Here is a 119,289-nt window from a genome sequence, read left to right as displayed (position 1 = left end):
TGAAGATCCCATCCTTGGCGCCCACCCCCAGTGGAGGGTAGAGCACAGAAGGCTGGGATGTCAGTCGAGGCACTGGGCCTCTTGTCTCTGTTCCATTGCCCAGATACTCTGAGAGGCTCATTTGGCCTTTCTGAGGTCACGGGACCCCCATCTATGGGGGGCAACGGTAAAGACCCCGGTGTGAAGGATGAGAGTCTAGGTTCAAATCTCGGCTTTTTCATTTACTTTGTGTGACCTGGACTGCATTTCTTACCCTCTCTGAGCATCAGTATTCTTATTAAAAAAAGAAGAAGAAAAAACTTACCTAATGTAATAGGATAGCATATGTAAATTGCCCAACACAATAGGACTCAAAAAATGTTAGTTTCCTCCTCTATCTATAAAATAGAACTAGTTTTGCCTGCCTCTCCCAACCTTACAGGGACTGGGCGTCGGTGAGGTGAGGTATCAAATATGAAGACATTCTGTGACCTGTTATCTACACGGAGTGCATCTTCCCTCCATCATTCTCACAGGGAAAGGGCAACATTGATTTCCCAGCACTGGCTGGCCTCCCTGTGTGTGTCAATGATTTAGTTCCCAGATGATGGTTTCACCGGTCAGCTCCACAGCCTGGAGGAGAGTGAGCCTCTGACATCTTGCATTCTGGTCTGCCTGATGGTAAGGGAGCCACCTCTAGCCCCTAGCAAAGCTCAGGAGAGGGGAGGGACCACCCCCTGTTTCCTTGGTGATGGGGGAAGGACAAGGCCCCAGGAAGGCAGCCCAGAAGACCAGATGTCAGAGCTCAGAGTGGATAAACCAAACTGGGACAGATGGGAGAGCCTCTCCAAAGATGACTCTCCTCCCGGAGCTGGTCAGAGGCTGAGCATTCCCCCAGCCTGTGGCAGGAGGATGCAGGGCCAGCCCGAGGGCCACGGGAGGCTCTCTGCAGGTTTCCTGACAGGTGAGAGACCATTGAGGGGAGCAGGACAGCTAACCTGGGCATCTGGGGGCTCCCACTGCTGCAGGTCCAGGTCCCTGGGAGGCTGGCAAACACCTGTGACAGGGGCTGTTGAACAAGATGGCAGATGGGGGTGGTTGGGTGGGAGGGAGACTGGTCACAAAGCACAGAACAGGAAACAGAAAGCCCAAGGGTGCGAGGCCAGAGGGGGAGCAAGGTCCTAGAACTCCGCTGGCTTCCTGATCCTCTTTCTGACAAGGGGCACCATGACCTTGGGCAAAGGCACCACCCTTCCCTCTCTGCACCATTTCCTCATTAGAAAGCCCGAGAAAACAGTAATTATCTGCCTCCGTTTCAGAAAGTCTTGAAATAATTAACATTTACCAGATGGCTTTGAACTCCTCAGATAGGAGCTGCTGTGAAAATATTATTATTGTTGTAAAAAATAATATGTCTCCAATCACTAGCTCTTGCTATAGGGTCTCTTATCTTATCCTTGGGGGTAGCTGTTTGCAAGCTGATTAATTAGAACTCCATTTTTCAGACTTTTTAATTTAGATGTTAATAAATTCAATGATTTTATCCATTTAGTGTATCAGATAAGATCCTCTGGGAATAACTTCTCATTTACGAGAGTGACCTGAGCAAGAAGCTCATAAACTGTATTATGAATGCCTTCGATAGGAAACGGTGGAAACTGCACTGTGAATTCAGGGCTCTCGCAGGCGTCCGAATTACAGACCCACTCCCCAGCCCCAACAGTGTCGTTTAGTTCAATTAATATTCTTATAAGAAGCGTAATGCTTGCTCAGTCTGAGTTTCTGTTTAGTTTCTCAACCCAACCATGCTGACTTTTTCATTTAATTGACTTTGCCTCAATTTGTACCCAAAGGAAAAAAGATATCGAAGCAGAGGGAAAATGACTTCGATTGCCTCCCTCTGCCCTTCCCCTGTCATGCTGCCCTACCTGCCCCCAGGCTGAGACGCAGGCCATCTGGAAGGAGAGACCCAGCCCTCAGCCATCAGGGGACATGGGCACCTGCACCGGAGGCAGGAAAGAGACATGTCCTACCCCCACGTGACGTGGGGCATTCTTTCTCGGGGTGGAGGTGCCTGGAGATGGTGCCTGGGAGCAAAGGGCAGTCAGAGTCAAGGGCTTCTGCCTGTCCAGGTGGATTGGTTCCCAGCCCTGCTGGAAACGGCAGCCAGCCCAGCAACCTCTCTGGGGCTGGTTTGGTCTTGGGGCCACGCAGCAACACAGAACCACACTGGGAAATTACCACGGGGTGTCATCTTTCTCAAAAAGCCCAACTCCAGGACCATCTGGGTTTCCAGGCCCCTTGGGAGAGGACCCAAACCCCCCTCCAGACATCACTGTCCAGCCCCCAAACTCTGCAGAGAGCCCTAAGCTGGCCCTTGCGTGCCCCGTTGCCCCCACCCTCCCCTCTTCTCCACCTGCTCCTTCTTTAGTCACTTAGCCTGGCCGCCCCCACCCCTCACCTGCTCTCACTCACCTGCAGCCTCTCCTCCGCCAAAGTTTTGTTTCACATTCCCAGGCGACTATAAGCACCTAATTGATGGTAAAGATTCACCTGTGCTGAGATGGGAGGCAGAGGCACAGCTAAAATGAAGCCAGGAACAACCCCCAGACCGCAGCCATTGCTCTCTGCAAGGTGTCGTGGGATGGTTTTACAAGCAACACTCCCAATTTTGCCTTTGTTAGGTTACTATCCAAACGAACGTCATTGTGAGAGCATGGGTCCCCGGCGTGAGGTGGGTGCTGGCTGTGGATGATGGAGTGACACACACTGGGTCTCCCCACCAAGTGCCCGAGTCACAGGCAGGTCCCCGAGTTGGCTCTGTCCAGCTCTGCGTTTCTTCCGTCCAGTCTGACCAGGGAGGCACAAATGGCACCGAGGGACCCAGCATGGGTTGCATGGAGAGAGCTTCCTGTGAAGGGAGCAGCATAACCAGAGCAAATGCTGAGAAGAGAGGGAAGGAAGGAGCTCCCTGTGGATTCAGATGCAGAAGGAGCAGTGAGCAAGGGTGGAACAGACAGCTTGGAGTCTGTCACTAGGTAGCTTCCCTCCAGCTATGTGTGCGGAGCCTGTCCCCATGTCTGCGTGAACCTGTAACACCTGCATCCACGGCCACCCCCAGACCTCAGCCCCCATCATGTTGCATTGGGGTCCCCATGTCACAGCCCCTGTGCCCACCCGCCTCCTTTCTCCCCTCCCCTCGGTCTCCCCTCCGCTCCTACAACGAGCATCTTAAAGGGCCGACTGACTGTGACCCTCTTCAAATGCTCCAGTTTTTCCCGGATCAAATGTGGACTCTCTAGCCAGGCCAATGAGGCCTGGATGACCTGCGCTGCTCCCCTGCTTCCCTCTCCAGCCACCGCATGCCACAGGGCCCCCAGCACTTCCCTCCAGCTGTTCAGACCAGGTGTGTCCCCTATACACTCTGCCCCCTCCCTCATCCATGCTGCCCTGTCCCTGCCTCCCTTGCCCAGCTCATTACTACTCATCCTTCCAGATCCCAGAGGCCTTTCCTAGCCCCTCACCCATCTAGGTTTGCCTCCATGTCTCAGGACTTCCCAAAAGCCCCACGTGGGTCACTTCAGGGCCCTTCACCCTCCACATGTGCGACCCTCTACAGGGTAAGGTCCTTGAGGGCAGAGGCTGTGTTGTGTCCCCGGTTGTCCCCCCAGATTCTAACACAGCATAGGGACCCCTGGAAGGAGCTCCATATTCGTTGACGTTCCTTCCCTCGTCATCAGAGCAGAGAGAGACCTGGCTGAGGTGAGCGGCCCGAGAGCAAGCAGTTGAGCGCAGGAGCTGCAGACCCAGACGGCCTGGGCCTGAAGCTGGGCCCCGCCACCTTCCAGCCACGTGAGTGCGGGCGAGGGGCCCACCTTCTCTCTACCTCAGTGTTCCCCTCTGTAAAATGGGACTCATAATAGTACCTCCGACGACAGATTGTTGCTGTGCAGGCTAACTGAGTTAACACAGATGAATTGCTTAGACCCGTGTCTGACCCATTGGAACTGCTATGTAGGGGTTTGCTGTCATTGTTAGCAAGGTGCTTTAACCCCTTGAGGTCAGGGACTGTACTCTGTATCCCCAGATCTCTGCACGGTTCCTGGGACAAAACAGCAACGCATCTAGTGGAAAGACATGGAAGGGAGACAAAGCCGGCTTCGGTCCTGGCGGTGCCATCTTGGTGAGTTTTACGTTAAGGATGAAGCTCAGTCTTGCTGTCTGAAAAGCTTGCAAGTGAGGTTTGCAATGCTGTTTGTAAAGCCCTGGTTGGCATTGTGCCTGGCCCCTGGAGGACGCTGGATAATTGGTGGCTGTAATTGTTGTCATCGTTGCTGCCTGAACAAGGTAAGAGTGAGCTGCAGACCCTCCAGGGCTGCAGTGACCTCAGTGAGTCTTCAGGAAACCTGCCTCCCCAGGGGCCAGCCCGGCTGCATAAATTTCGGGGCCCAGTATGAAATGAAAATGCAGGGCCCTTTGTCGGAAAACTATTCAGTGTTTCAAGATGGCAGCAGCAGAGCATTAAACCAAGTACAGGTCCTCCTCAGGGCCAGAGCCGCCCCTGCCCCCGGGACCTGACCAGCACTACTTTCAGCTGAAGGGCCAAGGCCCTCCCATTTTGTAGCCAACGGTCCTGGCCCAGAGAATTCAGGTGCCCTCTGTCACCTTCTGTCCAGCTTCAGACCCACTGGAACTGGAGTGAGGTGGGGAAAGAAGAAGAGGGAGAGGAGAGCAGAAGCCTCCCTGGGCTGCTCCCCTGGGTGATCTAGCACCAACTCCCTCTGATACTAAGGAGGATTTTTTCTCGTGCACTTTTGTGGTTTCTCTGAAGATGTCCTAAAGCGGGGGCTCTCACGCCATCGGCTCCCTTGACCCTTGTGGAAGCACATCCGTCCCCATTGGATCCTTCCTCTCTCCCCAGCCCCTAAACCATCAGCGGTCCCTCCAGCTCCTTTCAGCTGCGGCCTGACTGCCCCTCCAGGTAGCCCTCCCATACAGGCCCTAAGATGGCCCACATTGACCTTCTCTCCCGCGTGGTCTGAGGAGGTCCATCACCCCTCACCCTTGACCTGCAGGACCCCAGGGGTGCAGGCCAGCCCCAGTGCAGCAGAAACCTCTGCATTGCTCCTCGCAAAGCCATTGGTGAGCCTGTCTCTTGCCTTTTAGATTTCCCGGGGGGCTCAGACCCTGGACCACTGTGTCCCGAAAACTGAAGAGGACCCAGATTGAGCTTTCTGGGTGATCTGTTTACAACCCTTCCATCTTCACTTGAAGTGAAGGAGGATGAACCTCCCATGCCCCTGGATTAGTGAGGGTTCAGTAAGAAATAGAAACCACTGGTTATTTTAATCAAAAAGGATGAAAGAGTGAAAGCTTCTTTGGTCGGTGGCACTCCATTCGTGCCTGTTGTCACACATGCTGGAGAGGAGTGTGTCCTGACTCCACGGGGCGAGGGGAAGGGAGATTCCACGCTTGGGACTTTCCTGGGCTCTGTGCGTGCATCCCTTCCCTTGGCTCATTTTACTCCACATCCTTTTCCCGTAATAAACCATAATTGTGAACGTACCAAGTTGAGGGAGTTCTGTGAGTCCTTCTAGAGAATTATCAGAACAGGTTTTTGGAACCTCTTGAACTTGGACTTGGTGTCAGAAGTGAGGGTGTCTGGGGGACTGTCCCCTCTAATTGGCTAACTTTCACAGGAGTCAGGTGCTGGTCAGATTCTCGGAAGGGCTGGAGGAGAGAGATTCAGGAGTGCCACACTAGCCCACTCCAGAACTGCAGGTTTGTCCCCATGGCGGCAGTCCCAAAGATCAGGAAGCTGTTGCACTGCCTGGAGTCTGAAAACTGCAGAAACCACTGTTGACGTTCACAGCTGGCCAGCAGCCCTGAGGCAAGAGCCTGGCTGGGAGACAGAGAATCCGCTGGAAAAACTCATGTTGCCAGAGCACATGCACCTGCCACCATGATGGCGGAGAAGGAGTGGCTCTGACCTCCTCTCTGCTTCCAAGTCTAACTCCAGGGCATCTCACTGGCAGAACTAAATACCCAGCACTCTGCAGACAAGTGAGTCTGGGAACCAGCTTCTGGAGCTCCTCAATAGGAGAGAGCTCAAGGCGGGTGAACCGCCCTCCCATTGGACTCGCCTGGAGCTCTCTCTGGAAATCCACTTCCTAACTTTCCGTTTCCGATCTTTGACGCCCTCACTAAGGAGGAGGGACTCGTGTGACTGGATTTGGGAGAGCTCCATGGCAAATCCTGCAGATAGTCTCCAGCCTTTCTTTGAATGACGTGTGGATTTGTCCACGAGCTTCAGCCACAGGCACCATTTTAACATCTCATCATCCCTATAGCAACGAGGATACGATAAACACTTGGAACAATGACGGTATGAACATATTCCATGTTTTACCCCAGTCTGGCCTTTGGGAATAATAGACATGATCATACAGCCTGATACCCAGCTGGGACCCAGGTGGGCTTCTCATTAGGACCCCTATTTCCAAAGCCTAAAATTAAAGGATAAAATTAAAGGAGATAAAGGATGAATACTCTGGTAAAAGGAATACCTTGTTTACAAAATACTTCACGTTAATGGTAGGGATTTCCAGATATTTACCACTTGTCAAAACAGAAGAAAGAAACTCTCCAGTGTTAGGAGCTATTGTGAGTTAAATACCAATTATTGATGCAGAAACAGTTACAAAGTCACTGGAGAACTGTAATTTATGTAACACACTGTTTCTATGAATGCATCCTTTTTTTTAATCTTTTTTTTTAAGATTGGCACCTGAGCTAACATCTGTTACCAATCTTCTTTTTTCTTCTTCTCCCCAAAGCCCCCCAGTAGACAGTTGTGTATTCCAGTTGTAGGTCCTTCTGGCTCTGCTATGTGGGACGCCACCTCAGCATGGCCTGATGAGTGGTGCTAGGTCCGAGCCCGGGATCCAAAATGGCGAAAGCCTGGGCCACCGAAGCAGAGCACACGAACTTAACCACTCAGCCACGGGGCCGGCCCCTAAATACATCTTTTGTATAAAATAAGGTCCAGCCATACATCATGGGTATGGCATGAGTCAGTAAGTGCTTTCCAGGTGCCTAATGGGTGGATTTCCTGTCTCCCTTGGACACTAATCTCCTGAGGGAAAAGATTCTGTTTTCTATATGTGTCATTTAGGATGCTTTGGCTGCAAGTAATAGAATATTCTAGTCAAACTGGCTTAAACAATAAGGAAATTTATTATCTCACACATCAAGAAGTCTGGAGAGGGGGTGGCCCCGTGGTCGAGTGGTTAAGTTCATGTGCTCTGCTTTGGTGGCCCAGAGTTTCGCTCGCTGGTTCGGATCCTGGGCACAGACATGGCACCACTCATCAAGCCATGCTGATGGGGCTGGCCCCGTGGCCAAGTGGTTAAGTTCACGCGCTCCGCTGCAGGCGGCCCAGTGTTTCGTTGGTTCGAGTTCTGGGTGCAGTCATGGCACTGCTCATCAAACCACACTGAGGCAGCGTCCCACATGCCACAACTAGAAGGACCCACAACGAAGAATATACAACTATGTACCGGGGGGCTTTGGGGAGAAAAAGTAAAAAAATAAAATCTTTAAAAAAAAAGAAAGCACCATGCTGAGGTGGCGTCCCACATAGCTCAATAGGAAAGATCTGCAACTAGAATATACAGCTATGTACTGGGGGGCTTTGGGGAGAAGAAGGAAAAAAAAAGAAGATTGGCAACAGATGTTCACTCAGGTACCAATCTGAAAAAAAAAGAAGTCTGGAGATAGGAAGTTGGTTAATTCAGGGTGACGAAGTCATCAAGGACTTATTGCCTTCCACCTTTCCACTCTGCTGTCCTCTGTGTCTGCCTGATCCCCTGAAGGTGGCAAGATGGCTGCCAACCACCTGTTCTCATGCAATCACATCAGAAGGAAAGAGAGACAACCTCTCTTCATGTTTCTCTTTTTGTCAGAGAGGAAATCTTCCCCAGAAGTTCCCTAGAAGACTTCCCCCGCTGGCTCCTTAATCAAGGTTGGGTCCCATGTGCACTCCTTAGCTGCGAGGAAGTCTGGGAAAGTGGGCAGAGGGCATCTCAGCTTCTATCATGTGTGGCGTGCTTGACCAGAAAGGAAGAAGGAGATTGGGAAAGGTCATTGGTTCAGCAACCAATAACCAACTCTGCTCTTTCCTGAAGCCATAGCTCAATGCTCTGCTCATAGCAGGTGCTCAGTAAACATAAGCTAAGAAATAAAACACCCAAGAGCCAGCTGGGACCCACACTCGCTCATCTCCATCTCAGTTTCCTAAAGGTATTTCTGACTTTGGCTCAGTAGGCTTCCCTCACAGGTACCAAGAACCAGCCCCATTCTCCAACCTGCTGTGCCAGAAGTGGCTGTTAATGTCCACTCAGGAAACAGGTAAGAGATCAACTTCCATGTTTCATCATCATCTTGTTCTCCAGTCTCCTGCAAGAGACTTACTTGCCCGGACAGTTGGTGCCTGGAGACCCCGCAGGAAAAGAGCTACTGACAGGGCAAAATTGTTCCCGCAGAGATGAGAGCCTGTCCCAGGCCTCACCTCAGGGGTCCTGCCTTGACATCTGGAAATAGGAGGGTCTTGCTCGTGTTCCTGGGGAAATTGAGGGGAGCGCTCTTGAGTCAAAACAGGTGCTTCACGAAGGGCCCTTTGGAGGAGCTGAAACCAAATGTCTTTCAAGAGAAGAGCAGAGTTCAGAGGCGAACTGTGTGAGACCACTGAGATCCCCATCCCCAGTGGGGACCTATGGGCAGGATGCTCCCTTTTTCCTCAAGATGCAGATGAGGACTCACTCAAATGTCACAGCCTCTTCAACTTGTGATTGTGACAAAAGGTCATTAATCTCAGCAGCCCGTGGCCTCTTACCACCGTTCTCTCTGTGTACAATCAGCGTCTTCCAGGAAACCAGAGAAACTTGAGACTTCACCAAAGATCACGCCAGGGGAGGGCATCCGAAGCGGACTCTGCCGTGGCTGACTCCGCGGTGAATGCTGAGTGCAGCCCGGAGGGCCGTCGGAGGCAGAAGGAATACAAATTCCTGAGCTAAATTCATTTTACACCCAAGGAAACCGAAGCCTGGAGAGAGACACACAGGTACTTTGGCTCATTGGAGAGGCTAATGAGCCCACTCTCCTCTCCTAATTAGTTGTATAATCTTGGACAAGTTGCATAACTGCTTTGAATATCGGTTTCTTCGTCTGTAAAATGGAGCTAATGATGTTGACTGCAAAGGGCTGCCAAGAGCATCAAATGAGATGAGGGCACGTTGGGGCGGAAGTCTCCAGGACCACCTCCCTTCCTCCCCTTCTCGCCACTCGGCCCTGGGGTTCCTGGGGGCAGCAGAATGCTGGACATCATTGCAGGTGGACATTCTTCTCTCTCCCCAGCTCAACTCTGAGCCTGCCAGCTGCGGGGGACAAAGAAGGCAAGGGATCCCACCCATGAGTCCCCACACTAGGAGCATCAGCCAGGGTCCAAATGGTTCCTCGGAGGAACCACAGGTGCACCCCACCCTCCCTGCTTGCTTGGAGCCATCTCTTCTCTGCCCCCCAAGAGAGGCCAAGCCTCCGAGCCTGGGGGAATATGGCCGGTGCTGCTGTGAGGTCCCAGTTCATTTCTCCTGGCTCTTCCTTCCAAACCACTCACCCTGGGCCTGCCCTCATTGGGGATCCTAGCCTGGACCACCTGTCAGGAGCAGCTTTGGCCTTCAGGAACCAAGGACGCCAGCCCCACCTCCCCCCTACCTACCTCTGGAGTGCCTGGACAGGACCCACCCATGCCCTAGTAATACTGCCCAACCTCTGCATAGTCAGTGGCGATCTAAATGAGAACAACAGCCCACGTGGACCATCCCAGAGGAGTGTCCTCAGGGAAGTCATTATTCACAGAGATGAGCTCTTCTGCCCCAAAGTTCCTGAGCCCCTGACACAGGAGAGTGTCCCTGGGTGTCCTGAGCACTGTGCCCTGGCCAAACCCCAGCTGCCGTGCTTTCTTGGTCCTTCTGATCCCTTTTGAACTCTCCCATTTGAACTGGAAATGTATCCTGCAGAGGAAGCTTCCAGCACGAATAGAGATATGCAGAGCCCCCGGGCAGCCCTTGAGTGGCAGCCGGGATTCCTGCTTGTGACTTCTTGTCCCAAGAAGAAGCATTCTGCCTCTGGAACCTCTAAAGCTTGACATGCAGACAGGATCACCCTCACAAGGGAGCTGTAAGGAATAACTGAATAGCAATTGTATTTTTCAAGCACTTTGCAAAGTGACACATAAATAACTCCTAGTGTAAGTGACTGTCATATATATGAAACAGTGTAGATGGTGGGAAAAAATGATCTCAAGAGGCAGAGACACACAAGTCCATGTCCAGAAAGCAGGTCTCTGGGAGTGAGGCCCCTGCGGTGCCAACAGAGCCCCTGTCCCTGTTCGTCACTTCCATGTTGCCACATGCAGGCATCAGGAGATGTGTGTATATGTTTCCAAAATCTCCAGCAGTAAAATCCACTTAAAACACTATAAAACAGCCCTGATGTGGGGGGACTTATGGTGACATCAATTCTACAGCTTACTGCCTTTAATTCTCTGAAAAGCGTGAGACGATAAAACATAATCATTAGTTTGCCTCTTATCTGTGGTTGCTAATTCTTTACTCTCTGAGCACTATGAGTCCTTCCCCTTCCCCCCCCACCCCCGCCATTGCTTGGTGTTTAGTATTAGTTAGATGTCGTTTACAAGGGCAGCTCAAGGTCATACTATCCCCCCCAACACACACACACACACATATTCCCCTCCATCTTTGATAAGACAGTGTTGAGTTGGCTTCATTCTGAGTGTGAAAAAAACTCTCAGAAATAGAATATGATTGTGCAAAAGTTGGCACACCATCCTTCAGTGGGACAACTTTGGCATCCTAGCTCTGAGCTTAAAGCAGACAGAAAGAGTCAAACACAAAGTCCCACCCTGGTGACAAGCCAAGCTTGTTCTCAAATAGGACGAACAGGGAATGTGACAGGCCAACCCTTTGAAACACTGGTAAGAAAGACAAGACTCCAACGAGATTTCATCAGAGACAGAACACAAACAAAATATAACAGGAATGAAACAGGTTATAACTACAAATACAGCAGAGATTTAAACATCATCAGAAAAGGCATGAACAGTTTTGTGCCAGTAAAGTTAAAAACTTGGATGAAATGAACAATTTCTTAAACAACTTAACTCATTGACTTAAAAAAAATAGAAAGCAGACTTCTGGATAAAGATGGTGGATTGAACACGCATCTCACATTCTTCCCTCCCTAAACCCCACTAAAACGACAGCAAAGGATTTTTTTTTTTAATTTACCACTTTTAGGATTTAGTCCCTTTTCTGCCCTATTGTGTGGCCTACCGTTCATTTCCATCGAGCTCTACTTTTTTAAATTAGGACAATTTTTTTAGAGCAGTTTTAGGTTCACAGCAAAATTGAGGGAAATGTACAGAGATTTCCCATATGTCCCCTCTCCCTACAAAGATTTTTTTTAGGAAAAAAACAAAATTCTGGAAGCTGGAAATCAGAGGGACAAGTGATAAGTAAGAGCAGTCGAGAGAAGCCACGGGCTCACACAGTGCTACTGGCCCCGCCATCCCCCTTTCTGATGACCACTGCTCAAAAGACACTGAGAGCAGCTTCTCACTGGTGCCCGGCTCCACTACCTCCAGTATCTCTGGTGGGAAAGCTGGGGTGTCTACCTCATGCTCTCACCAGGTGCTCCCAAAGCCTGGAACTCTCAGGGGTAGAAGTAACACCATGTTCTCTTCCATTCTCTCTGAGCTGTCCTCAAGTACAGAGAAGGGTCTCCTCTTCTTGGCATCCCATTCCTGGCCCTTGGCTCCCTGTCCCCACAAAGGTAGCTCTTCTGCTCCTGCCACAGGGATGGGGAGGGGACAAGAGTGTGAGGCTGGCACCATCTTACCTTCCAACACCAACATCAACCCCGCACCAATGTCAACCCCCAGCACCAATGTCAACCCCAATACCAACGTCAAACCCAGCACCAATGTCAAACCCAGCATCAACGACAAACCCAGCACCAACATCAAAGCCAGCACCAACGTCAAACCCAAAACCAACGTCAAACCCAGCCCCAACATCAAACCTAACACCAATGTCAAACCAACACCAACGTCAAACCCAGCCCCAACGTCAAACCCAATACCAAAGTCAAACCCAGCCCCAACGTCAAACCTAACACCAACGTCAAACCTAACACCAACACTAAACCAACACCAACGTCAAACCCAGCCCCAATGTCAAACCTAACACCAACATCAAACCCAGCACCAATGTCAAACCCAAAGTCAAACCCTGCACCAACATCAAACCCAATGCCCCTGGTGCCCCTTTGTCCATGTGTACCCATCTTCCATGCAAAATAACTCCTGCAAAGGCTGCTGTGAAGCACCCCCTGACCCCAACACCCACAGCACACACCCAACCCACTTAATCCCACCCCTGAGCACTACATTCTGGACGTGGGCCCCCGCTACTCATGCGGGTTGTATTTTTAAAATCTCCTCTAGGTGTGAACTAGAAAAATAGATTGTGTCTAACGTGTTCGCATTTGAAATGATCATATTTGGTGAAGCAGATGGAAATGAGTCCCTAGTCACACAATATTTTTAAATGTAATAGAATTTACTTCAAAATGTTTTAAATTTGTGTTTTAAATGGAGCTCCCAACAACTGAATTCTTCAGCAATCTGGCATCTCTTAGCTTTTATTAGGTTATGAGAAATGAGCAAAAGTCAGAGAGGAGACGACATTGTTGACATTACCATAACAAAGGTAGTTATATTTTCTGTGTTAAGTGCTTTCCAATGTCAAGAAGTTAGAGGAAGAAAATGGATGTTTTTTCCTGCTTTTTCTCCCCAAATCCCCCCAGTACATAGCTGTATATTGTACCTGTGGGTCCTTCTAGTTGTGGCATGTGGGACGCCACCTCGGCATGGCCTGATGAGCGGTGCTATGTCTGCGCCCAGGATCCGAACCGGCGAAACCCTGGGCCTCTGAAGCGGAGTGTGCAAACTTAACCACTCGGCCATGGGGCTACCCCAGAAAACGGATTTTTAAAGAACAAAAATATTTCTAAATTTTCTGAATGGGATTTTTGCTTTTAATAAGGAGATGAGCCAACATTGACAGAGTGTCCGCTGTGTGCCTGTCCCTGAACCCAGAGCTGGACGCGCGTTAACTCCTCCAAGTCTCCAGTCACGCAGGCCGGCAGGAGCCGCTATTACCCCATTTTACAGATGAAGAGACTGAGGGTTGGTGGGTTCAGTAACTCCCTGTGTCCAGGGTCACAAAGCCAGGAAATGGGGAGTCAAAGTTTGTCTGACTCAGAGCCCAAGTTTTTGATCAACATATACCCTAAATTTTTTCTGAAATTTTCTCTAAACTTTCTCTGTTTCTGCTGCTTCTAATACTTCACTTTTATCGGGCTTGAGAAAACTAAGCTTCTGCCCAGAGAAAGAATCTTCTATCCATTCAGATGCTCATTTCGTTCTTGAGCCAGAGTGCGAATTTCCAGAAGTCAGTTTCTCTATCTACCAAGGTGCATCAGAGCCTGCTGTGCTGATGCTGTGTACGATGCGAGGGTTCAAGGCCTGGGGGAAATCCAGCTTCAGTCATGCCTCCTCTGACATTTTTGGTTTGACCAATGGCGATGTTGAGAAGAGCTTGCTGAACTGCGATTGGGCTGGTCCCCTGGACTTCACCCACCAGAGTCCCTCACTGGCCTATAATGCTTGTATGATCCCTCTGGGCTTAGTCAGTACCCTGGTCCCCCCCCAACCCCCGAGAACCGCCTTCTCCCATCCTTCCAGGGCACACAGAAACCTGCCAGATTATCTGTGCCCCATAGCTGGCAAATGGGGTCCCAGCTGGCTCCCCTACTTTGATTCCTTCAAAGTACCCTACACACCCCCTAAAAAGCTGCCACAGTTGTGAGCACCTCAGCTCAAGAGCCCACACCACCCACTTTGACCCTTCTTATCAGCTCCCCCGAAACTCACCTGCTCTTCACTTCGTTCCTTGGCTCTGCCTTTTCCATCCAATTCCGTGGTGACTAGTTCTTGGACCATCTCTTCAACTCAGACCTTCACCCCCTCAGACTCTGCTTCCAGTGTTTGCTCACTGGCTTCCCTGACCCCCTTCCTCACAGGGTCCCCCCACCCCAAAGCTGGCCCTCCGCATCGACCTCCCCCACCTAGAATGGGAAGCAGACAGTGGAATCCCACCAGGGAGGGAGGGAGGGAGCACCCGTAAAATGTGGACACTTGGCAATGGTCCTTTGGTCCGCACAACTACTTGTAATTTATTTATCTTCCACTTTATTCCAGAAATGGGTTAAGAAGCTTTATGAGACTCCATTAAAGACCAACTAGCATGAATTAAAAGCAGGAGCAAAAGAAGAGAGAGAAGCAGCAGGGCACACAAACCAAGGTTAAAGTGCCAAGTGTGTCATGTGCCGTCTTTGCTCTGCGTGGGCCATCACCGTCTCTAATACCCCCGCAGCCAATGAGAGAAGGACCTGGGCTGTTCCGCAAGGCAGCCATCACCATTTCCGGTTGACAGGTGAGGGAAGAGACTAGACCGTTGAGTGATCCAACCAAGGTCATGTGGCCCATGGGTGACGAGGAGATTTAAATATAGAGCTGCCCAAACAGAAGATGCTTTCTAAATCTAACCGTAAGACTCCCATGACCTCTCTCGTCTGGGGCCAGCACATCTTCTTGAACAAGAAATGTCCATCAGCCACCCGTGGCCCTCACTCCAGACACAGTGTATCCCTGGATGATTAGAGAAGAGGACGCCTGCCTGCTGTGGGCTTGTCCCCAGGGGCCATGGCAATGCGGGCAGTGGTTCCTACCGCTGCTCCGTCCCAGGAAGAAGCAGAAGCAGAAGAAATCAACCTGCAGCATGAGGCAGAGGCCAGGGAGCGGGGCAAGGCTGCTCTGCAAGATGGCCCTGCTTCTGTGCGACTGCCCTGCTTCCCTGCTTCCCCCGAAGGCGGCACACAGCTAACAGGCTTGTCATCCGGGGAGATAACATTAGCCTTGCCATTACCATCTTACTAAATAAGTCACTTTAAATTAATTACATTGCACTCTGGAAAGAACTCGCTCTGGCGACTCCTCCGTTGCTGCTGATTATTGCGTCGGCAGAATTCATTAGTCCTGTAGGTAAACCGGAGTGTTTGTGTGCGCTGGGTAGAGCCAAGCTCACCGTCTCCAGCACAGGTGGGCACCCAGGAGACCGAGTGCGTGGGGAAAGGAGTCTGTGCTTGGGCAGCTTGGCCTTGGGTCCAGCAGGGACCTCTCCCAGGACTCTGGTCACTAGCTCTGAGAGTTGCATCAGGCTGTGAAAGGCCTCGTCCACTGGGGGGCTCTGGCCCTTTGCCTCTCTCTTGGGTTCCATGGGAAAATCTGTGAATTAGCACGTCAACTGCTTTCTTCTCAATTTGAGAGCCTCAGAGAACATCTGGAGACCACGGAAGGGGAGAGAGGAGCATACTCCTCGGGTCTGGAGCTTGTGCTGAGGAATAGGCCGGTGAGGACCATTCTGGGAGCACTGGGTGGTGTGGAGTGGACACGTGTGGCCCATCACGGGCTTGAGTTCCACCTTGGCCGCTGCTATGGACTGAATGTTTGTGTCCCCCCAACATTCTTATGTTGAAACTCAACCCCCAGTGTGATCGTGTTTGGAAGTGGGGCCTCTGGAGGTGATGAGGTCATAAGGATGGAGCCCCCATGAATGAGATTAGTGCCCTTAAAAGAGGGACTCCAGAAAGACAGACGCCTTCTTTCTGCCACGTGAGGGTACCAGAAGACTGCAGTCTTTGTGAGAGCAGCCCAAGGTGCCCAAGATGACTAAGCCAGCCACCACCCTGAACCTCTCTAAGCCTCAATGTCCTCAGCAGTACGTGGGACTGAGTACCTACCTCACAGGACTGTGGTAAGGGCTGGCGTGTGTAGCGTTAGCAGCGAGATCTTAATGGAGCATTTCCCGTGTGCTGGACACTGTTCTGAACACACGGGCAAATCCATTCAATCCTGATCACAACCCTATGAGGAAGGTACAATAATCATTCTCATTTTCAAAGAAGAAAATTTGGGGACAGAAAGATCCCACAGCCAGTGAGCAGCAGAGCTGACTCTGGAGCTAGACGGCCAGCTCCACAAGCCATGCTCTTCACCCCTATGGCTTGTTGATTGGATGAGAGAACACACAGAACATTTCCTAGAAATTCTGGAGTATAGAAAAGCTCAACGACTGTTAGCTGTCAGCGCTGTTAATTTTGCACCTTAGTGGGACGGAGCAGACAGGCCAAACGGGGCTAAGGGCATGGAATGAAATTCCACTGGAAGGGATCCCACCACCCTCGGTTCCTAGCTTATATCCTTCCCACTGAAGCCCAGACCTCCCTCTGAAAGGGGTCCTAGTCGCAAACTGCCCTCCAGAAGCTTCCTCCTCCATAGACACTTTAACAATTTCCCCAAACACAGAATGTTGGCTTTGGAGAACTGGAAAGGAAGCTGCGTGACCCTCTAGCCCAATACCCTCCCATTACAGATGAGGAACCTGGGGCCTGGAAAAGTCATTGAATGGGGGAGTGCAGAGCCGGCAGGGAGCCTGGGTCCCCTGACAGTTCAGGGTTTTTCCTCGACAGCAGCCTTCATGTTCTGTGCTCTCATTTGCATACTGCTTTCCATAAATTTGCACACTGGGCTCCAGACAACTGGCACGTGAAACAAAATAAAAGAATCTGTGGACACTGAATTCAAACTTCATAATCAACTCGACACACTTGAAATGGAGAAGATACTCCCAGGCTGCAAGGAAGGGGCCGCTGAGGGCAGGTGAGGGAAGACAGGAGTGTGGGACACAGCCTCTCTCCGTGCCCAGCACGACCCAGGAGCTGCTACGAGGAGCCGAAGCCCTCCACAACAGCCCGCCAGACCTAGGACTCGGATCCAGGACACAAGTTGTCCCCTGCAGCCTTCATGGGCACGGAGGTCCAGAGAGGTGAAATGACTTCCTAAGATTGCTGAACAGTTAACGACAAGGACTCGTGGCTCCTGACTCGCAGCCCCACAATTAGGGCACCTTCGGGGTGAAGCTGCCATGAGGCCTATGCTGGAGCGCAATCTCTTCCTTCCCTAGCTGGGAAGGAGGGGCCTCAGGACAGCCACTAAGTCTCCTCTATTGGCTCAGAATTGTCCCTCCTAAGGAACTGTCCCCTTGGAAGACCCAGAGGCCAGGAGCAGATGAGCCCGAAGACAGTAAGTGCTGGGGCTGTATGGACGCATTCTGGGGGGTCCCCTGGGGGCATATCCCTGGGGCAGGCGGGCCTTAATCCTGGTCTGCTTGGCCTGGGAGCATGGCTGGAGGTGAGGCCAGAGGAGGGAGAAAAAATCACCCACATGGGAAAGAGAAGCCAAAGGAGCTGTCGCTATCCTGATGGGCAAGAATGACCAGGACTGCCGGCCCAGGAACACGCGCTCCCTCCCCTAGAGCCCACAGAGGACCAGGGGCAGGAGACCAGCTCAAGGCTGGGCCGGGGCCCCAGATGGTGGAGGAGCCCCGGGAAGGGGCACCTGAGAGCTGCAGCTATAGAGAGACTGGACTCGGCACCCTGGGGTCCCAAGAGCTCAGTGAAGACTTTTCTCCCTTTTGAGGGCAAAAGGTGAGGTCCGAGAGAGCCTGGAACACACTCCTTCATCTGCATGGTTTTCCCTGAAGAGACTTGGCTAAATACTGGGAATTCACTGGTTCATTTCTTGCGCATCGCAGATGCAGAGAAGCACCGCCTTCTCCAGAGATGGTGAGAGAATGGGTTGGATGGCATTGCAGTCGTGCCTGGGGCGAGCAGATGGGCCTTCAGTGGCTCAAGTTCAGGGCCCCCGTAGGCCCTTCTTCTCTGGTCCAGGGCCCTGGCCTTCATCTCTGCCCAGCTGGGAGGTTTGGACTAAATAGGATACAACTGGAGTTTGGGCATGTTGGAAAGACATAAGGAAACTCTGCCTTTTGCCACCTTTGTGGGTGATGGAAGGAGGTGGGGCCCTGTGAGTGGGGCATGGAGGGGGAGAAAAGATAAAAGGAGGGCACAGAGTAAAGGAAAACCCCACAAATGTGTGAGCATGCTTGGTGGTTTTGGTTAATATCAAGTCATCCTACATGATTAAAACACAGCTATGAAACTGGGGAAGAGTCTGGAAAGTTGGCCTGGGACCCATCCAAGGAGGGTCTCGGATGCTGTGCTAAGGAGTCTGACAGTCATTCTGGGGTGACAGGACACCACTGAAAGTATGGAGAAGGAGAGAGATTGATCCACGGGCACTTTAGGAAGCAACTTCGGATGCAGGGGACGGAGAGGCAGAAGCTTGAAAGGAGAGTTAATTAGCAGGCGTCTGCACATGGCAGGTGGGGAGAGACAGGCGATAGCCTAAATTGGAGCAGTGGGAAGAAAAGGGGGAAACCAGGAGAAAGAGAAAAGAGAACTGACAGGAATCAGTGATGGATTAACCAGGAGGATGAGTAAGAGGAAGGCGTTGAAGATGACTGAGTTTGTAGCCAGAATGGCTGGGGGGTGACCTTAAGTGACATCAAAGATGGGAGGGAAGGGGAATCAGGAATAAAGGGGGAAGAATGAGTTCAGCTGGGGACATGGAGAATCGCATGTGCCTTCAGGACGACCTTGGCCCCAGAAGGCAGCTGAAACTCAAGACAAAGTCAGAGAGAGCTGGGCTGGAGAGGGATGGGCATCTGGGGCTGGACCACATCTCAGGAGCCAGGGGAGACGGAGGAGGAAAAGGTGAGAAATTGAGAGGGAACCCAGGAGAATGCAGAGCGGATAAAGGCAAGGACAGACAAGTCCTCAGTAGCTGGCAATGGGGAGGCCACCTGTGGGGAGCAGGAGTCAGAAAAAGACTCTAGAAGAGATGTAGGTGTGGTGGAAAAGTACAGCCCAAGAGGGTACAAAGTCACTTCCACTCCCAGAGCCTGTCTGGAAAAAGAAGCCTTTCTCTCCCTATGGGAGCCATAAGAGTACTGAGAAGAAAACATGCAAATATTCTAATTATTCAGGATGATGTGTAGCTTTCAGGTTATTAAGACTGCATTCTTCAGATTTAATTTTCTCTTAATGAATTAAAATGGAATCTTTTCACAACTTTATAATATAGGTGGTATAAATATTAAAAACAAAAACACCTCAGTGTCAGCTCCATCCTTCAGTTGCTTCAGCCAAAAATACTGTCATCATCCTTGACTCCTCCCTTCATTCATACCCCACATCTAGCCCCACCGCAGATCCTATCAACTCGCTTTTCAAAGTCTGCCTGGAATTTGAGCGCTCCTCACCACCTCCATGCCTGCCAGACCTGCCCCAGCCACTGTCACCTCCCACCCAGGTTGTGACCTCAGCCCTCCCAGTCTCTCTGCTGCTCCTTGACTCAATTCTCAACTCAACTGCCAGAATGGTCCCAATGAAATACAAGCGGGACCTTGTCACTCTTTGGCTCAAACCTTCCATTGACTTCCCGTCTCACTTGAGTCAAACCCAAGCTCGTCACCATGATTGTAAGGATCAGGCCAGCCGTGAGGTGAGTCCTGCTCTCTCCCTCCAGCTCCAGCCTCTCGGCCTCTGCGCTCTTCCTCAACTTGTCCATCTGTATTCTTTGGTTTTCTCTACCTAGAATGTTCTTCCCCTGAGTATCCAGACAGCTCAGTCCCTCACATTTTTCAGGTCTTTTCTCAAAGGCCGAATTCTCAGAGAGGACTTTCCAGACTTTCCTATTTAAAACCGAATGCTTGTCCTAATCACACACACGCACACACGCACCCCTCTTATGCTTTCTTTCTTTTCATACAATATGTTACATATGCCATATAATTTACTCATTTATTTTTGTCTATTGTCTGTTTCCCTCAACTAGAATGTCAGCCCACAAAGACAGGGAAGTTTGTCTGTTTTGTTCACTGTGGTGACCCCAGAGCTAGAAAAGTGCTTGACATTTTGAGGGTGCTCAAAAATCTATGTTGAAGGACTGAATCTCCACTTACAGGACGCCCCCACCTTCGGAATCTGTGTCCGCTGTGAGGAGCTGTCACTCCGATCTGCCAACAGGGGGCGCTAGCGGCAGCTGGCTCCAATTTGCAATTATTCCCGAGATGGTAAAGCGCGCCTTCTGTGGCGCAGCCTCCCCAGTCCAGACACCAGCTCCTCAGACGTCCGAGTTTCAGCTCGATGGGGTCTCTCTAAGTTTCTAAGGTTTAGTAATTCCAACCTCTTCTCTTTGTTCGCTCAGCCCTATGCGTTGCAGTTTCCTGCCCCTGTGACCTCCAGGGTACCTTGAAGTGCTCTTTGCATCCATTCAATTGCTAGTTGTAACTTTATACCCAGTTAACAATTTGTTACATTTAATTCTTTCTGTTCGAATAACTGCAGTACTTTCTGTCTCCTGATGGACCGCGGCAGACAGCACACCACCCAGGATAACCTCCCGCCCCTGCGGCCTTCCCACCTGGCCTGCTACATGTAAGCCAGGTGCTGAGGGTGGGGGAGGGCTGCCGGCCCTCGCGATCTGGGTCAGACGGGAGGGAACTCCTATTCCACTCTCTCCTCTGTCCCCCACAGCTTTGCCTGAACCCCAAGATGAGCCAGGACCCTCGTGGCTCCCTATGCCTGCCCCGGCTGCTGTCCCTTCGCCTCATATTGAAGCCACTTGTTTTGACCCCTGTCTCTCTCCTCAGAATCTAGTGCCATACCCAAAGGCAGGGATCACATCTCATTTGGGTGCCCAGCGTACTTCCCCACACACGGTAGGTGCCCAATAATATTTGATGAGCCTAATAAGCATTTGCTAATGCAGGTACTCCAACATGATATGAAAGCCACTCATTTTAACTTGCTCTCCAATTTTTTTGTATAAATGCAAAAAAAAAAAAATCCACATGGCAGTAAAAACAAAACAAAAAAGAGAGAGAGACAGAAACTAGAAACTCTCTGCTTTAATCACCACAATGGGAAAGGGGACTTTCCGACGTGAGAAAGCGCCCGGTCCCCAGTGAGTCTCTCTCCCCATAATGTTGGGCTATAATTATGTTTGTGTCGCGTCTGTATGTTATTGTTTATATTTCCGTGTTGGTGCTTGCACAGTTGGCAGGGTTCCCAAGGAAGCCTTTTCTCCCTCAGCTCAGAGGTGGCTGCATGTCTTCCGGAAGGGTTACTGAGGTCCCCGGACAGCAGAGCTCCTCCAGACATCAGCTAGCCTCCGAGACTAGGAAGGCCCTGCCAGCCAGGTTTTCCTTCTCAATCTCCATCTAGCCGTCTCTCTCTCTCCTCCCTCCCTTCCCCCAGCCCCTTCCCTTCCTCTCTCGAGTCTGGGAGAGCGTCCATTAGAATCACTTGTGCAATAGATAACGACCCTTTATAGCTGCTGGTGCTTCCCCTGTGTGATTAGGAAGTGCATTGTTGTGTAATTGAGAAATTAATTAGTAGTAAATGTTTCAAGGATGCAGGTGGAAGTGGGAGGCTTCATTAGTCATGCATCTGGATTGCTTTTCAGCTCTAGGGGGCATTTCTGGGCGTACCCAGGGACAGTCCCCATAAAGGACCCTCCTCCCAGGGGCCTCTGTGGTTCTAGGGGTTGCCCTCTCTTCTTCACCCTGGGTGGTAAGGACATTGCTGCAGAGGCCACTGCTGGCTGCAGGTCCAGGTGCCTTGGCCCACTGCCAGCCACAGCAGGGGTCTCTCAGCTGCCGACAGAGCTCGGGGGTCCTTCCAGCCCAGGGAATGGAGGGGTAGACGTTACTGAGCAGCCTAACCTCAGGAGGCCAAGGATTTTGCCTTGTTTGGGGAATGGCCCCAAATCATTTCCCTCTGATACTCAAAGGCAAAGTACCCTAGGCAGGAACGTGGCACAGAAGATGGGACTAAGCAGGGAAGACGGCTGCTGCTTCCCAGCCCGGCGGTTCTGCAGGGCTGCAGCGACAGCCTCAAAGTCAGCGTGCAGCTCTGAATCCTCCCCAAGCCCAGGATCTACAAACGGCTCCGTCTTTCCTAGGCACTTGCCTCCTCCCATGCTTGCCCCTCCACCTGGAGCATCTTTCCCCCTCACTTACGGGGCCTGCACAATACCTAGAATTGTTGTCGTTAGTGCCGTGGAGAGGATTCAAGCTCCTGGGACCCTGTGGACAACAGAGCAGAACCCTGCTCGGTCTTTGTGTTCCATCCTCTCCCCTTCCGGCGCTATATCAGACAATGTTCCGCTGTGATTCATAGGGTTTTCACGGCCAGTTTTTTTCAGAAGTGGGTGGCCAGGTCCTTCTTCCTCATCTGTCTTAGTTTGGAAGCTCTGCTGAAACTTGTCCACCATGGGTGACCAGCTGGCATTTGAAATCCCAGTGGCATAGCTTTCAGCATCACAGCAACACGCAGCCACCACAGCATACGACCAACAGACGGGTGATGTGGTTCTCTGACCAGGAAACAAGCCCGGGCCCCAGCAGTGAGAGCATCAAATCTCAACCACTAGACCACCAGGGCCGGCTATACCTAGAATATAGCTGATGCTTAATAAATATTTCCTGGGTGAATGAAGGCAGCCCCAGCTGTCAAATTCCGGCCCATCCTGCGTGGAGTCTGCTCCACTTTCGGACACAGCATAACTTCTCTCTCCTCTGGTGGCCTGACTTTCTGTGCCTCTCTTCCAGCCCTGAGGTCATGCTGTATCAACTTGCTGTTCCTTGTGACAAGTCTGTTGCCCGCATTAGATAGTAAGCCTCTTTGAGGCGGGGCCCTGCCTTCTCACCTTTGCACCCCCTCCCTGCAACTCCCAGGGTGAGCACTGAGCCTGACATGAAGTTAGTGCTTAAGACACGTTTATTGATTGAGTTACTGAGTAGAATTGCTCCACTGTCCTCGGGATGGTGAAAGGATGCCACTCCAGGTCACCAGCTGGAGTCTAGGGGCCAAAGTGGAGCTGCCCATGCCCACTGGGTGGGCCCACTGTGCAAATCCACGTACGAGTGTCCGTGAGGCTCTGAGCAGGCTCCCCGGCAACCCCTTCCAGAGCATAAGCAGGATCATGTTGACCACAGGATGATTTTGGCTTGAATTTCATTGCCAGATAATGGCTTTCATGTCCTAATCCTCTCTTCCTTGTTGAATTCAATTCAATTCAATTCAATTCAATTCAACAAGCTGAAATTGAAGGCTTACACTATGCACAGAACCACAGTACCTCCTAAAACTTCAGAGCATGCCCATCTGCCTTCCTCTGTGTTTACTGATGCGGGGTCGGTGAGCCGAGGAGTCGAAAGAAAGATTTCTTAGACTCTCAAGATCTGGCAGTAGTGCTCTTTTATTTAGAGAATAGTGTGGAATAGCATGGGGACAGGACCCATGGGCAGGCAGAGCTGGTGTGTGGGGACAAGACCCACGGGCAGTCAGAGCTCCTGCTGCTGCAAAGTTGGGTGGAGAGTAAGGCTAAATTTAAGGCATAGGTATGTGAGTTATCTCTTTACAAGACGAAGAATATGTAAAAAAGTTAAAATGATATCAGTGCCCGTATGGTCTGGCCATTTGGTGGTCCCACAACTTTTAGATAAGAATCAAACCGGATTGAGTGAATGGCAGAAGTCACCGCTTGAATTTTATCCTCAGCTAAAGACAAAGGAGGATTTGGGCGGGGGGGGGGGGGGGGGGGTCAGTTGCATGAGGTTGCCAGACAGTAACCAACTTAAAGTTCTTGCCTCTGGCATTGATTAAGAGCTTCTAGAAATAAGACCATCCCCCCTTCTTCCTAGCACAGAGAGGGAGGCATCTTCACAGATAGAGGTTTCCCTTAGAAATGTAAATGTTTCCCAACAAAGGGGCAAACAAATTCCACTCCTTGGAGCCTGAATCTCATCTGTAGTTTTAAAAGTAACCAGCCTAAAATCCTCATCATAAACCAACACAGCCACTCCCCTTAGAGAAAGCTCAGAAGCAGACTCCCCTCGCCGGAGCCCTCCACAGGCCTGGTGTGCTCAGGACCCGGACAGGGAGCACGTGGTGGTACGTCAACTCTGGGAACATTGCTGAACCTCAGGATCCTCTGTCTTGGACCTAAACTTGATCAGGATCAAAGGAAAGCCCAGCAAGCACAGCTCAAAATATACAAAAGAGACCCAGACGCCGGCCTCTAACAATCGCGACCACAAAAGCGATCACGTGGCATGTTACCTAGGGAATGGGCACTGTTCTTTGTGCTTTTGTGCAGTCTCTCACTAATCCTTACAACAATCCCTAAAGGTAGGTATTATTATTATCCCATTCAGCAGACGAAGAAGCTGAGGCACTGACCAACTGGCAGTTAGACGACAGTCTAGGAAATATGCAGAAATGTGTTTGAAGTTCCAGGGGGCAGCGGGAGTGGTGACTCATGTTTAAATGGATGTGAAATTCCAGCCCCGAGGGTCCCGGCCCTCTCCGAGAGGTCTGGGTGCCACCTGTCTGCTCTCCCTTCCTCCACAGAAGGGGCTGCTGCTTTAACTGCAGAATAATTCACTACAGCTCAAGCTGGGTTTGTGCTTCCCCCTGTTGTCAGCAGGTGGCCCAGCCTGTGAGCTCTCTGGCCTCAGGAGACAGCTGTAACAAACAGGCAGCCTGAGCAGAACCCCCTTTCAGAACTTTCCTTCTCTGAAAGCTGAGCCTCCTGCAGGGAGCAAGGAGTCTAGGGCAGGAGGGATTGAGAGGGAGGGACTCCTGAGGGCCAGAACAGAGACGGAGACGCTCCCAGCAGGGCCCTGCCTCCCACACCCGCCCAGGCGCAGACTCAGAGAACTGAAGACAACCAGAGCAAAGACCAGGTGTGGCCCAAGAGGGGTGGCTCCAGCCTGGATAGTCCTGGAGCCAATGGGCCAAAAGCAGGAGATACCACCTCCAAGGATGGGCATGCTCAGATGGCAGCCCCACTGGAGAGAAAGTTAGACCCCTGCTTTCCCCCTATTCCAGGGCCCTGTAAGGCACCCCGCATGTGGCCCTGGGGAGAGGGAGGGAGCTGGGACAGACCCCCGGTGTGAGGATTAATTAGACTGAGATGCAGATGGAGTAGCCTCATCCTGCGACGTTCTTTCTCAAAAGTCCAATTATTCGTTAATCATTCAATACCACAAAAAAGGGGGGAGATGACTCTAGATTAAAAGGGGCAAGGTGAGGCCGGTTGAATCTTCACTTGAATAAGCCAACTGTAAAAGTACATTTTAAAGTGAATCAGGAGATTTGGCTATAGATGCCACAAGGAGACTGTGTTTTGGGGGGTTACCAGACTATCCTCGAAAGTGGTTGAAGCTTGCAGACTTTAAAAATAAAACTACCTGTTCAAGTTGGTTATAACATAGCGCTTGAAATGTAGGCAGCCATGCTGTATTTGAAAAGTAAGGGAGAAGTGGTTTGTAGCATTTTTAAAGAGTGGGGTGGGGACTTGTACCTGGTCAATGAGCATCAGACTAAAGCCAGCTGGGCCCCTAGGGCTGAGTGCTGCCGATGGACACTCTGGTCCTCCTACCACCTTCATACCTTCGACTGGATGAGGAAGGACCCTTTTCCCTCTGGGACCCACAGGCTGCCAAAATAAATATTCCTCCTTCTCCACCATCAAATGAACTGAGCTCTCCCTGCAGTGGTGCCATCAGAGCCCCTCCCTGAGGGGTGAGTCCCAGAGCTGCACCTCTTGCTTCAGCTACGGAGGCCCTCCTACTGCACCGTCCCTGGGAGAATCAAAGGCAGCCGTAATCAAAGGCTGACAGGTGAGTCCTGAGCTGTGCTCCTATAAGGAACCTTCACCCAGCTCTACTTCTGGAGGTTGAACGTTAATCCTTAATCAGACTAATACGGAGGCCAAGGTGTGTATGTGTGTCTTCTCTCCAGTAGCTCTCTGTCATCCACTGAATGCTGTGTCCCCTCCAAGTCATGTGTTGAAACCCCACCCCTGCCCCATGTGATGGTGTGTGGAGGTCATTAGGGTTAGATGAGGTCATGAGGGTGGGGCCCTCATGATGAGATTAGTGCCCTTAGAAGAGTCACGAGAGAGCTCGCTTCCTCTCTCTGCTCTCCATGTGAGGACACGCCAAGGAGTCAGGAGTCTGCGACCTGAATGAGGGTCTCACCAGAACCAGACCCTGCTGGCTCCCTGATCTCTTTCTGGAGACTTTCAGCCTCCAGAACTATGAGAAATCAGGGTCTGTTGTTTATGAGCCCCCCAGTCTGTGGTGTTTGTTACAGCGTCTCAAACTCACTAAGACATTCGTCTCCTTTATATCTCATTTCCAAAGTCCGCGTGTAAGACCCAGCTCTGTCCCCATCTACCCATTAGGACGCTATGCTGTGGCATCTATTTTCCTACCAACAACAAAGACCCCTGTGTTCAGCTGTGGCCAAAACTAACCGGAACTGCATGTCCCTCTAGCTGTTTGTCAGGTAAGAACTCCCTCCGCAGGAATTTACCTCTAGACTCACAGATGCAGACATGCGCAGTGTGGCAACCTCTCCCCGCAAAGTGAGGAAGAGAGGCCTGTTCTCCCAGCAGCCCATCCCTGCGCCCTTCCTCAGACAGGCTGGAGCTGACTCCTTCCCCGCAGGGGCCCTCAGAGGCAGCTTGATCTGCAGCAGGCCTCCCCTCCAAGAAACCCACCTACTTTTCCCATCTTTCAGCAGCCTGGGGCCATGCCATTTCCCAAGAGCATCTTCTTTCTTAAAGCATGAGAAGCCCAGGGCAGTCCCTCATTGCATATCACTAGACAAAGGCAGAAATCATTTTGGCTCACATCTTTAATTGATTTCCGTCCCTCCACTGGGCCCTGGTCAGCTGGTCAGCTGCAATGCCGCTGAGAGAGACCCAGGGCTCTCCAGACTGCTCCAGTGGGACAGGCCAGGATCTCAGGGGACAATGACAGACAGGAGATGAATAACCAGTGAACGCCATTCAAGGATAAATGTTCACAAAGCTGTAAAGTAGGGGAGAAAAGAGGCAGGCAGGCTGGCAGGGAGCGTTGCCAATGTCCAAAACTCTGCGTCAGACCAACACACAGCACAGCCACTGCAAAAGAAGGACAATGGGTGAGCTCACTGTGCCTCCGGCAGCTGGAGAGACTCTGCCTGAGACATTCTCCTGCCTCCCGTGGGTGCGAGCTTGTTCCATCTCTGCCCTCCAGTAAGAGCCTTGCTCAACAAGAAGAAGCCCTTAACCAAGTCACTAAGCCCTAAGCCAGAGCACTATAGGAACGTGACAGGACAAACCCACACCCAAGAGGGACTTCCAAAAATAGATGTGTGTGTGTGTTTATACACTCAGTTTGTATACTTAACATTCAGCACTCTTGTCCAGGTGTACTTAGGCATCCACAAGATAAGCTTCTATGAAAGCTTTCCTTAGAAGGCTCAATGACATTCCCATTTCAGAGAAGAAAAGAAAGTGGTTGTGCCCGGACGAATTGGCAGGGCCGGGAATAACCTGGTCCTCTCGTTCCTCTGCCTCAGAAGCAGGTGGAGGGCAATGCCTCCCCCCTGGCCTGGACCCTCGGGACATACGCAGCTGCATGTACGGGGCTGCAGCCCTCCCCAGGGAAGTGCTACGGTGGTGTCTGCATAAGGCGCCATGTGACTCACACAGTAGAACACCCATTTATTTTGCATCCTCAGTCTACCTTGTTGCAATTCAATTTTTTGTTTCTGGTGTCTTTCTATCTGTCAATCTAAGACATCTGGTCCTAGAAGTCAGACACTTTAAATTGTACCCACCACCCACAATTCCATCCGAATTAATAAGAGCTTGCATCCTTGAAATGATCTGAAATGTAGCTGTAACTCTATCTTTAAGATGATAATAATGATAATAAGTAAATAAAAACGTTTAGAAGACTGCAGGACAACCCCACTCCTCCCCACAATGCCTCCCTAGAACAGGGATGGCATTCACAGGGAAGTAAGACAGGTCAATATGAATAAGCCCCACTCAGCCCCTGGACCACCCAAGAATTCCAAAGTGCCATCAGCAAGCAGTTCACCAAAGCTCAAGCCATTTACCTCAGCCAGAGAGAGCTGGACAATGCCACTCTGGTCCTTGTCCAGAAGCCTGAACAGTTCTAGAAGGCCAGAGAAGGAATGAAATTAGACGGGGATGTTCCTGGACTTGGGAATAGTCAGGGAGCTGCCTCTGTCCACCCCACCCCCACAGGATGTCCTCCCCCTTCCCCCCACCAGCCAGCTGCAGGGCCTGAAAAGCTCCCTCTGGATCCCTCGCCCGGGGCGAGGTTCTTTGGCAGCAGAGGTCCCCTGCCCAAATGCACAAACTTCCAATTGCGAGCAGAGATGGTCTTTCGTCATCTCCATCCTCAGAAGCTCTAGGAACTTGCAATTCTTTTAACAGGGGTAGAGGGGGAGTGGGGGTTGTGGGACAGACAGTGGTTGCCCCATCTGTGGGGCACCCGGTCCCTTAGCTTCGTGTCTGGCTGGCTGAACATTTCCTGTTAGAACTCACGTCCCTCCCACTCCTCAGTGGAAAGAAAACACTGTCCCTCAATAGGCTATCTCAGCATGAGGCCCCAGGCCCAAGGGGGCAGGAGAACCTATTGCCTCCTAGAGGGGGACCCCATCCCCTCCCTGGGAGGTGACACATGCTCTCACTATGACCCCCACGGAGGCATGGGTGTGAATAAGCACTAAAAACCATTTAAGGACCATTACTGGGACTCATTCACCTCGGCCCAGTGACTGCACAACCATCTAGATGGCACATTTGTAAGTCCCCAAGAAAAGGCAGCCTCTGACCTTGGTGTGCCCAGCTTGGACATCCTCAGGCCCTTCAGCTTCTGCTTCCCCTCCCTCAAGGGTGCCACAGTTACAGAGCCTCATCCGTGGTTTCTTTGACCCCGTGGCCTCCCAAAGGCACCGTCTGGTTCTGCCTTCTGGCCCTGCCCCCTGCCACTCCCTGCACCCCAGGAGAAATGGGATGGGGTTAAAGGAGAGAGCGACTCACTGAAGAGGGTCTCCAGGCGGATCATACAGGCAACGAAGCCGTCGAAGTCGATGCCGAGTTTGCTGCATGCATACCGCAGGGCTATGGTCTGCTGCACCTGGTTGTTGAGGGTGAAACCTGCGGGCAGAGGGGACCCGGGTCACAGGTGGAGTGGAGGGCTCAGCACCGGCTCCAGTAGAACTCAGGGGCTGACAGTGCAGGGGTCAGGCCTGAGTCTGTCCCTCAGAAGGGTCTGGTCATCCAATCAGCCTCCATTTGGATGAGCCTCATTAGGATTATTGCCCCCTCCCTGGTCCTAAGTTAGGCCCATAGCTCCAACACTAAGTCAGCTGTGCATCACATTCACTGAGGCAAGAGAAAGCAGAGAAGGTGAGGGGACTGCCTGTCCTGCCTGTGTCCTTCACAGCCCCCTCTGTGCTTGCCGTCACCTCCCCAGTAATAGGCAAAGTCCTTGGGAAAAGTCTAAAGTGTTATGTCATACAGAATCCAGCAAGATCCCCTCCTCCCTGGATGGGAAAGGTGCTCCACAGATCTTTGTTGTCACGTTGATCTCCAACACAAGACAATGACCACTGATGATCATTATTGTCACAATAACTACCTAAAATGAGCCCCTCGGGTCCCAAGACCTTGTCTACAGGATGTGGCCTCACCTGCCTTCTTAAGGGCTGTCCTCATCTCGTGGGCATCAATGGTCCCCAAGTGGTTATAATCAGTTTCCTGATAGATTTCCTAAAGCAGGAGAGAAATTCCAGATAGAAAACAGTCATTTGTGGCCCCTGCTGGGACCATCTCCCTTCACCCCATCGCTTCCTTGAAAGGTCAGAGATGCCCTCAAAAAGAGACCTCACTGGCTCCTCTCAAGAAGTTTCAGAACAAAGGTAAGAGCTTGGGCTGAGGGCCATGCTGGCCCCTCTGCCCTCTGAACAGTAGGGCTTCCATGAAGGGATCAGCACAAACATCCCTCATTGCCTTCTTAGTCCTTCCTGAACGACGTGGCCAGGTTTTGTGTTGGTTTTGACCATGATTAAGGATCTGGTCAGATGAGGGCATGCAGCAGACTAGGAATGAGTGTCAGGGAGGGCAAGGGGCTAGAAACACAACAGAGGAGAGAGACTAGAGCCCAGAGGATGCCCAAGAGGGAGAGAAGCGTTACCAGATACTTCCGAATCTTCAACCAGAGCGTCTTGAATTCCACTGGTCCCAAGGTGCCCGTCCCATTGTTCTAGGCATGTTAAAGGCCACAAAATCAAGCCCAAATTCTACATGTCTTATGGGTTTCTTTCTCTTGTGACCTTACACAGTGAAAGTCCTAAGGCCTCAGTGAACATCCATGCCTGCAGTAAGCAGGTCCTGGGGGTCAAGGTGGGAAGAGTTGGTGGGAAACAAATTCAGATGAAGAAGAAAGAGTCAAACACTCTCAAAGGCCCTCCTTTGAGGTCAGGCACAGAGCTAGAACAAAGGGCATGTCCTGAGCCTGCAGCCCTCTTCACAATGTCATTGATTAGCATCTAACACCCCCCCACCCCCATCATCTGGGTTACTGAGAGAGTCGGGCTATATGACCTGTAAATTCTCTTCCAGATTTAAATTTCTGTGATTGATAATTGAAACATTTTGTTGTTTAGAATGTCAAAATGTTATCAGAAAAATCATCACTTGCACAGGATTGAGATTCTTGTCCACCACAGTCTGCCTGAGTTTGTCAGTACGTCTGGAGGGGAGCTCCAAGCTTCCCAGCCCTGATTCCCAGGACACTGGGACACTGAGCACAGCTGGCTCACAGGCCTTCACTCCCACCTCCCTCAACTAGCCAAACAAGTCATGTTTACACCCGAGAGCATAAACCTCTTCCATTAAGAAAGTCTGTGTTCTTGTATCTGTGATCCACACTGAGTGTTGAAGGCACCACAGCCTTCAAATCCTCACTAATAATTCAACTAACATCGCTCACAATAGTCACATGCACAGGGAGCTAATGCTCTGGGTTGAGGCACTTTGTATAATTCGATCTCATTTCATCCTCACAATAGCCAGAGGAGCTCCATACTGCTATCTCATTTTCCAGGAGAAGAAACTGAGGTTCAGGCAGTTAGTAAGTTCTCCAAATTTATACAAATAATAAGTGGTGGAGCCAGAATTTGGACTTTTGTCTGTTCCAAAGCCCTTGTCCCGGAACACCAGTTGTCCTCAGTTCCAGGTGGAACTGCCTGCAGAGACCCAGGCCTCGTCCCAGAGCACTTCCAGGAGTGAGACTCAGGCAACTGTATTTTTAAAACTCCACAGGCAATGATACAGGCCATCGTGCTTAAAATATCCTGCTAAATGAAAGAATCCAATCACAATGGACCACAGGTTACATGATTCCGTTTATATGAAGTATCCAGAATAGGCAAATCTGTAGAGACTGAAAGTGTTTGCAGGGCAGGGGGTGTGGGGGAGCTGAGGGGCAAAGGGGAGCGAGTGTTAACATGGGTACAGAGTCTCTTGACGGGTGATGAAAATGCTCTAAAATGGGTGGTGATCTTTGCACAACTCTGAATAAACTAAACTAGTACATTGTATGGTACGTGAATTACATCTCAGTAGGGTTGTTATTTTTACAAAAGGCTCCACGGGCGGGTCTGCTGCACGCTCTGGTTCAGAACCACTGCTCATACCATCCAAACGGTGGAACAGACCCTCCTGAAGAATGACAGAGTCCCAGTCCTCTTGGAGCCATGAGAGACGCAAATACCACTGGGAACAATGACAGGGTGACAACAAAGGGGTGACCACAATTCATCTAAATTGAATCCATAGGCAAGTCTGAGAAGAACGATTCAGAAACCAAGGAACTATTTGCAGCAAAGTGAATCAACACTTAACAGTTCTTTGTGGCCCAGGAATTAAATTGTTTACCATGCAGGCCTCACAGAAGGACTCTGGGAGGAAGAGCCCCAGCATCTGAAGCTCTGGGACCACAAGGGCAGCGTCTCTCCATGGCTGATAACCTCAGCAGAGGTCAGTACCTACACGCTGGCTATTCAGGACCCTCCGCATGACCACCATGCAAATAAAAGTCATTCCCCTGCCCCAGAGGTCATCAGTTCACATCATGGATGAGGTGCTACAAACTAGGAGAAAGCCCCAATGCTCCGATATATAAAGAAATCGCCTTCACCATCAGCACCATGGAGAATGGTAACCTGGACCCACCCTAGGCAAAGACTGGAGGAAGTGATACTCCACCATTCTCCCATCCTGCCTTCACATAAGCTGTTCCTTCCACCTAGGATGCCCAAACCCTCTCCATTCCTCCCCAAAACTCTTCCACATTCTTCGATGTAGAGTGAGGGTTAAATCGGGTCAGAGAGAACAAATAGGTTTTGTCTCGTGTGATAATTTTAAACTCTTGGTAGTGGCTGTCAGAGGGCTGTGTTAAGACCCTGAGATGAAGATCATATAGGGATGGGGATGGGGTGGGGGAGAGGGGCAGAGGGTGGGAAAGAGGGAGGAGGGTGGGAATGGAGCCTGGAGGGAGGTAGGCTGTGAGTGGAGGAAGAGCACAGGTGCCACGCTGTCTCTGAATCCAAGGATTTTCAACAAGTTGCTTAAAAACTGCCTGCCTCAGTTTCTCCACCTGTAAAACGGAGATAATCTCAAGCTCATCAAGGAGCAAACATGAGATGATGCGTTTTTCCTTAAAGCTCAAGCAGGACAGCTGACACATGCTCAGTAAACACTTGTTTCCCTTCTCATTCCTACCCCTCCCTCCCTTCTCACTGGGAAATGCTGAGGAGTCGTCAAAAACAGGAAAAAAGTAAAAACCATGGGACATTTAAAGGATACATCCATCAGGCTGATCATCTCCCGGCAAGTGTTGATGTCAAATCCATCGAATTTTATGTCCGTTCCTAAATATTTAAACGGCAAAGGGGGCAGGACTCAGGATCATTTGAAGACGGCGGAAATAATCTCCGTGGCTGAGGCCACCAGAGCCACTAGCCAGAGCATGGAGCCGAACGAGGTCTCCACACAAAGGTGGCGGGCTCCTCGGCAGAGGAGGCAGTGCAGGGGGCACCAGAATTGGGGTTCCGTGTCTGAGCCTCGTCTTTGTTGCTCACAAGTCACGGGACTTCAGCAGACTAATATCTCTGAGTCTGGTTTCCTCCTCCGTCAAGGGGATATAAGCACAATAATAATATCCGCCCCAGAGACTGGTCGGGGACAAAATGAGACAATGTGAGTGATGTTTTTAGCACAGCGCTTGGTATACGCTAAGTTCCTGACAAAACAGCTAACTTTTTATGTGCTAGGTATTGTTCTAAGCCCTGTACCTCTACGCCTCAAATTAACTCCATGTGGTAGATATTATCATTATCCCCAATTTATGGATAAAGAAACTGAGGCCCAGAGAGGTTAACTCGCTCAAGATCTCACGACCAGCATGGGGCAGAGCTGGGATTTAAAGGCAGGCCACCCGGCTCCACAGCCTGCACTTTCAGCCACAACACACAGCCTCTCAAAGGGCACCTGTTATCCGAACTCGCTGAATTGCAGGCACCTCCCTGGAGCCACAGCCATCCCTGGCCCCCAGCTCACCTCGCCCGTGCCTGTGAGCCAGGAGGAAGGGGCCAGAGACCCTGCAGCCCCCTCCTCTTCTCTGGGCTCTTTCTCAGCAAAGGCAGGAGCCAGAGCTGGAGCAGCCAGGGCCTGGGCTGTGAGCCCAGGGTGCCGTCTCCGGGATGCGCGCACTGGACCAGCCCGTGTCTGCATTCTCACACTGCCCTGCAGCAGTGGGTGAGTGAGCCCGTCAGTCGACCAGCTGGAAGACTGAACCGGGCTCCTCCCTGGGCACCACAGGACCTGCTCCGTGCCAGCCCCCTTGGGCTTGGGTTCAGACGGGAGGAGCCAGCCTACCCTCCTGATGCAGTCTGATCCTCTGACAGCCCCCAGGGCTGGCTGAAGTCTGAAGATGGGGAACTGCATGCTGTCTAGGAAAGTCAGAATCACCCCTCCATACTCCTTCCCCAGAGATGCGCTACAGAGCAAGGCTTCCACGGCATCAACATTATTAATTTTGTGGGAAAACATCACTTAAGTCATTCTCAGCCCGGCTTCTCTCCTCCCAGGACTCAGGACTCCTTTCTGCAGGGCCCCAGTGTCAGCCCCACCCAGCACTCCCTCCACTCCAGCATCTCCCTCCTGCTGGACACTCTCTCAGCCTGGAGGGAATCAGGGGTCAGAAGCCAAAGGCCCCTTCTTCCCACCTGCGGTGCTCCCGATCGGATGCCTGACCCACCCTCACCCCCACCCCAGCATCTCTCTTAGGCTCCCATGGACTTTCTGAAAAGCCCCAAGGAAGAACTTACGTTTGGAAAACACCTCATTCAGAACCTTCTTGAGTTCATTGGCACCAATCTCAGAATCCTAGAAAGAGGAACCCAGATACAAGTCATGTTGGACCCTGACAAGTGTTTCAACATGTTATATAAATGTAGAGTCAGACACCAGGTCCACCGACCCCGTGATTTTCAAAGGCTGTGACATCTTTAAAAACTCCAATGGGGCGCCCACAGCCTGGTGGGAGGCGCTCATCAATGGCGTAAGCAAGAACCCCCATGGCGGAAGGCTGCCACCCAGGGGGCTTGCTGCCTTGCCTGGGGCTTAGAGAACAAAGGGTGGCGAGTAGCAATAGTGGCAGCTGGCACTGACAGGCCACACACCCCACGTGGAATTTCCTCAAATCCTGCAAAGGACTCTGCACCCATTTTGGAGTTGAGGAAGCTGAGGTTTTGTGAACTGCTAAAGACCATATACATACACAATGTCATTTGTCATCCCCAGGTGATATAATTGCTTGGTGCTCACAGCTACCAAGTGGCAGAGTTGGGATTTGAAACCTAAGACTGTCTCACCCAAAGGGCCCCCTTTCCCACTGCACCTTTGGGAGCTGCTATTTCATGCAGTTTGCTGTTAGATTTCAACTCCTAGCGCCCCTGTGTTCACAGAGGGAAACCCTGCCTGCTCCTTTTGTGCCATCCTCTCCTGTTCCGGGGCTCTATCAGACAATGCTCTGCTGCTATTCACAGGGTTTTCATGGCCAGTTTTTTCACGCAGTAGCCCATCTCAAACCAGAAGTAGAGACAGGAGAGCGGGGTTTCCCACGTGCATGAGGTATGGACACTGAGCCAGAGGACGGGTCGTCCCTTACCTCTCAGCTGGAGGACAGACCTCAGGCAGGATGATTAACAAGGCACAGGAAGGGGCCCTGGACTGAGATCTGGGTTCCAATCGGGACCCTGCCCCTCACCGATGGTATGACCTTGGCCAAGTCACTTCCCCTCGTGAAGTGTGGTTTTATCATTTGTACCCGGTGGTCCTACTGCTCCCTCCTGGCTGGTGGAGGCGGTACTACTGGAAATAAGCAAGACAGGTGCACAGAGCAGTGTCTACTGTGAGGGCAGCTGGCCTCGTTCTGGCACAGAATAGGCAGTCCCAATAATAAGACCTCTGAACCCTCTGAAAAGCCTCGGGGCCAAGAAGATCAGCCCCGTGAGCCTGCCAGGAAAGAAGTGGGATGTCGAGAGTCTGTGTTCACACCTTGGCCTGTCCCGCACGAGGCCTGTGGCCCAGCCGGCTCCTGACCCTTCACCAGCAGAGTGGGGAGAGTGAGCGATATTGCCACCACAGCAGGAGAGAAAAGCAAGATAAGGTACGTGAAGAACTGTCCAAATAGAAGCTTTTTTTTTTTTTTTTACCAGTCTTATGTTCTTAATAAAATGTGGCCCCTTGGCAGCTAAGGCAACAAGGGTTTGGGATTTTTGGTTTTTTTGTTTGTTTGTTTGTTTTTTCTGCTTGCAACAAGGGTTTGTTAGTAAAAATACTGGTCTGAGCATCCATCTAAAACATAAATTGACTCATTTTTGCAAAGCTTTCACTAAATACTGTGCAAAAGGATCTGCATTCCCAGGTCTTATTCTCTGCAAAGCGTTCTGATGTGTTTTCTTCTCTTCTATCCTTAAATCCAAAAAGTAGCTCCAAGCTGCCCTGGAACGTGGAGAGCATTGTTTCTCCCCTTTTGTCTTGGATGGAGTGTTTGGGCCCCAAAATTCATAGGTTGAAACCTAACCCCAAGGTGATGGTATTAGAAGGTGGGACCTTAGGGAGGTGATGAGGCCAGGAGGGTGCAGCCCTCAGGAATGGGATTAGTGTCCCTATAGAAGGGACCCCAGAGAGCTCTCCCCTCCTCTTTCCACCTCGTGAGGACTCAGCAAGAAGTCAGCAGTCTGCAGCTTAGAAGGGGATCCTCACCAGAACCCGACCATGCCGGCATCCTCATCTCGACTTCGAGCCTCCAGAAGTTCGAGAAGTCAATGTCTGCGGTTGACAAGCCACCCAGGCTGGGGTACTTTGTTAGCGCAGCTCATAGGACCAGAACCACAATAAACCCAAGTCAGCAGGACGGGGAGAGAAGGAGCAGTGGGCACGCGTGTGGCTTCTCCCCCTGGCTCTGTGCGCCCAAGTGGGGCTGGCACGGGGGCCAAGCTTGAATTCCACAGGCCAGGTTCTGGGAGTCTCCCTGAGGGCAGGTGAGGTGGCCAGACAGACAGCACCCACCCCAGGCCAGGGTAACCGAGCTGCCTTCCCCGGGCCGGGCGACTGCTTCCGCCTCTGGAGGATGTTGATTTAGGGAGGCTCTGCCACCCCAGCTTTTTGGTCAGGACCCTGATCTGACAGGGCCAGTTTACAAACACAAAGGCTAGGCTCTGGAGTTTCAGCTTTTCTATTTTCTCAAGAGTCAGTCAACGCAGCGAGAAAAGTGGCCTCGGGATCATGATGCCTCTCCCCAGCAGGGCAGGAAAGGCCTCAGTTTTAAGAAAGGAGGAGGCAACAGACAGAAGCTGGGGGGCCCCGAGACCTGCAACCTCACCTTCTTCACTCACGGAGACTGGAGGGAGTAAAGACTAAAGGACCAGAGCGTTCTTGAGCGCTCTCCCGCCTGTCTGGAAGCTTGTAGATGCGCTCCACTCACCTTCCCCGCCAGCCTCTCAAACAGGCTCTCAAACTGGCCGTCTTCTTGATCCACCTCACTGGGATGTGGCTAAAAGGCAGGACGATTGCAAAGTAAGATGGGAATCGTTGAGGAGAACGAAAGGCAAAAATTTATAATTCATTCGGTCATCGTTATTGTATCTATTGCGCACGTATCATGCGCCAGGCATTGGGTAGGTAGGGGCAGATGGCGGCAAACAGGAGAGAGCCCCGGTCCTGGCCCGGGGAACTCATAGGCGCAAAGATGTGGGGCAGGGGCGTCTAAGGGCTTCCTTTCTGGGTGATGTGGGGTCGTGATCCCCACCAACCCTGAACTTCTGGTTTCAACCCTGGATCGCTTTCAGAGGCCAGCAGAGATGCTGAGAGCAGAGGCTCTCAGTCCGAGTCTGTGGGTTCCTGAGGGATTCTCCAACAACTCTCAGGGGGTCTGTGAACTCTAGAAATGGCCTGAAAATTTGCAGTAGTGTTGATATGTGGAGTAGTGTTGATAGGTATTTTCTTAGCTTTCATCAGATTCTGAAATAGCAACACAATTACAAAGTAGTTAAGATCACGGCCTAGTGGAAACAGCAGAACCAGGAGCCAGAAGACTGGACTTCGAAAACCACATTGGCTGGGGCCAGCCCGGTGGCAGAGCAGTTTAAGTTCGTGCACTCCACTTCGGTGGCCCAGGGTTCACTGGTTTGGATCCCGGGTGCAGACCTATGCACCACTCGTCAAGCCATGCTGTGGCAGGCATCCCACATATAAAATAGAGCAAGATGGGCACAGATGTTAGCTCAGGGCCAATCTTCCTCAGCAAAAAGAGGAGGGTTGGTGGTGGATGTTAGCTCAGGGCTGATCTTCCTCAAAAAAAAAAAAAAAATTTAATTAATGAATTAAAATAAAACCACATTGGCCACTTACTGGATTCCACCTCAGGGTTCTGAACATCCATTTCCTCAACTCTAATATCAAATTAATTAGGCCTGTTCCATGGGGTCATGTTGAGAACCAAATGAGAGCTAACATGTGTTAAAGTCCTTTGAAAATTACAAATCATTATATGAATGATTCTTCCAGAGAATTTCTGATATGACAATGGACTCTTTCCTCCCCAACTGTCACTACCAGACAGAATGGGAAAAGACACAAGCTTCCCAGATGTCTTGAAGAGTTTCAGAAAGCCAGGTCAATTTCTTCCAAAACCATCACTTGGAAAAGTCCAAAAGGTCCAATATGGCCTGATGATACTGTGCTAATAAGAGTAACAACCGTGGTAATAGTACTTACCTTTGTTGAGTACTTACTACCTGTCAGGTGCTATGTGTGCATTATTTCATTTAATATTCATGACTACTCTATGAGGTCGGTCTCATTGCTGTCTATATTTCAAAGATGGAGAGACTGAGGTTTTAAAGTGTTACGTAACAGGCCACGATTACACAGCTAGTAAAGGGTGGAACCAGGATTCAAACGGTGGCCCATGCACTTCTCCACCCCCGACCTGTACGACAACCAGAGCAGATGCTCTCAGCATCCTTCCTTCGACAGCCCGACCTCTCCAGGGCTCCGTTCCCTCATCTATAGCACGGCGATATTAATGATTATCATACTGTTTACACATAGGATGAGCAAATCCAACAACACTTCTAAACTTTTTAGAAGAAAAAATGATAAACACTTCTTATCTCACATATGTGATTTTAAAGTGGTTTTGTAGAATAAAAACACTATGTTATTTATGTAACACAATATACTATATGACGAAATCTAGTGGGAAATCCACAAATTCTGGACGTGGAGTAATATTCTATTATTCTGGGGGGAAAAAGTATGAAATTGCATACCCCAATATATGGATATGGGCATACACACTGGTACGTGGCAGGCACTTCGCCGCTAGTGGGGATCATGGCTCACAGGGGCATTTGTGGAGGGGAGGGGAGTGAGAAAGATGCTTTTACATGATGGTATATAGGGCACTTCATAGCTTGTTCATTCATTTAAAAACAGATGTGCTGGACGCCCGGCACATGTCGGAAACTGTTCTTTATCTGCGTCAGAGATGCACTGATGAACAAGACACAGTCCTTGCTCTCAAGGAACTTCCTGTAGTGGAATTATCTGCTGTCCTGAGAAAATATGTGTGAAAATGCTTTGTAACTGGTAAGGCAGCGTGGCAAAAGCAAGGACTCTTTTCCTGTTGTTACACTGCGTGTTGATGACATCTTCTCAACCCTGCTCAGATGAACACATCTAAATTCCAAGAGTGCTTTGTCCACCCTGTAATTTTTTCACTCCCCCATTCCTAGCAGGGAGTCGGGCCTTCGAATGTCTGACTGCCCACAAGCTGGGGGCTTCGGGAGGGAGGAAAACTGAAGTTCTTGAAAGCAATGGCTCTTCCAGTCTCCTGTAAAGTCCGGAGTCCACTGAAGATGTTATCCCGTGTGTGTGTGTGCACGTGCGTGTGTGTGTGTGTTGAGGGAGGGAAGCCCTAGAGAGAAAAGGCCAAGTTTCCCAGAAACCAAGATATCAGAAGTCCACAGGCCCTGGAATGCTGTGTGGCTCCCTGTGTGGCCCCCTAGCCTTGATCCAGGGACCTCAGAAGGGAAGGCTGGACCCTAGGCCTGGGAGCCCCTGGTTCGCCCAAGATTCCAAGCCCCAGACTTGGTGCAGAAGCCCGGGAGCCGCCCTCGCAGAACCTGTGAGCTGAGACACTGGGCGTCCCAAGGGAGACCAGTGTGGACTCACGACCAGAAGCAACTTCCTGTTGTTTTGCTGTTTCAGAAAACCCCAGACCATGGGAGGCAGAGCTGGGGAGCCCCATAATGACTAGGACTGAACTCCCGCCAGCCTGGTGCAATGGGGACTTAGAGTCAATTTTAGCTTCATTTAGTGGAAACCAAAAGAAAACGGAATTGTGCACTCCGCTGCATACCTTCTACCCTGGCCCACTGGCCTTTCTAACAACGTCTGGATCATAGTAAGAGATGCCATTGTGACAGATAAGTCCCCTGGGGGCAGCAGCATCTCTGAGATCCACAAGCACAGAAACAGCCTCTGGGGCCCAGTATTGCAGCCGACTCAAGGCAGGAGGCACTATCCGCCACTGGCTTCCCCACGGTGCGCCAGGCTCAGTTCAGGGACAAGCCGGAGGGAGGCAGGACAGACAATGGAGGCAAGCATTTCCTGTCTAGTAAACTCACCACACCCCCCCACACCCCCGCAGGGCAAGATGGATCCGTATTTGGCAACTTCTCATGCATCTGCAGAAATATGAGCTCAGAAATTTGATATACGCCAAACAACAGAATATGTCTGCCCCGCTCCCCATGCTGCCAGAGGCTCAAACTCGGCAGCTGTGGGGTGTTCTGTGTGGCATCTGCAGAGACACCCCAATCCATTTGGGTAGATGGAATGGAGTGGTGAAAGCTGGGCCTGTGCCCCCATGAAGATAGTCCAGCCCCACCCCGGGCCAGTTGTAGACACAGTGTGGCCCCCTGACCCTACCCTATCGAAGCAGCCACACTCAACATGCTGCCTCCATGCACGTTATCTGAAGGAGAGGACAGCAAATTGACGACAAGAGGGAGGGGTTAAGGCTGAGGAAAGTGGACGCACACTTCAAACCCCACGCACTCACGTCCTCCCCCAAAGTCAGCCCTGAACTCACCTCCTCCATGGAGCCTTCCCAGACTAGTGCTCACTCTAGCACCCAGAGACTACACACATGCAGGTTTAGATCATTTCCGGCATGAGTTTTCCTTCACCTTTTTCATATGTTTCCATCATTCAACCTCTAAAAGACTGGAAGTCTATCTAAGAGTGGGAGACCGGATCTCTTTCTCCCATCGCCTCCTCTGTCCTGCACAGAACTCCTCAAGCACACAGGAAGGGCTGGATCTGAGGGTCCAGCTGACTAGATGTAGGGATGATAAGCCTCCCCCCAGGGGTTAGGGATGTGTTGCAAAGCTGGGTCCCAGTGCTGCTTCTGTCTCATCTTCGTCAGGAAGAGCCAGGGCCTGCAAATGTTGTGGCCCTGATGAATAAAAAGTTATCACCTTTAATATATAAAGAACTCTTACAAATCAATAAGAAACCTCTACGACTGCTATGCACAAGTGCCAGAGCTTGGCATACTAAGAGATTGCATACCTCGTGCGGGTCTCCAGCTACCACATTCCCCATTTCCCTGAAACGCAAAGACAGAGAAACACATATGAGTGAGTAAAAAGCACAGCTCATGGCTCAGTGCTTTTAGGAAGTTCCTGACCTTTCTGAGGGCTTGGCTTCCTACCCAAGACCTTCAGTTCCTACTATCACCAAATTATATCAACTGAATCTCTTACCAGGACCCCTCCTCTTCTCCCCCCAAATCCTCACCCCACCCCGAGTTTTTCACCAGAGACAAGAGCTGCCACGTTCAGTTGGCTCTTCATGAAATCTAGAATCTTCACCCTGGTGGACCATTCTTCTGGAGAATTCTCTCCCCACCTTGCCCCAGTTACTACCCTTCTCCTCCCCTGGGAAGCCAGCTGTGTGAATCCCTGTTGAAACGGCCTCTGGGGAATGAGCCAGCAGGCCCACTGCCCGCACTGCATGCATACACATACACAGTTTGTGGTGGAGTGTGCGTGTGGTGTGTGTCGTGTGAGTGTATGGTATGTGTGGTGCATATATGTGTGTGGGTGATATGTGGTGGGAGGGTTGAGCTGTGTATGTGTGTATGGCATATACGTCATGTGTGCATACTGATTGTGGTCTGTGTGGTGTGTGTCTACTGTGTGTGGGGTATGTGTGATATGCATGTTGTATATGTGGTGTTGGGGGAAGGGCATGTGTGTGGTGTGTATAAGGGTATGTGGGTGGGGGTATGGTCTTCATGTGTGTGGTGGATGTGTGTGTGTACTGCATGGCATGTGTGTGGTGTGGTGTGTGTGTATCGTGCGTGTGTGGTGCTTGTGTGTGGTATTCTGTGTTGCAGTGTGTATCTGTGGCATTCGTGTGTGTGTGTGTGGTGAGTGTATATGCGGGGTGCAGGGTTGTGTGTGTGTATACCGTTTCTATGGTATGCGTGTGTATGTGTGGTGCTTGTGTGTGGTGTGCGTGGTATGTGTTGTGGTATGTATGTGTGGCATTCGTGTGTGTGTAGTGGTGTATATGTGGGGTGTGGGTCTGTGTGTGGTCTGTATGCAGTGTGTAGAGGCGGAGGTGGTGCTCTCATCTCATCCGGGTCCTGCTCTCCACGCCTCACAGCCCAGCCCTGCTGGGAGAAGAACCCTCTAACCAGGCTGTTCGTGGTGTCCCTTCTCTCCAGGCTTGACCTTTTCTTTTAAAAGAAAACTCCCCAGTGTCCTATAGACCAAAGTGGAGGGGGCAGGAGGGGGACACCCAGCGAGGACCCTGGGGACCTGTGGTGTTTTACAAACGTCCTCTGGGAGGCATCGGCTGGGAGCCAGGTTGGGTCACATCCAGGGACGGGGTCCTGACCTGTGTCAGGCCACAGTCCTGGGCAATCAGACCACTGCCCCCACCACCAGCACGGAGGGAAAGGACACGCACAGGGCTCTGGCTTTCTTCTCTGAGAACACCCTCAGGCAGAAGTCGCCGTCCTTGAAGGGCTCGAAGGTGGATGGCACCACCAGGTACTCCCCCGGGGGCAGCCGGACCCGGCTGGAGACCTCCCGCAGGTTGACGTAGGTGCTGGAGCGCGCTGAGGGCTGGTGGCCCAGGAAGAAGTCCCGGCCCAGGTGCACATCTGTGTGACACTCCAGCTGCACAAAGCAACAATCGGGTCAATTTCTCCTGAAATCCTGGAAGGTGGGGGCCAAAGAGTTTGGTTTTATTGTGCTGATTTAGGAATTGTTGATTTTTAACACTGGACTAAGAATGAGGAGGCCTTGGGTTCTGTCACCACGTGTCAATCATCAAGTGTATTTAGAGCACCTTCCGGGTGCCAGGCCCTGTTTGTGGCAATGACCTTGACACTGCAACCTTGGCCAGACTCCTTGCCCTCTTCCCGGCTAAACGAAGGGTTGAACAGCAGGGTCTCTGGTGTGTGCTCAGCTTCTCTCTGGATATTTGTCCTCATGAATCGCCCACTCATTGAATCCAACAGACTCTTATTCTGCGGCTGTACCTGGGGGTGTAGCACTGAGCATCCCAATACAGGCCTGTGGCTGGAAAAGCGAGCTGAAACCCTGGTCCTTATCCAAAGCAGCCAGAAGGGCCCACTCATGTTGGCCTCTCTGGGAAAACTGCTCTGCAAGGTGACCAGGGCGATCAGGCTGGGAGGCCAAGGCGGCAGCTCTTAAGGAGGCAGACAGAGTGGGCGGCCGCGGCCAGGCCTCCCTCAGGGCCGTGGCTCTCCCCAGGAGGGGAGGATGCTCCCCATGACCCGTCCTTTTGTTGGAGAGAAGGGGAGGCTGTGGGTGTATGACACATGCTAATTAGCGATTGCAGAGGGCTTCGAAAACACAGGTGTCAGTGTCATTACTGCCTAATTAAGCCTCTCCTGGTGCTGGATCTTTATGACCAATCTCCATCAGGATGCCTGTGACAGGGGGCAGGTGCTGATAAGCTGTAAGGGCTGTGACTTCTGTGTGACTCGGAGCTGGAATGCCCACCCTAGAGTGGCCAGTGTCCATTCATGGTCACCAGACCCTCTTTGGATCACAGGTCTGCTAAGTAGGGGAGGAAAGCGGGGCCACCTGCCTGCACCGGCCTGGTGAGGACCCCACAGGGACGCCCCAGCCAGCCCCAGCCAGCCCTGGCTGACCTGGGTACCAGGGCAGCCACAGCCCTTGGGATTCCCCCTAAAAATGTTTACACTCTGGGCAGGAGAATGCTGGGGCATGGCCAGCAGGCCATGGGCATGGACGAAGGGCTAGGGGGCTAAACATCATTCTTGCCATCCCTGATGACAGCAAGGGGAAGAAATGGAACCAGCAGGAGAAAGGATGTGGGAGGTGAGGTGGGGAAGCCAACTTTGGTGGGGTTGGGCTGGGAAAGGGGCAAACTGAGTTCTAGTAAGAACCCTGGGGTGGGACAGATTAGAGAAGCCCTGTTTGGGAGGCCAGAGCGGGAACTGGAGGACACTGAAGCAAGGGCTGAGTCCCTTCGGTCCTACCAGGACTCCAAACAGGCATGTGCCACCAGCCCCCAGCCCTCACCCCTTCCCTTGGCGTGGCTCAGCTGGGAGCGACAGGATGAGGGTCAAGCAGGTTTCACTGAGGGTGGTCCTCAAAGTGCGGGCCCAGGATGAGCAGAAGCATCCGTGGGGAGCTTGTTAGAAATGCAGATTCTCAGGCCTCACGCCAGACCTACGTAATCGGGAGCTCTGGGGGTGGGGCCCAGCCATCTGTGCTTTAACAAGCCCCCCAGGAGATTCTGAGACAGTGGTTTGAGAACCGTTGGTTGGAGACCCACTGGCACTTGCAGAGCACAGGATCCACGGTGACACATTGAGGGACCCGGTAGCCAGCGTGTTGGGAGAAGTTCCATCGTGTGCGCGTATGATCTTTCTCTCCTTTAAACGGGCCATTTCTGATGGGAACCACCATTGACCAGACTTGACTCAGGTTTGGATGTAATTATTTCCAAGTAGTGAAGAGCGTGTGCTCTAAATCATCTGTACTCCCTGATCTGTTACCTCCGTAATCAATGACATGCATTTGTGAGCCAACAGGCAGGTGGACCAGTAGCCTGCAGCCTTGAACAAGACATGGGCTGGAGCCTGTGAACCTGGCCTTATTGGCACATGCTACATAGCTGGCTGAGCCTGAGACCCTGGGAGAGTGGGGGTAAGACCACATCAGGGTAAAACACCTCTCAGTAATTAGTGCAACTCATTCCAGTTGGGGGAGCCCTGACACCACAGTGGTTCCTGACCTTGGCTGCACATTGCAATACCGGAGGGATCCGGCTATAATTGGTCTGGGGTGCAACCTGGGCATGGAGATTTTTAAAAGCTCCCCCGGTATCACCAGATGCAGCTAAGGAGAGGCTCACTGGGCCAGGAGGAATGGGGCCTGACTTTGTGCTGGCTGCCATCAAGGATGCGCTGTCACACAAGCCACACCAGTCCCTTCCCCAGGAGCGCTGCCTGAGGCTCCTCCTTCAAAGGGTCGAGGTAGATGGAACAGCTGATGGGTGAGGCCTGGGACAGCAGCAGGAAACCCCAGATGCTGGTATGACGATTATGGTATGCCTCTCTCACCCAGGTGTAAATCGTCAAGGAAAAGCAGGAACAGCAGGGAGCCGAAAAGATAAACGTGGTGTTTTCTTATCAGAGATCAGGGCATTTATTTCTGTCGGCTAGATAAATAGGAGCTAAGGTGTGCTACCATCATCTTGTTCTAATCAGACCACCAGGTTCACGGGGGCAAAGGTCACCACTATGCCCTTTCCACGGGGGCCTGGCAGGTGGGACTCAGGATTGTCCTTACCAACTCTCAGGGTTACCAGCTCACCAGACCATGGGGGAATCTGTCTGTGGGAGGACCGGCTTCCACCCGAGGAAGCAGATGCTGCTGTGTGCCCGTCCATGCAGGCAGCCACACTATTTCTTACCAAAGGAAGGACATGTCTGTCAGCACTCACGTACCTCTTTGGGGACCTACAGGAGAGAAGAAGAGAACAGGTCACCTGAGACTGCTGAGGTCCCTCCATCGTGCCTTTGTGTCCCTCCCCACATCTTGCAGACAGGCTGCTGGGGCCACTGGGGAGGACATCTGTGCTAAAGTGAGAGACTAGTCATCTTTTCTAAAACTGGAAAGTCGTTGATGAAGTTTAAGGCCATCTGTAGACTACTGAGCCCCAGATATCCGAATGAAAAAAAAAGGTTCTACCTCTTTGTTTTCTAGTTGTATAATGTACCAGGATCCCAAATTCTTCGGGAGTAATAACTGGGGTTTAAATGAGAGCTAGCGTCTTACAGACCTTCAGACCTGGCCTCCAGATCAAGGGCATGCCCAGAACGGGGCTCTCGCTCAACCTGAGCCATTATCCACCCTGCCCTTGGCTACAGTGACCAGCCCTGGAACAGGCACATGACGCAAGCTGAGTCCATCAGAGACTTCTCTAGGATTTTTGTATTGGAACTAAGGGAAGGGGACCCCTTCTTTTGTGCTGTGCTATTAGGGATACTGTGAAGAACGCTGGACCGGAGAACGGCACTGACAGCAGAGAGGAGATGTGGACAGAAAGGGTCCTGCCAGCATGCAAGTCCCTTGTCCCATGGAGCCCTCCTGTCCCTTGGTTTGGTTGCATGAGCTGGTCAGTTCCTTTTTCACTAGTCGAGGGAGAGAGAGACTCTATTATTTGCAACTGGGAATGCTGCCTCGCACAGATGAGCTCTCAGCCGCAGAGTGGAGCCCTCCCATGCCCAGGGAGAACGGAGGTTCAACCCCCTTGGGTCCTTTCCCCACTTCGCCCCTGCCACACACGCTCTTGACCGGAAGGACAGGAAGGGCATTGTTGGTGGCTTGGGTCCACGGGCAACTGCCTGCAACTCTGGAAACAAAAATTAGGAAAATATGGATCAGCTGGCATCGTCACTCTGGTGCCCCTATTAGTAACTGGCGGCAGAGGCAGAAAAGTTCAGGGTCACTGTCGCTCCTCCAATTTTGAGTTTAAAACCAAAATGCCCCATGCAGATGCCCTCGTGGTATCTTCCTCTCTGCTCCCGCCTAAAGCCTTCACCCCTCGGCAGGGACTCTCTGAACCTCCTTGGCCGCTTTCCACCCAACACGCCCAGTGCCGCCGGCAATATGCTCTGAATCCAGCCTGGCAGGAGGCAGCAGGCAGGACCCCAGGCAGTCCGGCGGGCCTCTGGGTGGCACAAATCCGGAGCAGAAGGCAGGAGAGCAAGCCTTGGCCCTTGCCCACTGATGGATGGAAAGAGACAGTCGCTTTGAAATGCAGGGTCCTGAATGCAAATGACAGGCCTGCCTGGCATGAGTCTGTTGTCACTGCAGGAAGATAACAGGGGAGAGAGACGAGGCCAGACAAGCAGGGCTCAGCCTTCCGGGCTTCTGGCTGCTTCTCAGTGTCAGACTTCCAACCTCAAACCAGACTCCAGTGTGCAGACACAGAAAGCCAGAGGAGCGGGTACAGGGGTCAGAGGATGGTACCCCTACAATCCCTACATCCCCCTACCACCCCAGGCCCCTACAGAGACAGGTACACCCCACACACCCAGGTACTCCTACAACCCCAGGCACTCCTACAACCCCAGGTACTCCTACCATCCCAGGTACTCCTACAACCCCAGGTACTCCTACAATCCCAGGTACTCCCTACCATCCCAAGTACTCCTACAACCCCAGGCACTCCTACAATCCCAGGTACTCCCTACAACCCCAGGTACTCCTACAACCCCAGGTACCCCTACAACCACAGGGTACTCTTACAACCCCAGGTACTTCTACACCCCCAGGAACCCCCTACAGCCCCAGGTACCCCTACAACCCCAGGCACTCCCTACAATCTCAGGTACTCCCTATAACCCTATATCCCCCTCAATCTAACTTTAAAACTGCTTGCTTCCCCAGTTGTCATGCTCTGAATTATACGCCTCTGGCCATGAGAAGAAGGCCCACAGATCACACACAGGGGGTTATTTTATAAGCAGCTGTAATTTGATGTCTGAAAAATCGACATGCTGTAGATGTTATTTACGAGAGCCAACGCCACGCCAGCCAAGCTATCACAGTGTGTTAGCTCACGTCCCTTTGCAGGAATGCTGTGCTGACCTGGCTATCTAAGGCGGGGCTGGCAATGAAGAACTGGCGGCCAGTCCCTGAGGAGCCCACCCTCAGCCATGCCTGCCTACAACCCATTCTCCAAAACCATCACTTACTTTCCAGCCATCAAGAAGCACGTAGTGCCCCCTCTGGCTGGAATGTTCTCCCTTCTCCACCTTTGAAATCCGGCTCATCTTTTGAAGCTTTGATCAGAAGTCTCCTCCTCCGTGAAGCGGTCCCTTCCTGAGGAGACCTCGGGCCCTGCGCTGGTCCCCATCACAGTGGATCTGACCTGCCCCGCAGTTAGGGGAGTGTGTCTGACTCCCCCCAGAAGGTGAGCACCTGGAGGGTAGTAACCATGTGCTTTTCCTCTGTCTCCCAGCTTTCCTCCCAGCACCCAGCACAGAGCATCTGCTATGCTCACTAACGCACGTTGAAGGCACCTGCGTACGGGAAGTGCCTTCTCAGACTTTTATCCCTACAAGCAAAGAATCTAGTTGGCTGCTGTTTACATTCTAGGTGCGGATGGAAGGGCTAAGCTGGAGTACGATTGGAGCTTATTTACTGGACATTCTTTTCTCCTGCCATCAAGCAGCAATTATTTCTAATTCCCATTCCTCCAATATAAAATACACACACAGACCGCACCCTAAACTCTAAAGCCCGAGGGTCCAGAACAGGAGAAAGAAAGGGGCTGGGAGGTACGAACTGGACAATTGCACTTTCCTTACTGGTTCTCATTACAATGCTTCCTTTTCATGCGGTCATTTATACTGAGACATTGGGCCTCCAGCCAGCTCTTGGTCCTCCTGATTAGAATTGTATTTTTCCCAAGAAATTCAGTTTTAACAAAATGGTATAAAAACAACCACCGTGAATCCCTCCGGAATTTGTTACAAGGAGTCTTTGTCTGTATGAAAAAGTGGATGTCAATTTGCTCCTGGCTAGGCTTGTCGAGACCTGAAGGTCTTGCTTTAACATATCTGTGAGGCTGAGACAGCCATGGAGGGGTAGTCACCTGTGCAAACTGGCGTGCTGAGCCAGGTACTGCAGCCTGAGAGGAGAGCCAGCTGTGACTCCCATTCCAGAGACACCAGAACTGAAAATGGCCATGTAGCTTCTGTCACCCCAGCTCATCCCTTGTGTGTCCCAACAAGTGTCTCTAAGATGCCCAGGAAGAAACAGAGTGTTTGTCTTTGGTTCCCATGTCCAGCCTCCCTTCTCCCACTCCGTGATGCCCTCATACTCCTTCTGTCATCCCAAGTGTCTTATGCCCCTATGTTCTTGGCTCCTGGCCCCTGAGAAGCCTATACCTGGAAAGAGTCTAAGATACACTAATGTGAGTCTAATGTCACTTAGCCCTCAATGACAGGCAAAGTTTAGTGAATTACATGTCTCAAGGTTAACAGCAGAGACTTAAGCCATAAGAATGAATCTCTAATTGTGGAATTCAGGCCTCAGTAAGGCCACTGGGAGAGGCGTATAGGGGAGCAAGGACAATGCTTGATTAGGAATATTCAAGCAATAGGAAAGATGCACTCCAATTACTCGTCAAAATATTCCCACCAAAGACGCCAGGTATGTGGTAAAGGATGATCCCAGCTCGGGAGTACCTTGTAGACTGCGTAGCCGATGCTGAGCATGCCCTGTCCCATCCTCTTCTGTCTCCTGCGATTCTTCTGCATCAGACCCAGCAGCACCGTGCAGCAGGGTTCACCCTCGCTCTCCTCCTGGTGGTCGTCCACCTCATCCAAATGGATTTTGAACTGGGGGTTGGTCCAGTACGTGGCTGGAAGTCACCCGGGAGATGGAGGTTCCCCCCGTGCAGGGTGAGGAGATGGGCGAGAATAAAAATGAAGGGAAGATCTTTGATCATCCCAGTGAAAGAAAACTCTGGCCAAATTGTGCCCAGTAAGCAGGCCCTCGGTGGGTTTTCTTTGCGAGGTGGGCAGGCATTCCCTCCCATCTCCCTACCCCACCCACACACCAGCAGCGCAACCCATGGCTTTGGGGAACTCTGCACTCGTCCATTTGACCAACCAGGGGCCTGGACACGCTTGACAGGGAACAGTCAAGGTGCCATGGTCCCAGGGCTACCCTGCCCCCTGGGAAGGAACCTCCAAGTCTTTCTGGGGAGATGGTTGACATCTCCTTGTTCTCAGCTCCTGGCCCGTGAAGACAAACCTACCTCCTGGAGGAAGGAGATCTCTGGGTAAAAGGCATGGGGACAGATGAGGACCAAGTCCAGAGGAGGCTGGCTACGTAGGAGGCTTCTGCTGACAGGCTATAGAGACCACCACTCTTGCTCCCCAGAAACCCCCATCTGAGGGGTATGTGTCCTCCCTCAGAGGGCCCCCTCTTCAGATCACAGCCTGAAGCCGCCCTCATGGCTCATCCTCTGTCCATCAGCCCAAGGGCCTCACTTGATGGCTTTGGCGTTGCAGCCCACTGATGAGACACACTCCCTTCAAGTGTAAGTCATTTAATAATGCATGAGGAATAATAATTGGCAATTAAGAAGCATGCCCGCCACACCACCTATGGATATTGCAAAAGACTGCTAGTTTCAAAGATGAATTTTTTTAAAATCTCTCAAAATAGTGACTACATAAGCCAAGGCATAGAGAGGTCAAATGGGTCACCCAAGGGCACACAGCAATTCTATGACCGAGTCAAGCAGCAGAGCATAATTGGAGAAGCCGGACATGAGGGGCATCTCCACGCTAGGACCTCAACAATTTCAATAATGATGTGCCCTGGGGGAAGAAAGGACTTGGGGGTGGAGGGGAGTTCTGACATCCTCCAAGCCAGGGTCCAACTTGATGAAAACACAAGGCATTCACAGGTGACCAAGATCACTGATTATTCTATTTTCTTCGCAAAAATATTACTTATTCAATTCCACCTTCCCAGAATCTCCCACTTCCAGATTTTTTATTTAGGGCACAAGTGGGTTGATTTTAAAACCAAATATCTGTACATTCCAGAGGAGTCAGAGATGATTCTGGAATCGTCTATACTTACATCATTACCAAAGGGCGGGAACCATCCATCCCTCTGCGACAGCTAGTGGCGGCACAGATGGGAGAGCGATTCCGTGTGTACAGATACCTTAGGCATCCCCACAGTTCTGAGCTCCCAGAATGATCCATGCAAATTTCCTAGGCATTTTCTAAGAGCTTGCTAATGGTGAGCGTATTTTAATTTCTCCCACATGCAACATTACTGCAATCCCTACGTTTTTTGTTTACTCCTTAACAGAACTAGACGAAGAGAATGGGCCATAAAAATAACACCTCCCATTTGTATAACGCTACCCAGTTTACAAGGCGCTTGCGAAGGTGGGTATTATCATTCCACTTTGAGGATTGGAAAGGTGAAGCTCAGAAGAAGGAAAGGATCCTCCCAGGGGCCCACAGCTGTTAAGCTGAGCAACGGGGGCAGGAAAGGGTGCCCCTCCTCCCCCTTCCTCTCTGCTCTGCACGCATCCCTGCCACCAGAAATGGGAGCTCTTGGTGGGAGGGGGATGAAGGAGGGGAGGCCTGGTCAAGATCAAGCCTGCACCAGTGTGGGACTGTATATAATGCTGCTTGCACAGCACAGAGCACAGCCCGCGAGGAGCTCGGTCCTGAGAAGGAAGCTGGCCTGCCCTGCGCTTACAGTCTAAGTTCATCAGCACGTCATGTCAGATCCTCAGACGGGGGAGCGCAGGGTCTGGGGGTGTGGGAAGTGGAGAGAGCGGGTTTTGCTTTCCTTCATTTCTCCTTAGAGATGTGGGGTCGTTTTTCAGTTTCTTCCTCAGGAGCTGCCTCAGCTGATTCGACCTAGGAGGAGCCTGTATGTGTACATATTAGTGATCTCCCATGAGCCGGGACAGGCTCCCCACCTTTCGTAAATGAGGGCCCAGATTAGTGCAGAGGCAACGGCTTGTACCAGACTAACCCTCAGGGATGGAGCGCCAATGACTCCCATGAGAGCAGGGAGTGCCACTCGCATGCCCTGTGTGTGGTCATCCCCGACCCACACAGTCAGGTCCCTCCACCTCCGACAGCCACAGACGCAAAGCAAAATTGCTGCTCTGGTGGATGAAGCCCCCCGAAAGAACAGACGTCACACCTATGTCCCTCTAGCACACCACTAGCCGCTCCGACCCAGAGCTCAGTGGGATGGGCGTTAGCCAGCTGGGTCAGGCGGCGGAAGCCCAAGAGAAGAACAGGAGATCTTGGCGCTGGGGGCCAAGAGCATGGTTAGTACAAAGAAGCACGTCCTTGGGGGGCAGGGGGCAGGTGGGTGAAGCAGGGACAGTCCGAACACACAGAAGCTGAAGAATGGTGCTACCTGAGATCAGGCCTCAGGTGAGGGGCTGCAGAGCCACCGCCCACCCATGCCGCCCTGGCCTCCAAGCCCCAGGGTGGAGCTGGGCCTCCAAGGGGTGCCCAGGAGCCAGAGAACAGAGTGCAAAGGCATGTCCAGAGAGGAACACCCAGCTCGAGGAGGACAAGCCAGAAGGAGATGGGGCCCAGGCAGACCTTCGCCTCACCTGGGTAGTTCTGGCAGCCCCCCGCGGTGGAGCCCCGCGTCCAGCGGCCGTTGAACAGGACCAGGTTCCATCTGTGCACCTCCTCGCTGCTCAGGGAGTCTGGGGACAGGTTGCAGATCTCCAGGCGAGAGAACTGCCTCAAGAAATCCGCAAAAGACATCCTGGAGGCAGAGGGAGCAGAGGGCTCTGGGTCAAGAAAGTCAGGCTGGAAAGGTGACGGAAGGCAGGTCTCCTGGGCCCGGGAAGAAGCAGAGGCCACTTCAGCGCACTGACACAAGCACGCAGGGACTACTGCAAGAATTGCTCACTGTTGCTAGCTTCTCCGTTGTTATGAGAGAGCCTCCATCACACAGCTAACCAACCAAGCACAGAGACGGACCGTACAGTGGAGGAGGCTCCAGCAGGCAATCCGAACACAGCCCCTGCCTCCAGCTTGGTTACAGCTAAGCCTACAAGAGCTCTTCTCCTATTCAGTTCTGACTGACGTCCAGCATAGAGATGTCCCCTCAGCAGTGACACATTCAGGAAGTGTCCTTATTTCGTCCTTAGCCCACCCACGAAGGAGGTTATCCTATTTCGATGGCAAGATAACTCTTAAAGAGACAGAAGTAAAGGCTTTGTTTCATTGGAAAGATATGGAAACTTAGGAAGACAGGTTGATTGCTAATGCACGTTGAGGGCCCAGATATTGTGGTTTCAATGCTTTAGACACACTGGAGGAGAGGTAGAATTATACTAGGGTGAAAAGGGGGAGAAGAATGACAGCCCCCCTGGCCATGCGCCATGTTGAATTCCTGGAATACACAGAGATGCGCTGCCCCCTGTCAGAACTGGAAGTGACCCGCAACTAAGGGGGCAGCTCTCCAGGAAGCAACTCTCTCACCAAAATTCTCCATCCTCAGCTTTCTTGTCCAGCTTTTCCTTCTGCCTGGGATCTATGTAGCTCCACTCTGGTGCACTGGGGAAAAAGAATAATAAAATTATAATTATTTTTAAAAAGGAAGCAGAGGTGGTCATTTCTGAAGGATTTGCTGCAGTGTGAGCTGTTTACTGCGGCTAAACTTCCCTCAAAGGGCCAGAAATGGAATGCCAAAAAAACCCCAGCCACGTGGAAAGAAAAGGCAAAACACACAGTAGGTGGGGAGCACACAGTCTGGGGAGAGGACGCAGGCCAGGGACATGGACTCCATGGGCACTGGCAAGATGATCCCAGACATGCAGCAGAAACGTTGCTCCGCAACTTTGCTCTAATTTCACTCTCCAAGCAAGTTTTACATTTCTGATTAAGCCTCCCAGGCCCCTGACCACAGGAATGGGGAAGCCCAAGAGAGGAGAGGCGAGGATGCTGTTGCAGAAAGGCACGCACACCAGGATCAGTCAGCGAGTTGTCATCCAGGCTTATCTATCAGGCTGGGGTGAAGACATTGGAGAGAGTCTGACCACCTCTGGGCAGGGACATGGTCCACTTCCTGAGCCTAAAGAATGACAGTCAGGCCCAGTTTTATGGCAATTCCCCTGAAGGAATGTTTGCCCGATGAGGCCTCCTGCTGGTGGCCTTTTGGTGGCAATACCGACATGCTCTGTTCAAATGCCATCTCCAGCTACCTGACCTTTACAAAGTTAGGTTTTCCTGAAATATCTATGCAATGTCTAAATAAGTGAGCAATATCAAGATCCAACTTAAAATAAAAACTCTCTCCCTGAATACTCTCAGCAGAACATAGATACCTTCCCTTCTCTGCAGAAAAGCCAGGCACCCCAAGGCCAGCCTCTCCCTCGCAGCTGGCCTCCAAGAGCCCCGAGGGAGCAGGCAGCGAAGCTCCCAGGGCCTCTTCCATTCACTGAAACATCCATTGGATCAGCACCAAATCTCAGAATGCGCTTGTTGTAAACAAAGATTAGGGGACACGTTGGAGAATTCTAGATCTCACCTAAATCTCCCAGTTGGTATTTTGGAACTAAAAAACATTTGTTTAATTTAAGTAGACATTGGGCTGAGCCTAGGGATGGTCCCTCAGAGATGAAGCCCCCTTCTCCCCCAACAGTCAGTGCATATATACCCCAGGCTGCATCTCAAGATGATGGAACATACGGTCCTCACCAGTCACCACCTCCCACCCTTAGACCTGTCCCAGCCTGCTGGAGCCTGAGCGACATCAAGAAAAGGAGAGGAAGTCAGAGAAGCCCTTTGGGCAGCTTGATAAACAGCTGTTGGTTAAAATGGCCAAAACTCAGGGTTTCAGTTTCATTTAGAGTGACATTGTTTTGGGGCAGTTGGAAACCGGGGTTTTGCATTTTGCTCAATCTTAGGCAATGGAATAAAAAAATCTTCAATACAGAAGGCCAATCTGTGGTCCTAGGGACACATGTTTCCTCTTGACACCAACCTGAAGGGAAGTGTGGCAGTTATGAGCAGTAATGATGTGTGATTAAATGTAATAAAGTTCCCTTCAAACGCCCCAGTGGCCTCACAGAGTATGGACAGGATGTGGGGGCACACTCGAGATTTAAGAACATATCAGGAGGGGGGTTATTATAACCACTCCCATTTCTGACGGCTCTTCACCAATGACACCAGCAAATTCTAATTCCTTTCCCAGAGCCAGCCTGCCTCCCCCTGCCAGCAATGCCAAGTAGAACGGAAACCGCTCCATGCTTTCTCCATCCTCCCGTACCACAGTGACATTGATTCCAAGGCACGGCTGTCCTGGGACGCCGCAGGAGGCCTCGGTGTCAAGTCACCATCTCTGACCGACTTCCTCCCCCCAGCAGAGAGGCCGCCCAAGGAAAGCCTCTCAGGGCGTTAATGACTTTGTCAGAAAAGATGGATACCCGCCCGTAATGAGCTCCCAGGGAGAGCGAGCGCCTCTCCCATCCGTCACTGCCGGCTGTGGCCAGCAGCTCCTAGGGTCAAGCTCTGCTTTCTAAGCACGGTTTCCTCTTGCTGAGGGGTCTGGCCTTTGTCAGAGTGACCAGGGTTCGTGGAATGGAAAGAATCCGACGGTGAGTGATGGATCTCACCTTTGGATAGCCACAGGTGATAGGCAGAAAACAGGCAAAGCCTCCAGCCCTGAACAAAACTCGACCAAGCTGCCATTTCTGCAAATGCCAGAGCCCAGATCCAGAATCAAAGATGACAGCTAAGTGGTTTTTGTTTTGCTTCTCCCAGCCTGGAACCATCTTATACTGTTTTCTCAACAAGCTGCTTAATTTGTAGACAGAAACCGCTGCCGAACTCACTCTACCCTCCGTCTCATGATTATTGTGGGTTTGCTGATGCCTTTCCTCAGGGGGCAGTGAGGACCAGGGGAGGGGAAAGGACCTACTCATCACTCCAGGCTCCCGTCCACTCCACTTCTCCCCACGGATTCCTGAGTCGGATCAGCTTCTCCGGATGGCCCTGGAAATCCACCTGCAAAGGCCACGCACAAAAAAGCAACTGAGTTGCTGCATCCCGCTGCCCCACATTCACGTCTGCACCCAACAGGATTGGCATTTGATCTTTCAAAGGTCCCTAAACAACCATGCTCTCATTTTCTCTTAACACATGTTTTCAGGCTTCGGCCAGCTGCTCTATTTTTCACAATTTGGTTGAATAAATAGTGAGTCTGGCACAAAAACAAGCTTATGTCTGCTTTAACTTGTGTTTCGGTTTTATGGTTGACTCAGTTCTTAATATACGAGACCTAATAATAATAAATGCCACCCAAACAAATATTAATAACACAGCAGTTCATATTTATTGAGTATGTATTACAGACTAGCACGGCGCGAAGCATTTCAAATGCCTCATTTGAACCTCACGACAATCCTGTGAGCTGGGTAGTGTTATTACCTTCATTTTACAGCTCAAAAATCTGAGACTGAATCTCAGAGAGGCTAAGTTACCCAATGTTACCTAGCTAGTAAATGGTAGATGGAGGACAGACCCCCCCCCCAGGCAGCCTGTCCCCAGAGCCCGTCTATACCTCCTTCCCCGACTGTTTACTGAATGCTCACTGTGAGCCCCACACTTGCACCTGCATACACCCACAGACAAGAGCAACCGTGAAGTCTGCTGTGTCTTACTTTCCTTTGTATCTTCCGTCATGCCCTAGCCCAATGCTTACACATACATGCTCCATTTGGATTTGGGAATTGACTTCATTCAAGAGCATATTTGTAAAACACAAACACATGTAAAATGCATGCATGCCATTTTAATAAATAGCAAGAGCTGAGACACCCATTGCATTTCCCTTTGGGCCTCGGCCATTGGGAAACCCAAAGCAAAATGAATTTCTCGATTGTTGCACTGTCTTTAGCCTAGAATAGTCTACGCCCAGATTGGGATGGTCTCATTGTGTCTATACTTTTCCTTGGAAGCCGCCTCAAATTCTTTTTGGAAGCAGAGTGGGGACTACCTGCATTCCTTCCGTCATTATACCGCACCCCGAAAGCAGGCGCGGGTACCACTGCCTTTTTTCTCTTTGGGGATCCTATGGTTTCCACTGCTTTACCTGCACAAACGTACTTCTTGGAATGAGTGTAGAATCTAACTCACAATTTCTACAACTTTCCTCCAGAACCGTCTTCCTCTTCCTGGCCACATCCCCGAGGACAGCCTACACTTCGTTAAAACCCATAGAGCTGTAGTTCAGAGACGGCACGTGATCCATCTCCGAGTGGGTGAGCGTCAGAAGGGCCCTTGTCATGAGCCAGAGCTAAGGGCACACATGTGGTCAGGGCTCTGTGCAACCAGGGAGACCATGCCTCAGCGGGGCTGGGAAGCTCTGGGGCTGATCCCCTCTCTCATCCTCTCAGGGATGCTCTGGACTTATGGTACCATCATTGCACACTGCCCTCCCCGCCCCCATGATTCTACCTCTTCGACTCCGGTGACAGAGTATGCGTGACCCTTCACCAGCTTCTGGCGGGTGATGGCTTCCATTTCAGCTGCACTGGAGACCTGGGTTGAGAATAAAGTCCACTCAGCGTGGCTGACTCTGATCTGGTTGAGGCCGGTCCTACAATGTTTTCCAAAGACAGACTACACAGCCACCGGGCCCCAGTGTGCGGCCGGAGGTGCAGGGGCAACCATGAAGCTCAGGTAAGCAGAGCCCTCTCCATTCAGCCCTCTTTAATTAGGGCTGCGGTTCCAGGCAGGGCGCTGCGTGGCTGCCAAGACTGGAATATGGCTTACCAGCCCTTAAAATGCCCCAGGAAACTGGGAAGTCGTGAATTCTCCAAGAGCAACCCCATGCTGCCTGAAGAAGACTAATTATCCATGACGAATGTTCTGGACAAGTCCTGGTTCTCCACGTTTTCACTGAGAGGGCTTCCCAATCATCCTTCCTCATCACAGCCCACCCTCCACACCCCCGTATCACTTCTCCACCAAAACCACACATATCCTGCTGGGATGTCCATTGACACATGTCATTCACACGTCTGAGATCACCAGGTAAGAGAAAGAGAGGAAGGAAGGGTGGGTGGAGTGGCAGGTGACAAGAGACCACAGGGCTGGTGGCCTCCAGGCTCTGGTCTCCACACCACCTTGGCACACCATACAGCCAACCCTCCATGAGAGAGAGGGCACGACCCTGGTTCAGAACCTCTTCCCTTCCTTCAGCGATCTTGAACTCCATCAAGTATTATCAGTCATCATATTTGTTTTCCAAAATCCCAAGATTACTTGGCAAAAAGGAGGCGACAAAGGCAGGGCCCAGGACCCAGGGATCAAGCTACATTCTCAGGGCGATTCCCACAGAACTAAAGGGGCTCTAACAATTAGGGGCATTGGGGCTCCTACCATGAGACCAGCCTCGGTTCCTCCCCACTAATTAGATCTTAACCAGTTCCCACGTGCTGGGGATTAATATGTCACTGGACTTGCCCAGAAAGTCCCAGACTCTGCTCTGGCCCAAAGCCTTTCCAGGCCTCTCACCCACGTCCAGTCCCTTCCCTGCCATACTTGGGGAGGGGAGCCAAGAGAAGCCATTGTGTCTCACATCAATGGAGCAGGCCAGCAGAGAGCTGGAACGGAGCGCCTTCCGGATGATATGATACAGACTGGCCGGCGGCTTCCTCAGATCATAAAACTCAGAGATGCCACCGGTGAAATCCTCAAACCCCTCCACTGTGGACCCTCCAGCAAGAGCCTCATAAGAACCATTGAGTCTGTTGGAAAAGAAAGCAAGCATGCATTATCCACAGCCATGAGCAACCCCACGAGGGGACCACGTGATGTGGGGGCCAGGGCGGTGCTAGGACAGGGCATGGTCTGGAAGGTAAAGGAGGGTCCTTCGCTGATTTTGCCAATTTTACATGGGCCAGGAAAGTGCTTAGGCCACCATCTCAAGTGGCCAGCTCAGCACTGTGCCAGGAACGAATCTCAGACCACCTCTCACTGGGCCACCCACTCCTAGAAAAAGCAGCGAAGTGGAACATTTCCAGAGCTGCCCCTGGCTCCTTGGGTTTCTGGGGCGTGGGTAGGGATGGGGGGACCCTCCCTCGAGGCTGAGAGGCATCCCCTGGGGCCTGCTTTGGGAATAGGGCTGGAAAGGAGCTGGGGTTGCAGAAAAGGGTACCACTAAATGCAACTAATTAAAAGAACCCAAAAGAAGGCTTTGAACATGGAATGCCAGCGAGAAGGAGAATGACTCCTGAGCAAAGGGTGGAGACCTTGTTGAGTCTGGTATCTAAGTATTTGTTTTCTTCTTCTTCTTCTTCTTCTTCATTCTTTTAAAGATTCACATTGACCTAAGAACTGACCTTGGGTTTTGAAAGAGGAGAAAGCTAAGGGGCGTGCCCCTGATGCACAGATTCACGTGAGACAGAGCTGGGATTTTAAACTCTTAGCCCAAATTTCTGTTTCTCTGAGTTACTGAGGGATACAGTACATGGGGGTCCAGGTGCTGGGAAAGACTTGGACCCGACACTTTGAGTTTGGGGGGGCCCTCCAGGGAGACTGTGGAGTCTCCTGGCTCCCCACTGCCCCACTTACTTGGCGTAGGCTTTCTCCAGCAGCGCACTCCAGAATTCATTGCCTTCCTCCGAGTGCAGGAAAAGCAGCTTCCCGTTCCTGGTGGGCAGCCTGTCATCGACGACCACCTCCACCCACTCTCCATACTGCCAGAACTGGGGGTGGGAAAACACAGCCGCTGCTCATAGGGATAAGCTGATGGGCAGAGTGAGTTTCTTCGGTGGACCTCAGAAAGCGCCTCAGTGCTCATCAGCGGTCAAGCTTTGGACCTTTAATGTTCTCCAAGCTCCTTAAGGGCAGGACCTGTGTCTTACTTATCCATGCACATAGGAGATGCCAGAGAAAGCAGGAAACGTCAATCCAGGGTCTGAGTTTGTGGGTAAGAAAACTTGCCCAGCATCATGCAGTGGCAACAGGGGGTTACTCAGACTCGCATCTCCTGAGCCTCACTCCAAAGTGCTTTCCTCAAGGCCACGTGGCCTGGGGGAGACAGGAGGGGGATGGACGTGTGGATGATTGGATGGATATGTTAAATCAGTGGTTCTCAGGTTCAAGTGTGCCTTAGAACCACCTGGAGGGCTTGTGAAAACAGAGGCTCCCGGGCCCCACCCCCAGAGTTTCTGACGCACTAGATCTGGGGCGGGACCCGAGAACACGGAAAGCAGCGTCAAGGGCCCCGAGCAAGGTCCAGTACCTGAAAATGAAAGATTCCTGCGTAGTTCTTCTGGAAGTTCTGGTCCCTGGGGACCACCCGGTAAAGCAGCTCTTCATTCAAGGTGAGGGAGGCAATGGCCGCCAGAAGCCAGCAGTCACCTGCAGCATGGCACAGGGGACACACACTGGTCAGGCCAGGCCTGCAGGGTCCCTGCTCTCTCTGACCCTCACTGTCCTGTTCAATCCAGAGCCATGTCACACCATTCCCGTCTAAGTCAGATAGTCAGACTCCCTTCCTCCAAGGTCACGAGCAGCTGTCAGCTCCTGACGCCTCACTGGAAGTCACGTACTCAATCACTGGAGGTTCTCCTCCCTACCGCCCACAGCACGCTGAACATTTCACATCTCCTAAGCGCTCGACTAGTGGAGTAGAAAATGGAAAGAAAGAAAAAAAGAAACAAACACCAGTCTCTTGGGTCACTTATTAGCAACTCTGATAAAAACATTTGGTGGGGGGAAATCATTGAAGCTATTTGGCCAACCCAGGCTGTGTGCGTGTGAGTGCGTGCACATGTGAGTGTGTGTGCAGGTGTGTTCCTTGCACAGCACGACCTTGGACGATGGAGAGTTGGGTCCACATGTCTGTTTAAAGGACTCCCCCTCTATGTTTCAGAGCTCACTATGACAGCCCTGATGTTTCAACGCTTCTAACATTCTTGAGGTATTGATGAGCATTAAATCATCTTAATTTGAGGCAGAAGAAATAAAAGTCAAGAGAGGTTAAAATTCCTAGGGCTTGGTGTTGGTCTTTGCAGAGCCAAGTAAATGTAGAAGAAAACAGAAAACCCCTTTCTATGCAAGTCAGGACCTCCCAGACCGGGTCAGTGAGTGGCACTTTCTTGGAAGGCATCTTTGTCCCTTGGGGTGTGGACTTCACGAGATTAAGCACAAGCGCCAGACACTTCTGGCTCACCCCAACATCCTGTGGCGGATCTATCATCATGATGTAAGCACGTCTTGTGTGTATGCCTATCCTACATCGGTCTCTGAGATCTCCATGTCTTTAAACACGCTTCTCATAGTGTGAGAGGATGTTTCATCCCACTGGCCCAACAGCGGCCTCTGTCCGGTTTCACTGCAGGGCCCCACCTCCAGGAGTCGAGGGTTTGGTGACAAGTTTCTCCCATTCGTTCAGTTCAAATGAATCCAAAATCCTGCCTGTGTATCTCACCTTCACTTTTTCCATTAAAAAAAATCTGCATCTCTTCAATGTATCTTCCCATGGAAGCCCCTTCCATCATTTAGAGATGCTTTGAGGACCTCGTCTGGCTTTGCTTTCCTGTAACACTGGCCGAAGCTGCATGTATAGTCCAGGAGTGAACGCCCTATGGTTTTCTCAGACTCAGGAGAGTAAACTGTGGCCCAGGATCCCGCCTCTGAGGATCCGTCATCTGTTTGGCACGGCTCCATCACCAGGTCACCCTAGAAAGCCTTTTTCTCTGTCTGTCCTTCGCTGTCAACAAAGAGCTTCCTGATTTGGTCCTAAATTAATTCCTTTCCCTCTTGCTTTCCCCACCCAACCTCACATTCTCTCTGTCTCTCTGTCTCTCACACACACATTTCCTTTTGGAGGAGCTTTTCTGATCCAGAAGGCAACTCTTCTTCCCGCCTCCCTCTCTCACCCGGCTCCACTTCACTGACAAGCACCCTCGTCCTGATGGCAGCAGGGCTCCCAGGGGAGACCAGACCCGGCGGCCGGGGGAGGCAGAGTCGTACGGGCAGTCATGGGTTTGTTGCTTCTCACTACAGAAGACTCAGGAGGGGCAATATCTCATTAAAAGGCAATTTCCAAAGAGTGAACAAAATAGCACAGTTTCCTCCCAGCCCTCCTGTCTCCTTCCTGCTAACACCTGTGATCATGTCATGTCTACGCAAAAACCTCCAACTCCCTCCGTTGCTTAAGACTGAAGTAAAAACAGGCAACCAGATCCTTCACAATATGACTCTGCCCACTTCCCCCGCCTTTCTCCCGTGATACTCCCACCCTGAATCTAATCTCCAGTCAAACTTGGATGTGCACAAACCACGCCCTGGTCTTTTCCATGGCCACGCTTTTTCTCGTTTGTTCCCTCTGCTTGCAACACCACCTGTTGAATCTTTCCTCTTCTCCACGAAGCCTTCGGCCCCGCCTCTTATCCTCCAGCCACAAGTCACCTCATTTTCCTTGTGTTTCCCAAAGACCTTATTTATACTTCTCTGTGCACTGAACACAAGCTGCCTCAGATCGTAGTCACCACCCACTTTGGACTCAAACCTCCATTTGTGCATCAGCCACTTGGCCAAGCTTTCCTGATCCAATGGCTGACCTGCCTCGGCGGCCCATGCACTCCCTCCTCAGAGCCACCAGCACCTTCCTGGGCCACTGGAGCTGTCTCTCTCCCCACTCCTCTCTGATCTCTTCCTACAGAGCAGAGATGTGGGTTCCTTCATCTGGGCATCCCCAGCTGGTGGCTGACACATAGTCGGGACTCAATGAAAGTTCAATAAATAAAAATAAATTAGCAAGGGAATGAAGGAATCAATGAATTACATTTTGTTCTTGTGCAAACCCCCAAGAGCGCCTTCCACATGTTGGCCCCTGAATCTCCCCGGCGTGTGGGAAGTGGAGCCCCACGAGGACGTGCACTGAGCCTGACAGCTTCCACCTCCACCAGCATCAGGGCCTTTGCCTCTGAAGCTCTGGGGCAGAGGGAGACAAGGGAAGACAGTCCCCAAGACACAGGCCTCTGGCGAGTGGACGGGGAGACTGCTCTGCAACCCTCTATGAAGCAGGTGGCCTCTCATCGGGGTCAGAGCTGCCTCATGACCCTCATGACTGGGTGCAGCCTGGCCCCTCTTCTGAAATGGACCTTCTTGCTCCCAGCCCAAGCTCCTTCCAACAGTCCGCCTAGAACACTCCAGAGACATTACAATTCAAGGCACAGGAATGAAATGTCCCTCAGTTGCTGACATCAAAGGGGGCTGCCCAGCTGGAGGAGAGCTTAATTCTCTCTTCATCTGCCTCACTCCTGACATTTCACAGGGTCCACCCGGCTCGCACAGCGTTCTGAGGAGACGTGGCGGGTACACAAGCTTTTGGATTCCTGCCAGTGACTCTATAAGGTGTGAATGGATTGTCAAGACAAAGATGCTTTTTCTGAAGAACACAGCCAAATGAGTGTGTTCCCCTTCAAAGAGTTCTCTGGGGAGGATGGACATTTATTCTGTTGCTCAAAACATTTCAGGAACTTGTTTTGGAGAACTGCCTTGAAGGCTGTGGCATAGTCATTGGGTTCTTCTCAGTGGAGACACAGCTTTGATTTTTTTTTTTAATTTTTTTTTTTGAGGAAGATTAGCCCTGAGTTAACATCCACTGCCAATCCACGGTTTTTTGTTTTTTGTTTTTTTTTTTTTTTTTTGCTGAGGAAGATTGGCCCTGAGCTAACATCTGTGCCCTTCTACCTCTACTTTATACATGAGACGGCTGCCACAGCATGGCTTGACAAGCAGTGTGTAGGTCCATGCCTGGGATCTGAACCAGCGAACCCCAGGCCACCAAAGCAGCACATGCGAACTTAACCCCTGCACCACCGGGCCGGCCCCCACAGCTTTGATCTTTGAGCAAAGTTTTAACTTCTAAAAGCAGCCAAGAGGCTTTTGGACCCAAGTTTGGTGGTGAATAAGGTGGACAAAAAAAACTGGGAAATAATCTTAATGAAGAAGTCCCTTCTCCCCAGCCACCTCCAGCGAAGGCTGGTCATGGGTTAGAGGTTTGGCCAACCAGAGAGCTAGGGTGGGGAGTCCTGGGTCACTGACCTCATGGGGAGTTGGGAAACCTCCTGAGCTTTGTTCTTCCTACTCCTTATTCAGGTTATATATGTAATGGGTTCAATATTTACTAAAAGAATAAGCCGATCTTTTTTATTTCACTCAAAGAACGATCCCCCTGAACCCCCCACCCACTGCATCAGTAGGCTTCAGGGCTTCCAGAAAACATCAGATGGACCCCAACCATCACAACGAAGTCGTTGCTCTGCTCTGTCAAAAAAAGTTTTTAAGTCCATCAAGAAATAATAATCCTGAGTCAGCCTTTGTTAAAAAAGATACCTCTAAATTCAAAAATTCACATATTACAGTCAAAACTTGAAGGTCTGAACACCTAGCGTTACTATAAGCTATAGGTAACAGAAACTCAGGCTGCAACTTCACAGAATTTCCCAAACATCAAGGGAGGAAGTGAAGACGCTTCTGGGCCACAGGGAGAAGGAGAGAGGAGGGGAAGAAAGAGAAAAGGTCAGACATCGGAGGCCCTGCAGTCTCCTCCCCCATCTCGAGGATGAACAATGGCTGGAGTGGCAACAAGAGTTCAACCCCAGGTAGATTGCAGAGGAAGCCAAAGCAGAGAGGATTCATGCCCTGCTTCCCACTGGGGACTCTGGGAGCAAAGTAAAAATGGCAGCACGGAGTATTTAGGCAGAAAGAAGGTGAGAGAAGATGGCAAAGAGCGCCCCCAAGCACTCCCTCTGCCAACAGATGATGACTGAGCCAAGGGCAGGGAGGAAAAGGCAGGTCAACCCTACTGCAGAGGTTGTGTTGACCACATGGCTCAGGGACTGGCTGGAAGACGCGATGTGTCAGCATGCACCCAGGCGGGCCTGAGTCAGCCCGGGAAGCTCCACTGGACCCTGATGGTACCAAGAGAACAGACGACACGATACACCAGTCACATCTCCAGGGGACCAGCCAGGACCCAGAGGACAGCACCAGGTACACAAGGACCAGCGGCCCTTCTCGCACTGCCTGGAGGACATACGGCCTTCCTCATATGCAGGCACCATCTTGGGGAGCCTGAAGAGGGGCCATGAAGAAGCAAGAAACCACCAAATAGAGTGATGGAAAGAGGAACATTTATCCAAAAGAGAGGAGAAACTGAAACAGGCAGAGACAGAAATACTTTTAAAGATTTTATTTTTCCTTTTTCTCCCCAAAGCCCCCCAGTACATAGTTGTGTATTTTCAGTTGTGGGTCCTTCTAGTTGTAGTATGTGGGATGCTGCCTCAGCATGGCCTGATGCCATGTCCGTGCCCAGGATCCAAACCAGCAAAATCCTGGGCCGCCAAAGTGGAGCTCGTGAACTCAACCACTCAGCTACAGGGCCAGCCCCCAGAAATACTTTTAATTGGCTAATTTCCGTTTCCCTCCTGCTCACGGTCCGGTCCATGGCCATGGGGGCTCCCAGTGGGCTGAGATCGGTCGAGGAGAACACACAGGGCTCTGCCGATTGCACAGCTGAATGTAATGCAAAGACTCTGACCCTGCTAATATGTGCCCATTTTGTAAAAATCCATCTTCAGGATTTGATTACAGCTGAGGCATCCTTCGCAGGGTTCGTACACAGGCGCTATTTCCGCTCTGTGCATCGGTGCTAAGCTGTCACGGAAGCTCACCTCCTTCTCGCTCCCGTTGATGTTGCTCGTGCCTTTTCCAGCCCCCAGCGTTTAATTCCTGCCTTTTCACCGACATTAAAACACGCGCACACTGTGGCTCTTCTTGCTTTGCTGACAACTCCCATCTCTCTGGCTAGACTGACAGCTCCCTGGGGGCAAACCATGGGCCTCAGACATTTCAGACTCCAGCATAATGCCGACTGATTGAAACCAAGTGGGTAAGAAATTGTCAGAAGTGATTTGAAAATTGACACTTTGATTACCAGCAGGGAAGTCTTACGACTGAGCCCATTTTGCAGTCAATAGCTCAAACAAGGGGAGATAAAACAGCATATGTTAATACTGCATAAGACTAAAACCGGGTTTAGAACTTAGAGCTGCTGCCTTAGTTAATAATGCTCCTATGACATAGAGCATCCAGCTGGGGCAGGGTTCCCTAACTCAGAGCTACCGACACTTTGGGCTGGATAGTTCTGTGCCGTGGGGCCTGTCCTGTGCACTGGAGGATATTCAGTGGCGTCCCTGGCCTCCACTCACTAGACGCCAGTCGCACCTGCCTCCCACTGTGACAACCAATAACGTCTCCCAACATTGTCAAATGTCCCCTGGGGGGTACGGGGTGGGGATCAGCTCCCCATTGAGAACTAATGAGCCAGAACTTCCACAGCAAAATCAGGGGCTGAGGAAAGTCTGCACTGGAGGGAGGGTGGACAAAATGGCATTGCATAAATCTACAGCTCTAAACCACTGCTCAGTATTATCAATGTCACTGACGATGATGATAACGCTATTTCTTAACCTATCACTACTCTGGGAGCCACTTCCTGCTTTCCCCTTACTTCTCTCACTCCTGTCTTCTCTGGCTAAAGAAAACTGTAACAGCCAAAGGAAGTCTCTGACCTGCTCATGGAGTTTGGTACCCACGCCAGGAGTAGGGTCTCATCAACATTGGCCCCACTGAAGACCCCTGGCATGATTAGACTCAGGCCTCCCTGGATGTGGGAGAGTGACCTCTTGACCTCCTGCAGGACCCTTGAGCCACATAATTATACCATTCTTCCTTCCCTCCAAATCATACAGATGTCAGCCCCCACCTCTGCAAGCCAAGGCAAAGCTTGACATTTCGGAACCTGGGAGACATCAGCTCAGCTGGGTCTCTGGTGACCCCGCCCCTGCAGCCTAGCCCTCCCCTGTGGCCAGCCTCCACCCTGCAGACACCCCTCTGCTCTCTCCCCAGCCTTAGCCCTGAAGCACAGACACCTGCCAGCCCTGGGGATGCCTGACTCCAGCTCTGTCATGGCCTTTGGGCAACCTCAAGGCTCCAGTTTACTCTGAGATCATTGTCACCTGCTCTCCCAAGCCACATAGCCACCCAGTAGCAGCGCCTGCACAGGCTGCCTGGGTGGCGCACAGGGCTGGGGGGCGTGAATAAATCGGCCACGTTCACACCCCAGAGCATCCTGAGCCGGAGGCTTCATTTATATTCTGGGCTCTTTGCATGATTTCGTAAATCTCCCCCACCACTCCAGCCTCCAATCCTCCTTGGAAAACATATCTTAGGGAGATTCCCTCCCTTCAGGTTTAGGGCGTAGTTCTGGTATGTCATCATCACTCACCAGCACTTAGCGAGCATCCCCGTGTGGGGGACAGTCTGCAGGACACCAGGCTGAGAGAGATGTAAGACATGGTCCCTGCCCTTGAGAAGCCCACAAGCATAGAAGAGTAGAAATAACACAGGCTTTGGACTCCGAAAGCCTGGTTTAATCCTCAGGCCCCTACGTGTCTGCTGAGTGACCTGCCGCAGTCACCTAACTCCTCTGATCCTCAGTTTTCTAATCTGCAAAATGGGTTTGTACCTCACAGTTTATTGTACAGGATCCTTTCACACTGAGCGAAAAGGACTTATTTGTAACAAGAGGAATGTTTGAGAATATATATAAATATAAATCTCCAGTTGGGTAGAGAAGACATCAGGCCGCAAAAGATATAAAAGATGCACATTTGCGTACATACAGTAGCAGCAAAAATACTCTAACATTTTTACGGTACCTCTTGAGTACCTTGATTGATGGTCCCTACGGGTAAGCCAGCTTCTCTCTACTCGACCCCATTTGCCAATGCAGCTTCCAGGGAAGGCAGATAGGGAAGAGCAATAAGAGGTGGGCTGCAAAACTCCAGAGCAAGGAGCAAGTGCCCAATGGGTTGAGGGAGCCCAGAGGACCGAGGGCCTCCCCAACTGGGACTCAGAGAGAAAACCACTCTGGAGAGAAGTTCTGCACCAGCCTGGGCAGCCTCCAGAGCACTAAGAAAGTGGTGAGCCACGGATGGACAGAGATGCCTGGCTGGCTCTCCGCAAACCCCCTCAGTCCCCTTGTGACACCAACAAATTAAAAAAAAAGAGGCCACCAGTGTGATGCCAGCAGTGGACACCAGCAGAAGGCCAGGGCAGGAACCAGGAGAACCACAGCTCGGCAGACACAGCCAGCACACACACGAGGATCCAGTGGGCCGGTCCTCCGGCGCCATCTTGGAAAGGAGAGCAGAAGAGGAATCTGAAAGGCTAACCAGTTACCAAAAGGGACTGAGTTAGGCTTAAAACGACTGTTTCAATTATTGGATTGGACAAAGTTTTAAACTAAAGGGGACTCAATTTAGTTCCCCACTTCCCAGGCAGGGCCCCTGAGGAGGATCACAGCAGTTTTAGATCTCAGACATGTGCCAAGTGCCAAACCCAGTGACTCCAGAGGAGCTGGCTGGATGAACTTCAGATAGTCTCCCACAATAAGCCACATCTCTGCAGATAAGGAAAATTCCAGTGGCTCTCCGGTGGGCCGCACAAGGAGAGCACCTTCCTAGAGCGAATCTTCCAGGCTTTGTGCCAATCAAGCGGGTATTTATTCCCCACTTTCCTGATGAGTAAAGCTTAGGGCTTGAGCAGTTAAGCAACCTCCCAAGGTCGGCCACACAATGTCAGAGCCAGGATCAGCCCCGAACATCACTAGCTCGCCGCCTTTCCTACATTCTGCAGAGCCGCTCAGAAGGTGAGGCAAGCAGGGTTATCAGCATCGGAAATATTTGCCCTAGACGTCTAGGAAAGACAAGAAAGAAATTTCAGGAACCTTCTGTCCTCCCCTCAAACCACACACAGCTCCTCATTAGCCTCTCTCCATCCTCACTCTCCATTGCCCGCACCACTGCCCCTCTCGTTAACATTTGGCTCACCCTCTGACCTACCTCCTATAGTAGCATCCACTTACATCACAATAACATCAAATAGTTGCCACTTCTTGGAGTTGTTATGAAGATAAAAACGAGACAATGTGTGCAAAGTGCTCAGCTTACAGCCTGCTGTGTAGAAAGTCTTCAATAAACCTCCTTGTTATTAGCTGTTATCACCCAACCCACAATTAACCAAAAACACAGAGATGCCCAAATAAGGGAATCAGCAAACATCCACTGAGCATGTAGTTAGTGCCGTGGAGTGGATTCCGACTCCTAGCGTCCCTGTGCACAGCAGAGCAGAACCCTGCCCGGTCTTTTTACACCATCCTCTCCCCACCAGCGCTGTATCTGACAATGCTCCACTGCTGTTCATAGGGTTTTCATGGCCAGTTTGTTGCAAGTGGGTGGCCAGGTCCTCCTTCCTAGTCTGTCTTAGTCTGGACGCTCCGCTGAAACCTGTCCACCACAGGTGACCCTGCTGGTATTTAAAATACCTGTGGCACAGCTTTCAGCATCACAGCAACACGCAGCTGCCACAGTATGACAACCTACAGACGGTGGTGAGGTTCCCTTACAGTGGAATGAACCTGGGTCTCAGTGGTGGGAGCCCTGAATCCTAACCACCAGACCACCAGCATCTACACTAGAACACCAGTGGCTGCTACCCACAAGAAAACAAAAATGAGGGCCTGGCCCCGTGGCTGAACGGTTAAGTTCACGCGCTCTGCTGCAGGCGGCCCAGTGTTTCGTTGGTTCAAATCCTGGGCGCGGACAAGGCACTGCTCATCAAACCACGCTGAGGCAGCATCCCACATGCCACAACTAGAAGGACCCACAACGAAGAATATACAACTATATACCGGGCAGCTTTGGGGAGAAAAAGGAAAATAATTTTTTTAAAAAAATCTTTAAGAAAAAAAACACGAAAACGAAAATTATACTAGGACGTTGCTGGTGCCACTCCCCATACTAACCTCCACGTCTGACCTATCAAGCACGGCTCGCCATCTTGCTCCCACCCACCTGCCTCTCCTCTGGGTTTCCTCTCTCAAACATCAGCACCACTAGTGTTTTAGTTTCTCAGTTGCTCAAGCCTGGGAGTCTTTTTATCTTTTTGCACATCCACTTTTTTTTTTTTTTTTTTTTGCTGGGAAAGATTCACCCTGAGCTAACATCTGTTTCCAATCTTCCTCTTTTTTTTCTTTTTTTCCCCTCCCCAAAGCCCCACTACATAGTTGTATATTCTAGTTGTAAGTCCTTCTAGTTCTTCTACATGAGCCGTGGCCATAGCATGGCTACTGACAGACGAGTGGTGTGGTTCCGCACCCGGGAACCAAACCCAGGCCACTGAAGCAGAGCGCACCGAACTTTAACCACTAGGCCGTCAGGGGTTGTTCCTGGGACTCATTTTGGTTCTTTCCACTCACTCCACTCACATCCAATTGCTTCCCAAATGCTTTTGACTTTATTCTTAAATAGCTCCCGAATCCAGCCCCTCCTCTCTAACACCCCCCGCCATTGCCTTCTCTCCCACTGGGATTATGAGGGACCCTCTTTCTGCAAACGTTCATTATCCAGGAGCTGTAATTAGGAGGTTGCAGAAAGAAACAAACTTCTCACGATGTGAAAATATTCACGCATTTGCACTTAAACATCCTCCCTGCTTAACACTAATACCTATCCCTACCCATCAAGCCCGTCTCACATGCAAATATAATGCAAAGTAGCTGCAAAGTGACTACGAACATTCTGCTAAGTTTTCGGGATTTCATGAAGTTGATGAAACTGGCATAGAAGAGCTGCTCCCGAGCCACCGTCCACGTCGAACCCGGCAGAGTTAAAGCAGTTACAGCCGCCGAGGAAGAGAAAACGGACCCGGCTCAAGGCAGGATTGACACTTCAAAGGGGCATGGTCAGAGCATCAGAGGGTTGAAAGAGGACCTTGGGAAAACTGATGAAGTCTTTGAATGTTTTCCTGATTCTGCTTCGAAACTCAAGCGAGAAATGGAGGGTGTTGCATCCTGCTGTCTCGTCATTTCTTTGGAAAAAGCACACCCCTCAAAAAAGTCAACAATTGATTTCATTCCTAGTTCTAAGATTTAGCACAAAGCTGCAATTACTACACAAGCATTGTGAAATCTAAGAAAACATTTTTTTCATAATTTTTGGTATTATTTTTCAAAGTTATACACTTATCAAACCTTTTTAGAAACTATTTAGTAAGAAATGTGGACCACCGTTATGCTTTTAGTGGGCCCCTCTTCCCATACAAGTTACCCTCAGATAATGAGGGTTTCTGGTGGGGCCTTGCCTCCTGCCTGGCGTTTCCGTTGTCCCCACTGCACAGGTCTGGCTGAACACGCCCCTGCTGACAAACCTCCCCCGCGTCCCCATTGCCCTGAGGAATAAAGTACCCAATTCTTCCCGCAGCATCAAGGCCCCACGTGACCTGGCGCCTCTCTGCTTTCCACCCTCAGCTTCTGCACCCCTGCTCCCTCCATGCTCCAGCCCTGGCACTTTCTTGCGGGTCCATGCCAGTGCCCGGCTCTTTCTAGCCGAAGGACCTTTGTTCAAATTCTTTCTGCGGCCTGAAAGCCTTTTCCTCTCCCTCTTTACCAGGAGAGGAGAGACAGTGCCCATTTGTTGGAAGAAAGCCCTTAAAAAGTATTTGTAAGATGAATGAATGAACTGTGAATGTTCTTCCTGATCCTGACAAATTAGTATGTCTGACAAGCCACATGTCCCTTCGGTCTCCTATGCGTCCCACCACCAACCATCCTTGAACCCGCCACATGCCCCCCATCTCCTGCTGTACCTGTAAATTAAGAATCTAGCACACCTTACTGGGTATCATTCTCATTTTAGGTTGCATTAGAGCAAGCCTCCGTTCTTCTAGAAGCAAGACCCCAGAGCACATGGGTCCCTGGCACTGCAGATGTGCAGAAACTCTCAGCAGGGAGTGGGGTATTGGGGTCGCCCCGGGAAGAGTGTCACTAACACCGTTTCAAAGATTAGCCCCAAATCTTACTGGTGTTTTTCTGAGCAATGGCCATGTGACTCCTTATGGCAACTATAATTTTTATATCCTCAAAAATCACTCCTTTCGAGCTGTACGACATGGAATAAAATGCACTAAATAATCCACTTCCTGCGGCCCCCCATAGGTGAGCTCACAGCTCCACTCGCGGTTCCCATGGCTACCCAGAAGGCGGCCTCAGACCTGACAGCAGAGCGGGGACAGCTGGGCGCCGAGGGTGGCTCCCACCTGTCATAGCATTTTGCCGAGGACAGTTCTGGGGGTGTCTTTGGTTCCCAGAAGCTGCAGAGCATCCCAGAGAGTTAATAGAGTCCAAAAAGGGGGACAAAATGGGAAAAGTTGGGAGGTCATCTTTTGAAATCAGAGGCCATCCTGCTTTACCTTCTAAGAGATCAGCAGGGAGGAAAGGAAAAATGAAAGAAAACTCTACACAGCTGAGGGAGCGTGTTGAAATTATCACAGAGTTCCTGCTAGTTTTCAAGCAGCCCACCAGGCCAGTGCTCATCTCGTTTCTCCTGTTGTTGAAGGAATAAGGCTCAATGGTGTGGAACTGTTCCAGAACTTCCTTTTTCCCCTCGCTTTAAATCAGGTCTTTAATGCTATCTGGAAGGGAAAAAATTTCTTAGTAGATTATAAAAATGGAAGTGATTCACTGAAAGGAAAAAACATCAGTAAGTAAATATATCTGGGGCTTATGCAAACACATCTCAGAGCCAGTTTCAAGGAAGTGGTTTACTTACTGAGTTTAATTATAATGCCCTTTGGATTAAAAAATGAGACGAAATATGAGAAGCCGGGTCCAACAGAGAAAAAAAATAAAAGATGAGTGCTCAGACTCATCGTTAGCTCTGGCCAAGGCTGAAATGCACACGGTGACATAAAAGTGGTCCTTAACTGTTGGCACCGGGGCCGCTGACACAGGTTGCCGAATACCCCCCTCCAAAAATGACTGCAAATGGTGCTGCGCTCCCAAATTGGCGCTGGGGATCCTGAGCCTTCCAAATGTACAAATGGGTCCTTCAAGTGCATCAGATATTAGACACAGGACCAAGGAGAGGCTCCACAGCAAGATGAGGACAGCCTTCCAGCCTCAGACGCACTAAGAGATGAAGTGAAAATGAACCCAGATGTAAAAATGCCCAGCAGCCCAGTGGAGTGTTGGGGGCTGAGAGGGAGGTATTTTTAGGCTGGGAAAATATTCTGAGTACAGCGCCTAGGAGCAAAAAGATGAGAAAGGAGACAGGAAGGAAGCAAAAGTCCCGGGGATGGGGTCGAGGGGTCCCTGGCCAGGTCGCTGGGCAGGCAGCCACAGAGAAAGCAGTCTCAACCAGCAGCCAGTGCAGGGGCCCAGGGCTCCCCCAGAAAAGAACTGACTTCTCCAAAGACCCAGGCAAGGACGGCTAGCAGCAGTTCAGCGCAGAGAAGAAGGGTGAAAGCCGGGTGGACAGTGGAGTGTGCAAAAGGGACTTGGTACAGACTGAGAGGCTAAGCCAGCCCTAAACGGCTCGCCGATCTGTTCTGGTCTGCTTGTGCAGTGCTGCCTGCATGGTGATTGAGATATTGAATGGGGAGGTTTCACACAGAAAACTAGATTTCTGGTTTCTCTTTAAAAAAGTACAAAATCTGGCCCAAATCCATTCATACATTGATTCTACAAACATTTATTGAGCATCTAGTCTGTGCCAAGTACTATTCTAGGCCCTAAGGAGACGACAGCAGGGAGAAAAATATCCTCAATGTCATGGGGTTTCCATTCTAGCGGGGAAGACAACCAATAAATAAATACATGTAGCAGGTGGTAAATGCCACACGGAAAAGAAAAGCCGAGCGAGGGGAGTGACAGTAACTAGGGGGCGCTATTAGATGCAAGGCAGTCGGGGTGGGTCTCCTAGCTCCTGCACGGTAACATCCGGGTCAAGTTGGGGGGTGCTTCCCCGTCATGCAGGGCATGATCTCTAGTTTGCCACAGGCCCCACTACTCTCTATTGAACCTCCTCCTGGCCTACAGTTGTTGGCGAAAGGGCAAGAGCTGAGATGGCAGGAGGGAGACAACAAGAACAGACAGGGCCAAGAGAGAGCCTCTAAAAGAGGGTGGCATCTGGGAAGGGCTTGTAAAATGGCCCAGACTGCTGCCATGGAGACTCTGCTTGATTCTTCAAATCTGTGTAGCCTCTTAGAACAAAGGAAGCATCTGTCCTTTCTCCGGTGAGTAGGCGCTGTGGGTTTGCTTCTGGAAGGACCAGGCTCTCATGGGAGGAGGAGAGCGCAGAGGAGGGAAAGGAGGATCCACACGTCTGTTCCGTGGGTGGCAGGCACTGAAGGGGTATGCCCATGACCCACAGCCCCAGATGCTCCTGTGGAAGTTTCTAAGAAATGCCCAAGGCTGAACCCGAGCTCACGGAGGCCTGAGCACAGCCCGTCACCTCCTGCTTCCTGCTCCTGCGCCAGCCTGCCTCCACCTCCACTGTCCCCTCTCAGGGAGGAGCCGCAGCCCCCAGCACACATGGGCTCCCCATAGTCTCAGGGACCCGACACTGCATCACCAGCCCTCCATGAACCACACTGTCTGCAGGTGGCTCCCGGGGCCTCCTTTATTCGTGCCCGTTAACCAGCCACGCGTGCCAGACCTGATGGCTGAGGTGGGGGCAGCGGCGTGCCCCTAAAAGGTCAGAGAGGGCTGGAGGACCCCAAGACTCACAGCCTGTCCTTGATGGAGAAAGTGTCCTTGGACCCTGGTAGATGTCCGCCAAGTAGGAATCTCAGCCGTGGGCAGTGCCCTGAGCTGTTGGACACGATGTCGGGCCCCAACGGTGGGGGTCCTGTTGGGTCTGTGGAATACATTACAAATCCTGTCCTCTGAAAGTGGAGGACAGAAGTATTTCAGCAAGCCCCCCATGCATAGGAATCAGCCACCCTCTGGGACGTGGTTTTTAGACCCAAACCTCAGGCTGCTCAGCCAAGACGAAGCTCAGAGAGCGCCCCTGGCCTGGCACCGTTCATCGCCTCCAAGTAAGGTTAGTAACCTCAAGGGCAGGGGCTCGTCTCCCTGGGGCCTCAGAGGCTGGCCTGCACTTTCTGCATTTCCCTTAGGAAGTGGGGAGAGTTAGGACCCCTCTGAGGAGGTGCAACTGGAGAGTCCTGACAAGATTCTCTTGCTGCCAAAAGAAATCTCTCTCTAGCAGAAGCAGCCTAACACTCCTGCAATGCAGGCTTCTTCACCTTCCCTGTGAATGGGCCCTCTGGAAGTCCCGTGAAGTCAAGATCTAATGTCAGAGTAATGTTTCTAAATGCATAAAGAAAAAAGAGGACTCTAAAAAGTCCTATTGAAACAGTTACCAAAACATGTGTTAGAAAATTATAATACAGGAAGGTTTGTGCTTCTTATTAATGTTCTATATAAAAGATTTGGAGGGTGGCCTAAGAAACAGCATAATTATGAGGAAGTGATGAGTAGAAGTGGTATTTTGAGATATTTGCAACAATTGGAATGTGATATGAAAATGATCTGATTTCTATTACTGTGATTCTTCACCTGCATTCATACTAAAGGAAATAAGTTGGTGAGGGTTAGTGTAACTAAAGATGCAACAATAGAATGCTTTCATACTCTTGAAACAATACTCAATTTACAAATCCTCCCATAACCCACTGGCTCAAATTCTCACTAAAGTGTAAATGGTTGTCCCAGGCCCTTTCCTCAGAGTAGATAGTGCAGTGGTGATAGTGGGACCAAACACAAGGGCACTGAGCGCTAGGAATCAAATACAGGGAAAAGACATGCCACGAAAATGGGGAACCAACACAGGCAGGATAAGACCCTGTTAGCAAAGTGAATTTCCTCCATGTCACGTATGACTGGGCTGTAAGGAACTGTCATCGACAATTTTTCTGCTTCCTGGATGTCTGGCCCTGTGCTTTCCAGAATCAACAAGCAGGTTTGGCCCTTTAATTTCTTTGAGGCTTCCCCTGATTGCTCATTAAAAGTAACCATTGGGTCCTAGTGAATTGATTGACTTCGCCCCAGTCCTCCAAGGACCCTACAGATCAAAAGGTGTCTAGCAAAGTGCTTTTAAAAATGCTGACACCAGTCCTAGCTGCTGAGGGCTGGGCGCCGGGCCCCTGCTCCAGGGGGATGCTGACTCACAGAGCAAAACCAATGTGAGGGACACAGCAGAAGGCTCCTGAATTTAGGTGGTTGTTTGTTTTCTGTATGTCTATAGAGACATGTGAAATGGGATAGTCATTCCCTTTTCAAAACAAGAATACGGAATGTAAAACTCTGTTCAATAAATACAACAAAGATGAAAAAGACATCAATTCCGCAGAGGGGAAGAGAAAAACCAGGTCGATAGAGAAAGGAGGGTAGAAGAGATAAGCAAGCACACCAGAGGGGGAAATGGGCAGGAAGGCAGTATAGAGAGGGAAACCCCAATACTCACCAAACCTTCAAAGGAAAGCTTGTCTCACTTACTAATCCTGCCCTGCCTGGAAAATAAACCACCCAGCAGATCAAAAGTGTGGATAAACACTGTAGCATTTGTTATTCAGAAAGCATTCGCATTTCTATCTAAGGTCTGAAGCCTCTGTTCCTCATTTATTCAAGAAGAAAATCTCCTACTCCCTGTTCCTGAAAACAGCAAGCGTCAAATTTCATTTCTCAGAGACCAAATTCTACAGTTCTAGAGTAACATCTCTCATGTGGCCTTTAGGCCCATTGTGCCTAAAGATGTTTCAAGTCCTGTTGCGTTTTCGCACCCATAGGCATAAGTGACACCTGGTGTCGGTGTTGCCCTCCAGGTGGACGAACTAAGGCAGGGGCAGGTGGACCTGTGGGGCAGGTGGAGTTAGCAGGTCCTGCTGAGCCTGTGAGAGACAGGCCAACTCAGAAGCCTTGGAGCAGAGTCCCTGGGGGTGGGGGGGCCACAGGATCCAGCAAACAGGAAGTAGGGGCTTCTCCCTGTGTTCCTTTACCCACAGCCCACCATCAGGGCCTTGGGACAATGTCATTCAGGGCCTGTCCCTGGGACACCCTCTGTTGTCAAGGATCAGCAAGCACCTTCAAACACCTTTATCCTACCCAGCAGCCTCAGTGAGCTGAGGACGGGCAGACAGACAGGCTAGTTCGCATGAAACTTTGGAATCCTCTGAAAATAAAGACGTGCAGACAACTTCAGGACGGGATTTGTTCCCTAAATGCCTGACCCAGCCTGACTACCAAGAGTGATATTGGCAAGGAAGGAAGAAGGATACAAGTTGCCTCGGATTTAGGCCATCCTTGTTTCCAAATGATTGAACGATGGGAGAGACAGAGGGTGTGGGTTGAAGGGTTAAAAGCCCACAAACATCCATCCAGCTCTGCCCCAGGGGCTGTGGATGTAAAGATGTGTAAGGGAGTCAGGCCCGTGGAGCCCACAGTCAGCAACTGGGGTCATTAACATCCACTTCCACGCACGGGAGTGCCCACTTCCAGGAAGACAAGGCACCGAGTGTCGGTTCTCTACTCATCATAAGCACCTGGCAAGCTGGGTTTGACTATATTCCAATTTCACAGCTGTGAAAACTGAGGCGGCCACAGGCAGACCATGAAGACCCGGGTCTCCCTGCGTGAGCGCTTTCCACTCGGGGGACTGAATTACTGTACACACCAAGAGGGAGAGGAGGGCCCTCAGGGATGGGCATTTCCAGGAGCATTGCAGGGTAACGGATTTAGGGGCGGGGGAGAGATGGCGGGGCCATTGACTTCAAAGAGCAGAGATGACCTGGGATGGGGAGAGCACAGGCTGGCCAGACCTGAGGCCCCTGCACCCGGCTTATATGTTGCAGCATGCTTTCCCTATTCGGTCTGCCCAGCGCCACTGCCCCCTTCTCTTGGAGAGTTCCCCCTGTGGTGAAGGGCGAGGCTCCCAGTCCCAAGAGAGACCCATGACCCAGGCGGAGCCAATCAGACAAGACCTCACCCTCTGACTGAAATAACTGAATCCAAAAATGGGCAAAGACGTCAACCATCAATCAGAGTCCTTTTCTGAGATTTGTGGAAGCGGAGCTGCTTCAGGACTCTACCATGTTGAGGTCTGGAACAACCAATGGTCATATTTCCTGCCATCTGGAGCCTGCCTGCCATGGAAGAGAGTGAAGCCAGCCCACAGACCAGCAGAGATGAGAGACAGGCAGAGGGAGCTCCAAGAACATCTTAGATCCCTGGATCAGGCTTCCTGAGGCCAGCGATGCCCTCGCTTCCCATGGTCCAGTTGGATGAGCCAAGAAATTCCCCTTATCCTTAAACTAGTGGGGTTGGACTTCTAAAACCAGTGACCAAGGAGCTCTGGCCGACGCACAGGCACGACTTCCCATGTGGAGAGCACAAAGAGATGTGTCCTGCATGAGTAGGACAGAGTCATCTCAGTGGCCACAGATGCCTCACGATGTTCTGGGACGTGCATGGGCCAACATGCCAAGGAGAGACAGACTGTGCTGGAGCAAGCAGCGGAGGGACCAGCGGGGTCTCCACACACAGGACAGACGGGAGGCTGACTTTTCAGATGGGAACTGCACGCCTTTCAGCTGTTTTAATTTTTGAACAGTGTATATTCCAAATAATAATAGTAACACAAAACTCTGTGGAAAAGATAGCATTTTCATTATAGAGATCAACGGTTAAAAAATAATCATGGGTTTTTTAAAAACCTACAGTAGACCCCACTGCACTGTGTTGGCCTCTGAAAAACCAACAAAGCATTTGACAAACATAACCCGTGTCACGCCCTGATTCAACAAGGGCTGCATGACACCGCCTTGTTCCGTGGGCACACGCGCTGTGTGTCGGGGCAGGAAGTTCTCCTCTTAATCTCGTCACAGTCCACCCACTGTGCAGGGCCAGCCCGGGTGCCAATCTCACAGGGCACGAAGGCTGTTGGGATTCAGCCGCTGGCTTCCACCCTGGCGCCATGAGGCACCCACTTTTCTACTTGTTGGGGTTCCATCAGGTCAACAGCCCCGTGGGCCCCTGTACCAAGAGCCCTTCAGCAAGCTGGACTCCACAGCTCCTTTCCGCTCTGTTCATTAAAACCGCCACCGCCTCGGCTGGGCTGAGCCAGGGTGCCCACAGCTGGGCCACGCTCCCTTTGCTGTGAGCTGGATTCTGAGAGGCAGCTGGGTCATCGGCGGCACTTCCAGCACCGGCTCATCACGGCACACACTCCCCACGGTAACGCTCAGGCCTCTTTTTGGAAACCCTCTTTTCTCCCTGCTGAAAACTATCCAGAAGATGTCTATCCGACTCAATCAATTAACAGGCTCTCATTACACACCTTTCCCAAAGTTCAAACATCCATAATGAGAAGCTGTTAAAAGCGGAGAGTTGACCTTGTGTTTCCCTGAGACACGTGCTAAATTAGGTTAAACATTTAGCTTGAAGGAAAAAGGCAAGCCACACTTACCCAGAAGGAGAAAAGGTCAGAAGGCCACCCTGCTGTGAGCCTGACACAAAGCCTTGGGATGCAGAGGCTGTGGTTTCCAGGGAATGGGCACCCGCCTGCGTGTGGCACCCCGAACATTCTCGCTGCTTTATACTCACGCTCCATGAGCGCGGGCTAAGGGGACTTGCGCTCTCCTCGTTAAAGGAAAGAACACTGGCAGCATTAAAATAAAATGCCCTGTGATTTGCAAAATCCTAACGGTGACCAGCAGGCTGAAACAACCTGGCACAAGGCGGAGAGAGGATGGGGAGCTCCTGAAAGATAAAGGCTTAGCAGGCCCGTATGGATGCCGAGATTTTGTTTGTTTTGCTGACTTCCACCAAGCGGGATTTGTTCCCTCCTTGCCTTCATTCCCAATTCTGTATTTTGCAGCTATCACTTGATGGTGATTTGGAAGCCCAGCAGATTTAATTCAGGGCCATGTTGTCCCCTAAAATATCATGTTGTCCAACTCAGCGCAGAAACTGGGAGGCCCTGGGATCGGCAGGGTTTATGAGGTCAACAAGCTAACGTGCTATCAAGGAGAACCTCGGTTTCTGACACTTGAGGCCAGAACTCACAAAAGAAAAGAAATTATTTCCTAAGCTTCAGTGCACCTGATTTGGAGGGAATATGGAAGGTTGAGAAGCAAAATTTCTTAATCCTAGGATTCCAGGCCTGTGAAAGAAAGCTGGGCTAGAAAGGTGAGATTCTTGTGTTCTTACTAACTGTAAAAGCATCTAGTATGACAGCCCATAATTGCATAGACGTGGCCATTCCATAGGGCAAATTATGTCCATTAAAGGGAACTATTATCAAAACATAGCACAGCACAGTTATCAACTACACGCCTACAATCCTGGCTCCGGACTCCAGCATTCAAAGGGGTTATCTGAGCATGGGGAAAATCTCTTGTTAGGGGGAGCCAGAGGGAGTTCCAGAATTCCAGACCCACCGTGAACAGTACCATATCAAAAACACAACACCATATGGAGAAATCACGGGCATCACTTAGTTGGTCAAGTCTAACAGCGTCATCTGATGTTACTCATTACACACACACCTCCGCCCTCTCTCAAAGCAAACAGGACTCTCCCCGGTTACTCACCGAGACCACCCTGACAAACGTCTGTGCGCGTGGCTCCACCAACGATGAACTGAGGGCTGGAACACAATTCCTGAAAGCAATTGGGGACAAAACACGAGTCACAAGATGATGCAGCGATGGTGGCCGCAAGGGTAAAGGAACTTTACAGTCATTGAATTCACACCTGGAAGAAACCCGGGAGATCATCTCCGGTGCATAGCTCATTTTATTGCTGGGGACCCTGAAGCCCAGAGAAGGGGGGAGTCCTGCCCACAGTCACACAGCCAGGGGGTGGCAGAGCAGGAGTTGGAGCCCACAGCCCCGAAGAGAGCAGTAATTTTAAGACTATACATACTGTGTGGGTGCGTGGGTGTGAGAAGGTGGGGGCGGGGGGTGTGGAGAAAGGCAAAGGCTGAGATAATAATGTGGTGGAATATGATCTCACCCATTCGGACAACACCCTTGTTTACAGACAGAAGATTAGAATAATGGTTAGCACTCTAAAAAATGCTGCTTACTCTGTGGACACTCACTAAATACTCGAGTAAGTGATGATGCTCCACGTGCTGGTGGAGACACCGAGGTGTCAGGAAGTGCCATGTGCAGAAAGAGCTCATCTCTGGGATGCTCACCTTCTGATCTGTGCTCCCTCCGCTCCCCTGCCTCAAAGTGCCCTCTGCCCACAGGCCACCTCATGGTCCCAGAGCTCTACGGGGCACAGTGAGGCATTCCCAGATATTCCTTCTTTGCTTACCCAGCAAGGATTTATTGGGTGCCCATTCTAGACACAGTGCTCATTGCTCCACAGCAGGCAGAAGAAAGAGGGGAGCATGGTGAAATGAAGAAAGGAAAGTGCGTGGTTCTTGGCCTCAAAGTGCTTTCAGTCTATGCGGGAAACCAAGACGGACATTCATGAGAAAATCAGACAAAAGATCTAGTGCGTGAGGATGGAATGTGGACCACATATGCAAAGGGAGACAAATGAGAACTACCCAACAGGGATGATGTACGGGAGAGTTAGAGGGGAGAGGGGAGCTGTGCATTAGAAAGGCAGTGTTTAGCAGCAGGCAATGGATTGGTTCCCGAAGGAGGGGTGGCTCTGCCCAGCCACTGGGCCAACAGTTAGCGGGAAGGGTGGGACCTCAAGGGACAAAAACAGAGGTGAGCCCACATTTCACCAGAGGCATCCTGGGTGGTGCTATACCAAGGACTGTCTGACCATAAAGAGCGAGAAGCATTTCCACCTTGCTCTGTAGAGATGAAGAAACGGTGGCTCAAAGAACACAAGCTGAAGGCGGACATGGGGCTGTGAACTGGGATTCTGCGGTTGTGCTGTGTGACTGGAGCCTTCCAAGCGGCAGCCCTACAACCCTAAATAAAGCTGCAGCTCCCGCCTAAACGGGAGGGAACGACGCCTTCGGGCTGGCATTTTTTTTTCTTCCAAGTATTAAAAAAATTCGTTAACTTGTTTCTTATTGGAAAAGTAATACATGCACAAGAGTAAAAAATTATCTAACAGTAAATAATGCCGTAAAACAAAAAATTGCTTCCACTTCAGATTCCTCACTGTTAACATTTCTCTTTTTTTTATAAAGAGCTTGGTACTCTAATCTCTTCCTAGTGAGTCTTTTTTTTTTTTTCAAGCTTTTTTTGGCAAGGAAGAGTGGCCCTGAACTAACATCTGTTGCCAGTCTTCCTCTATTTTTTTTCTCCCCAGTACATAGTTGTATATCCTAGTGGTAGGTCATTCTAGTTCCTCGATGTGGAACGCCGCCTCAACACGGCCTGATGAGGGGTGCCATGTCCGCACCCAGGATCCAAACCGGCAAACCCTGGGCCGCCGAAGTGGAGCACATGAGCTTAACCACTCAGCCACAGGGCTGGCCACTATTAACATTTATGTGTCCTTCCAGAAACTGTCTTTGGATATGAAAGCACGTTTACATACATGTCCATTTTTTATCACATTTCTCTTGTGCATCTTTTCTCAGCACCTGCAGAGCTTTATAATTTCATGATAAGTACCACGAGTTATTTAGCCAGTCCTCCAGGGATGGCTCTTTAGTTCTATTTGTCCATTTGTTTCAGTCTTTTGCAATCTCTAGTGGCAAAGAGAGAAGCATCATTAGCCGAACTAGGTGTTCTAAAAGTGGGCAGCTGGGGCCGGCCCTGTGGCCTAGTGGTTAAGTCCGATGCACTCCACCTCGGTGTCCCGAGTTCAGTTCCCGGGTGCAGACCTACAACACCCGGCGGTGGCCATGCTGTGAAAGCATCCCACATACAAAACAGAGGGAGATTGGCACAGACGTTAGCTCAGGGCGAATCTTCGTCAGCAACAACAACAACAAAAAATGTGGGCAGCTGCAAATTCTAATCCCAGGCGCTCCCGGTCTCCAGCCTGTCATCTCTTGGTGAACAAAAGGTGGAGAGATATGAAAAATTAATAAATAAAAAGGGATGGACAAAAAATACATTAATTTAAATTTTGTTTTAAAAAAGGAAGAGGTAGCAGATCCAACCTGGTGGCATAGTTGTTGAGTTCACGAGCTCCACTTCAGCAGCCCTGGGTTCATGGGTTAGGATCCTGGGTGTGGACCTACACATCACTCATCAAGCCATATTGTAGGGACGTCCCACATACAAAATAGAGGAAGATTGCCAGAGATGTTAGTTCAGCGACATCTTCCTCAGCAAAAAGAGGAGGATTGGCAACAGATGTTAGCTCAGGGCCAATCTTCCTCACCAAAAAAACGAATAGCTTGCATCATTGAGAAGGAAGGGAAGAGGGCACACCCTACAGAAGTTTGGCGGAATCTCTCTCCTCAAAAACCCTCTTGAATGGTCCCCTGATGCCCATCGCCCATTCACCCATCGGTCTCCTGAAGTCTGGCCTCTACGTCCACAGCTCCATGAAACTCCTGCCACCTGAGTCCCCAGTATCAGAGACCGAGCACTGCTCTATGCCAGTCTGACTGCTCCCTAACATTCGAGACTACTGCCTAGGCCCTCCTTCTGAAAACTCTCCTCTCTTGGCTTCTGTATCTTTACTTGTTCTGGACTTTCTCCTCACTTCTCTAAACACTCTTTCTCAGTCTCCTTCAAGGGTTCCTCTGCCATCCCTAAGAACCAGGGAACCTCTGGGCCCAGGCCTTAACCCCTTGCAATGATGCCATTCCATACAGCAGGAACATGCCCCAAGCATTCTCTCTTGGTGACATCACGCAAACCCGTGGCTTCAGCTCCTAACTACAGAGTATGACGATGCTTCCAAAATCACCCCCCTGAGCTGTGGATTCAATTACCTGTGTCACACTGTTCACAGGATATAAGCTCATTAGACTCGTGTCTGACAGGTCTACCAAGTGCTGCTAAAACGTTGAGATTGGTCTGGAAGACAGAGTGGCTCGCAAAGGCTAGAGACAATTTCAAGTGTTATAACCAGAATGGTGCTAAGTGGTCTATAGATAGATGGAATGTTCATTTTGATACATGTTCTTTATTAGCATAATTCAAAAGGCAACCCCCCTCCAAAGAAAAAACCACCAAGCAATGCCAAGACTGAAATGTCGTATGACTCTTTCAGGGGCCACAAAGAGTCCTCAGTTTTGCAAGGAGATTGCACCTCAGCATTATGCCTGAAGAAATTCCCGAAGTCTTCTCTCCCTTGCCAGCTCTCCACTGGAACATAGACCAGCGATACAAAGGACTTTGGCAGCCAAAGAGGTTTCGAAGAGGCAGGCTCCCACCTCCCACACTCGGGACACTATTTTTTTCTTCCTTATTAACAACCACATCTCTTTAATAATAATGTTTACTGTTACTCAGGTAAGGATTTCAAAACAGTCCATACACACAAATTACTGGACTCATTTCAGCCTCCGATGAATGGGCACAAGAGAAACACGGCATCAGTTAAGAATCCAAGGTAGGAAGTGACTTCAACTGCACATTCAGTGACAACGGCAACGTGGAAACATTGCTCTCAGGGCATCAGCCCATATCTAACAGTCTGTTTGGCATTGCAGGAGCTCTGGCTGCACACTTTCAAGAAACCCAGTGACACCGCCATCTTCATCGTCATCACCGTCGTTGATGCCCACATTACTTAGGCCAGCACTCCCATCCCTCTAGGATCTGGCCCCATTTGACGTTTGCAGCCTCATCTCTGTTCCCCACAATGTTCTCTCTCCCTTAATGACAATGGGCCACTGCCTTCCTCTGCATACGCTTGCTCTGAATACACTCCCGCAAGCTTCCACAGTCTTTGCTCACACCTGTGCCCTCGTGGCCTCTATCATGACCCTCTTCTTTCACCAAGTGCAGCTCGAACGTCTGCAGTAATGAACCTACTCCAACTCCACGGTCAAATTGAACTCCATCTTGCCCTGAACTCCCATACATTTTGTTCATATTTATATTTCACTCTCCGGACATTCTGTCTTATGATAACAGCTCACTACAGTATTGAGCATTTATTATGTGCCAGGCACTGCACTCGACCCATTCTCTCATTCAAGCTTCCCAACAACCCAATGAGGTAGGTAACATTATTATTCCCATTTTATAGATGAGGAAACTGAGGCCTGGGGAGATACTTACCCACGGCCACACAGGGGGTAAATGCCAGAGAGGGAACCAGAATCCTGACCCACCTGACGCCTAGGCCCAAGCTCTTAGCCACTTGGCTGCCTGTCATTTGTCCACCTGTCTCTCTTGACTACCTAATGCTCCGTGGAGACTCCGCACTAGCACCTGCATGTGACCTGCACTCAGTAAGTCAAGGCTGAATTGGAAAGTCCAAAGTCATGAATCCAAGAGGCAGCAGCTGGAAAACGAGTGGAAGCCCCAAACTGGGGCCTCTTCCCCTCATCCTGATCCTACTCCCAACAACTCAACCCTCAACGTTTCTCTTAACCTGGGTTGGCTGCTCCATGAGTCCTTACTATGCACTTGACATTGCCTCACTTCCCTCTCTGTGTTTCTCCTTATGATCAATAAACTGCTTAATTGCCAAAAATTGGGCAGAGACAAATATCACTGACTGGCTGGCACTAGGGCCCACGCACAGTGGCCATCCTTTAAACCACAGAGGCCTGGGCTGGGCATGGACCCAGGATGGTGGGGAAGCCGGGAAGTGAGAATGCAGAGAAGCAGCAGCTAAGAGCCCCCGCTGACCTCACACGGCCAGCTATCTTGTTTGTGATAAGATTGTTGCTCTTCCACAATGCTAGTGGAAAAAAATTCCTTAGCATCTGAATAGCCAAAAGTTTATCCTGAGAACCCCAGCTTGACCTTGAGATCTTCAATCGGGGCAAATTTGTCTTCCAAACCTTGGGACAAGGGCCCAAGCAAAATTTTCACTTGGCAGCTTAAAAACAGGCAGAAACGGGGGCCAGCCCCATGGCCTAGTGGTTAAGTTTGGCACACTCCACTTTGGTGGCCCGGGTTCAGTTCCTGGGTGTGGACCTACACCACTCATCAGCAGCCATGCTGTGGCGGCAACCCACATACAAAATAGAGGAAGATTGGCACAGATGTTAGCCCAGGGCAAATCTTCCTCAGTAGAAAAAGGAAAAAAAGCAGACAGAAACACTCAGCAGGGGCAGGATGTCAAATTTTATGATTTCAGAAAACAGCTAAGTACCAAGATTTATTTAGTATTGAGAGGGCAAAAACATGTATATGTATATAGTTAGCCCATCCCATCTCCTTTCTCCACAAAGGCAGGTAAAAATTAACATCTTTGTGGGAACCAGGATCATAAGAGGCACATTTGGGCAGTTGGCGTACAGCCCCTAAGACTAAGGAAGTAAGGAGCCACCCTCAAAAGGAGTAAGTGAAACAAGAAAGCAAAGAGTCCAATTTAAAAAAGGGCAAAGGACTTGAATAGGCATTTCTCCAAAGAAGATGCACAGATGGCCAAGAAATACATGAAAAGATGCTCAACATCACCAGTCATTAGGGAAACGCAAGTCAAAACCACAACGAGATACCACCTCACACCCATTAGGATGGCCACTATGAAAAAACAGAAAATAACAAATGTTGGCAAGGATGTGGAGAAATTGGAAGGCTTGTGCACTGTTGGTGGGAATGTAAAACGGTACAGTGGCTATGGAAAACAGTATGTTGGTTCCTCACAAAATCGAAAGTAGGGGCCCGCCCTGTGGTGGAGTTGTTAAGTTTGCACACTCCGCTTTGGCGGCCCAGGGTTTCACCAGTTCAGATCTTGGGTGTGGACATGGCATGGCTCATCAAGCCATGCTGAGACAGCATCCCACATAGCACAACCAGAAGGACCCACAACAAAAATATGCAACTATGTACTGGGGGGCTTTGGGGAGAAAAAGGAAAAATACAATCTTTAAAAAAATAAATAAATAAATCGAAAATAGAATTACCATATGATCTGGCAATTCCACTTCTGGGTACATACGCAAAAGAATTGAGAGTGGGGTCTCAAAGAGATATTTGTCCACCTGTATTCACAGAAGCATGATTCACAATAGCCAAAAGTAGAAGCAACTCAAGTGTCCACTGATGGATGAATGGATTTTAAAAAATAAGCAATGGAATATTATTCAGCCTTAAAAAGGAAGGAAATACTGTTACATGTTACAACATGGATGAATCTTGAGGACATCATGCTAAGTGGAATAAGCCAGTCACAAAAGGACAAACACGGTATGATTCTACTCATAGGAGTTTCCGCCTAGAGTGGTCAAACTCATAGACACAGAAAGTAGAGTGGTGGCTGCCAGGGGCTGGAGGAAGGAAGAATGGGGAGTTAGTGTTGAAGGAGTACGGAGGTTCAGTTCAGGAAGATGAAAAACGTTTTGGCGATGGTTGGTGGCAAGAGTTGCACAGCAATGTAAATGCTCTTAGCATCACCGAACCGTACCCTTGAAAATGGTTAACGGTAAATTTTATGTTCAGTGTATTCTACCACAATTAGAAAGGAAGGAAGAGAGAAAGGAGGGGAGAGGGAGGGAGGGGAGGGAAGAAAGCAGCGCGTGAACTCAGCGATGCGCCTCATTTCTGGACACCCCAACCATCCTGCAGACCATGAGCGGCTCTTGGGAGAAAGCAGTGCCGTGCTTAGCAACAGGCTGACTTTCCCAGGTTCCAAGGCACGTCCCTGACAGAAACAGAATCAGGGTCATCACCACCTCAGGAGTCTACTTAATAATCTGTAAGATCTTAGAGGATAAAACTGTGTCCTGTGACAAACCTCGCGACGTGTGAGCACGAGCCTGGCCAAAGGCAGCCGAGTGATAATTCCTAATTGATGATGGAGGATGGGGAGGGTGAATTTTGACAAGCATTATTTATTCATCTGAAAACCCCAAATTATGGGAATACCTCAATTCCACATTAATCAGCTTCTACTACCTTATCCTCTGGATTTTACTGCATCTCCTTTCAAATAAAGGAGAAAAAAAGAGGCAAAGGTTAACTGACACCTGACTTTGGTCACAAAGTGAAATCTTCTCTTCCCCCTTTTCCATCCCCCACCCCCCCACACACCCAGCTCCCGCCCCCAAGCCGCTTGGGATCCTTCGGTTCCACCAGTGCATCCTCCTCCCTAAGTCTTCCCAAGGTTGGCTCCTAGCATCCCAGGTTCCCACGCCCATGGTCTACGCCTCTGTTGAGGACCTCCTTCACCCTGCTCAGGGTGTCAGTCCTTCACTCACGTGCCCATCTCCCCATACTCTCCACCAGAGCTGAGACCCCCGCTCCCGCCTCGGATTCTCCCCGACCACCTTCCCAAGCTGTACATAGCCAACGCCTGGCGCAAAACTGACGCCTGAGAAACTGTCTGTTGAAATGAAATGTGGCTATCCACTCTCGCAACTGGAATATAAAACCATGATTCCCAACCTTGATTTTGCCAACACCCCAGGGTGATCCGTACGGCGTGAAGAGGAGGACGGGAAGATGGGCCACGGTGGGCAGGAGGGAGGCAGGGCACAGGAGTCCTTCTCCGAGGTGGAAACTGCTGTGCAAAATTGACAGGACGAGAACAGAAGGCTTGAGAGAGCTGGAGCTAAAGGATGATTCTGACCATGTCCAAGGAATTATTCTCTCCTTGTCCTCCCTTTTCAGCCACTGCCAAGAAATAGGTACTATGACTTGATTTCCCCATCATGGTCTAGAAGACAGAAGGCGTCCCGGCCAAGGTGTTGTCTTATGAGAGCTTTTCTGTGCCAGACATGAAACAGAGCACTTCATATGATTGTTTCAATTCTCACAACCACTCTGCGTGAAGGAGGCTATGTCGCTTGATGGGGTCACATCGTAGTAGGTCATGGTCTAAACTTGGGAGGACAGTTCTCCATTCCCCGCCCCGGAGCTTTGGGTGGCATCAGTGACAGCACTCAGGAGCCCCCGACTTCCACCTGCATTCACAGACCCACAACCCCCACCTCTCTACTCCCCAGCCCTGATAGAACAATGACATTGCGTGACCTTAACCAACTCTGCACCTTTCGAGAACAACGTCCCAATTCACCCCACGACTGCTTACATCTAGCCTTGGTTGTTCCACAGTGCGCTGGCCCAGGGGGCCTCTGCAATAACTACCACATATTCTGTGCCTATTACGTGCCAGGCACTCTGCTCTGAGCTTTATCACTAGTCCTCATACCAACTCTGAAAAGTAAGGTGCCAGTAAGACCATTTCACAGACGAGAAAACTGAGGTTCACAGAGGTTACCTGTCCAAGGTCACACAGGCAGAGCCAGGATTCAGATCTAACTTGTCTGGTTCCGAGGCCCATGCGTGCTCTTCCCTCTTTACTCACAGCCTCTAAAAAGGCAGTGGGGGGTTGTTCTAGAATATGGGATCCAGGAACTTAGGATCCACAGCCGTAACTCCTCCCTCGACCACTCTGACCAGAAGCGAGGGCTCTCAGTCCTGGGTGAGCCTCCACAGCAAGCCCATCTCCTTACCGTGGGCCGCCTCCAGACAATGCCTTGAGTTTCGGGGGAGCCTGGGCCCAGGTCCTTGTAGCCCAAGGCTGATGGGCATGCTGGGAACTCTGGGTCCTTAAATAGGACGCCTGAGTCCAAGCACTGTTGCCTCAAGGTCTCAAAGTCCTGGCCCAAGTACTTCATGGCCTTCTGGTTGGAGCCAAGCCCTTCAGCTGCCGCCCGCCGCCTGGATACTCCGGCCGCCAGGGCTGCCATGGCAGTGGGCTCTGTGGGGTAGACAGGCGGGCAGAGCTGCTGAGTGCTCTGGGACCTGCCCCACTGGGAGGGAGCTATAAGGCAGCATGGAGGGAGGTGGAGCAGGTAAACATTTCACCCGAGGTCCCGCTCCCAAGAGAGACAGTGAGTCATGGCCAGGAGCAAATATGTGCTCAAGGTACAATGACTCTGCCCCACCTTCCCCTTCCGCCTTTCAGCAGATAATTCAGATGCTGAGAACCTCCCAGGCCATTACCCTAAGAAATCCATTAGGATCACAGCCATCCCCACCTCTTTGCAAGACCTGCCTGCCTCTCACGGGCCCCACTGGCTGAGATGAGCAGGCCTGTCTTATAGCTGGAGGCAAGTAATCGCCAAGGAGTTGGAGAAGTGGTTCCGAGCAGGATGAGGGCAGGGGTTAGAGCGGTCTCCTTTCCTTCCAGAAAAGTTTGGTTCCATATTTCCCAGGAGGACAAAAACATCGGAGAAGGGTAATTCACCGAGCAGATCAGAGTAAGTCGGACTGGAGGCTGTTTCAAGTGTGAAGGAAGGTTTCGGCCTCTGACTGCCGTCGTTTCTATCCCAGCTCCACCAGTCATTAGCTCTGTCACCTCAGGCAAGTTATCTAACCTCGCTTCCCCTTAATTTTCTCATCTGTAAAGTGGAAGCTAATAGTAGGACCTGCCTCATAGGGTTGTTTAGAAGAGTGATGAGACAGGACGTGTAATTTGCTTAGACTTGTGCCTAAGAAGCACTCGGTACACATCAGCTCTCACATTCCTAGGAATCAGGACCAGAAAGAGAAGGCCTGGGGATCAGGAGTCATGGGTTCTAATCTCAGAAGGGAAATGGGCTCTGCCACCTTAGATTAATCACTTTTCTCGGGGCTCCGGAACCCAGGCCTGCTGTACCCGAAGGATGTGGACCACATAGTGATTTTTGAACTTTATGGTATGCGGCAGCCCGGAAAATGGTCCCCCAAAGATACTGAGTCCCGGAGCTGGCCCCGTGGCCAAGTGGTTAAGTTCATGCACTCTGCTTTGGCGGCCGGGGTTTTTGCCGGTTCAGATCCTGGGCGTGGACCTAGCACTGCTCATCAAGCCACGCTGAGGCGGCATCCCACATAACAGAACTAGAAGGTCCCATAACTAAAATATAACTATGTACTGGGGGGCTTTGGGGAGAAGAAGGAAAAAAAATAATAATAAAAATCTTTAAAAAAAAAAAGAAAGATACTGAGCCCTAATCTCTGGCACCTGGACACAGTACCTTATTTGGAAAAAGGGTCTTTGCAGATTAAGTTAAATTAAGGATCTTGAAATGGGGAGACTATCGTGGCCTTAAATGCAATTACAAGCGTCCTCATAAGATGGAGGCAGGGGGAGACTTGACAGCAGCCCAAAAAAAGAAAACAGTGTGTCAGAGGCAGAGATTGGAAGGACGCTGCCACAGGCCAAGGAATGCCGGCCGCCACCGGAAGCTGGAAGAGGCAGGAAGCAATTCTCCCCCAGAGCTGCGGAGGGCGTGTGCCCTTCCCCGTACCCTGCCGTCAGCCCAGTAAAACTGATTTTGGACTTCCGGCCTCCCAAACATGAGACAACATATTCTCCGTGGCTTTAAGCCACCATGTATATGGAAATTTATTATAGCAGCCACAGGAAACTAACACAGCGCGTGTAAGAATCAGTCCCCGGAGCACTTGCTTAAAATGCTGATTTCCTGAGGTCCCACGGTCACCCACGGAAGTCCCTATGACATTTCCCACGTCTAAGCCTTTGGTTTTCAGTTGTGCTTGCTTATAGGAACCAAGGCAGAACAATGCCAGATGCCAAACCACACAACCGGTCCAAATCAGAAAGGTCCAGGATAGCGATGGGTGCCGTGTGCAAAAGGAAAGATGTTCAAAAGGTGCCGTGTGCAAAAAGGGAAGATCTGTGCATGCCCCAAATGCACCCCCCCAAGCAATGACGCAGAGATGCCCCCTCCCCACACCCCATAAGAACTCTGCCCACCTGCCCTTGGGGAGAAGGTGTTTGAGAGCACAGCACTGCCTCCTCCATCTGTCAATCAAAGAGTAAAGTTTCTGCTCTGCTCTTATGAGCTCGGTCTCATTCTATTGCCATGAGCGGCTCCAGGCAAAAGGACCCACTTGTGGGTCACCGGTCCCTTAGGGCTCAGTAACACTACCACTGTTCCTTCTTCCCCCAAAAGTTCGGATTCAGCGGTCCGAGGTAGGACCCAGGAGTCTAAAGTTTTTAAACTATTATCCCAGAGATGATGCTGATGCAGGTGTCCACAGACCACACCCTGAGAAGCTCTGGACCGGCTGACCTCTGAGGCCCCCCAGCTCTGACCTCCTAAGCCAGTGACAGTCTATGTGTAATGCGGTTAGCTAGGTGGGCAGGTCTGACAAGCAGAAAGAAGGGTCTGCTCCCCAGGCCTCCAGGATAAAATGTGGTTTTTCAGGTTTTGCCAGAAATTCAAGGCCAAAATGACTTCAGAGCTTCAAGCTAGCATCAGAAGACTTGGCCTTGCCCTGGCCCCTCTGGGAGCCCCTCCTTCATTTCCTCGACACGACTGTCCCTTGATTCAACGTCTGCCCCAGCAATTAAGCTCACCCAGGGTTCACAGTTGCATTTCGCCAGACCCCAAAGTTGCCCCTGGTCTCATTTGGGGGCGCCCCATCCTCCTTTAAAACCAGAACCACGGCTCCGTTCAATTGACACAGAATCCTCTCAGGCATATTGGATTCCTGGAGAACTCTAGTAAGTGTGTGGGAAAGGAAAGGAAATATTTATTTTTACTTTTGAATCTACTGCCTAATTCTCTGAAGCTTGGGACTGATGCTCATGAGTGATCTTACTCTACTTGGAGCGGCCATTTCAAACACAAATCTGACCATGTCATTTCTGAGCCTCAAGCCTCCAATGGCTGGCCATTCCCCTGGGTGGGGGGTGGGGGGAATGTCTGCACAGCCTGTAGGACCCTAAGCAGACCCACCTTTCCCCACCTCCCCACCTCCTGCCTCCTCCCCACATCTCCTCCCTCTCTGCTCACCTCCAGGAACGTCTGCTCTCTCCCACTCCAGAGCTTTGCACCCGCTGTGCCCTCTGCCAGAAATACTCTTCTCCCCACATCCACCCCCTGCTCATCCTTCAGACCCCAAGTGCCCCAGGGAAGGCTTTCTGGACCCCCCTAGATAAAGCCGTGCCCCTCTTATGTGCTCTCATAGCAACCTGCCCTGCCATGCCCAGCAATCATTTAATTAATGCCCCTCCACCCCACCAGGCTCTGATAGCCACAAGGACAATTGTCTGTGTTGGTTTTGCTCATCGCTGTATGGCTGGAGCCTAGAAAGCTCCTGGTGCATAGTAGGGACTGAATAAATGTTTGTTGAGTGAATAAACACTCACGGGTCTAAGCCACCCAGGGTTGGATATACGCACACCAGGTATAATGGACATGACACCTTCAGGAAAGGTCATGAGTGAATCGACAGGATCCCATGGAATTGTTTTCTCCAGCTCCATTCTTCCCTGTGCTTCCCCAAAACATTCCCTTTAGACTGAAATGAGCAAGCCCTTCCTCCTTCCAATCACAGGTAGGCGCAGCTGGCGATTTTCCCTCTCCATAAGGGACTCCTTCGGGATTAGCAATCTCCTTCCCACCCCACACGCCTAAATCGCCTCCCTCGTCACAGCCAGATGCTGCACAAACAAACCCTTCCTCATGCAGGCAGACGGGGCTGAGCCTGCAGATAGAGCTCCCCCTCACCGAGTCGTGAAGAGAAGAGCCAGCGCGGTCAGGAGAGGTCCCTCCTGAGCAGGCAGCGAACAGCCCTGTGCCCGCTGGCTCTGCCAGCCTGAACTGATGTCTCCCCAGCCTCACACCCGGACATCCACAAAAGCTAAGACTGGCTCCCTTGCAGGAAGCCCAGGATCCGTTACAGAGGCTGATGAAGCCGAGCAGAAGCACACCTGGCGGCACCCACATAACGAGAACTGTTCTCGGCAAACAGCGCGGGTACACCCGGCTGCGCCGGTGCGCCCACCAGCCACCAGCCGAGCCAGAGCGCTGAGCTTTATCCACAGACGGCTCCTCCTCGGCTGCAAGAACCAAGGCTGCACTGTCCCCTCCGCAAGGAAGAGAAATAGTCCAAAGGCCCAGGCGTGCTTTGCGGACCACTAAAGTTTGCAAAGCTTGTTGTCGCGCATAACTGCAACTTTGGAAAGGGCCGGGTGAAGGCTGGCGGCAGCATTCTCCCTCCTGGGCCTTCCCATTGCGGAATTCCAAGGCAAGCAGGGGATGAAGCCGACGTCAAGAGGATTGAAGGTTCTCAGACCTCGCTGATGGGGATGTAGCGTGGTGCAGGCGCTTTGGAAAATAGTCCGGCAGTGCCTCAAAATGCTGGACACCAAGATACATAGTATCCAATACTCATTCCACTCCGGAAATTGAAAGAGAATTGAAAACCTAAGTCCACACAAAAGCTAGCACTCGAATGCTCATAACAGCAATATTCCTAGTAGCCAAAAAGTGGAAACAACCCAAATGGCCATGGCCAGATGAATGGAGAAACAATACATGGTATATCCGTCAAACTGAATATTATCCAGCCATAAAAAGGAATGAAGTACTGACACACGCTACAACACGGATGCTCTTGGAAACACTATGCGAAGGGAAAGAAGGCAGTCACAAAAGGCTCCATATCATATGACTCCAGTTATAGGAAATATCCCGGATGAGCAAATCCATAGAAACAGAAAGCAGATCATCCATTGCCGGGGATAGGGAAGAGAGGGGAACTGGGATTGACTACAAATAAGTACAAAGTTTTTTTGGGGGGTGATAAAAATTTTCCAGAATCAGATAGCGGTGATGGTTGCACAGCATAGTGAATGTATTAAAAAACACAGAGTACTTTAAAATGGTGAGCTTTATCTTATGTGAATTGCATCGCAATTAAAAATTAAAGAAAATAGTATTAAAGAAAAGAAGGCCTGTTGTGATCCCAGCATTCATTATTGGCCTCTTAAGGAAAAGGCTCCCCATCTGCCCAGGACGGCAAGTATTCTGTCATGCCAAAGAGCACCAGAGCTGTGCGCCCAAACCCTATCTAACCAGCCTGAGAGAGCAGAAGGCTGGGTGGGCCAGGTGTGGGCGCCTCCTCTCCAGGTCTGCAGGATCACCCCTCATATCTTGGGATCACACTCCATCCCAGGCCCCCATCCCTGGCAGGAAGGGGTCCGGTCGAGCCCAGTTGGAATGCCAGCTGAGACTGCCCCCCAGTGGCCAACCCCGAGCCTGCTGACCCAGTATGACCAAGCATGGCTGTAAAAACTCACGTTTGAATAGAATGTTAGCACGTTCAAGTCCACGGCTGATTAGAGACTCACAGAAACTCTACAGGTAGGTCGTATTGTCAGGCTAGCCCAAGGCCACTCACGTGGCAAACTGGAGCCCAAGTCTTCCGATTTTAAAATCTACGTTCTTTCTGCGACACAGGACCTGCACTGCCTCCCATGGGGAAGCCCTGATCTGGGCAACGGGCCATGACACCTGAAAGTGAGAAGTCCACTGACTCAGCCAGCCGTCCAAGCCAGAACCCCTCTCTGTGCCAACACTATGCTGGGCAGGAGTAGATGCTGGGTAGAAGGATAAACAGACAAATAAACACCATCCCTGCTCACAGGGAACTTCAATGCCACGGGAAAGACAGAGCAACACCCAAAGAAAGGAGTGGCCAGTTCTGAGGGGACAGATGATAAGGAGGTCTTCCTGGAGGAGGTGGCATTCCATCTGGAACCTGAAGGATAAGGGACTTGAAGAATGGTCAGGATTTTGAAGGAGGGCAGTGAGCAAAGGGCATCTGAGACTAGAGGAGCAGCCTGAGTAACGGCAGGAAGGACGATCACTGATCCAGAATGGCTGGAGGAGGGATGAAGCGATGGGCAAGACGAAAAGACGTGCGGGGGCTGTGAGTGTGGGATTTTCCTCTATGGTTAAGAGTCGCTGTAAGCCAGGCAGGAATTGATGGCAGCCTAAAAAGGGTGTTGGCAGTGGGGCTGCGCAGGTGGGGAGACGAATCCCCAAGCTTCCCTCCTCTGAGTCCAGGAGTGGCTGGAAGGGGTGCATGGGAAGGGAAGACACAGCCAGGATCCCCCGAGCACTGGCACACCTGGGGACCCTCTCCCACCCACCCCTGGAGCTGGAACAGTCAAGGACTCAGGTTTTGGTAAACAGGGGAGACTTGCGATTTCATCTGAAAGGAAACAACTTCCTAGAAAAGGAAAAGCTGGGAAACAAAGTTGGGAATTTTCCTGACCCAGTCTGTTTTAGAAAACAGGCCAGGGCTAGCCCTGGTGGCCTAGTGGTTAAGTTTGGCACACTCTGCTGCAGCAGCCGCAGGTTCAGTTCCTGGGTGTGAACATATACCACTCAGCCATGCTGTGGTGGTGGCTCACATACAGAACAGAGGAAGATTGGCACAGATGTTAGCTCAGGGTTAATCTTCCTCAGCAAAAAAAAAAAAAAACAACAAAACAAAAAGAAAACAAGACCAAGGAAGGCAGGAGTTGTATACATCTAAAGTTTGTCATGCAGTCCTTCCCAGAGTACCTCATGTGATTGGGGGGCTTATTAAGTGTACTCTGAGGTTGTTCTTGTTGGGCATGTCACTATGTCACACACTTCCTTGCCCTCAGTCCCTGTTGCCAGGTGGCCATGGATGTACCTGTGTCATCAGTTTTCTCCTCTCCTGGGTCATTTCCTTCAGTATACAAACTTGCGTTAATTTCTCCTCTTCCTAGCCTTTCTTGACCCCATATCCCTGCCCCATTTCTCTCTTTCCTTTTTCAAAAAAATTTCATCAAAGAGGTGTGTATACTCATTGTGTCTAATTCTCCTCTCCCATGCTCTCTTACCTCCCCTCCAGTCAGGTTTTCAAGGTAAACTGTTGGCCAATGACCCTGACGTTGCCAAAACCAAGGGTTGCTTCTCAGTCCTCACCTTACTTGACCTAAAAGTAGCAATTGGACACAGGTCAGTGCTCTTTCTTCCTAGAAACAGAGGGGGAGAGAATTTCGTGAGGGATGTCCTTGAGGGCAAGAGGGGATCAGATCTAGAGCCCGAGGGGAGAGGCTGGCCTTCGCTGGGAGCATGGACAGCCCATCCCTGGTCACAGGAGAGAAGGCAGACGCAGATGTCAGGGGAGATGTGGCAGCAGGACCTTGGGAGGTTCTCTTCTGCTTGCTTTAGTTTTTACTCATGGAAATAGGAATTAAGGACATTAGCTGACAGCGAGAATGGGGTGGAGGTGTTGGAGATGTGAAAGAGAGAAGGTTTGAAACAGTGTCTAAGAGAATGAGAAAACGAAAGGACAGGAGACATAATAGCATGGTTACCAGATGGCATTAAGAGCCCAGTTAAGTTAGTGATCATAAGTTGAATGAGAGACAAATCAGCGTGTAACTTAGTTATCAACTGCTGCTAATAAATTATCCCAAACCCAGTGGCCTAGAACGACAAGTATTTATTATCTTACACTTTCCATGGGTAAGGAGGTCAGAGGTGGTTTAGCTGGGTGGTTCTGGTCTCAGAGTCTTTCTTAAGGTTGCAGTTAAGAGGTCGGCTGGGGCTCCAGTCAACTGAAGGCTTGACTGAGATGAGAGAACTACTTCCAAGATGGCGCACTCCCATGGCTGTTGGCAGGAGGCCAACATGGGGCTCCCCAGAGGCTGCTTGAGTGTCCTCATGACAGGACAGCTGACTTCCTCCAGAGCAAGTGATCCAAAAGATGGAAGAGGAAATTGCAGCACCTTTTATGACCTAGTTTCTGAAGTTGCACAGTCACTTCTGATTTATTCTCTTCATTAGAAGCAAGTCACTAAGTCCAGCCCACCATCAAAAGGAGGGAGTTAGCCTTCACCTCTTAAAGGGAGGAATAGCAAAGAATTTGCGGCCACATTTTAAAACCGCCACAGCTTGACAGTATGCTTCATACCAGCCACGTTCCTCTGTGCAGGTGCAGAGACAGGCATGGAATAGGTAAAAAGTTGGATTAAACAGGGTTATGGATACCTGAGAACAGGAAATCTAAGAACTAGAGCCTTGATGGTGCCTGGCTTTCTGAAATCAGAAGTTGAATTCCATTGAAAGTTGGATACGCATAGCGTCAGTAGCCTCAGCACCAGGACTTGGGGGTCCTCCCACACTGCCCTCCCGTTAACAAGCCCCCGCTCTGGTCAACCATCCAGTTCAGTCCTGCTATCCACTGGCCTCCTTGGACTACTCATCATTTTTGCTCCAGTGCAACTGTGACTTTCCCGTGGCCCATCATGGCTTCTCCAGCTTCAACTCTGTCTCTTGACTTGTCAAGTACAACTCCCACCACTAACTAGAAAATAATTCTTTGTGTGTTTCTCAGTCCAGTTTCCCAAGAAACAGAATCTAATTGGCCCAGCTCACCTTTTGAGCCAGGCCACACAGGTCCAAGGTCACTGACCAAACTAAGGGATTAGTTGCTATGGCACGTGACGTCAGAGTCCGCCTATGTCCCTTGGAGACCTTCACCATTTTTATGCACACAGGGGCTTCCGCTGCCCTAGCCCCTCCCTGGGTTTCTCCGTTGGAGGGCTGCACTGCTTTTGGGCTGGCAGAGCCCGCATAGCAAGTAGTCATGGAAGCCAGAAATGCCTCTCTACCTGGGGACACGTGCACTCCAGGGTGCTGGTGACATGCTGGAGCATAAACATGACATATTTTCTTGAACTATCAATTACTCAATGATGTTTTTGTAAGAGGAATGTTTTAAGTTTTGAATAAGAAACATATTTAGGAAGCTGCCAGACTCTATTCCCAAGAAGCACATCTTTGCTCTTCTCCAAGTTTAGAGACTTTCTTCCCACTTTAGGGGGGCAATTTTGAATGCGGAAGAAAAAAACACACACATACAAATATATGAAAGAAAACACAACCAAAAAGGAAAGATAAGCACAAAGGTCAGAATAGTGGTCTTTTACATTTGGAAGAGGGGGAAATGGGGTGGGAGAGGAATACAGATACATGTAAGTTTTAGGTAATGTTTTCATTCTTGGGTGGGGTGGTGGATCCATATAGCAGTTCATTATACTATTCATAATAAATTTTAAAAAGCCATGCATGGACTAATGATGAGAATGTGTCATGAATCAAGGATTATAATTAATCCAATTTTGAACATGGACAGTAAAAAAAAAAAAAATCCCACAGCAGGCAGTGGGGAAGATGCTTATGGGCTAGGAATTGTGACCAAGGACCCTCAAATCTGACAACCCTGGTGACACAGCAGAGCTGAGAGTGAAACTGGATGGGAGGAAGGTGTCCACAGCCCCTCAATCATTTCCCCCTGGCAGGCTCTAGGCCGCACTGGGAAACAGCCAAGTTTCTCCTCCCCAGCTGCCCACATCACCAGGACAAAGAGAACATTGAATTTTCACTGGGTTTTTCAAAGGGAAAGCAAAGGAGGAAGAAAATGCTCATAGGTTCTTATTAGACTTCCAATTTCTAACAAACTTCAGAGGGATGCCCCAAGCTGAACCTGCAAGAGCCAGGTGGTAGGTTGGGCTTATAGTAGCAACTTCCCAAAGCTGATTACAAAACATTGATGCAGGTCCTTCCCGCGGTCACCATTTGATCGCGTGTCCTGTCCGGTCTTCCTCTTACATATCCCTTGAGTTCCTTCCCTGCTGTCCATCCCCACAACCACAGCTTCGGTACAATTCTTCATCCTCCTAGCCTGGGTCATGGCAACAGCCCTCCAAATTTCTCAACCCCCTCCAATCTCCAGTCAATTCTCTTACTTAGAGTACTTCAAAGCCCCCCATCTTGCCTTGATGGCGACATCCTGACTCCTTGGCATGGCATGGCGCGTCTCACCACCTACCTCCTGCCGCAGCCCTGTCACCTTCACAGCCCTACCTGCCCATGCTTCTTCCATGCAGAACTCACTAGGAGAAGCCCCCCAAACCCACCGTGCCTCTTACACCTCCAGCCCCTCTAACGGAAATGACAGTCACCCTGTCTCTCCCTGCTCAGCCATGGCTCCTCTTCCAAGATTAAGTGCAAGTCTCTCCCCTAGAAAGGCTCCCGGGCTGTCCTGTGCATCACATTGAATGGTACTCATCCGTTTGCTTTCTGGTTCCAAATCTCCTCCACTCCTCCTATTAGAGCTGAAATTTCTCGCCTGCAGGGACTGCATTCTCCATCCCTGTGTCTCTATCCCCGCCCTCATCATCTCAACCCCCTTCCGTGTGGCCCACTCCCTGACACCTGACACACAGGAGATGTTCAGTACAAATCTGATTAATAAATAACTAGCTAAACATACAAGTTACATCCAAGCTTTGTGTCTCACTACTTTGGATTGGCAAGAGACAGAGTACAATTAAGCCCAGGGTAGGTATCGTTACAGCAATTTAAGCCCACATGTATCCTGAGGGCTCTTATTTCACGCTTGATTCTCTGAAAAGGTTTGCAAGTATGACTTAAACCAAGACGACAGAGAAGGCCTTAGAAAAGGGCTAGGAGTATCTAGAGAAAATAGTCATTTAGAGGCAACCAATAAGAGCCTGAGACCAAAAGTCAGGAGACCTGGATTCTGGCCTCGGCTCTGTCCCTTCCTCATCGTCACCTGGAGAAGTCATTTTCTTCCGCATCTTCCTTTTCTCTTCTGACACAGAGGACAGGGGAGCCCAGAACACAGCCCTGCTGGGCGCTCATCCAAGCTGCAGTTGCCTGGAGGCACTGGGCTCCCGAGCACGAACACAACCATCAGCCCCGAGCTAGGAGAAGCACCCCCAGGGGAAGGGGAAGCCCTCCTTCCGCTTACTGCGCATGCGCGCACAGGCATCAAACCCCCCCCCCCCCCCCCCCCCACCTCGGCTGACCCTTCACTTACGGCGTCCTCTGTTTCAGCAACAACCCTGAGCAATAGCAACTATCGTCAACCACGTTTCCCCAGATAAGCTTCATCACACCGTTCATGAGGAGCAGAAGCAGGATTTGAACCCAGGTTGGTCTTACCTAAAAGCCCGTGCTTTTTTCCAAGACACTGTGTTGACACTGTTGAAAGAGACAAATGATCACTTGCAAACCTGTAGAGTGCACCTAGGGAGCTGAACTGGGGGAGGCTGCTTTCTTGTCACAGAGTTCCCGCAAGGGCTGCTGGGGTCCTGCCGCTGGTCTAAGGTGAGACGCTTTTCTTTCAGCGCCCGTGACAAGGGCCAGGAGCACAAGAGAGAACCTCTGCTCGTCCCGGCAGACATGACCTGGTGTGGCCTCTCAGATCAGCTGGGACTCGAGCTAGCTGAAATGAGGGCTGCAAGCAGCCAGGGTCCGTGGTAAGGGATTTTCAAAGGGATCGACGCCAAGGTGTTCTGGCTCCAGCAGCTGGTGGTCTCTGCTGCCCCCTAGATCTTTGTGTCATCCCAGCAGGCCTGTGGCCTCCTTAGAACCAAGGGCTTGGTATAACCTTGTCTGTGTTGTAACGCTTTCCCTCTTTATAGCTGGTTTTATTGAAAAAACCTATAAAGAATATTTTAAACATATTTTTACATGACTGGGGCATTCTGAAAATTGATAAAAGGAAAGAATCATGCATTTATCCTGCCTTTCCTGTGTGGACCATATTTCAAGGTAAATAGTTGAGAAGGCAGTGCTTTTCTGTACCGAAGGATTGCAGCTGATAAGAGAACGAGTGATAGAATGAAAAGTGTCACCATTTTGCAGCCTTAGCCAAATAATGAGTCTCAGCAGCCGTCACCAATGGATGCTAGAACTGTGAGATGAAAAGTGACGGGGAACGTTATAATGGACGGATCAGGCTGACAGCACCGAAACGTACTTATCAATTTGTGCATCACTAAAATGGGACACTCTTGCCTTCTCATTTGATATAATAGGATGCACAACACACGTCCATCTGTGAAGAATTCTGTGTTCTCCCAAAAAGTGAACTTGAATCTAATCAAACCTCTAAATCTAATTGCCATTTTAGAGAAAATAAATGGTTAAGCAGGGATTCTCAATAACTGCACTATTGATCTTTTTTTTTTTTATAAAGATTTTATTTTTTTCCTTTTTCTCCCCAAAGCCCCCCGGTACATAGTTGTATATTCTTCGTTGTGGGTCCTTCTAGTTGTGGCATGTGGGACGCTGCCTCAGTGTGGTTTGATGAGCAGTGCCATGTCCGTGCCCAGGATTCGAACCAACGAAACACTGGGCCGCCTGCAGCGGAGCGCGCGAACTTAACCACTCGGCCACGGGGCCAGCCCCTGCACTATTGATCTTTGAACCAGATAATTCCTTGTCGAGGGGAGCTGTTCTGTGCATTATAGGCTGTGTAACAGCATCCCTGGCCTCCACTTACTAGATGGCAGTAGCACGCCTGCGGTCATCACAACCGAAAATGTCCAGGTGTTGCCACATGTTCTCTGGGTGGCAAAACACCCCCAGTTAAGTGTCACTGGGTTAGAGACACATGTTAAATGACACCATAAGCATACAGTCAACCAGCTCCCGAATGTGGGAAATTCTGCAGGACAAATGATACACTTTCTTCCACAAATAAATGTCATGGTAGAAAACGGGGTGAAGGCAAGTCTGTTATAGATCTAAAGGTAGTTAAGAAACCCAGCATTCAAATGCAATTCAGGAGACTTCTTTGGGTTCCAATTCGAAGAAACTGTGAAAAAACATTTTGGAGACAACTGAGGAAAACCGAGCCTAAGACAGGTACTACGTGATGTTAAGATAATATTGTTAATTTTGTTGGGTATGATAAGATATTGTAGTTATTATACATATTGTTTTAAATACTTACCTGATAAACACTCATACTAAAGTATTTTCAGTTACAATGATATTTTTCTGCCTTTTGATTTAAAATAGTCAAGCCAAAAAAAGAAAATGGAGAGGTGAGTAAATAAGACAAGAATTTGAGAAAGTTGATCAATGTTGAAGCTGCGTGATGAGTACAAGGGAGTTCCTTCTGCTCCTCTCTTTACTTTTGTGTATGTTTTACATTTTCCAAACAAAAGGGCAAAAATAAAATTTTAAAGGATAAATAAAAAGAGTGGGGAAAAGGTCTTTTGCTTCTAGTAATGGTAGGTTAGGTAATTCAAAACAACCCTCCCTCTAAGGACAAAAAATTGCTGGATGAAACTGTTTAAATTTCAAAAGCATCAAAAGTTTAAAAAAAGGGGCTGGCCTGGTGGCGCAGTGGTTAGGTTCACACGTTCCGCTTCAGCAGCCCAGGGTTCGCCCGTTTGGATCCCGGGTGTCAACATGGCACCGCTTGGCAAGCCGTGCTGTGGCAGGCGTCCCACATATAGGGTAGAGGAGGATGGGCATGGATTTAGCTCAGGGCCAGTCTTCCTCAGAAAAAAAAGAGAGGAGGATTGGCAGTAGTTAGCTCAGGGCTAATCTTCCTCAAAAAAAGAAACAAAAAAAAAGAAAGAAAATAGACACACAAAGACTTAAGCTTTGGGAATTTTCGTACACTGAGCATAAAATACCTAAACTGTTATAGTTAAACCAATAAAATACACACTTTAAAACATATCATTAACAGAAAACTACAAAAAGTTACATGATGGATTTGAAAAGGAGTCAGAAAGAACTTCTAAAATGGAAAAACTCAATAACCCAAATTGAGAACTCACTGGCTAGGTCTGACAGTGGACTGGATACAACAGAAGAGAAAATTTGTGAACTGGAAGATAGATCAGAAGATCAAAGCACAGAGAGATTAAAAGGTGTAAAATAGAAAAAGATAGGGTAAGAGACATAAAGAGTACGAGAAGTCCTAATAACATATCATTGATTTCCCAAAAGCAGAGGAGAGAGAAGGGGGTAGAGAATATTTGAAGAGACAATGGCTGAGAATTGTCCAGAACTGACAAAAATCATCAAACCACAGATTCAAGAAGCCCAAGAAAGCCCGACCAAGATAAATAAAAAGAAATCAACATCTAGACACATCATGAAAAACTTTAAAAACCAGAGAAAATATAAAAATCTTTAAAATATTCAGAGAAAAAAGATTATTGCCTTCAACAAAATAATAGATTGACAATTGATCTTCTCAGCAGCGACAATGGTAGTCAGAATTCAGTGGAATGAAATACTCCATGTGCTGAAAGAAAATCAGGGCCGACCTATGATTCTACGCCCAGTGTGTCTTTATGGCACAGCTGGCTAGCACGTTTGACTGTTAAGTGAAATTCTATGCCCAGCAAACATACCCTTCAAGAATTAAGCTAAAATAAAGATACTTTCAGATTTTTTTAAACAACTGGATTTTCTTTCAGACAAACAAAAACTGAGTATACTCCAAGCAGAAAAGTGATTCCTGATAAAAGGAATCTGAGATGCAAGAAGGAATAAAGAGCAAAGAAAGTGGTAATTATGTATATATATATATCCAAATGAAAATTGCATCAAATAATAATAATAATGCTTTATGGCATTATAAATATAGAGAAAATGAAAATATGTGATTACCAGAACACATAAGAGGAGACAAAACAAATTTAAGTGTTCTAAGGGCTTTGCATTGTCCAGAAAATGGTGAAAGTACTAATTTATATTAGACTTTAATAAGACAAAGATATGTGTTGTACTATCTAGGGTAACCACTAAAAGAATAGTAAATGAATGCATAACTAACCAACCTAATGGTGAAATGGAATAATAAAAAGTTAATTCTTCCAGGGCCAGCCCTGTGGCCGAGTGGTTAAGTTCACACACAGCCCTGTCAGCGCCCTGGGGTTTCACCGGTTTGGATCCCGGACCTGGACATGGCACTACTCATCAAGCCACGCTGAGGCAGCATCCCACCTAGCACAACCAGAGGCACTCACAACTAGAATATACAGCTATGTGCTGGGGGGCTTTGGGGAGAAGAAGAAGAAGAAAGAAGAAAGAAGATTGGCAACAGATGTTAGCTCAGCGCTAATCTTCCTCAAAAAAAAAAGACAGCAAAGGATGTGGGCCAACCTGGGAAGGCTGTGTCCTTGGGTGAGATGGCTCTCTGCAACTGGGACAAACCCTAAAGGAGCTGAGAGCTGGAAACCTTCTGCTAATCACACTCCCTGCAGTTGGGGCAGCTAACATCCAATGACCAGTAGAGGCAAGGGTATAAAGGCATGTTGGCCCCACTTAGCATCTCTTATGGGCCACGGACGGTCCAGAGCTTCCCATGGGATTGGCTAAAATTTTGTCACAACTGCATGGCATTTTGACTTCTCCCTTTGACCAAGACTACTTCCTCTCCCATCCACAGATGTTGATCCCTAATAAATATTCTGCATGCCAAATCCCATCTCAGCATCTACACCTGGAGAACTCAACTAGCAACAGGGTAGGCAGGCCAGCTGCATGGACGGGCAACCTGTGCAGCCCTGGTCTCAGAAGGGCCCCACGCTTCGTTAATGTTCTGCTGTCACCATCTTGAAAGTATAAATTTTGATGGCCTAATAAATGAATTTGCAAAAAAGTAAGCCAGAAAACTCTTATGATCAATCAAGATATCAGATTAATAGAGTATTATTATTCATTGTATTATATAAAATTATGACACCAAAACTAGTTTATTTTTGCAATTTGTAAGTTTATACTCTTCCTCAGCTATCACTATTACCCCTATTACATTTTACAAGAAAAAGTATTTAAAAAAAAAAAAGCTTTATATTTTGATGGCTCTTTTTCCTGGGTTTTGAAAAATGTGGGCACATGCTCATTTTGCACTGAGCCCTGCAAATTATGCAGCTGGCCCTGAAGGTAGAAGCATGCTCCACTAACTTGGTTGCCCCCTAGGAGCCTCGAAGAGAGGGGTGACACTTTAGGCTATTATCTGTTATTTGCACCTTAACATGAATTAATTTCAGATCGTTTTATGAAAGAAGATCTTAAAATGTGTGAGATGAGATCCTAGGGGCCCTGTACGCATGGAAAATAGAGAGAATACCATTAAGATGGGAAAAGGTGATGAAATGGGGACCAAGAACCTAAAGATAAACTCCAAATTTTTGCAGAGTTACGTATGTTAAGAGCTTGTTCCTGATGCTAATGTGAAAAAAACACACAGCCAAACTATTAAAAACTAAAAATTAAGATGTCATTTATACGAGTCATAAAAAACTCCCTTGCCACCAGAAGTACACTAATACCACGTATAAAACTGAGCCATCAGGAGCGTCATTCAACCTCTTGTTTAAAACTGGCTTTGAATGGCCCAGCTCTGGAGAATTGGAACCGCGTCTTATTATCTGGGGTCCTCTGGAGGGATATCAGTTTCACAGAGTCCTACACAGAGAAAAATATCTGGAGTTAATTAAAATGTGCCAATACTGTCATTTTCCATGTGGGGTGGAAAGAACTAATGTGTAGTTAGGATATCAGCAAAAGGCTAGTAAAAATATAAATCACTGGTAAATTGAATGCACAGCTCCCGGGAGGTGATGGAACCACAACTTTTTTTTGCCTTTGGTTACATATATATTTGATATTTCTATTTACGTGGCCACTTTGTGCAAACATGAGGACCTGTTTTCATGTAGAAGGAACTTCCACAGTTAGCAACACTCTAGCTGAGGGTAGTGGAATAAACTGGGCCAGTCCTATTCTAAACAGATTTCAGACACAGAAAGAATCTATTGGACAGGGGAAAAAGAACAAATCCAAGAGACTTTGCCCATGGCGTTTTGACCCTACATCCTCTCTAAAGACCAAAAGAACTGGAAACGAATATTGAAACTGGTTAGTAGTTTTGATTTTCACAGTAGTATGAGTTAGCAATTTGAAACTACTGTCTGTGTATTCCTAGATTAAGTAAATGAAGAAATCTATTAAGAATGATTGAAGCCTGTTTCTCATTGTTGGAAAAGGGAATTACAAATATGGAAAGAGGGAACTTTAAAATAAATCACATGGTGTTCACTTGGAATTGAAGATCAATATGAACTCGTGTGGTAAAGTTAATTTTTTTGTATGTTAAAACTTTATTTCATGTATATACTTTTATAAATATAAAGTGATCATGAGTTTATATACCTAATTTTTTTAATGATTTATTTACTTAAGAGAGAACCAGCTGGATGGTAAAGTTAGTTCGAAGAGAATTTGAGACATTCAGCATTATGGCACAGAATAAAAAATGGTAAAGTAGGATTTCTGGGTTATATACAAAACTCGTTAATGTCTTTCAGGGCAAGAAGACTGTAACCTTTGGGATTTGGGGCTTTTGTTTCTGATTTGTTGGTTTCTGTTTTTTAGTTTTTGTTGTTTTATTTTTGTCCCAAAAGAAATGAGTTGCATCTGTTCCAGACAAAACTCTACGTGCAAGTTGTAACCTTACAGAGTCTGAGCCTTATTCAATAGTGAATGAAGAAAGCATACACAGGTACGGTCCCCTGAAGAAAAAGAAAATCCTTGGGTGAGCCTGTTAGCTGGAAACTGGACAGAGTGTCCCCTACAGAAAGAGAACAGAGATCTGTCTGCACGAGGACCTGGAAGCCTTGCTAATTCAGTAGCAATAAGCACCCAGATCTTGGTTTCTAAATACCATTCTCCACTACAAGGAACGCAGGCTCCTTGAAGAAATGGTTAATTCCAGAGCTGGGGAAGAAAACGCATAAGAGGAATCTGGAATATATTTATGTGCCAGAAAGTAAGGGAGAGCTTAAAAAATGACGGGAATATGTCAAAAGGACACAGGAGCTGGACTGAAGGGACTTCCACTGGCCAAATCTGGGGCAATTTGAGCATCAAGATAAATAATGGTAGTAATGGATTATGACCCATTGAGTAAAATATAAGTAGCTGGAGAAGTGAAAGCTCTTCCTGCCAGTAGAATGCCAGCCAATAAAGGTAAAAGAAATAATAAAACAAGAAAAACACTGTTTTGTAATACTCAGTAATGGTTGTTTCAAGCAAGCATTATCAATGAATGCTAAAACTAGTGGGTGAACGTTTGATGAGGAACAGGATATTTATACAGTTTCAAAGTATTTCTCGACAAATGGCTGATTAGTTACGGAGGGAAAAATAGTAGCTTTACAAAGGAGAAACTGGCAGATACCACGTTCACGAAGTGATCAAAATTAACATCACCATTAATGCGGCAATTCAATATCATGTGCCTCCTGATGCAATGTCCTGAGAAAGACACAACATCATTGCTATGATATTATTGCCAAAAACGCGTAACCTGAATCTGGTCACGAAGAAACATCAGACAAACCCAAATTGAAGAACACTGTACAAACTATCTAGCCGATATTCTTCAAAACTGTCAAGGTCAAAAAAAAAATGTCAAGGTCATGGAAGACAAAATAAGACTGAGGAAGTGTTCTAGAGTAAAGAAGACTAGAAAGACATAACAACTAAATGTACTGCATGCTCCTGGAGTGGATCATTTACCTGGCAAAAAAGTTATAAAAGACATTATTGGGATAATTGATAAAATTTGAATATAAACTATGGATTAGATAATAGCAATATGTCAATGTTAAATATTCTGTCTTTGATGCACCTTGAAGTCTTTAGGGGTAAATAGGTGCAATGTCTGTAACTGAGTCTCAAATGGTTCATTAAAAAAAAATACTATACACACACATACGCATATATGCATATATGGATGGACGGATGGATAGATAGACAGATAGGTAGATAGATAGGCAGACAGAAAGATAGACCGATAGATGGAGATAGATGATAGAAGATATAGATGGATGGATTAGATAGATGATAAATAAATGATGGAAGATAGATAGATACATATATATATAGATATGTGGATGGATGGATAGATAGATGGGTAGATAGGTAGATAGACGTATATATCATATGCATACAAGAGAAATGAAAGAGTCTGGTGCTTGCAAGATGATGAGGTTTGGAAACCACTGCTCAAGACACAGGACAATGTGGTTTGCTGACAGAACAGAGAGAACTCAAACCTTCTGGCCTCCAATGCCACCACTGCAAGGAAAGGTCAGTGACCAAGTCCAGAGACCACGCCTTACTTGCTCTCTGATCTGCTACTGACTTTTTCTCCTTGAAAACATCTCTTCCCTCTGCTCCCATTGGCATGACTCTTCTAGTTTTCCTTCTGCCTGTTTGGTTGCCTGCTCTCCATCTCTTTACCAGCTCCTCTTTCTCTGCCTATTCCTTCAGTGTGAGTGATATTCAAGGTCCTGGTCTTGTCATCCTTCACAATCTCCCGCATCAAGTCCATCTACACTCATGGGTTCCGTGACCACCTCATGCTAATGATTCTCAGATCCTCATCTCCTCCTCAAGTCTATCCACATCTCCAAGCGTCCACTGGAAATCTGCACCTGGATATCCCAGAGGCATCTCAAACTCGACATGTCCCAACCTGCACTTACCGTCTTCCTACTTCCCTCTGCCATACTCCCACTGCAATCTTCCCTATCTGGGAAAATAGCCTGTTTCTCAAGACAGAACCCTGAGTTCGTCTTGCACTGAGCACATCCGGTCAATTACTGAGTCCCATCTTTTCTGCCCCCTAAATCTCTCTCAAATCTGTCCATTATGTCACTATAGTCGCCCCCTTGCCAGTCCACTCACCCCAATCTCTCCTTGGATCATTGCAACAGTCTCCTAACTGTCCTCGCTCGCCCTCCAACCCGTCTGCCACACTGAAGCTAAAAGCCTTGGCTAAAGCCCTTTGTCTTAGTCCCAACTCCCCGAGATAGCTCAGGAAGCCCTGTGTTGTGGCTCCTGCTCTCCTTTCTGTCTCCTCTCCCACCACCTCTCCCGTCTTGCATTCTACATGCCAGCCACTCAAAACTTCTCTCAGTTCCCCCAACCCACACTACTCCATCAGTTTGGAACCCTCTCCCTTCCCATCATTTCTCAATCCACCTGCCTCTCCCACCTCTCCTTACATGAGTTGAACTCAGCTCTCAGGCCTCAGCATGGTTATGACTTTCTCAGTGAAACCTTCCAAGACTCCTCAAGTCTGGGTGGGGATCCCCAGTAATGCATTTCCTACCATAGTGCTTATCACAGTGAATTGTAATTGCCTGCTTACTTGTCTGCATCCTCTTTGAGGACAGTACTGTGTCTTGTTCATGGTTGAAGCCTCAGTGCCCAGCATTATACCTGGAATATTATACCTGGTCACAAATAATGATAGATAGATACATGGATGGATGAACGAATGGAGGGATGGATGGGCCAATTGATTTATGTTAGATAGATAGATGATAAGTGATAGATGATTGATAGATAGATGATAGAAGATAGATAGGTGGGTGGGTGGGTGGATGGATGGATGGATAGGTAGATAGATAGATAAGATAGGTAGATACAGATAAGGTAGATAGATAAGATAGGTAGATACAGATAAGATAGGTAGATAGGTGGGTGGGTGGGTGGATGGATGGATGGATGGATGGATGGATAGGTAGGTAGGTAGAGAGAGAGAGAGAGAGATGGATAGATGATAGATGATAGAAAATAGACGATAGAAGATAGGTAGATGATAGAAGACAGATGATGATGATAGAGATAGACAATAATGATGATAGATAGATATGGATGGATTATAGATGATAGACCATAGAAAATAGATAGATGATAGATAGACAGAAAGATAGATAGATGATAGAGATAGATACAGATAGAGGATAGCTAGATAAGAAGAGAGAGGGTAGATAAATGGACAGCGGGCTTTGGAATCTGGAGTCGTGACTGCCTGAGATACACAGCAATACACTTTGCCAATTTTTGATGTTTATGCTGAAAAATATTAAAAGCCTTTTGAGGTACAGATTTCCTTTTCCACAATTAAATTGGGGTTTTTCTTGCTTTGATATAACAGTACTACATGTTGCCACATGGTGGAGCCAACGCAACACCAAAGAGTCCTTTGGAGGCGCCATTTGGCCACCATCCTCCGAACGGGTGTGATGTCACCCCGCATTGTTCACAGTGGAGAGCCTTATTTTGGCGTAAAGACATTACTGTGCCTTATAGTTGTTCTTCAGGAAATCTTGGTGATTTTTAAAACTCTCCGAGATTCAGAGAAATCATCCCAGCTCCGCAAAAGGATTGAGAGAGTTACTTTCTCTCCAGTGAGAGCCTGTCAGCCTGTTGGCACAGACTTGTTTCATTGTGGGCGGGGGCAGAGAGTCTGCAGTCCTGGTCAGAGTTCTGTTGCCAAGAAGGAGCCTTCAAGATGGCACCTGCGATGGGGCTCAGAGGCCCTCTCCACCGAGATGCCTCCCCTCCCCTGCCCAGCCTGATCATAATACTCACCTCCCTAGTCTTCCAATGACTCTCTTGTTGCCCTCCCAAGCCCTACAGGATCCAGCCCCTCCCGACCTCCAGGGCTCCCTCGTGTCCTCCTCTACCCTCCCCACCACATTGCCACCACCCCACCCACCCCTATGCACAAGTCCTCAAGAGTCCAAGAGAGTTCCCTGGGTTTCCAGCACTTCGCTGGACGTTGGAAGTTGGCTTCAAAATGCCCCCAGGGGTGGAAATGGGGTGCAGAGGCTGGGCTGTGTATTGACGGCCAGTCTGGTCCCAAGCAGACCCCCTGAAGATTTCCTGGGCTCCCCACTTCTCACATGAGCACCAGCACCCACACCTGAGAGACTGTGGCCCAGTCCAGCCACAGGGAGTGAGGGGACGGGAGAGACAGCAGGAAATGCTTTCAGGACCTTTGTTCAAGAACATTCTGACCTTTCTCCTAGAGTACACTTCACAAGTGCTCCACCCTGGGGAGGGACTTGCTGGTTCCTTGTAAATAGGGATGGTGCACCCCACCCCACTCTAAACACCGATGTCTCAAACAATCCTGGTAGATTTAAATCCGGGCTCCTCAAAACTCTCCACTCAGGCACCCCTTTAGCAGGACCCAGGGCCCCAAGCAGCATTCCCCCCCCCCCCCCCCCCCCCGTATGTCAATGACACAAACACTGATGCTATCTTGCCTTGCCTTGGGAAAGCTTTATGCCTATGTTCCTTCATTCGATAACCCTTTATCAAGGACCCACCAGGTGTCAGGAGCTATGCCAGGATCGCAAGATGAATAAGAAAGACATCATCGTCCGTTTCAGGAACCTACAGGCCAACAGGGAATCAGACAAGTAAATATCGCAGCACCTGGTGATAAACGCCCTAACAGAAGTCATGTAAAAAGTGCCAAGGTCACAGCTCTAATTATTCATGTTTGCACTTTCCGATTTACATTCAAAGCCGCATCACAGAATTTACGTTAGAGAGCACTTCGGTCTTGACATGACTTGCATTTCTGATCAGTCCCTAGACAACTTGGGTGGAAAGAAACTCCTCCAAGACACTCCCTGCTAAGTATGAGTCAGGGAGCCGAGGCCTCCCCAGCATAACCCAGTCAGAGGCAGAGCGTCCAGGCAGAGGCTGGGCCTGGCCTGGGGAGGGGGCAGCGGGCTGGGACCCCGCCTGTGAGCCTGAGGCCCCGAGCGGGCTCCAGCGCTCCCTCTGGCTGCTGGCTCTCCAGCTGTCCCAGCCCCTCCCTGGCCTTGGCTGGCTTCTCACCTGCACGGGTTACACGAGAGGAGATGGTGCCGCCCTCCCGTTCCACCTCCAAGCCTGCTGCTTTCATGATTCTCATTCTTGCCCTTAGGAGCTGAAGGATCTCCACGAGCTGAGTCAGACCGTGGCCGCATCGCTCAGACGTGACTCAGACCCAGACTCTGAGGCCCCTTTTGTAATTTTCCCTTATTTGGCCCGGGGTAGGTCTCCGTGCTCTCTCTCAGGAGCTGCTGGGCAGAGCTTCTCTCTGGACCAAGGAAGAGCCCGGGGGCCTGACTGTCAGACGGTGACAGCCTGGGATGGGCTCCACAGCTGACCGGCTCATCCTCAGAAGGGGCTGATGCAAAGGAATGACTTTCCAGACTTTAAATCCTATGGAGATTTCAATCCTAAATCCTAGGGAGAATGACTTGGGCACCATTAAGCTTCCACTAGCTGTGCCTGGACACCCAAATTAATATTCTAAAAAATAAATATCTCCTGGAAAAGTCCTATATTATATCGCCTATAAACGATTCATAGAAAGTTTCCTCCATGTATATATACATATATATAAAGGAGAGAAAAAACAAACAAATGACCCACCTCCCAGAGGAGGAAGCCTCAGACAGTGCAGCATCCTGCTTATTCCACCCCAAGTGCCAGCTGCATTTACAAGCGGCCCCAGGAGTGGAAGTTGGAAGTAGAGGGGATGTTGAACCAGGCGGGTTTTGAGGCAGAAAAGGCCCGGTCCACCCAAATGTCCAGGCAGAGAAAGAGGAGCTGCTGAAGGAGACTGAGAAAGAACAGCCAGAGAGCTGGGAGGAAAGCCAGGGGAGGGAGCTGTCTGCAGGAGCAGAGGGAAGAAAGCTTTTTCAGGAAGGAGGGGAAGGGCATCAGTGCTGGAGGCGGCCACAGGATGGAGGAGGTGGGACCTGAGAAGCTCTCCCTGCATTTGGGGTCAGGGAAGCCATCAGTGACTGTGGCCGTTGTTTGGCCATTTCGGTCTGCAGGGCGCTGGTGAACAGGGTCAGAATGTTCATTTTCTCCTTCATTTGCTCTGCAAACCACATCGCCCCACGTCTAGGGCAGAGGTTCCCAAATGCAGCCTTGCCTTCAAATTCTGACTCCACTACTCACTAGCCAGATGACCCTGGCTGAGTCATTGAAATTCTTGGTGACTCAGTTTCCTCATATGTAAATGTAGAAAAAATAGCAAGATCCTTCTCATCAGATTATTGTGAGGATCTATCCAAAGAAAATGAAAACGCTGACTCAAAGCGATATCTGTACCCCCATGTTCATTGCAGCATTATGTACAATGGCCAAGACATGGAAACAACCTAAGTGTCCAAACTTCCAGTTGTAAAATAAATAAGTTGGGGCCAGCGCAGTGGCATAGTGGTTAAGTTCACCCACTCCGCTTTGGCGGCCAGGAGTCCACAGGTTCAGATCCCAGGCGCAGATCTAGCACTGCTTGTCAAGCCATGCTGTGGTGGCGTCCCACATAAAATAGAGGAAGATGGGCACAGACATTAGCTCAGGGCCAGTCTTCCTCAGCAAAAAGAGGAAGATTGGCACAGATGTTAGCTCAGGGCTAATCTTCCTCAAAATAAATAAATAAGTCGTGGAGACATAATGTACAGCCTGGTGACTATAGTTAATAACACTGTATTGCATATTCAAAAGTTGCCAAGGGAGTAGATCTTAAGAGTTCTCACTGGGGCTGGCCCGATGGTGCAGCAGTTAAGTGCACACATTCTGCTTCAGCAGCCCGCGGTTCGCTGGTTCGGATCCTGGGTGCAGACATGGCACTGCTTGGCAAGCCATGCTGTGGCAGGCATCCCACATATAAAGTGGAGGAAGATGGTCATGGACGTTAGCTCAGGGCCAGTCTTCCTCAGCAAAAAGAGGAGGGTTGGTGGCAGATGTTAGCTCAGGGCTAATTTGCCTCAAAAAACAAAAGTTCTCATCACAAGAAAATAAACTTCTGTAACTATGTAAGGTGACAGATGTTAACTGGACTTAGTGTGGTGATCATTTTGCAATATAAGCAAATATTGAATTGTTATATTGTATAACTGAAACTAATATAATGTTGTATATCAATTATACCTCAATTAAAAAAACGAATAAATACATGCAGAACATTCAAGATGAGGCCACGCTCTCCCCAGGCTGTTCCAGTCAATGACAACACAGCAGAGACAGTGGGCTGGCCATTTCTGTCCAGCGCAGACCTCTCACGGGCCAGCTGTGCTCAGAGGTCTCCACGTGGTTGGCTGAGATTTCTCAGGGCGGCACCGCAGCCTAAGGACCCTCCTACCCCACCACCTTTCCTTCTCTCTCTCTGCTTTCACAGGTGTCAGACCTTGGACGGTGGTCTGAGGGCTCCCCCGCCTCCTCTGCTCCCTCTCCCCTTATCTTTCACAGGTATCACCCCCCATAAGTCTCTCACACATCTAACGTCGTGTTGGCATTTGCTTCCTGGAGGACCCAAACTGACAGACTAGGTTAAACAGAATTCTTTGCTACAGGACTTGTCAGAACCTTTAATCTAATCATATACATTATGACTCATTGAGGGGGGAACATACTAGGAAGCATTTCCCAAATTTATTTGACCACGAAACAAACACCCCCACACTCACACCACAGAACATCCATTAACCTCTCATGGAACTTATGATCTGCTGAAAGATTTGGTGGCCAGTCAACTAGAAGACCTCTGAAGTTCCATCCCAGCCCTGGGCTTCTGTCATGTGGATCTCCAAATGTGAACACTTCAGCAATGACAGTGCATCCAGGGCCTCATTGTACAGAAGGAAAGCCCCACGGCCTTCCCTGATTTTTATCCACAACCCGAGCTATATTTATAAGGCTCCTCCCATGAGAATTACAGAGCACTCTGGTAACACCACTGATGCCACTATCTCTATTTTACAGACGGAAAACCGGAGGCGCAGGAAGCTTAAGACACTCGCCTGGGATCCACACTCGGGTTCTTGGTGTTGCTACTGTGTCATGGTCAGTTTGACACGTTGCCTTGATGGAAGACTAAAGGGGGCCACAGCTGGGGGAAGGGAAACCAGAAGGGTTCCTGGAATCTAGGTCCCTGGGATAAGCTGGCTCATAGCCATCACAAGACGGCACTGGGCCGAGCTCTGTGCCTGCAGGGAAGTGATGAACTTTTCCTTAGTGCAAAATTTCTCCCAGGCTAGAGTCCTCACACTGGCTCATAATGAACTCACTCCGGCTTTGATTTATAGATTGATCATGGATTATTTGCGTCAACGGAGGAAGGAGGTAAAAAATAACAAAACGAGAAAATAGTGCCTGACCCCAGGTAGAATACAGTATTACATAGAGGCGAGAAAATAGTGAAACATCTAAATTGCCGTAAAACATATGTAGCAGAGTGCAGGAGAAATGTGGAGACCCAAAGAGCTAAGGCGGTAGAGCTGGGTGGCCGTCGTGTGGAAGAGCAGGATTGGCAGTTGGCTGCCCCCAGCCCCCTCCATCCCCCCTCTCTGGTCTAGCCCCGTGGCCCCCAGCCCCATCTCTGCAATCTCCAGATCCTGCCTAAACCAGCGGAGGCTTCCTGCCCCAGCGCCAACACCAACTTCCCTTCCAGTGGGTGGGTGTCTGGGGCCACAGCGCCTACTAGGTATTTTCCATCCTTTTCCTGGTAACAAGCCTGTTCATTGGCTGAGAAGAGGAATGGAATTGGGAGACATATGACAAAGAGATCAGACAGAGCCGTGTTTCTCAAGATGGGGCTACCTAAACGGCCCTGGAAACAGGCCCTGGTGATGCTTAGAGTTTTCAAACCACTGCCGAACAGCAGCCGGGAAACTGGTTCCTGCCACGCTGGCGTGTTGGGGAAAGTCCCGCAGCGACCACGGAGACTGCAGACTCGGGAGGGCGGGGTGGGCAGAGGCCTCCTAAGGGGCCGTCGTTGCCCGGGCGATTTCTCACGCCGGGCGAGGCCGTGCTTCCTTACGAACGACTCTTCGGACTCTGCAAAGGCAATGCGATTGCCCCATTTTCAGAGCTGGGAGAACCGGGGGTGAGTATTTTGAAAATGGCAAAGGACGCCACAAACGCAAGATACAATTCAGCAGCAGCAGCGTTATTATTGGGGGACCCCTGCTATGAACACCCCTCCCAGGGGCGGGGTTTGGGGCAGGGGCAGCCCCTCTGCCACCGGCCTCTCCTCCGCCAGGGCGGGGTGGCCACAGCGCCCGCTGGCTGCTGGAATTCTCTCAGGGCCCAGGAAACCGGCGGGGCTTTTCTGAAGCTTTTTCCGGAGTTTTCTTCTCTCCTCCTCCTCTCCGCTCCTCCCAGCTTTTGCAACACCCGGGACAAGCCTGTGCATCTCCTCTTGAGCCCTGGGAATGCCACCGGGAGCAGCCCCCTTGGTGATGTCCAACCCCCTGCAGTCATAGGAAGGAACAAGCCCTGTAACTACTCCAAAGGCGGGAAATCTTTCAAACAAAGCCATTTTTGTAACTCGGGAATTCCTGTCCCCTCCTAGTTTCTTTGGACCTGGATCACAACCCTGCAAGAGGGAAGGGAAGAAAGAACCAGCCTGTCCTCGGCCTCTGTGCTGGAGAGGAAGCTGGCTGTGCCATCGCCTGGGCCTCCCAGAGCCGGACGGAGGGTCAGGCTCGCTCGCCACACGGTAGCATCAGCTCTGCCCGGCCTCCATTTTCTCATTTATAAAATGAGGAAATATCTCCCGTGACCAGTTGTGAAGATGAAATGTGCACATGCGTGGAAAACACGGAGCTCGGTGCCTGGCACACGGAGGTGATCCATTAAAAAGGTGGCAGAACCTGCAGACTGTGCCCCTGACACGGCTGGGACATCCAGGCCCACCAGTGGGTGTGGCCTAGATGTTGCCTTTTCTCTTCTTTTCCTTTGGAGAAAATAATCTAAAGAAAAATGCTACAGGGGCCCGCCCGGTGGTGCAGCAGTTAAGTCTGCAGGTTACACTTCAGCGGCTCGGGGTTGGTGGGTTTGGATTCCGGTGCGGACATGGCACCACTTGGCAAGCCATGCTGTGGCAGGCATCCCACATACAAAGTAGAGGAAGATGGGCATGGATGTTAGCTCAGGGCCAGTCTTCTTCAGCAAAAAAAAGAGGAGGATTGGCAGCAGATGTTAGCTCAGGGCTAGTCTTCCTCAAAAAAAAAAAGAAAGAAAAGTGCTACAGAAAGAGATTGCCTTGCTGTGGCTCTCAGAGACACACACACATTCTCTCACGCGCACACACACACACACAAACACAACTGCTGGCACACAAGGGCTGTGCCACACCCGGGCAGTCTTGGGTGATCCCAGCTGCTTCTGACTCACTCGCTGCCCTCAGGGCTGGTGACTCATTCGAGGAAAGTCCTCGGCAGGGAGGCCGGTGGAGAGTGTGCATCTCTGTGCCGGGGCATTCCTGTGGAAGGGATGGCGTGGTCAGAGAAGGATGAGATTTTGCCGATCCCCTGAGACAGCCTGGTAGGGGAGGCTTTGAAAAGTATAAAGAGCTGTGTTTGCTCAGGTTGAAAAACTGGACCTTGTCCAGTGGCAGCGGCAGTAATCATTGTGTGCATCTGCAAATAAAGTTAAGCAGCTGATGACAGTGACAGGCCTTTGTGAGCTGAGTCTGGTGTGCACAGAGGCCCTGGGAGGCTGGTGAATCTGAGGCCAGGGCTGCACGGAAGAGGGTGTTGCCGGGCAGGGGAGAGGTGGTCCAGGGTGAGCCACAGGGCCCTCCTGCCCCAGGGCTCCTGGAAGGTTCTGATTTGACTGCCCTGAGAGGTCTGGGCCGCCCAGTACTCTGTTGCTTAGAGGACTCAGGAAGGGAACCTCGGCCATCTGCCTGGAGGAGGCGCTTCCCCCGGGGATGAACAGTCCTGGAGGAGACTGGCAGAGATGTCTGTACTCCTGGCTGCTATGCCTCACTGAGCAGGTGGACAAGCTGTCGCCCAAGAATCCAGAGCCAGAAGAAATTGGGGTGGGCCCAAAAGAAATCGGACGGTGAAACAAATTCACAGCTTCCAGGAAAGGCTGTCTCTTTCCTCTGTTCTCAATAGTGATGATTTCCTAAAACCCTTGCCCCAGAAACCTACCAGCTAGAAATGAATGCCTGTGTCTCCCATTTCATCCAAGGGTAGAAAAAGCGGAGCCTGGTGGCGGCCTGTGGTACCTGTCCGTCAGGCAGCGTGCCCAGACTTGAAACTGGAGATGGAGGATGTCAAAGGAAAACACATCGAGACTTAGATGGAGAAGGGTTAATTAGAAAGAAAGATTAGTGCAATAGAGAGAACAGTCTGATCTCTGACGCCTGCAAGTGTCTCGAAATCAAGCAGAAAAGGAGTTCTCTCTTATGGGGTAAGGGAGGGGCAGGCTGCGATAAAGCGAATCTCTGGAAGGGAAGCTGGACAAACAAGGGGAACTGACTGGGGCTCGGACAGGAAAAGCTCCAGCTGTAATCAGCCGCCTCCCAGGAGAAGCTGAGGAAGGGGGCACATTCCACTTTTATTGTGTTTGCTCAGACTTGGAGGCAAGCGGAGTTCAAAGTCCTGTAGGAAAGAAAGAAACCCGACTAAAGTTTGGAAAAGCAAAGCAGAGTGTAAGAATTGGGCACTGAATGCTTAGTCGAGGACGAGACTAGGTTGGGGAGGGGAGGACAATATTGGTGAATTCAAAACCAAACCCAAAATGTAGGCTGATTCCATAGAAATGGGGCGGCTGCTGACTGTACTCCTTGGTATGTCAACCTGCAAAAACAGAAAGCAGTTCAGTTATAACTCCTATGAAAGTGTTCATAAAGGCATAAACTTAACAGACTTCTGTAGAAACTTTTCTTTTAGGCACCTCTCAAATCTTAACTTTTCTTTTTCTTTGTTTTTTTTTAAGGAAGATTAGCCCTGAACTAACATCTGCCGCCAATCCTCCTCTTTTTGCTGAGGAAGACTGGCCCTGAGCTAACATCTGATGAGGATTTTTAGGCTGGCTACTTTTAAAACTGCAGATGAGAAGCAGGCTCCAAGGAGCAGAGTTTGCTTGCCCTTTGTTGGGAGGCATTTACATTTGTCGGGGAAACCCTCATCTGTAAAGATGCCTCCCTCTCTGTGCCAGGAAGAAGGGAGATGACCTCATCTCTAGAAACTCTTAATCAATGCCAAAGGAAAGAACTTAAGTTGTTTACTGTCTGGCAACCTCATGTAACTGACCCCCCCCCCCCCAACATCCTCCTTTGTCTT

General features: G+C 50.0%; 1 protein-coding gene across 1 annotated transcript; it reads right to left on the bottom strand.

Moving 5' to 3' along the window:
• Positions 1–26,838: 26,838 nt before the first annotated feature.
• CAPN8 (calpain 8) lies at positions 26,839–89,479 on the bottom strand. The gene is made up of 21 exons (XM_046679763.1): positions 89,222–89,479; positions 80,292–80,361; positions 60,025–60,143; positions 59,352–59,485; positions 58,357–58,525; positions 57,231–57,314; positions 55,693–55,778; positions 53,250–53,324; positions 52,367–52,527; positions 49,440–49,615; positions 45,687–45,698; positions 42,644–42,855; positions 41,237–41,273; positions 37,080–37,148; positions 34,417–34,474; positions 32,894–32,958; positions 30,219–30,287; positions 29,716–29,794; positions 29,063–29,179; positions 28,111–28,169; positions 26,839–27,124 (listed from the first exon to the last, which is right to left on the bottom strand). Exons 1-21 carry the CDS (start codon positions 89,456–89,458, stop codon positions 27,101–27,103), a joined length of 2,112 nt encoding a protein of 703 aa, XP_046535719.1. The 5' UTR covers positions 89,459–89,479; the 3' UTR covers positions 26,839–27,100.
• Between the last annotated feature and the right edge of the window lie 29,810 nt (positions 89,480–119,289).

The sequence above is a fragment of the Equus quagga genome, chromosome 12, assembly GCF_021613505.1.
Source record: "Equus quagga isolate Etosha38 chromosome 12, UCLA_HA_Equagga_1.0, whole genome shotgun sequence".
Taxonomy (NCBI): Eukaryota; Metazoa; Chordata; class Mammalia; order Perissodactyla; family Equidae; genus Equus; species Equus quagga.
The sequence above is the reverse complement of the archived record's forward strand: the minus strand, read 5'-3'. Positions and strand labels throughout refer to the sequence as shown.

Bases quoted from the DNA above. Each gene is read 5' to 3' on its own strand.
- CAPN8 (XM_046679763.1), bottom strand. From the start codon at position 89,458: ATGGCAGCCCTGGCGGCCGGAGTATCCAGGCGGCGGGCGGCAGCTGAA. The intron at 59,486-60,024 runs GTACTGGACCTT...TCCCACCCCCAG, and splicing joins CAGGAATCTTTCATTTTCAG to TTCTGGCAGTATGGAGAGTG. The intron at 57,315-58,356 runs GTGAGACACAAT...TTCTCAACCCAG, and splicing joins TGCTGGCCTGCTCCATTGAT to GTCTCCAGTGCAGCTGAAAT.